The sequence below is a fragment of the Leptidea sinapis genome, chromosome 19 (genome assembly GCF_905404315.1).
Source record: "Leptidea sinapis chromosome 19, ilLepSina1.1, whole genome shotgun sequence".
In the NCBI taxonomy this organism is placed as follows: domain Eukaryota; kingdom Metazoa; phylum Arthropoda; class Insecta; order Lepidoptera; family Pieridae; genus Leptidea; species Leptidea sinapis.
In genome coordinates, this window is record NC_066283.1 from 11,529,455 (window position 1) to 11,654,245 (window position 124,791).

Below are 124,791 nucleotides of genomic sequence, written 5' to 3' on the forward strand. Positions count from 1 at the left end.
CTCTTGTCGGCATTTATGGAAGGATCTAGCGTACCCGTCTTAATTACTTTTGTATTCACTAGCGCTGAAGTACTCTTAAGGACTACATTTTTTTCTTTTAAAGATTTCTCATTTATAACTAATGAAGCATCTATGGCTTTTGATGCTTTTACTTCAGTTTTAATATTGGCGGGGTTTGTAGAGTTATTTGTCGGTATAGACAATGCTGAATTACCTGAATCTTCTACTTTGGCATTCTTTTGACGTTGTAACTTTTTAACGCTACTTGATGAATTTATGGATTTAATGTCTCTCAAATTAGGTGCGCCCATGGACCTAATTGATGTACTAGAGGTTGGTATTAGCTTATCGTTGTTTTTATTGACGATAATATTATCGTCATAATTTATTATATCCTTTTCGTTTGAGCTAGACTTTTCATAAATACTTAAATTTGTCTTCTCATTAAAAGCTGAATTTTTTGTGGTATTATACTCTTTGTGCAATTCTTTTTCTTTTGGGTCTATTTCAACTATCTTATTTAATGAAGACTTAGTGATAATTTTCTGTTCAGTTTCTTCTTTAGCTTCATTACCTAATACACCATTCTTTACAACAACATTTTGCTTTTGTACTGATACTTCTGCTATATTTATTTTGGAGCTTGATGATTTGTTTAATCGTTCATCAGGTGATTTCATAGAACTGGGTATTATTTCCAATTTAAGACCTTCACTAGTAGATAATATTGGACCAGGTGATATATTCACATGATCTATTGGTTTACTTTTGTTGTCAGTGTGTATTTTTGCTGTTGTGAAAATTACTGGACCTACATTGATATTAAATTGTTTCTCATTAAATCTGGTAGTAAAGCCTCCTAGGGTCGTATTGTCTTTAGTGGTACTTGGAGACCCGGAACCGTTAACATCCATGTGATTGTCAATAAATGATGTTTCACTACGAACAGGTAGAATGTTTATCATATTCTTCTCAAATTTTCCTATTTCAATATCATTTTCATTTGTAAGAGGTTCTCGTTCTTCAATTGAATCAGTCTTTATTTTTTTCATTAACAATTTTTGTTTGGCACTTTGGTTGGCAACATCTGATTTAGTTTTATCAGTTTGCAGCAAGGGTACAAGAGCAACATCATCAGACTCATGGCTGTAACTATTAACTTTTTTCTTGAATGAATTTCTCTTCTTGATAGTTAGGTCAAACTTCTTTGAAACATTCTCCATTGAGCTGTTAGTAGATGTATTGTCTCCAACATCTCTGGAGGTCTAAAAACGAAATATTATAATTTATATATCCATAAGTCTTAAGCAAATTAAAAAAAACTATTAAATTAGCCTTTCCTAAAAAGGGAATAATATAAGAATCAAAAATAAATTATAGAGTATATTTGGTTCTTAAATTTAGGAATTTATGCAGATCACAGCCTGACTATAAAACTGCTTTGCTAATTTGGAAGACTCAATTTGCATCTATGTTCAAATATAATAACACGTTAACTATATATAACTATGTATAACATGGAGAAATCTTTGTGTGCAAAATAAAGTAAAGATCCAAATACCTTCCGCACAACTGAAAGCGGAAAGGTCTGCAGGGGTCAAGCACCACGCTCGCGCAGAACATGGCGGCCGTGCAGTAGCAGCACTGGTGGAGACAGCTCCGTCTGGGGCGGCATCGGCACCGAGCTCCTCAATGCGGGGCCCCACTCCTCCGTAGGTTGGGACAGAAATCGTGCTTTCTGAAATCAATTACCAATTATTATTTATATCAAACAGAGTGTAGGTAACGATATGATTCCTCGGGCGTTGCATGGGATATAAAGTTGTTTTCCTTTAATAGATACTTAGTAAAAGTTCTGATAAAAAACTTAAGATTATTTGTAAGGATGGCGTAGAGTTTTAATATTGGTACCAGGATCATAAGTAGAGTAGAGAGATATATTTTTCTTCTTGATGAGTAAGTAAAGAGCGTGGTTGAAATTATTATCTTATTTACGTTCAAACAAAGTGCTCCACGACACTATATTTTTAGAATTGTAGGATAAAAGTTCATACCTGCATTATTGTTAGGTCATCAGGGCCGGTGCATATTTTGTCTATGGCCATCAAGACCACTACAAGTATGGGCAGCATCCCAACGATCCAACCCACCGCGTCAGCCCACATGGGGTAGACGTAGTGGCCATAAGTCGCCGGTTTGTATTCAATCCAGTTGAACGCCAAAATGAACTAAATATACAAGAAAAATATTTTACTTAATAAATATTACAACCTTTTACATCTAAAATTCAGTGTAATATTAGTCAATAATTCTAAAATGTACGGATAACCCGCGAGTTCAATGTATTCGGGCCCTCAGCGGGAGCACCTCCCCCCGCTGTCCGCACATCTCGCCTCACGCGCCTGTAGTGTAGTGGTGTGCCGTACTTGTCAGTTATCGTACGCTTACCGTGTTATCACGTTAACACGAAAGAATATGTTAAAACGGAAGTCGCGACCCGTGTTCTTTTTTATTTTTAATAATGACTGACACGAGTCCATCACGCTCCGGTCTATATATCAATATATTTTAGACATGTGTGTTGATGAAAGGCAGAACATGATCATCGGCACTATGGATCTTATCGTGAGACGCGTTTTGTAACACAGGTTTCCAAGTTGGTGGCAGAGCCCAACCCTTATATCTATTAAAATTAGGTCGACGGCAATTTCTATGGGTTCTAGCAGCTCTGAGACCCAAAAAATTTTTATTACGACCCAATACTTTCACCCTATCGAACCTAATATGATGTGATGTGTCGGAGTTTAGAGCGTGTTCTGCCACTGCCGAGGTGTTGCTGTCTAACTTACGTACACTGCGGATGTGCTCGGTGAGTCTGGTTTTTATGTTGCGTCCCGTTTCACCAATGTAGCTCTGGCTGCACTCGCATGGAATTTCGTAGACGCCAGGGCTCTCCAGGGGGTCCCGATCCTTAGGTGATCGTAAAAGACTACCAATCTGCGTCAGGGGGCGGAAAATTATCCAAATGCTTTATTTTCGGCGTAATAGTTGTCCATTTAGATCCGTTACCCCTTTCATGTATGGTAGATATGCCGGGACCCGCTCCACATGTTGAGGCCGCTATTTGATGGTCGTGTTTGCCTGTCAATAACACTGTCGCCAGTTGTAGCCATTGCTCTCCAATACTTGCCGCACGTGTGTCAATTCTGACTCAATAAATTGCGAATCGCACAAACGAAGGGCGCGTTTAATGAGAGTGCGTGGTACAAACGACAAGTGCGACGGATGGTGGTGGGAATCAGCTTTTAGGTACTGATCGGTATGTGTGAGTTTACTAAATACCGTATGCATTGGGCTGCCACTGGATTCGCGTTTCACCAGTACATCCAAAAATGGGAAGGTTCCATCTTTTTCTTCCGCTATAGTAAAACTTATCTTCAGATGCATTTTGTTCAGGTTTTCCAGTAGTGTTTTTACTCCCTTTATGGGATCAATGGCAAACACATCGTCTACATATCTCCACCAGTACCTTGGTTTTATTGGCGCACTCTTCAACGGTTCCTCCTCGAAATGTACTCTAAATAATAATAATATGTTGGCTACGACTGGTGTTATGGGTGAGCCCATTGCCACTCCATCTATTTGCAGATAGAAATCCCCTCGCTAGACGAAATAGCCATTAGTAAGGCAGAACTCTATTAATCCGATGTACTCAGTAGGTATGTTATTGGCAATTAAATGTCGTTTAATGATATCTATAGTTTCTGCTACTGGTACATTCGTGAAAAGAGACGCCACGTCGAAGCTAAAAACTAGTCGATAGCGACACCGGCAAAACGTGAGTAAAGCCGTATTGATAAATAATTTATTAGTAACTCACGAAAGTATTAATAAATTAATTTTTTTCATCATTTTTACCTAGAATTAAATGTTAAAATCATTGTTTAAATTTATCGACACACTCCTAATAGTCATCAATTATAATTAGGTCACATCACTATCACATATCTGAACTCTGCAGTCAACTCGCACGCTATCTGTATCACTATCAATCACTCGTGTTAACACACTATTAACACATACTGTTAGTTTAAGTGTTATAACATACGATCAAAGCAGCTGGGGTTATTCCTCTCCACATGGTGCTCCAGAAGTACAGCCACAGCTGGGACTGACGTCCAATCATATGCTCGATGTCATGACAGAACTTCTCTGCGCCGTATATCCAAGCAATTAGAATACACTCTCCGATCGCAATAATAAGCACCGACCAATTAGCTGCATACTTGTCCATGAGTTGTAGCCAGTACATACCACTCTATAATGAAAATTCATTTAGCTTTGTTTTGTGTCACTGACTAAATAATAACTTAGAACATTTATTATATTATAAAATCTCTTTCACCCCGACATACACTAGCACAAGTACGAAGATCGTCTAAAATCAATTTTATGATATTATGTAATGCCGGAATGGGTGGTCTGGACTCTGGAGGCCTAGAGCCCTCCATTGGCCCCAAATTATTTTCGAATAGAAAAATATTGCACTCGTGTTTGACAATAAATATTTTACTGTATAGTATATATTCATATACCGAGTATAGATTGTTTTATTATTAAAAAAATATAATAATATAATTGGAACTAGAATTATTTTAAATTAAATGATATCGTTAATGTTATTGTTAACGAACGGAACATTCCGAGCCTTTTTCACCGAAAACTCGTTGATGATTTTGCTGAAATCCAGTTCCAGAAGCATTTAACTATGTCTTCTATTGAAGTTATTTTAAAATTACCAGTATTGTCCTTAAAATATATTTAAAATACTCAAAATAATTTGAAATAAGACAAATCAGAGTACGATCTATACTTTAGAAACAACCACTAATACCTATGAGCTGACAAACATATCTAAATTATGTCTGAATAAGAATGGATAAAGTACCTATTACTTTTATGTATAATCTTAATATTAATATAAATCCAGCGTCCTGATGTTTGTTTCTAGTGAACTCCTAAAATAATGATCGGATTTTAATTCATGGAGAGCAGTTTAATCCAACTTGACACATAGGATACTTCTTATTTTATTTGGGACCCATAATTATTTTTATTTCCAACATTTGTTATGTATAGACATATTTTCTATGAGAGAATTTATTGACGCACGGTTCTACAGTTCTGCTGTGAAACAATTTCATTACAACAACAGGGATATTTTACGAAATAATTCTTGATGTTATGATATATTATTGATAAATTCATAAGAAACAGTACTTTTTTTCTACCAGTGGGAGGCTCCTTTGCACAGGATGCCGGCTAGATTATGGGTACCACAACGGCCCCTATTTCTGCCGTGTACCAGTAATGTGTAAACATTACTGTTTCGGTCTGAAGGGCGCCGTAGCTAGTGAAATTACTGGGCAAATGAGACTTAACATCTAATGTCTCAAAAGGACGAGCGTAGCTGTAGTGCCGCTTTTTGGGGATTTTCAAAAATCCTGGGCGGCACTGCAATGTAATGGGCAGGGCGTATCAATTACCATCTGGTGAAAGTCCTGCTCGTCTCGTCCCTTATTTTCATAAAAAAAAATATTTATTATGTACAGAATTACAATAATTATAAGCATATTATAATAATAATAAGTATACTATAATATTAGTAAGATATATTATTAACAATAATTAAAATATATAGCAAGTTTTACAATGTTTTGGCTGTTCAGTCATTATAATAGTTATCATTATAATAGGTAATACTTACATTAGTTGTGAAAATTAAACCACCGAGATAACCAAATATAGCCACGGTCAGAACAACCCATATTTTCCTTTCACGAAAATTTGGAAATCTGTCCAGTATTGCTGTAGTAACAGTTTCCATGAGGGCAAACTAAAACAAATATAAAGCATAAAACTGTTCAGATTAAAAGTAATATATAAATATTATTATAATAGTTAGTAATAATATTAATCAGTGGTAGTTCCAGGTACAACAACACTCTACCAAGACCGGCTGTGTAGTCCTGGAGATTCCATCCCTAGGCGTTCACAAGTAGGACCCGTACCTAATAGTGGTTACTCAGGCTGCCCCGCGTATTCTGGAGGGGGCAAACCTGTGCTGACTTGGGGCAAACAGAGCAGGAGGCTCAAACCACCCTCCTCCACACTCGCTGTGGACTTGTATTTTGTTAAGTTTTGATTTTTGTTGTTAGTTCTGTGCTTTATGTTGTGTCAAAGTCAAAGTTTTTATTTGCATAAACATGTTAGATTGATGTTACATAAATATTATAAAGTACATGTTTGCCACATTTATGACGTGCAAATTTTATAAAATACATTTCTAAATAATTAGTTACAATAATATCAATTAAACACAAGATTAGTAGCAGTATTATACAGTATTAAGTCAAGTTTTTAATTGAAAATATTCGTCTAATGAATATAAGCAGTTTTTAATAAGGTATATATTCAATTTAGATGAGAAATTCCTATTTGACAATACCTCTCTTATTATCTTTGCGATGTGATTATAGATTTTTATGCACATACAAAAACAGTTTCTCTGAAATAATGTAGTTCTACAGCAAGGTACTTGTAGTTTGGTGGGGTCCCTGGATGGGAAAAGAGAAGTGTTTTCATGTTTACTGAATTGAACTGTCGCTATAGTAGTTCTAATAAATACTTTTTGTACTTCTTTTATTGATTTTTCTTCATTATAATAATAATAATAATACTCAGCATGACAACACAACAAAACCTTTAAGAATATTAATAAAAAGTACAGAAAAAGTAAATCATTGTTTATCTATATTTATAGAAATGAATTCTTGTTCGTTAGTCTCGCTAAAACTTGAGAACGGCTGGACCGATTTGGCTAATTTTGGTCTTGAATTATTTGTGGAAGTCCAGAGAAGGTTTAAAAGGTGAATTAATAGGAAAATGCTGCTAAGTTAAATAAAAACAACAAATTTGTTTTTCCTTTGATGTGTCCATACATCTGTCGGGTCAGCTAGTTTATTAATATTAATATCCTAGTGATGTTTGTTTTGCACACTGTAACAAAGCGATGATGTGACGTCATCGACGTCAGGTACAGTGATAATATAACCGGAGCCGGGTAGTACGTCTATTGGACGCTCTTACGATCGCCAACGCTCGTGTGATCCCTCTGGTGTTGGAAGAGAGTATGGGCTGCGGTGATTACATACCATCACGTGACACCCATATGCTCGTTTGTCCTCCGCTCAACAAATATTAATAATTCATTGATAATTTGTGAAACAATTCACACCTGAGAGTCGAGTCCAAGTGTCAACAGCATGAAGAAGAACAATATCGACCAGAGTGGTGATAGAGGTAGCCTAGTGACCACCTCAGGGTATACAATAAATGCTAAACCAGCACCCTGGTCTACCACGCGGTCTACTTCCACCTCCAGTTCATGTGCCAAGAAGCCGATCACGGAAAATATCACCAGGCCGGCAAAGAACGACGTCGCAATGTTTGATACAGCCACTATCAGAGAGTCTCTGCAACGAAAAATAAATAAAAATACTAATATCTTTCAATATGTCTATTAATAATTCATGTTTAGAACCTTGGTTTTGACAGAGTCTAAACAGTGTGAATAATGTTATATATTTAAGCATAAGCTATTTTTCTTCCCGTGGAATATATTCCCGCACATAGGTACTTCTAATTCTTTTCCTAAGTGTTTTTTTTTTTGATGTTCTGGATTCACTTTATAGTTCGTATCAGTAATTACTAACGATCAATGATGTTTGATGTAATGCATAGAAACCAGACAAAACTTAATGGCTATTAAAAAAGCAATTCAAATAATGAAGGGTCTAACAGAAGCAATAACATCCTCACAATGAATAATGAAGACAAAGTAATACTTACAAGTAACAGTTATTGGAAAATTTATTGTATGATGACAGAGTTATTAGACCTCCCCAAGCCGGACTCAAGGCAAAAAATATCTGAACAGCCGCGTCACCCCACACCTAAAATATAAAGGAATTATTAAAAACATCAAATATAGCTTAGATATATTACATAATTGATAATTATTTCTTCGTAGTACTGAAGTAAATTGTTAACCTGTGCATTTGCAAGCTGGCTGAAGTCAGGAGTCAGATAAAATAGAATCCCAGTTGAAGCTCCAGGTAACGTTACACCCCGAAAAAATAATATAACCAGCACCACGTATGGAAATAAGGCCGTGAAGTAGACAACCTAAAATAAAGTAATTTTAAGTTTAAGCTAGAAGTGATAATACAATAATTATCAAACATATTAATACCTGGAGCGAAGACTACGGATTAATTTTTAAGAATTTAGCTTTCCAGGTTTGGAATTGTTATAGTTGAGAAGTTTACAAAGTTAAAATTCCCATATAAAATTTAATACACATACATTAAATTTAATAATTAATACTTTGTTTATGATGACACATACATTGTTACCAAAAATTTTATCAAAAATGATGGGCAATTGTTTGATGATAATTATTTGATTACATTACATTTTAAAAACTCATTGAAATACTATTGAACTACTTATACTTCTCATATCGTTATACTTAAACTATATTTATAGTTACTAGTTTTAATACTGGTGTATAGCAAAACGGAAAACACCTGTTCCAATCATTTATTTATTTATTTATTTATTTATTTATTAGAAAAGGCTTACCAACTAGACACACAATTAATATTATGACTACTTATAATATAAAATTTCTTATATTTATATTTGTATATCTAACTTATAGGTATGCACAGCGTTGCCTTCATTTATTATTGTAAGTTAAGTAATACTACTACAATATATGTTTACTATTACTAAAAACTATAATTTTATACATCCAAATTATAAGGTTCAAAAGCGTATTTTTTAAAATTCCAAATGTATTAAATCCAATCATGAAAATAAGCTAAGATTCGAGTCTACCTAACAATCAACATGGCACCCCTGATGGACTCCTCGTAAGTAAATGCGATCCAAAATGGGAAATTTACGAATCTATACTGCCTACAGATAAGCGAAATGGACCGTATCGTTCGCTGTGAGCTGATAAGTAAGACTTTGCGTATAGCTAGAAATATGTTTACAAACCTTTCCAGAAGACTGTACGCCTTTGCATAAGCAGAGGAAGACAATAAGCCACGCAGCAAACAAGCAGATAGCCAGACTCCAGCGGACACCGCCAATCTCTTGAATGCCTGATGACAATCCGAGCACATGGTTTCTGAAACCATATTTAAGCTTGTTCAATAAAAATACAAATTATTTTTATATCATCATTCTACAAAATATCAAACTACAACTTTCTCCGATTCCGCCCTAAAAGCACATTCATACTTTAAACGTTGACAGTTTTCATGCGAAACAAAGAAGCACTTACGAGAAGTACTCTTCAGCGGGCGGTCGTCTCAACGTCACGTTAGCCAGGGCACTAATGTTATGTAAGGCGGCCTGCGTTTGGTTAAAACACTGCCTCAAGTAATATGTTCCATTGTTAGCTTCACATTCATCTGCAGCTTCGTATGAATAACAATCTAAAAAAAGCGCCTTCATATTTTCTCACATTTGACTAGAGAGATTATGTTAAGTTGTAATTATAGAACTTCTAAGAAATTAGTTTGGATTTTTACGATTATGTGACACGTTTAATTAAAATTCAAATATTTTTATTCAAAATTAGGATAAAAAATCACTTATTAAACGTCAAAAACCACCAATTCGAAATAGTATGCCTCAGACCTGAGAAGAACCGGCGCAAGAAACTCAGCGGGCTTTTTTTCTCAACTTAGTTAAAATATATAAATAGTTATAATATTATGTAGTATCATAGAATAAAATTTATAATTAAATAGCCTGAAGGCGTTTGGTACATTCCCAGTCTGTGGTATGATTATGAAAATCATTAATGTTATAGTAACCTCTACCATACAAATGTTTTATAACCGAGTAGTAGGCACGAGAAGCTTATGTTTGTTCCTCGTGTTAACATTAAATATTGTCGTAGTTTCTACCGTATTCGTATTAATGTGCTGTATAATGTGTTGATAAAGAACATTATCAACATTATATTAAGTTCCAACAGTCAATATGTTTATTTCTTTTAATTTTTCCCTTAATGATTCTTTAGGACTTTGGTTATAAATAGTGCAATAGCCCTCATCAAAGAAGGTATTATAGGAGATATATTACTCACATTTTGTGCTCCAATCAGCGTCGCAGTTTTGCCATGGCAGTTGATAAAATATGCTCACAAAAGAGACATAGATATAATAGAAGGTCCAAGCTATAATCAAGTTATAGTACAGCATGACAATCGAAGAAACAATGACCATTCCGTAACCAAGTCCACGAAACAAAGGACAAAATCTATTGTACACCGCGACAGGACCGAGAGCTGCGTACTGGCCAAAAGATAACTCCATGAACATTAAGGGAAGGCCTGCTATTATGAGCATCACTGTAAAGGGGATGAGAAAAGCACCTGAAAACAAAATGAAATATTAATTTAATCCAACTTCATCTTCCTCATTCTATCAAAACAAATATTGATCGCCTGTGTATTTCATTAAAACATAAAAACCATAGTTTACAGCAAACTTGATTGGTTTATAATATTGTAATAAGGTACGCGGTTTGTATTAGATACTTAGAAGCTTCAATTTAAGAAAATTTATTGAAGTAGGCGTTACTTTGCGGAAATTCATAATCATACAAATGATTTAAGTTTTCTTTAGTGTTAATTCCGCCAATATTTCACGAGTCTCGTGCCAGATTTTGGCCAGACAACACGTCCTGAGGATGCCTCGTGTAGATGCGAAACACGTGTCGAATTGTTTAAAAACAAATATTTAGGAAAGGAATTAACACTAAAGAAAATTTAAATCATTTGTATAGCTCCAATTTAAATAAAATTTTATCGAAATTTAACGACTAAGGAATTCCCTTACACTTGTGCTAAAGTGGAATTCACTGATCTGTCAAGTTCTTTTTAGTTTTAGTAAAACTAGTCCTTTTTATTTTTTTAACATAAATATTGTAAAAATAGCTACTCAAATTCTTGAATATTTTGTCTTTCAGAATCATGGATTATCTCTTATAGGCGTGTATAAAGAAAGTGCACAAAAGGGGAAAATATATTTCCATCGCGCAGTATGTTCAACGGTAACCGCCTGATAAAATTCATCCACAATACCAAAGCGTTTGTAAATATCAGTTATGTCATAAGCCCCACACAATAGTAATGTAAATTTTATTATACCAGCTTTCAAATAATATATAACGATAATTAAAACAACAATGCGTTGTTATAGCTCGCAACACATACTGCGTATGAGAGCTGTAATTTTATTAAATGACACCTATCTCTGCCAGCAACGGGGCTAGAAAAAGCTGATTTTATGAATAATATTTATTGAGTTTCTGGAGCTCAAATTGGCTACGGATCTATCATAACGGTTCCCGACGAAATGCGCAACTTATTACATTCAAAGAGGATGTAAATACTACGTAATAAGAGGCGCGACAGCCTAGGTAAAAATTGAAATTTAGTTTAGTATGAAAAGTGCAGTCATTTGACATAAGTTAGAAATAGTAATTACAATATGGCGACGAAGTATATATAATACGGCAAAGTTTGAAAGCGAACAGTTGCTTAAAACGTAGTGGATTTCGGCTATCTCCATTTTTACAAGATTATAGCCGTCATCTGTCAATCTATCAATGACTGCCCGTTTCATACAATCGCTTTTTTCTTAGACTCGATATTCGCTAGGCTGATTCAATTACTCACTATTTGATGAAAATCTTTATTTCTGATATAGAGAATATACGGCAACATGTTTACCATAACAATGTGTTTTCGGTTTTCAAATAATTCATATGTAGGTACGTTTATTAGACGCTTTATAAGGTCGGCATCGATCTTAATATAAGTATTTATCTTAGTCTTCCGGTACGTCGTCGCCATTCGACGACTTTACTGTGCCAACGGCCATCTATCCGTCGAACTATGTGCCCTGCCAACTGCCACTTCAGCTTCGCAATCATTTGGGCTGTTAGTAACTTTGGTTCTCCTACGGATCTCCTCATTTCTGATTCGATCTCGCAGGGAAACTCCAAGCATGATCCACTCCATTGCCCTCTGAGCGACCATGAGCTTTCTCATAAGGCCCTGGCAACACACACTGCTTGAAAACCTTCGTCTTTAGACACTGTGATATTTGGGACGAGAAGATTTTACGGAGCTTCCCGAATACGGGCAGTATTCGGGAAGCTCCGTAAAATCCGAGCTGGATTCGACGAGTGACCTCTTTCGCGAAATTGGAACTGCCTAACTAGATTGTTTGTCCAAGGTAGACATACTTGTCGACAATTTCGAGAGTACAGTTCCCAATTGTTATGGGAGTGTTGTTGTGCGACATGGACATTTAACATGATCCTCGTCTTGTCCATGTTAATTTTGAGACCTACTCCTTGAGAAGCTGTATTGAGGCCATCGAGCATGTGGCTTAAGTCTTCCATGCCATGATTACGATATTGTCTGCGAATCGAAGGTGAGTGATGTATTCGCCGTTGATGTTGATGCCCAGTCCGTTCCAGTCCAGATGTTTAAAGACATCTTCCAACTCAGCGGTGAACCGCTTAGGCGATTGACATCGCCTTGTCTCACTCCCCGTTGCAGTCAGATAGGCTTCGAGATCTGATCCTGGAGACGGACTGACATGGGGGCGTTTCCATACAAGCACTTCAACGCATCGATATAACGGTAATCAATGTGGCACCTCTGAAGAGAAGGACCGCCCAGTTCTCGATCGAATCAAAGGCTTTTACTCACAGTCCACGAACGCCAAGAATAGTGGCTGGTTATACTCCTCTGTCTTCTGTATAACCTGCCGCAGCGTATGTATGTGGTCTATGGTGCTAAAGCCTTTTCAGGATCCGGCTTGTTCGGGAGGCTGGAAGTCGTCACGCCTGCGCACGAGACGATTCGTGATAAGTGATAACCCTAGAAAACAACTTATACATGGCTCAGTAGTGATATGGGCCTATAGTTCTTCAAAAGCATTATATCGCCCTTTTTGAAGAACAACACCACTACACTTCTGTGCCATGCTTGCGGCGTTTTGACCTCGAGGATGTCGGAATTGAATAGTTTCTGAAGGGTGTTAAGTGCAGGGGTACCACCAGCTCTCAGAAGCTCAGCTGTAATTCCATTATCACCCGGCGCCTTGTTTATTTAAGCTGTTTTAGGGGCATACTAATCTCGTACATCTAACTGTGTCCTCATTTATTTTTTTAAGAAAACTCTTTACTTCTAAATTAATTCTATATAATATTTTAAAAAAAACTGTGCATGGTGTGTAAATTGTAAACAATCACTACATTTCGTTCTTAGTTCTATCTTTTATATTTGTGTTCTACCTTTTTTATATTATTGTGATTATAAATAAATCCAAAAATAAATAATGAATTCTTAAATACAATATCTTCTGCTTCACGGCCGAAAAAGACGCCTAACCCACCTAGCCACATAAAAATCCATGAAATTAAGATCAAAAGGTCACTTTGTCACTTTAACGAAATCAGCGCGAACAAAGTAGCAGTCAGTCGCTTGTTATGTTAATAAACTCAATATATTATATCAAATTATAATAAATTTTTTAGTAAGATTTTCATTCCATTCGTGAGATATAAGATTAGCTATTAAAGAATAAAATTCACAAAAGAATAAAATATTCAAAAGGACTGAAAATAACCTTCAACCAAGTCTTATTTATGGACGTAGATTCGTGTGGGTAGTTCTGTGGTAGATCTATATACATAATATTAATATAATGTGTAGCGACTGAATTTCTTCATAACTGCACTGTTTCCAAGTTGTAGTTTGCTTTGATTTTGATGATTCTTCCTTTTTATCAGTGGGAGGCTCCTTTGCATAGGATGCCGGCTAGATTATGGGTACCGCAACGGCGCCTATTTCTGCCGTGAAGCAGTAATGTGTAATGATTTTTTTTGTTTCGGTCTGATGGGCGCCGTAGCTAGTGAAATTACTGTGCAAATGAAACTAAGACTAAGACAACTTATGTCTCAAGGTGACGAGCGCAATTATAGTGCTGCTAAGAATTTTTTGGGTTTTTCAAGAATCCTGAGCGGCCCTGCATTGTAATGGGCAGGGCGTATTAATTACCATCAGCTGAACGTCCTGCTGCAATTTTATTATTATAGCTAATGCTATATATATATATATACGGAAATGGCAATGGAAAATGGAAATCATAACTGTTCCATGTTACCTACGTCACTAATTAGTAATATAGAGGTAATGGCGGTCTAATTAGTCACACCTATAACACTCATTTTACTATTAATACCAGTTCTGTGTTAGTTAGGCATGAATAAAATAGGTATTTATTATGATGTAAGTATACATTCTACAAATAATATGTGATATTTGATAAACAACAATCTTCAATAATCGGTCACATTAAAACCATCTGACAAAACCATAATAGTTCATTCGGAAATCTAAGTGCGTCCCTAATAAACATTGTGAAAAAATGAATATGTAATAATTATAATTAAAAAATATTAAATTTTTGAAGAATTTGTTATTTTTACGGCAAGAGCGGCAAACAAACCTTATCATGCTTAAATCATTAAATTTGTTCATAAACTATCGAAATTATCAAACACCTTTGAGTATATAATATAGAGATGGATACATGTTTAATATTATCGTATAGTAATTCCAAGTGAGACTTATGATGTAGGTAGGTAGATCTGGAGGCGCGTGTAATATTCATAGATTGTTTTCTAACATGAAGGGTTTGTACAATGAAAGCTTATTGTAAGACCATGGATCCACTAGAGATTGCATATTTTACTATTAAATCATTACTAACCTGTAAGTCTTTGGTAACCTAACTTCGCTAATAATAACGTTCCAAGTATTTTTTCAAAAAATAAATTACACTAAGAATCTTACACGAAGAATCTTAGAAGTATCTTACATAGAGAATCTTATAAGAATCTTACATGGAGAATCTTACAAGTATCTTACATGGAGAATCTTTCAAATATCATACACGGAGAATTTTACAAGAATCTCACATGAAATCTTTTTACTTCCAAACAATTTTTTAACAAGTAGCAAGAAATAAATTGCAGTCTAGAATAAGAAATTCATGTGTCGCTATAAACCTATTTTTTAACCGACTTCAAAAAAGAAGGAGGTTCTGAATTCGTCGGTATGTTTGTTACCTCAAAACTTTCGACTGGGTGAACCGATTTTAATATTTTTTTTTTATTTGAAAGTTGGTGCTTCCCGTGTGGTCCCATTGTAGACATATCTGACAGTGGCATCCATGAGAAAACCATAAAAGTCTTAAATTTGCTATACATACGTATAGCAAAGTGGATGATAAATTTACGAATAACTCAATATTGCGCCAACCGATTTCGATGATTATTTTTTTATTGGATAGAATATACTTCAAAGAAGAGTTTGGTTAGGTTCTGATTACGGAATCCATGATAAAGTAACGGACCTCTTTAATTATAATATTAGGGCGAATATTTTGATGCTATCCGGATATTTAAACATCTACCATAAAATAGTTATGGTCAAGTAATTGTCATAGTCGAATATGATGTTCAATGGGACTCCTTAACGACTTACAGTAAGGGTGCTATCTGTGGCAGAATTTCTGTCTGTAATCAAATTGCAAAGCGCTTACGTTCATTGCTGCATTGAAATATTTTGTATATCTACACATATTTAGACAAATTGTTAGTTAGTGTACTTCAAATTCACTAAAAATCAAAAAATAAAAAAAAAACAACAAAAAAACAACCTACTTCAAAAACACTATTCCAAAACAAAAGATATAATATGCACTTAAAAGTATAAAAATAATTGCGTATTTTTATACAATCTAATTAATTAATCTAATTCTAGTTACGGAGTCGTTGTTATCCAAGATAGGTTTGTATCTACATACATAGTTATTAATAGGTGAGATGTGCTTGAGTTGTGAGGAGGCGAGAGCGGGTCGCGGCGGTAGGACACCGATTCCAAAAATAACAATAATTTATACTTTTTAGTGCATATTATATCTATTGTTTTGGAGTGTTTTTGAAGTCGGTTGTTTTTATGTTAAAAATTTTTAGATGTCCTACGTTCGCTTCGGTAATCAAAATACAACCTATTTTATATAGGAACATAAAAACATCAATACCTAATTTAATGACTAATTTGGGCAATTTTTTTCTACTTTGTTTTGAATTATTGCTTTTTTCGTGTCTATCTCTACTGTTCTATTATCATACAGCGTTTTCTTTATGATAAGGGATGACACGAGCAGGACGTTCAGCTGATGGTAATCGATACGCCCTGCCCATTAAAATGCAGTGTCGCTCAGGATTCATGAGATTCCAAAAAATTCTGTGCGGCACTACAATTGCGGTCGTCTCCTTGAGACAAAAGATGTTAAGTCTCATTTGTCCAGTAATTTCACTAGCTACGGCGATCTTCAGACCGAAACACAATGTTTACACATTACAGCTTCACGGCAGAAATAGGCGCCGTTGTGGTACCCATAATCTAGCCGGCTTCCTATGTAAAGGAGCCTCCGGACTGGGCGATACTGTAATTTTGAAGAACCGGTCTTTTGGACCGGTTAAACAGACGCGTAAAAAATTAAATATTTTCTCTTTGTAATATTACTAGCTGACCCGACAGACGTTGTTCTCTTCATAATAAAAAAAAACTCTTGCGGTTGGAATTTGGGAAAATCCGTTCTTAGCTGACCTCTACTCGGTGAAAAGAATATTTCTACCAAATTTCAAGTCTTTAGCTCTAGTGGTTCCAGAGATATCGTGATGAGTAACTATCTACGTGGAAATCTCTTATTATATAGATTGAACTTCGGAAATGGATTGTCTTGATTCATCGATTCATCGGATCGGAAATTAAAGATTTGCGGGCTAACTCGTCATGCAAAATGTTTATTAAGTAGTTGCTGCAGATCTGAAGAATTGCCTTTATCATTGCTGCATTGATCTCTTGACATCGATCAAGTTATTTGTCCATGTTGCCCATGAAGTATAATTGTAAAAATTTAATCTTCGAGACGTTGCAGTGATCCAATACGATCGTGAATCTGTCCTAATATCTACAATATCAAAATCAAAACCCGTATTACTGATTTATAAACACTTTTTTTAGAATTAGCATACACAATACATAGGAATAAGTATAGTATGTATGTTATTCTTTTACTGTATTGTGTGTTAGTATGTAAATAAATAAATACCTTGAATGTCGGATTAAATCCTCGTTCTTAGATGTCTGCCCCAAATGAGGTCATTTGGAAACAAACATTGGATTTTTGAGTGTTTTCTAGAACATGGCAGCACAATTATTGCGTTTCTCCGCAGAATACTCGCAAACAACGTCCATCGCCCCATGCGAAAGCTAGTATGCAAGCAGTACTACAGTACAGTATAAGTCCTGCAATCGTATCGAAACGCTGCTCGATTCAAATCAGTACTTCATTTATATATAAGAAGTTTACTTCTTCTTGTGCGTCGAAAATTATCTATAAGTTGTTGATCTCTGAGGTTTTACTGGACGATTTCGTATTGCCAGCCGATCCGTTTTACGGGCTGCTACGCTTTGCTCTTGTGATTCATAGCACGAAAACGATCCATACTAATGCGGTTCTTTTCAGCTGCAATTTCTTGTTCTTCTTCAGTCCTTTCATTCGCAATATTTCTAATCCTAGTTGCATTACGTGTTTGCCGGGAATAATTTGATCGTCTTGGTCGTGACATTGTTAATGATAATATCGGCACAATAAGCTAATAGAAACTCGAAACAAACACACCAACCGGTCAACTTGAATAACATGACGTGCACTGTCAGTTGTATATTATAACTCATGTAGCGTGAAACTAACAAAAAACTTTATTGAATTCTTTCTATTCTCGGGATGTCATCAAAATGTGAATCCATACAAAATGTATCAGAAAATATTTTTTTTTATAATAATATTTTTTCGTAATTTTTTGATATTTTATGACTTATTATATCCTATGTTCGTCTCCTGGCTCTAAGCTACCTCCTCACCAATTTTCAGCCATATCGGTAAAGCCGTATTTGAGTTATAAATAGTGTAACTAACACGACTTTCTTTTATATATATTGATTGTATGATTTATTGGCGTAGGTATAGTTCTTCAAATATTAAAAAAAACATTTAAAGTCATTATAGCAATAATTGCAAAAGCATCACAATTTAAATTTAATCTTCCAAATATAAACCATAACACTGGACTTAAATTTAAAGTGTGGAATGTTTAGAAAAACCTTTTTAGACAAAAGCACGATTAAGTGAAGTGCTTTGCGCTGCGATTCTCTTTTGTTTACGAAAAACATTTTCTTGTGCTCTACATTTAAGTTGCGCTTAAGAGAGAACAAATGAATACACCGGATCAAGTATAAACATTAAATTTTAACTTATATTGCAGCAATTACCAATTCATTTGTATAGGTAGCTTATACAATTAGCTTATATTGAAAAAAATATTTTTTTCAAAGACGTACAAATAATAATTTTAATTGTAGGTGTTAGTATTTTATTTTTCTCCATATCTCATACTTTGGATATATTAGAAATTAAGAACAGCTATAAAATTGACTTCTCGAATTTCGTAAATCATAATATCTAGGTCCTTATCAGATTGATAGAATATAATATAGATTATATACCTGCTTATGATGAGATATAGATTTAATTGCTGCTCACGTTGTTGATTATTGTTGTTCAAATTAGTTTTTAGTGCAGAAGTAAATATAACATTACCTCCACCGTTGTTATAACACAGGTAAGGGAACCTCCACACATTGCCCAAGCCCACACTGTACCCGAGCAACGACAGCAAGAAATCAAACCGTCCGGTCCAATTTCCTCGTTCAGGCTCTGAATCCTCTTGATGTTGGTCCCTCAGCATCATTTCCCGACACTGTTTAAAATCAATGCTCAATTTGAGTTACAGATTAAGTCATTATAACTGGTAAGTACCATACAATACAATAATCAATAATTTAAAGGTATTTGCATCAAGAAAAGCTTGATTAAACTACATTTTGTTTACATAAATCATTATGTTCCTGAAAATGTAAATATCAATTGGGCCCTGGGTAAAATTGTTTCCCCATGCTCCATTACTCATCCTTAAGTAAATTACATAACGGTACAGGTACTCACATCGGAATGGGTATTATCCATCTCGATGACATTGTTAGTGACCGCGGATATTGATGTCTTGGCACGCTTTTCCATTTTGATGGTTGCACGAGATTTAATTCAGGATAATTGTAAGAGGATGCATTTTAACGAAAATCACTTGCGCACTGCACGCACTGGATCGATCACCGTCGAACATATCACTACAATATTGAGGGATCCGTTAATATACCTACCGTAAGAAATTAATAATATATTTACTAATAATGTGAACTGAATGTAATGGAGAATATATATCGTACTTTAAAATGAGGGAAAGGTAACGCAGGAACGCGCAGATGTCTAGTTCCACATCGACCGAACTTTGAATGAATATCTAGGTCAATATCAAGCCCTCCGCCGCGCCCCGACTCCCTCCCTCTGATCTCTGCGTGCAAACTGTTGGCACATAGCACATATATATATAATGTTATATACTACTTCTGAACCGGCAAACGTTGTTTTGCCATATAAATTAAGTACGCACCCGCTCATTTCAGGAATTGTCATAATATGTAATATCATTGAATTTTTTTTTATGGAATAGGAGGACAAACGAGCGTACGGGTCACCTGTTGTTAAGTGATCACCGCCGCCCACAATCTCTTGCAACACCAGAGGAATCACAGGAGCGTTGCCGGCCTTTAAGGAAGGTGTACGCGCTTTTTTTGAAGGTACACATGTCGTATCGTCCCGGAAACACCGCACAAGGAAGCTCATTCCACAGCTTTGTAGTACCACAGAATTGTTTGCTTTGCCAAGATATAATTATTTGTAAGTAAAAAAAATATAGTTTCCGGATAATTTATCACATAAATTATATTCTAAAACCGTCACGAAAAACGCTGCAACATATACTGGTGTTAGTATTAGTCCGATCGGTTGGAGGAAGGAAGGAGGGAAAATTTTATCAAGAAAACAAAATTCTTTCCGAGTTAAAGTTAACAAATAGTCTGTATTATATATTATATTATGATCACCTGGCTTATTGATCAGACGCCCCACATCGTAAGAGGGCAATTTAAAATTACTAACATTAATTGCCATGTAGCGTTCCAATCACATTAAACAGAGAGGGTAAATATATTCTATACTTTTGTTTAGTTTCGCTTTTAATTTACCATAGTATTACGCTGTATGATGAACTTGTAGTATAGTTCGAAGGACAGATTTCCGGTGGGGCAGAAAAGTCCTCGAATGGCGACTACGTACCAGAAGACGCAGTGTTCATAGGCCACCCTCAAGATGGACCGACGATCTGGTCAAGATCGCCCGAATACGTTGGATGATCTTTAGAGGCCTTTATCGAGCAGTGGACATCATCCGGCTGATGATGATGAACTCGATGAATGAACAAAAACATATTACAGCATTCCAAATTCCAATGTATATATAACATAACACATAAAAAAGAGATATGTAAGTAAATACGTAAGTAAGGATAGTTATGTTTACTTACATAACTATACACTTTGTTATTTTTAAGTTCTACTTCTGGGATTAAGTAAATTTGTACCAATATTGATTGGACGATGCGGGATTCGAACCCGCACATCTCGGGTTACGACCCAGCGCTCTACTACCTAAGTCATCCGTCCGCATACCGCATGATTCGTAAATCTTGCTAGGTATGTTAGTTGAACTCCACTCAACTCAAAACCTGTATCTATCCCTACCCTATGATAAGAATCTAGACTTCTGTTTATTTTCAATATTAATTTCGTACAGTTTACTTTTGTTTTGCTGTACTAATTAAATAAAACAATAATAATATTTGCATTTCAATGATACTTAAACTTATTTAAAGACATCGATCAAGAAAAAATGAAATAATAATAAATAAAGTCATATAGCTTTTGGCGGCAACTTCGTACTAACAGAAATATAAACAAAAAGGATAAAATTCATTGATCATAATATAATAGCTTTTTGTTTGTATATCGCGTGTTAAACATTTAAATAAAACACTTTTAAGGGATTAAAACGACTGTAAATGAAACCGTGTTTTTACATAAGATTTTGCGTAAAGGTTATATTTTTATTATTGATTTAGTTAACCTGATGTCCTCCTGAAACGTTTAAAAAAAGCCAAGAAAAGTCGGGTTAACTAAATAATAAAAAAATAAACTTTTCAAAATCTAATGAAAAAACAGTTACAATTACTCGCATTTTATTTCATTAAAAAATGTTTTATTCAAATAATATGTTTTCATAAATATCTTCGTAATAGGTATTACATAACTCCACATAACAAGAGCAGCTTTTTAAATTAGTGCTCTCGTTATAGTAACATTGAAATCTCCAAATATTGCCTACTCAAACATCAAATGAACTTTGCTCCTTTGCACAGGAAGCCGGCTAGATTATGGGTACCACAACGGCGCCTTTTACTGCCGCGAAGCAGTAATGTGTAAGCATTATTGTGTTGCGGTCTGAAGGGCGCCGTAGCTAGTGAAATTACTGGGCGCAAGAGTAGCCGCTCAGAATTAGTGTGTTTTTCAAGAATCCTGAGCGGCACTGCATTGTAATGGGCAGGGAGTATCAAAAACCACCAGCTGAACGTCGTGCTCGTCTCTTCCCTTACAGTCATAAAAAAAATGAAAACAGAGTAGCATATAAATGAGATAAAACATGATGTTAGCAATGGAAGCTATTAAGTTCTTGTGCAAAAAATGTAGTAGGTCAAGGACTTATTGAATAGATGGTACTTATGTCAGCGTTTAGGACGCAAGGCGGGGGAGACGTGTCGGCACAGTATGGTAGGTCGGTGAAGTAGAACGGTTTATTGATTACATTGGCATGCGCGACTTAATGGCTGCTTCCTCCACTTTATAATACATATTGACCTAATGAATATATTAATAAATAAATATATTATAAAATTGCCTTTCTTCATTATTAACAACATGCCCACAGTTCGTAGATATTGTATAGTAACTTAACCTATAAAACATCATAAGCGCAGTCATTTTGTGAATACGTTGGACTAAATTGTAATGGTCGTTCCGATACTGTCTGCTGGAGTTTGGAGGAGGAGCGACCTGCCGTCCATATTACATTACCATTGACGAACAATAAACAAGGGACTCCCAACACAATGTTTGAGATCCGACCGTTGTTTATACGTATACATTAACATATGCGGAAAAGTCTATTGAATACGCTCATTAGATGTAGTAACACTACGTCACGCGCTAGAAGGACGCGAACGCCGGGCGAGACCATTTTGTTTTAGCAAATAAAATTATTTAAAAAAATGAATGAAATTAACAAAATGATTAGAAACGTCAAGTTTGTTACACAACTTTTGATAATTTAAACTAGCACTTACCTGAAATACGACACAGTTTTTCACTGGAGACTTTGTCATTGCGTGGCGTTGTATACAAAGCGCGGTCGAAAAACAACTGAACTAAAACTCTTCCTAATAGACGAGTAGGCAGAGTTTTGCTTCGGCCAATTTTTGAGCGTGATCGTGAGTATAATTGTTAATTGTATGTCAATGTTCAGTTATTTATTATTTGATAATTTTCAGTTTTTGAAGTCGGTTTTTTTAAACGAAGTTTTTTTTTGTATTGTTTATGATTACGGTGAGGTAGCTCCACACGTTCGTTTATTAGTCCCCATTGTACCGATACGGTCTTTATAAAAGTATACAATATCTGAATTAAGATGATTGCCGGTATTTATTAAATGTCCTGTGATTCCTCTGGTGTTGTCGGAGAATATGAGCCGTGCAGTGATCACTTAACACCAAGTGACCCGTGCCAACAATACTAAAACTACTCACACTCGTTTGTCCTCTTCTTCTATAAAAAATATTTTCCGGTGACTATTACCGTAACCACGACCTTTATTGAGAGTCGAGGTTTCCCGTGAGGAATACTTTATCCGATATAGACTTTTAGTCATAAGTCCTTTAACATTTTAATAATTTAAATTCAAAAATATTTTTATTCAAAATGGGATTTAAAATCACTTATTGAACGTCAAGAACTACCACCTATTCGAAATAGTGTGCCTCTGACTTGAGAAGGTCGGAGCAAGAAACTCAGCGGGCTTTTTTTCATTAAAATATGGGAACAATATAATATCGTACAATAAACAATTATAATTAAAGAGCCTGAGGGTGTTCGGTTCCTTCCCAGTCTGTGGTATCATTAAGATCATATATGTTATACTAACCTTTACCACACAAACGTTTTTTAACAATTTTTTTAAATTTTGTAACACATTTGTTTTATACATTTTCTGGCATCATGTTGTAAACGCATATACATCGAGCAATAACTCAATTAACCGACAAGTAGGCATGACAATTTTATGTTTGTTTCTCGTATTAACATTATTATTGTGGCACTTTCGAGGTGAAATGTAAGAGTCAAAATGTTTATTTCTTAGAAAATTTATCTTAATGATTAATAAGGACCTAGGTTATTAACAGTACGAATAGCCCTATATTAATATATTCTGCACTGCCCCATAACAATAAACCATAGGATATTATATTATGAAAACAACTAAACTAGTCGCGCCGTATCTGTGTCAGTTAATTGTCTAATCTTTTTAACCACATATGCTACAGAACTAAGTGTATTCAACAATCCTGCAATATGGGGGCCCCATTGTAATTTGGAATCGAATATTGTACCTTCTCGATCCTCCTATAAGTATTGACATTGGCAATAGCATAACTAATATAACGTATCTGGCCAAAATTGATAGCATTATGTAACAGGCGTATGTGACCCTAGCTCATAAATCAATGATGCGTTGCCGAACTGACCTGTTTAACATGCAGATTGAGCCTCGACATTCACAAACACATGGCGAAATGGGCACTTCAGTGAATGTGAGATACAATTGTGCAGTGGATTCATACATATATATATATATATATATATATCTGAATTAGTCCCGTATTTCCTTAGAGTACTTATACGTCTAGATAGAGTCTCTTGCTGTTAGACAGCCGATTAAAACAGGCCAGGAATATTATTTTAATGTGCTGACAAGCAATGTCTTACACTCGCGATTTGTATGACACTTTGTGTTAGTGCGCGGTAATTGCTCAAAATATAGGTTAGTTCTAAAGTCTATTTGTTTCGACGTGCTCACAGCTGTCATAGTCTATCTAGACGTATAAATGCGCGTATTACAATACAAAATTACAAGGAATGTTGAGTTACGTGAGGACTGTGTAAATAGTGGTGGTAGTCTCTGCCTGGCCACCTCTATGTGAAACAGGTGTGATTAAATGTACCTATGTAGGTAGCATGGATGCATGCAATTCCATTGTCTCAGTATCCACGTCTTAACACATTAACTGATCAAACACTACATATGTGTTTTACACACCATACAACTGTGCTGTTAAACTATAGAATGAGATTACTTGCTCAGTCTTAGCTTCCGTCGAGGACGGCAAAGCTCCTGCGATTGTTGTTGCAGGAGAATATGGCCGGCGATGACATTTTAACACCAGGTGACCCCGTAAGCTCTTTTGACGCCGCACAGCTATTAGAACTTTCTAGAGCTAGCAGTGAAAGAGTGTTAATGACAATGTTGAAAAGGAGACAATCGAAAATTAAAACAATCTGTGACAATTAGAATACGAAACTAATGTAAGTAGGTGTAGGTATAACGGTATTCTAGGCATGTAGAGTTTCTTCACTCTGTTCGGCAACCACTCCAGATCGCGTCCTCTCACAACCCTATGTATACAATCAATCTGTCGTTAGCTAAACTCCCTGCTACACTAACATCCACAGTTCATCTCTTTATCTATTTATTTTTACATAGTCCTTGGTTAGTTTAAATTAATAAAAAAATCTTAGTCAGCCCTTACCATTTTAATTCACGTTTTTTATTACTATCAAATACCTAATATTATTATTATCATAAAGATATACCTACGTATTTGCCTTTGATCAGCAGTGGACGTCTTCCGGCTGATGATGATGATAATACATATTTTATGTTTAACAGAGCACTGGCTCAGAAAATATAAGCTCATCTTTAACTTCAGTGGTCATCAGGTGGCAAGCGTTTAGCAGAGAAAAGGCTGCACGTGGCGGCTCTCTTATACTTGTAAGTAAATTATTTAAATTCAAAGAACGAGAAGATATTGTGGGCCTCTCTGTTTGAACGTATAATTGAAATAGCCTGTGCAGAGCTCAAGCGCACCATTGTTGTTAGGCCCCCAGATGCAGTACTTATATGAATTATTGGAAAGTGTATTTGGAGTCTAAGAAATATATCATGATATGTGGTGATTTTAATTTTAATTTATTAGATAAATTTAACACCAGTATTAGATTCAGATCTTTGTTCAAATCATCTTAAGTCATCTTAACCAATATTTTCTTAGAGCCTACTAGAGTAACCGGCACCTCCAAAAGCTGTATTGGTAACATATTTACCAATTATAAACAAATTTCTCAGGCAATAAAAAACAACCTGAGTTCAGACCACTTTGGGCAGTTAGCCTCTCTTATTATATTGAGGTCAATAAATGTACTAAAATTAAAAAGTTTACGTTTGTCGCCCTGTGCTGCCCCGGGGCGTTAAAAGAATAGGGTAGTCCCAGGTCCAAGGGTGTCGTAAGAGGCGACTACGGGCTTTTTTGAAAGTGGGAGAGTCACCCTGCTGTCTTATGACGTCAGCACAATCGGGCCAGACTCGTCCGGGTTACTTACCACACTCGCACAGAATACCGGCGTGAAGTAGCGGCCTAGTGCCGCTATGTTTCGCATAGGTTAGTGTCGAGGACCGGAGGCCATTCGGAGACGCAGATATCGCGACCTAGCGATACGTCATATTTAACGTACCCCGGGTACAAAATTGAGCATAATTTCATGCCTCATGCCGGGGTATGTGAGTACGTTAGGGAGGATATCTGCTGTCGGCGTCTCGGCAATTTTGAGGGTAGGGGCCTCTCTACTCTCTGGCTCCGCGTAGATTTAGAGGACCGCGTCCGCATCTATGCGTGTGTCTACAGGTCCCATAGTGGTAACGCAGAAACGGATCACCTCATGGGCTGCGTTCAAGCGGCATTTGATGACGTGCTTGCTCAGATCCCCTCCGCTGAAATCGTAGTCTTGGGTGATTTCAACGGGCACAATGCCGAATGGCTTGGATCACGTGCCACAGACTACGCAGGGCGATCTGTGCATAATTTTGCATTGGCGTATGGTCTGTCCCAATTGGTTGAGTCGCCGACGCGGCTCCCGGATGTGGATAGCCACATGCCGTCCTTATTAAATCTTCTGCTGACTACACATCCCGATGGTTACCAGGTCTCTGTCGACGCCCCTCTCGGAACGTCCGACCATTGCGTGGTCAGGAGTGTAGTGCCTATCCGACGCCAACGTCGCAGACCACCAGCGACCCGCCGCGTTTGGCACTACAAGTCAGCAGATTGGGATAGGATGCGTTCCTTTTTTGCATCCTACCCTTGCAGGGTTTGTTTCCCTTCGGATGATCCTAGTGCCTGCGCCATTGCAGTAGCCGATGTGATACTGCAGGGCATGGATATTTTTATACCAAGCTCTGTAGTACCGATCGGTGGCAGATCACAGCCCTGGTTCGATGCGTCAGTTAAAGCCTCATGAAAGTCAGCCCTTGTCCATCCGATCCAAAAAAAAGGAGACAGTTCGTTCAGTCGTTATCGACGGTTATTGCTCGAATCCCAAGCCCGTGAACGCTGGAGTGCCCCAAGGCTGTGTGCTATCTCCCACGCTGTTTCTTCTGCATATCAATGATATGTTGGAGACCGCTAACATGCATTGCTATGCAGACGACAGCACTGGTGATGCCGTATACACGGGCCATGCAGGTCTCTCTCGGGAAAACGTCGACCAGTGCCGGGAGAAACTTGTGTCTTCTATCGAGTCCTCTCTCGAGAAGGTCGCGGAATGGGGTAAGTTGAACCTTGTCCAATTTAACCCCCAGAAGACTTAAGTTTGCGCGTTTACCACTAAAAAAACCCCATTTGCCGTATCACCGCTCTTCGAGAACACTTCCCTTAAAGCCTCGCCTAGTATCGGAATACTGGGTCTCGAAATCTCGAGCAATTGCCAATTCCGTGGCCATCTGGAGGGCAAAGCCAAACTGGCTTCAAAGAAATTGGGCGTCATAAATAGAGCACGGCAATACTTCAAGCCGGCCCACATTCTAGCGCTCTACAAAGCGCAGGTCCGGCCTCACATGGAGTATTGCTGTCATCTCTGGTCTGGCGCACCCCAGTATCAGCTCGATCCATTTGACCGCGTGCAACGCAGAGCAGCTCGAATTGTCGGGGACCCAGTACTCTGTGAACGGCTGGATTACTTGGCGTTGCGTAGAGACGTCGCTTCATTGTGTGTCTTCTACCGCATTTATCACGGGGAGTGTTCCGAAGAGCTGTTCAACCTGATTCCTGCCGCCGAATTTCACCTTCGCACGACACGCCACAAGTTACGATATCATCCCCACCATCTGGATGTGTGGCGGTCCTCCACAGTGCGGTTTTCAAGGAGCTTTCTTCCTCGTACCACGAAGCTGTGTAATGAGCTTCCTTGTGCGGTGTTTCCGGGACGATACGACATGGGTACCTTCAAGAAAAGCGCGTACACCTTCCTTAAAGGCCGGCAACGCTCTTGTGATTTCTCAGGTGTTGCAGGAGAGTGTGGGCGGCGGTGATCACTTAACACCAGGTGACCCGTACGCTCGTTTGTCCTCCTATTCCATAAACAAAAAAAAAAAAGGCGAATGGAGAAATATTGAGGTAATGATACTGCTGATATATGGGGCATTTCTGTTAAAATAATAAGTTAAATAATTGATGTCATAGCACCATATCTTGCAATAGTCTTTAATAATTGTATAAATCGTGGTGTGCTTCCTGACCTTCTGAAACTTAGTCAAATTAAACCAATATTTAAGTCGGGATGCTATTCTGACCCGAATAACTATCGTCCTGTGTAGGTTTTGCCAACACTTAGTAAAATTTTATAAAGAATTATTTTTAATAATTTTAAGCCAAATGCTTACTTACTTTAACTAATATAATAATAAATAAATGGGAGGAATCGCAGAATGCACTTGGCATTTTCTGTGATATATCTAAGGCTTTTGATTGTGTTCAACATTCAACACTGATCAGGAAGCTATTTCACTGCTGATAAGGAACTGCGCTCGATCTTCTAACTACATATCCAAACAAAAGAATTCAGAAGGTGGACGTCACCATAAATTACTTCCTTAATGACACCACAGATTGGGAATGGAGTGACCGCCCTCAGGCTATTAAATAATAAGTTTAATTGTACAATATTACTTTGTAAACATATTTTCTCGATAACAAAAAAGCCCGCCGAGTTTGTTGCGCCCGTTCTTCTCAGGTCTGAGGCATTCATTTTGGAATGGGTAGTGGAATGGTAGTTTTTGACTTTCAATAAGTCACATCCTATTTTGAATAAAAATATTTGAATTTGACTCCTATCAGTATGGGGCTACCACAAGGGTCTATTCTTGGACCGTTCCTCTTCCTTATCTACATAAATGATCTTCCTAACCTTATAGAAAAATAAACATAAAGTAGTATTGTTTGCGGATGACACTTACTGATATTTAAAGTGAAAAGAAACCAGGTTAAGTAACTGATCACCGCAGCCCACATCAATATAATCAGAAGAGCGTCGCCGACCTTCTGAGCCGAGCGTCCAATAAACAGACGTAGGTAATATTATGAATTCGAAAACACATTTGTGCGTGTCGTACGTATATCTGTTACATTGAATAAAGTTAGATCGTTTATTATTATTGTAGGTATCTTAAATACTTAGGTATCTATTTCTGCTGTCTAGGTACACACCCGCGAGGAGTTGCAGCCTATCTTGTATTTAGCTGATAGTTTTTTTATTAATACATATGTCATGTAATTGTTGTACTTAGTTCTTTTGTGTGTTCTAATTAAATTTAGTACCTAATCGTAAACTTTGAATATCAGTCGTATAGACGACTTGACAGTCCAATAATACGTGACCAGCCAAATATTTATTAATGTGTGCGTACTGCGTCACCTACCTAGTGGTTTAATATTCAAAATACTAAGGAGTTACTGCCAAGCGTGGCTGACTTTTTACGCAGCCTAGCGAAACTCTCTAAGAAAAAAGGGATTCACTCGATTGTATGAGACGTGCAGTCATTGATAGATTGACAGATGACGGATATAGTCTTGTACAAAACGGAAATAGCCGAAATCCACTACGTTTTAAGCTTAGAATATTCACGCTATTTAAGCAAACTTAGCCGGATTATAGTTACTTCGTTGCCATATTGTAATAACAACTATTTCAAACTTATGTCAAATGACTGCACGTTTCATACTAAGCTAAATTTAATTTTTTACCTAGGCAGTCCCGCCTCTTATATCGTAGTATTTACTGTATCCTCTTTGTTTTATGATGTGTCAATCAAAATAAATCTTTGTTTAATCTTAGCATCGACCATTACCGATACATTTAGAAAACAACTACTCAAAGCTTGGTAGTCCACTTCAATGTGATACTGGCAAATCTTCCACAGAATCAGAATCTCAATCGGTGTCCCCCCGCCGCGGCCCTCTTCTCGTCTCGTCGCGCATGCGACACAAGCACATCTCACCTTACCTTGGCTGACACCGACCCCAAAAATAACAATTATTGTTACTGCATTATATTGATTTATTTATTTAAAACATCACAAAATCCACAGATCTTAAATTAGGTTACAATAACACTATTTAGTAGAAATTACTTCTAATATCGGATTTACAATATTTATAATAAGACGTGGTATTTGTGCATGTGTGGTTTGGTGAGAGTGCGTGTATGTGAATTACTCTTAATATAACCTGCCTTTAGATTTTTATTAACACTCCATAAAAAGCAGCCTTTACTGTTATTAAAAAATTCAGTACTGTTGAATTGTTTATTATAGTTGCATAGAGACAGATTACCGAATTTCCATAATAATTAGTGTGACTCAGCGGGACTTGGAATAGAGACGTGTGTCTAGTGCGAACTGACGGTACTCGGAATTGTAAGAATAGTTCAGTTAGCTCTGTACTGTCGATCCTACCATGAACTATGTTATGAAGGAAATAGAGATCCAGAACCTTGCGCCTGTCCTCAAGTGATATCATATTATGAAACCTGCAAGATTCGTGGTAGTGCACCTAATTATAAAACAAATAAATGGTCACAATCCTTGTTTAAAGATGCGCGAAAAAAATATAGTTCAAGTGAAACAAGCCCGAAATTTAGGAGTACAGTTTGATAGTAAACTAAGGTTTGAGGATCACATTATTGAAACAGTTAGAAATTGTTATTATAGATTAAAAGTTCTTTACCAAATTCGTACAAATTTAAGTGAAGATATTCGTATACGTCATCTACTTGACTCTCTTGTTCTATCAAAACTTAATTACTGTGATACAATGATGTAGGGTAACGAGGGATGTTTGCTAGCCCGTGAAAAGTTACTCAATCAGCGAGTACAAAATGCTTGCGCTAGGTTTTGTTTTCCAATACCTCGTAGAGCTCACGGATCACCTTTTATTAACAGTAAAGCCAACCAAGTTATTAAATATGCAATCACACCGATCACTACACTTTGCCTGTCTACTATTTGGTGTAATCACCAAACAACAGCCATCATATCTTTATGAATAACCTAAATTCTCTCAACGTAACGTAAGAAGTGCTTTATTATTAATTTGCCCCACACATAACACAGCCGCATTTCGTGGAAGTTTTCGGTATACTGCCACAAAATGCTGGAATAATATACCACCTCCAATCAAAAGCTCATCTGTCACTGCTTTCAAAAAAAAATTCAAACGGCACTTGCTAGAAGTTTTTAGAATTTCAATTCAACCTTCGCACGACACGCCACAAGTTAGGATATCATCCCCACCATCTGGATGTGTGGCGGTCCTCCACAGTGCGGTTTTCAAGGAGCTTTCTTCCTCGTACCACGAAGCTGTAGAATGAGCTTCCTTGTGCGGTGTTTCCGGGACGATACGACATGGGTACCTTCAAGAAAAGCGCGTACACCTTCCTTAAAGGCCGGCAACGCTCTTGTGATTCCTCTGGTGTTGCAGGAGAGTGTGGGCGGCGGTGATCACTTAACACCAGGTGACCCGTACGCTCGTTTGTCCTCCTATTCCATAAAAAAAAAAGTTCAGGTAACCAGTTGCGTATCTTGCATTGTTATTAAGATTTTATTTACCTACTTTAAATATCTATAAGATGATAATGATAAGCATTTACGGCGTTAGTTGTTATTTGGTTTTATGTATAGAACATCATTGGGTTTTATAGTTGATTAAAGATATATTTTATTTTGTTTAAATGGTCAAAGTTATGACTATCTATTATTTATTCAAACCTATTGTTATCTTATTCATAAGAAAAATCAATGTTATGATATTATGATGTAATGTTATGTTATTAATATTTTCCTTAAATTGATAAGTGATTAGTTACTAACAGATTTAATTTTTATTTTTTAATAGAAATTACGCACATTACAATAATTTGATGAAATTAAAATTCTGCCACATAGCACTCCCTTACTGTGTGCTGTTAATTATTTGACTATGACGTTACGGTAGGTGACTTAAATATCCGGATAGCATGTAAAAGATTCGGTTGAATATTGTTAATTTGCTCCTAAGAATTGAAGAGTTACGTTAATTTGTCATAGATCCACTAATCAGAACCTCACCACTCTCATCAAACTATTCTAGAAGTATATCATTTATAAAAAAAGAATAATCGAAATCGTTTGGCGTGATATTAAGTTATTCGTTAATTTGTCGCGCATTTTATGGTTTTCTCAAGGACCCCATCGTCAGAACTGCACCAAATTGAAATGGAACAACACAGCAACCAGTATCCAGTTCAAAGTCGGAAGTTCTGAGGTAACGAACAAAAAATAAATTTAAATAAAAATTAGATAGAAATAATACCAACATTTTCTATTAATTTTATTAAACTTCACCAAAAGGACCATAAGTACAACAGGAATGTATAAAACATAGTGGACCCACACATTTAGCTTAGAACTAACAATCTTTCACATTAATATCATATTCAAAAACATCTATAAAATTTATTCTCAGATAAAAAAAAAACATAATATAAAGTTCTTTTCAAAATATATAAAATATAAATAAAAATTGTAAAATAATGCACCATTGGTTATCTTAAAGACACTGAGACCGTACTTACGAAAAACTTAGTTCAGTTGTAGTCATTTGATAGCTGAGATTATGTTGAGTACGTTTCATTATACACAGTACATTGTACAATATTATGAAACAAACTGTTACAACACAAAGTATACTAAATTATAACAGTATCCAAAACTTATTTGATTATTAGTTTTATTGGAATAAGTGGAAATCGATGATAGATTTAAATTATGCGAAATGCGACTTGATGGCTTATTTAGTATGAGAAACGGAACGCATTTTTAGATGTGTGATACCGGACAGTGTATTATAAGTTGACTCCAAGCGATGTTTATAAATATGGAGTTCGTCTCAAACGTCTAAGTTCGCTCCATAGATGTCAGCCTGAGGATATCATTTACTTCTTGCCAAGTAAGCCTTTGATCATGGATTCCAACTTTCTGGTGTCAGCAGCAAACTTTCTGATCCCTTCAGAAAGTTTGTCAGTAGCCATTTGATCCTCATTGAGATGCCAACGAAATAGAGCTTCTGTCAGAGTCACTTTTTCTATATCACTCTGAGCAGCTTCTGCCGGATCGAGGACCTATAACAAATATGCATAATAAAATTTTTATTTTCAATTTTTTTTTTATGGAATAGGAGGACAAACGAGCGTACGGGTCACCTGGTGTTAAGTGATCACCGCCGCCCACATTCTCTTGCAACACCAGAGGAATCACAAGAGCGTTGCCGGCCTTTATAAAAATAATATGCTATATGTAAAATAGTTAGATAAACAATTTTATAATGATACTAGCTGACCCAGCATACGTTGTATTGTCATATTATAAAGTAATAAAAAAAATTCAATAATTAAAATTTTTGGGGTATAAAAATAGATGACGATCGATTCTCAGACTCAGATTGCCATCTGGTAACCCTATTCCGGATCTGTGGATCGAACAATATAAAAATCGCGATACAATTGTAGACGGGTGAAAATTTGAAGTTATAATATGTACCTAGTCTGACTGAAAATACTGAAACAACGAAAAAAATAGATTTCTATTGCAAATAACATTTATTACTTTTTCAGTGTGTTAGTTTAATACATAAATAAAAAACAATGTAAAATATAAAAAGCTTATTCCAAGTGGTCTCCATTTGCATGCCTTTTTGATACATTTTCACAAAAGTATGGCTCAGTCACTCCTTCATAGGTAATGGGTCACCCTTATTATTTAGGGGTATGAAAAATAGATGTTGGCCGATTTTCAGACATACCCGATATGCACACAAAGTTTCATACACATCGGTCCAGCCGTTTCGGAGGAATTTGGTAACAAACACCGCGACACGAGAATTTTGTATTATATGTATAAGATGTACTTTTTATAAACATTTTCTGTTTGTTATTTATATTTTGTTATTGTTTTTGTACCTAAATATAAAAAAAATTCAATGATGATAAGCCCATTTCAGTTTTCAAACAAATAAAGGTACCATGAAATGTAAATGGGCGCTCCCCTGTTTTAATATCATTTCAATTGACACACACATTTATATTTCACATTTTACACCAATGACAGAACAAAATTGCTCTAAAAAAACCTATTGAAAAAACATAAATATTCAAATAGCCATAAGGTCTACTTTTGTCTAAACATATTTAGACCAAATAAGACTTTTTTTCACTTTCGTAGTTCAAAAAAAGTAACGTAAAGAGGATGTATAATTCTTACACTAAAATAAAATATTTTAAATGTACCTTTTTAAGTTTTTGCTCACTATCAGCCAATTCCTGCAATAGTTTGGGACTAATAGTGAGCAGGTCACAGCCTGCCAGCTCTTGTATTTCACCAGTGTTGCGGAATGATGCCCCCATCACTTGAGTCTTGTACCCAAACTTCTTGTAATAGTTATAAATGCGGGTAACTGACATTACTCCCGGGTCGTCCTTTCCTTCAAATGTTTTCTTAGTATGTGCCACGTGCCTAAAAATTATTTCAAAATAAAATTACTTCGTCATCATCACGATTTCAGCTGGAACACGTCCACTGCTGGACGAAGACTGCACTGTCCAAACCGCCATCTGTCTGTCGAGCTGTGTGCCCTGCCCACTGCCACTTCAGTTTCGCAACCAACGAATATTACTTAAAAAAACATGAATATATTTTTTTGATAATGTTTATATTACATTATACACATTAGCCAAAAAGGGCATGCAAATTACATTAGCTCCACGTCATTACTTAGTCTGGCCATAAATACTGTTTCAATTAAAAATAAACAAATTGTTACATTTGAATATGGAATCTGTCATTCACATCGACAAAATTGATTGTTCATGGCGTTTTCTCACTTTGGCGCCAATACATTGTACAATATTTTGCGATATTAAAATGGAATGGGGTGTTAAATCGAGAACCGAATCGCTGTGATTGAATTACACAAAGTCGGTATGAAAACAAAGTCAATTTTTAAAATTCTCCATACGCTTGGTATTAGTAAAATGTTTGTGTACCGGGATATTAATAGATACAATGAGACCTCTATTTGTGACAGAAAAAGATCGAGTAAAAAGAAGTAAGGGAAAGAATTCGAAAAGCAAAAGTTTTCATCTCGGGAAATGAAGATAGCACCTAGAACTATGTCGCATATTTTAAAAGATGACTAAGGACTTGCAGCCTATAAGAGACGTACTGGTCATTTCTTAACTGATAATTTAAAAAAGAAAAAAATTATGAAGGGGGTAAAATTGAAGAAACTACTGACGCAAAGAGAGGTCACAGAAAATTTTTGTTTACGGATGAGAATTTTTACAATTGAGCAACATTATAACAAACAAAATGGCCGTATTTATGCTCAAAGCTCTAAGGAAGCTTCCCAATCAGTCGACAGAGTGCAACGTGGGCACTATCCGACTTCAGTGATGGTTTGGTGGGGTATTAGCTATGAAGGAGTGACTGGGCCATACTTTTGTGAAAAATGTATCAAAACATCGGACACGAGTGTATCAAGATACCATTCTTGAGAAAGTAGTAAAGCCCCTTAACAACACTATGTTCAATAACTAAGAATGGTCCTTTCAGCAAGTGCCGGGTCATAAAGCTCGGTCTACGCAGTCTTGGCTGGAATCGAACGTTTCGGACTTCATCAGAGCTGAAGACTGGCCGTCGTCTAGTCTAAGATCGGAATCTTAATCCACTGAATTATAATTTATGGTCAGTTTTAGAGAGTACGGCTTGATCTAAACGCCATGATAATTTGGAGTCCCTAAAACAATCCGTATGGTTGGCAGCGAAGTATTTTCCCATGGAAAGAGTGTGGCCGACACAGGACGATAGTTATTCATCAGGTCAGAAGAGCATTCCGACTTAAATATTGGTGTTATTTTATTATATTTCAGATTGTCAAGAAACACACCAGAGTTTTAATTATTTCCCCAGGGCTTACAAAACTTATATTGAAAATTTGTTTACACTCTCTAACATTTTTCCAGAAGAAGTGACTCAGCAACACTGGTGGAGGAGACAGGAGTGATTGTGATAGAAACTGGAATGTCAGAAAAAAAATCTCAAAAGCAGAAGCAACTTCCTGCTGTGATTCAATTATTATATTGTTTATTGATAGATTGTTTTCAATGTTTCGGTCTTTCACTCTTCCAGATTCCCAGTTAATAACATTCCAAGTCATTTTTATTTTATTTGGTGCATTTTTTTTCTGATAGCATGCATAGACTTTGTAGTAGAACAAACATTTTTAAATAATTTGAATATTTTTTAACATACTCAAGATAAGATGCATCATGATTATATAGTTCATATAACTTTTGTCTGCTCCTAAGAATGCCAGCTGTTGCCCAGTCATTAGATGACAAGAGACCACCCGAGTTGACTGTCTTAGAAGTAAATATAGAAACTCTGTTTTATTTATTTTAATCACACATGTCATTAGGTAACCCTAATAGTAACCTATTATTTAATTCAAATTTGTGAGTTTAACTGAAACATTACCTCTATATGTCTCCATTTGTCTATTATTATTTACACGAACCTATTATTTTTTATTTATTTACCACTGTGCCCCCAGTCAGATCCTCACCCACCACATACAAATGGGTTTTCAATTTTCAAATTAATATGTATGTTTAAAAGGTTGGCAACAGTCTTCTAATTTTTCTGGTGTTACATCCTTTTGAAGTTGTACTCTTTTATAAAATAAGAATAAGGTAATAGAAGTCACTGCCATTGTAACCACCACCAGCCAAGTAATTTTTTGTTATATTACTTCAACTTACTACTTCGATTATTGATTGACAACTTACCAATCTAATATTCTTCCAACAAATGGTGAGATAAGTGTAACATTGGCCTCAGCGCACGCTATAGCCTGGTACAATGAAAACAGTAGAGTCAAGTTGCAATGTATTCCATGTTTCTTCTCTAATTCCCTGCAAATATTTTTTATAATAACACACACATTTTAAGTTTTACTTATATACAGATCATATTTGGATTATTTGAATATCTCGCTCCTGTTAGTGTCATCATCTGTTATCATATACAAGTCTGGGTATCACCACAATCACAGAAAGCGGAGACCCATTTGACGTAAACAATATCTGCTAGTTACAATAGTAATAGTTCATGACACGTTTTCATACATTACACTAATTTATAAAACATTATTATGATCTGAGTGAACTAAGTGTCGCGCCGTCGACCGCCGCCGGTAATGTCCAACGATAGTGGCAATGAGTTTATTGCTATTTCTTCTCATTACCTCAACCCTTTACAAAGTAGCAGTACATTCAATAAGAAAATTTTTTTTGACATTCATATTTGTCATTACGGTGACCTACATGAATAAGTGATTTTGATTTAAGTGATTTATGCTTTCAAATACGTACCTGTACATATCTACTAAATTATGGTCCGGCTTTGATTGCTTATATATATATAGTTATTGAGGCCGTCATTGTTAACGACGTCATGTGAGCCGTGGCAGCCGACGAACATTTCATCATCACTAATTCGGATCATGTGATTTCAGATGGACCAAACATACTCTAATAGTGAAGACTATTGAAATATTTTATCCTTACTTGGCAGCCTGTATTCCCTCCCATGTAGACGCTAGTTTAATGAGGATCCTTTCCTTCTTGATACCGTGCTCAGCAAACATTGTAATCAACTTTAGGGCCTTGGCCATACTAGCATCCTTATCAAAAGATAATCTGCAATACCAATGATCTATATCAGCAATTAAATACAGTAATTAAAAATACATTAAAATGCCAAACACAAATAAAGATATGCTGATAATTATTCATTTATTTATTTCACTTGTCACAAGATTGATAATAGTACAGTTCTAAATTCTGTCAGCCCACAATATAAAATAAGAAGAGGTGTATTAATATACTATTTATAACTAGCTCTCTCAAACTTATGGGATGCCTTAATGCATGTAACTATGAGATTTTTAGAAAAAAAAAAATATTAAACCTTTTCTACTTGCAGTATTAACATCTATTATAAAATCCAAACATTTGTCAAGTTACCATAAAAACAATTATATAATTCTGTATTAAATATATACATTATATTATAATACTTTCTTCCACATACTACGAAGCTGTGGAATGAGCTTTCTTGAGGAGTTCTTTCGTTCTTTCTTCTTTCGTGAGGAGTTTCTAGGAGGATATGACATGGGTACCTTCAAGGTACACCAGCTGATCTGTACGCTCTTTTATCCTCCTTTTCCATAAAAGAAAATTATACTATACCTTGCATCAACTTCAACAGAAACCCTTCCTGGAATAATTTTCAGTATTTCACAACCGAATAGTACACTTAACATGTCTAAAGTTTCTGCTAATTGTTCATCAATAGATCTGAAACAATATAAATATAACTCAATTAGTTGAATGAAAATGACAACCTCACTTTCATGACTTTAAAATACAAGCCATTAACCTTTTAATAACTGAAATAAACTAACCATTTACCTCCAATTTTATTTAAATCATTATAGACCAGTGTTGATAATTTTTGAAACCAAAAAAAAATAATAGTAGGATGAAACCATTGGAAATGGAAGAAAATATAACAAAAATGAAAGGAAAAATAAATTACGGGTCTGGAAATCCGAGGTCAGGATGTGGAAAAGAGGGGGGTGATTAAGGGTAAAAAACGGTTTATCTTGATTTCCGGCAAAACTGCAAGTATGGAAAATGGAAATAAGTCAAATGGCAAAGTTGTAGGTAATAAAAAGTTCTACAACTTTTGTTTTTACAATTTTTTGACATAACCTCAATTTTTTATGTGAAAAATTCAAAAAACCAAGTTTTTGGTTTTACATTTTAACTTTTTCAAAACCAAATTTTTTTTCACGAAATTTGATAAAAATTTAACTTTAAATGTACCAAATACAATGTAATTTATTAGAATTGTAATATTTATTTTTTCACCTTATTTTGCTCAAATATTGAAAAAGAATCCTTATTTTCACTCGAAAATTCACCCATAAAAATATCAGCATTTTTCAAAAAAATTATCTGTTTTCTGTTCGTCAAAATCTCTACTTTCCAATAATGTAAATAATATAAATTACAATGGCAAATGTTTGGAAAATTTAAGCCCAACAAAAGGTGTTTCATAGAGTTATTTCATATGGATTACAATTAATCAAATCTATTTATAAATGTATAAAGGATAATAATTTAGTATTATGTTATCCATTTTTTTTCATTGTTATTGATTACTTCGTGATTACGGCACTCACACAGCTTTTCTGTCAATGCATATTATTAATAGATTGCGTATAATTACGATGATTTGAATGAATGTATCTAAAAGGTTTTGAAACAAAATAAACCATCTTATGAACAAAATAAGGGTGAGTACTTGGTGAGGGAATATGATGCTGTACTGCACATTCCATTTTGGTGTATCTGAAAAATCTATTGCTCTGGGGCACTGCCGATTTGGGAAGGTTAAATAATCAAATCATTCAAAGGACTAAAACACACATACCCTCCACAGTCCTTGCCATATTTAATAGCTTTATCAACCAGATGTTGATACTGATCCATCCCAGCCGCGGACAATATTAAACTGGGATTTGTGGTAGCATCAGTTGGCTTGTATTCCTTCATAGCTGAAATCCATAGAACAGCAAATTTAATGAGGTATTTTACATTTACTCTTAAATTATAGAAAGTTATGTGATAGTATAAAGTTATATAAATTATACTCTTAATTATTTCATAATTATGCTCAGCTGCATGGGTCTTTTATGATCTCATATAAAGATAACATAATAAAAGAAAATATACATGAACATTATGGAAACTTTCAGTTTTATAAATCATTAAATTTTTCAGCATTATTTTGGTTGATAATTAATGCATTTTGGGACAATGTCCAGTCCAAAATTCATTGAAAAACTCTATACCTATGTAAAGTATGTTACCCCTAAGGAATACAGAATATTGCAGCAAAACTTTATGCTAAGCTTTTTAAGAAAAAAAGTGTACAATTTTTTTTTTCAAAAACCAGTTTTAAAGACTAATTAAGTATAAGAAAAGATTTCTTAACGCGCAGAGCCAATAAACCACGAAGAAGAAGAAGAAAAGATTTAATCTTTTGAAGTAAAGATTAAAAATTTTAGGAAAAAAAATCACTTACAAATTTATGTTTATTTTTGTGTATAAAATTAATGTAGCTTGCATAATGTTATTAGACTTTAATTACAACTAATAAAGAAAAAAATAACCTTGAAAGTCTCCAGTATCTGCCACAACAGTGGAAAATTGTTTCAATTGGTCCAACACACTCATTTTCGTCCTTTTCGCTTGAGGTTCACCGCTCATACTGGCAAGAAGATATTGTAGGAAAAATATGAAAATATATTATCTTGAAGGTGACCTTGACTAGTAGTGGACTTGAAAGATATTCTATAAAAAGGAAAAGAAAATATGAATTAACCATAACAAATTAATTATAAATGATAATCAGTGATTTGAAACCATCAAATGAATTTTAAAAATTAAAAAGAATTTCGAGGGAAGAAATATAACCTTTAAAATAATGTCACCTTGTGATACACAAAAAACAATAACTATAACGCGTCAAAAAAATCAACTCACAAAATCCTTTGATTTGACAAAATTATTTTGAGATATTGAAATTACAGTTAAAATAATAAATAATAATTATAAGTAAAATAATAGTACCTACGTACTTATAGTTACAACCTTATCTAGGTCGTCAAGTTGAAGAAACAACTAACTTACCAAGTTAGTTGAAGTTTGAAGTTTGAACCAGGGGTGGGACAGTCGCCTTAAAGTGACGTTTTCAGAAAACTGTAGTGCCATCTGATAGGTGGCCCCAAAATTAAAGCTTTGTCAGCTGTCACTCGCTTTGAAACCTGCCCACTGGTTATAAAATGGCGGCTACTCTCGTGTTTTCCATTTTGCATATTTTTGGTATTGAAATCAAAGTGTAAGTGCGTCGAGTCGAGCCTTGTTTTCCTCCGCCTTGCTGTTGCGAATTCACTCCAAAAATCTCCTTATTCTGTGTATTTCTACTTTTTGTGATAGAGACACTTTTGTTTGTGGAATTTATGAACTTTGGTGTAATGCCGAGACGTTGTGCTTTCGGTTGTGCGCTCCGTGATAAGTAAATTATTCTCTTAAATCTTAACAGTATAGTTTATTGACTAATCTTGTGATAAATAAGGTATCATATAAGGTTTGTTCTACTCTCAGGTTCTACTACCGGTCCGTAGATTGAATTTGCAATCATGGTTAAAACTATTATAAACATACCGGTTTTCTGTATCTTGCCCCAAAGATTAAACTCTAATCCCCTTATGTCAGACTTTCCCTGACTTATATTGTTTAATAATAATTGACAGCTGTGCTCGCTTCTGACACCATTTTTATCAAGAGAAAAGTCAATATATGAGTCCAAAATCTAATACTAGCCCAATGGTCATAACACTAGCTTATCACAATTTATCTGATGGCTATAATAGTCACTCAATTTATTTAATAATGTTATTTATTATTTTCAGAGATTCCAATGCATCATTTCCCAGATGCTGTCAAATTTCCTGAGCAGTTTAAAACTTGGGTCAGTCTTGTTGGTGGAAACCCTTAAACATCTGATTTTGAATGTTATAAGAAGAAGAGAATTTGTGATATACACTTTTCTGACAGACACAGAAATCGTAATCAACGGCTAAGCACATTGGCAGGTCCGATGCTTCATCTGCCTGGTAAGTCCCCTAATTTAACACATATTGAGTTAATATTCGATTCTATTCCTTATTCTGTCAGATTTAGTCACACCACTAAGAATCTTTGTTGAGTTGATGGTTTTTTTTAAGGTATATTGTATCATTCTGGAAACACCTGATTTTCTTACACAGTTGTGATTACAAAATTCAATGGTTGCATTTCTAGCTGAAACTGGTTCATTATCAATGATAATCATTTAATAATGAAACATAATCTTTACATATTCACATTATTTTTCAGGACAACTACAGAGTCAAGTAATCTTAGGACAAGCTTCATCCACACAACATTTACTGCATACAATAATACAGCAAGACTGTTCAGGTAAATAATTTTTAAAACTTATTTACAATGTCGTAAAGGTTACTATAACATAAGTGACATTCTTAATGATACCACAGAAATGGCATGGAGCGGCCACCCTCAGGGTATTAAATAATAAATTTTATTGTATGATTTAACATTGTAACCATATTTTTATGCAAAAAATGAAGCCCGCTGAGTATCTTATGCCCTTACTTCTCAGGTCTGAGGTATACTTTTTCCAATATGTAGTATTGACTTTCTGTAAGTGATATTATATCCTATTTCGAATAAAATATTCAGAAAGAATATAAAGGCAAACTCAATTGCTGATAAAAATCTGTCAAAATTTAGCCTAGAAATGGGCATTGACAATTTGATTTTGTTCTGCTTTTAATCCCATGTCTTTTATGTTTCTTCTTAAAATTATTGATATTTATGGACATACACATACAGAATTTTGATGTATTTCTTGGTTGTAATTTTAAAATCTTGGGCCCATAAAATGTTATTGATTGAAAATCCCACATTTGATCTTGATATTAATGTCATGTTTTCATATAATATAGTCTTCATAATTTCATTTCATTTACATAAGATTTTACAAATCACAATAAAAGTTCTCCGGTTCTCTGTGGCATACAAATAATAAATAATCATTAATCTATAATTATGTTTATTATTTACAGAGCTATATGTGAGCAACTTTATTTTAGAAAAAGCATCAACTTCAACAACATTCCTACCTGTAGCTGCAGGTAAAATTCGCATATTTTTTTCAATTTGTTGGCCATTATCAATAATAATAAATATATAAATTAATGATTATATTTTGTTTTGAACATATACCAAAATATTATATAATATTATATATTTCTATCTATTATACACAACTAAACCATAATAAAAACAAAATTTTATAATTTTAAATTTTGTGAGTAGTGTCGGTATATTTTTCAGCTTATTTCAACTTGTGATTTAATTTGAGCTCTAGACTCTTAAGAAATGCTGCACTGGTTCTACATTTTCTGAGTGCTACTTCATTATGATTCGATTTTTTGGTTTTAATTTTATTTTTCTCCATTATCGTCTGATTGAAATTGACGATTGAAATGATTTGAAAAGTATAGTTAAAATTCACTCTGACAAAGTGGGCAACAAACTACATAAGTATTATTTCCAATTTCAGATGCATCTCAACAATTTACTTCAGCAAGGTGCTTGATGCTGGAACATAATTATAGTTTTATTAGCAAGCCTAAAGGAACAGCTGGAAAAGGTATTAATATTATTATACTAATATTACAAATGGGAAAGATTCTGATTTCTTTTGAAAATATTGTTTTTATACTTTTTTATCCAAAAAGTGCTGAATAAATTTGTATGAAATTTGGCATAGTTTATGGTCTTTTGTCTAGGTGGGCAAAGTAGTTCCCTCATAGTCCCGGAGCTGGGGACAAAAATCAGCAAGATTCTTGTAATGGCCCATCATTTATTTTGTAGTATGTGAGTCAACAAAGTTAGGGAGTAGCACACCTGACAATGGCGAGCTTTGATGTAATATTACAACACTCATAAGAAATTAAACATAATAAGAAATTCGAAAGGTCTTTTTTTAACAAAGATTAACCATAAATGTGACAGTAATTTTATAACAGCAGATTAATGCATGACATGACATAAGACTATTGAGCCAAATATCTTTTTTGATGAAGGCTGCATTGGTACCTGATAGGATTGAGAACAGCTAATGTCCGTGTGGGTGGTGTAATATATTTTTATTCATTACTAGCTGACCCGACAGACGTCGTGCTGTACATATCAGATTCTTCTTCTTATCAAAACCTTTACTGGACTTCCACAAATATTCAAGACCGAAATTAGCCAAATCGATCCAGCCATTCTCAAGTTTTAGCAAAACTAACGAACAGCAATTCTTTTTTATATATATATAGACTTTAAGACTGAATCCCTTTTCATGTTGTCCATTTATTTAATACCATATAATACATATATTATACAATTTGTAAATTAAACATTGTTTCACAGATCTAATGGCTCCACAGTGCACAAAGATCAAGCATCTTCAAGCAGAAATATCGCGCTTGCGAAAAAAAGGACAATCTTTCAAAGCAAGGTTAAAAGGTGGTGCAGATCGATCAATCGAATTTTGTCCGGAAAATTAACATATTATGTGGGTGAAGACGAAACAAAAACAGCTGCCCAACAATATTATGATAAACATAAACATTATAAAAATAAAAAGTAATATGCAAACATTGCTTTTTATTTCTCTCACCCAATAACTTCAATTACTCATACCAACACAACTAAATCCTATCCTTTATGTTCTATGTTGTGGCAAAATTAAATAACTCACTCTACGTGCAATTTCAACATGGTAAAAAATTGCAGTACCTATATTAAAAAGTAGAGTTAGTTATTTAATTGCGTCACAACATTAAAAATGAATTTCATAATTTCGAGCTAATATTATATTATAGTTATTTTCGGGGCCAATATTCAGATGGCACTAGTTTTCAAATAGACAGCTCGTAATGCGTAGAGAGGGCTCTCTTTTCCCTATATATTATTATACTCTTTGGTTTGAACTAAGAAGTTAGTGAAGTTATCAATTTTTTTTTTGGAATTTAATGTCTTAATAACTTTAGTAAGTTATCAATTTTTTTTTGGGATTTTATGACATGGTAAATAAGACCTTTAAGTCAAGTCTTTTTTTTTATTATCTAAATATGTATACTTTTCATTTCACAGTTCACTTATCACTTCACTTTATTTTATATTGTTAGAATTGTATTCTTAATATATTTATATAACGGTTTATAACTTCTTTTGTCTCTTAATAATTGATCAAGTGGAGGCGGGCGGGATAAAGAATCACATAAAATTTTGGAGTCACTGATTTCACTAGCCAGCACAAGTCAGTCAATCAGAAATGTTTGTTAAAACCGAACTGATATTCACTGTATATTTGTTTTTGAACTGACTACTACAAATGATTGACAAATAATACGATTATCTAAATAAACATTAATAGCGCAAGGTAAAATAATTGCTTCTATATTTATAGCGCCATCTATTGGAAGCCAATCAAAACCACATATCAAATCAACTTGAACATCCTCCACCGCCAAGGACAGTCTTGTTCTTGTTTTAATCTGGCAAGTGACACAATTTTGAGATTGCACACTGCTTTATTCCAGTGCTGGTACGTACATCGGAAACTCGAGTGAGACCGTCTTTCCCTGGATACATTTTCTCAATACGTCCCAATTGCCAATCTCCAGGCGACAATCTTGAATCTTTAATCAGCACCAGCTGTCCAAGGCCTATCTCAAATTTAGGTTTCAACCACTTTGGACGTTGTTAAAGACGGGATAAGTATTCTGATTGCCAATGGGTCCAAAAATCTCTTAACATTCTTTGTAAGTATTGCCACCGATTCAAATGAGAGATTGCAACCTTTTCGTAACTGCTGTCTGGTATCGTAACCGTTGGCTCTCCAATAAGAAAATGAGCAGGTGTCAAATAATCTAGATCTTCGCCTAAAGCTGTTAATGGGCGGGAGTTTAAACAAGCTTCAATTTGGGTAAGAACGGTGTATAATTCTTCAAATGTTAGTGTTGAGTTTTATAAAATACGTTTTAAGTGGTATTTTGTGGATTTCACACCGGCTTCCCATAAACCACCGAAGTTAGGAGCTCCTGGAGGTATGTATTTCCATCTCGTTCCTCTGCTATCTAAAATTTTTTGAAATTCTGTGGGAAGTTCATTTCTTCCTTGTCTCCACATTTCCAATAGTGCTTTCTCTGAAGCTACAAAAGTTGTACCATGATCGCTCCACAGTTCCTTGCAATGACCTCGTCTCGAAACAAATCTTTTGAATGAAGCAATAAAGGCGTCCGTAGTCATGTCGCTAACCAGTCCCAAATGAATGGCTTTAGTTGCCATACAGATGAAAAGGCAGATGTATGATTTGTATGTTTTCGCTCCTCGACCTTTACTTATTCTTGACGAAATGGGCCCTGCAAAATCGACACCACTAATGGCAAAAGGACGCGATGGATTCACTCGGACATCTGGTAAATCTCCCATCATTTGTGTACTGGATGTAGCATGGTATCTAGCACACAATTTACATTGTCTGTAGTATCTTTTAATACTTTGTCCTCCTTTAATGATCCAATATTTACTTCGTAGGTAAGTGGTCATCAATTGGGGACCACCGTGTAAAGTTTTAAAATGAGCTTCGCGCAGTAACAGGGGTAAGAGGACATTATCTTTTGTAAGTATAATGGGATGTTTTGTATTAAATTTTAGATTTGCCTGCTTCAATCTACGTCCTACTCGTACTACTCCATTATCATCAAGGTAAGGGTTTAATGGTAATAATCTACTGGTCGCATTAATAGCCTTTCCTTTCTTCAGGTGAAGTATGCCATCAGGGAATTCTATCTCCTGCGCCATCTTTAAACATATGGAAAGTGCTTCTTCCCTTTCTATACATTTAATATGATTAGGTAATTTTTCTTTTCCTTTAAGGTTCTTCCATCTTCGACAGTATGCGACTACATTTAGCAGTTTCTCTAAGGACGAAAATTTCTTCAGCAAGGTAAGTTTTGATTCCATTTCATTTGTAGTTATATTAGTCACTGCACATTTTGCTGAAATACGTTTTTCTTCTTCTGTTTCAGGCATGACTTCTGTAGACAGTGGCACACAATTGCCTTTAAAAACAAACATAAAAAAAAACATACCGACGAATTGAGAACATCCTCCTTTTTTGAAGTCGGTTATAACAACCTCACCTTACCTCAAAACATTCGACGGAGTGAACCGATTTTTATAATTCTTATTTGAAAGTTGGTGCTTCCCGTGTGGTCCCATTGTAATTTGGTTCATATCTGACAGTGGAATCCATAAGAAAACCATGAAAGTTTTAAATTTGCTATATATACGTATAGCAAAATAGATGATAAATTTACGAATAACTCAATATCGCGCCTACCAATTTCGATGATTCTTTTTTTATTGGAAAGGATATACTTCAAAGATAGTTTGGTGAGAGTTTGGTTCAGTTCTGATTACGGAATCCATGACAAAGTAACGGAACACAGTCTGTTATCAGATTGCAAATCACTTACGTTCATTGCTGCATTGAAAAATTTAATATATCTACACATATTTAGACAAATTGTTAGTAAGTGTACTTCAAATTCACTAAAAATCATAAAATAAAAAAAAATAACAAGATAACAACCACCTTCAAAACACTATTCCAAAACAGTAGATATAATATGCACTAAAAATTATAAAACTAATTGCGTATTTTTATACAATGTAATTACTTAATATTATTCTAGTTACGATTATTGTAGTTTTTGGAATCGGTGTCATACAAGATAGGTTTGTAACTACATGCGTAGTTATTGGTGAGATGTGCTTCAGCCGTGAGGAGGCGACAGGCGAGAGAGGGTCACAGCGGTAGCACACCGATGCAAAAAATAAAAATAATCATAACTAGAATTAGATTAACTTAATTTAATTAATTTGAATTTATTAAATAAATAACCTCAGATACGCTGATGATACTACCCTTCTCGCACAGACTAGAGAAGATATGGAAAATTTTCTAAACCGTCTAGAAAGTACCAGTCTCCAATTCGGACTTATTATTAACCGAGACAAGACGAAGGTGATGATAGTAGACCGGGCCGAACAATTTGGAACCAACGTACCCTATATAGCCAACTGTGAAGTGGTTCAGACCTATATTTATCTTGGTTCTACTATATCAAGTACTGGAGGATGTGGCGACGAGATCAGACTACGGTGCGCCATCACCAGGTCTGCAGTGGAACAACTGGGAAAGATTTGGAGGGACAGGAGGATTACCAAGAAGACTAAAGTCAGATTGATGAAATGCCTTGTGTTTCCAATCTTTCTCTATGGAGCCGAAACTTGGTCTCTGAGACTGCAGGACCGCTGTAAAATCGATGCATTAGAGATGTGGTGCTGGAGACGCCTCCTAAAGATCCCGTGGACGGCATTTCGCACCAATGTATCCATCCTCAAAGAGCTTCGTATTAAAGACAGACTATCGTCAATTGTGCAACTAAGAATACTGAAGTTCTTTGGTCACGTCTCTAGAAATGAGAACTCGATGGAGAGACTGGTAGTTCAGGGCCAGGTGTAAGGCAAGAGAGCACGCGGTCGATCGCCAACCCGCTGGATAGACGCCATCACAAAGGCTACTGAGTCCACCATAGTCCAGTGTACTCGCAACGCCTCTAACCGTCAGAAATGGAAGCACATCGCCAGGAGATCTACCCTCAGAAAGGATGTTGACCCACCGAACACTCCACCATGTACCTCGTCAGCGCAACCACGACCACTCTGACAAGAGTGTCCGACTAAGAAGAAGAATTAGATTAATTATATAGATTGTATAAAAAAACGCAATCTTTTATACTTTTTAGTGCATATTATATCTATTGTTCTGGAAGTGTTTTTGAAAATGGTTGCTTTTTTGTTAAAATTTTTTTTCTTAGAAAGTTTTGCTAGGCTGGTTAGGAGTTACTATAAATAGTTACATTACATCTTAGTACTCTGTGAAAGACGAACCGTGACAAAAGCGATATTTTTTCTTTCCACTCATATCAAGGAGCTTTTGAATCTTTTGGATTGGATATGTGTGTCCACCTGCTTCAAGTTTTCTTGAGTAAACTATTTCAGAATTTTATATTTATTTCACGTTAAACAAGATTGAAATGTTTTAATCTACCAAGGTGGTGAAATAAATCACGTTACAAGTTAATTGTACACGGGAGTTTGAATAGAAATAGTAATAATTACAAAGAAAATCTTAATAATATACATATTACATACGCGCCAAACTCTGGCACGAGACTGTCTAGTCTCGTGCCAGAGTTTGGCGAGTCAACATCTCCTGGGGATGTCTCGTGTAGAGGCGAAACACGTGTCAAAAAGTTTGAAGACAAATATTGGCGGAATTAACACTCAAGAAAACTAAAAACATTTGGATAATTATGTTCCGCAGAATAACGCCTACTTCAATAAATTTACCTAATATTCGTGCTATGAAACAATTATTTGAATGTATACTATAATTATATAGAAGCATAAACAGATTAAAGAAGAGTTTTAAATGGATCTCGGATGGAAATAAACTATCTTAAAACGAAGATAGGTCATACCTATTCAGAGCTGGGATAAAGAATACAAAAAGAGAATTTAGACACTACGTTTAAAAAAAATTACCAAGATTTCCAGTTATGTTTGACATTCATATTGTCAACATTGATAGGTGAGCTGGACAACTGTGTGTCTAAAAGAATTTAAACACTACGTTCACTTCTGTATCCAAGGTACAATCTTATCAATATGCTGGTAATAATTTTATCAATATTTAAGATAGAGTTACATTGTTTATAAGAAATTTAATGTTGAATAAGAATTAATAAGGTTTGTCGTTAAGTAGGCATTTTTTTCCAGGAATAACTGAGATAAGGACCAAGAAGAGCAGCAGTACTGTTCATGCACATACATAAACCCATTCAAAAGGAATTTGTCTCAACGATAAACTTAGTATAGTATCGTAATAGACGAACCCTGTGTGAAAGTGAGTTAACTATCCTTACATAAAAACCTAGGTGTGAGAAAGCAACAAAAAAGACCATGAAAACGTTTGGAAAAAAAAATAGTATTAACCGGGTTTTAATTTTAGTGGGTTTATCGTTATTTTACTGTGTTTTAACGGATATTAATTAAAAAATTTAAATGTTTCGTGTTCTGTTTTAGATTGTGTTGTTACATATAGCAACAATCCAACTAAAGAAACATTTCACAGGTAAATACTGATTCTGCAATACTACTTTCATGATGTTTATTTCCGTAGCTAACATATTATGCAATAAAATACTAAATATTACATTTTATATGCGCAGTTAACACACTATTTTCTTCAAATTATAATCATTTAAGAAATATGTGCTAGATAATAAAATATTGTATACGTGAATATGACGCTGATTTGTCATAGGGATAGACCAAAAGCAAATACTACACACTTCACTAACTCACTAACCCATCTGTTACACTAACACACGTGAACATTTTAAAATTAGTGTCGCCGTAATGAGGAGAGTGTTGCCTATTTCGCTAGTATAATGAGCTTAAAACTCAAAACAGCACAGCTTCATTTGCGTTTTTTTTTGTCCAGAAAAATGTGATTTTTTTTGTAGAACACTAATGAAGTATGTATCTTCCTAACGTCTATTATAATAACATAAACGAGACCAAGATGGCAATAGTTTTATTGTTTGATAAATAAATAAAGCTTAAAAGAAAGATGTATCATGGAGCTATAGACGCGCAGATTTTGTAATGAGTAGTTTAGAGTGTTCGATTCTGTCTGGTCAAAGCTATCCCTACACTGTTCGCCTTCACACGATAATAAGTTCAAAGGGAAATAGCAATTATTCATAATAACAAAATAAGACAAAAAATCTAATGACGTTGTGTCGATTTCGTCGTTAAGGCAATCGACTCAAAGGTATGTCAAACGCCTTAAAAAATTAAGACAATCGTCTTACTCGGTACCTACGCAAAGAGTTAAAATTTAACAATGTATATTTTTTTACTCTCCGTCATCCGTTTCATCATAATTATGATAAAAATTAAATTAAACTAATCTCTCCGACAAGTGTTTAAACTTACCTAAGAAAAGTAAAAGTTAAAAAGTAATGAAATTATGGTTTGATGAAATTTGTTGATGAATAAAGTCGGTGCCAGGTAGACTTAAAATCTATCAATAGGTACCACATATAAAAAATAGTATTTTATTAATATTAAAAGTAAAGGTTTGCATAAGAGATGTATTAAATAAAATTTTTAGTTATTTGATATTTTTCTGTTTTTGAAGTCGGTTTTTTCAAACCTCTTACTTGGCTCCATTTTTTCAAATGCTTACATCTCACAACTCATTCGTCTTCCCTTCGTTCGATTATTGGGCAATAATTCCGTTTGGAGCAGAAAATGATTGCCCGTCTGGAGTCGTAGTAACTGATTGTGCAACGATGATAAGATTGGCAACGGATTGTGAACCCTGCCTCAGCCAAATGGGGCCATTAATCCTTCCGCCATTTCCACCATTTGTATATATTATGTAAGCAATAAGAAAACTGGTCTTAAGCAGCCTTCTAAATACCTTTATATATCATTTACGGCATCGCTTTCTCTCGAACGAAAACAGTGAAAGTTTCTGGTCTTTGAGGGCGACGCCGCTCATATACTGGTTGTACTCCTGTAGCGCCTCCTGTTTTCCTGGGTACTCCAGCACGTATGCAGACACTACAGTCACTATCTTCACGTTTACACGTGAAAATAGCCATGTCACCGTCATGTCTCCCTATACTAGTCCCGCGTGCAACCTGATTCTGCTTCAAATCTTTTCAGACCTGTGGATTATGCTTACGCGTCCCGTTTATTGTACCCAGTACATCTGTATACTGCCTTTTAAGGTATCTCATTTGTCCCAACTGGTTGTACCAGCTTTCCATAACAATACGATGCCCAACATTCAGTCCAAGAGCTGTAACAACACAACTTTGGCAGTTGTGGTACCACACCCATGGATAAGTTCTGGATGCATAGACGTTTCCTTTCCTTTGTACAAAATGCACTTGAGCAAATAGCCGGTGGTAGCCTCGCACAATTCCTAAGAATGTATAATTCCGAAAAGTTCTTGTTGCAGTGGTCTAATATTGGAGCATATATTGCCAATTTTTCATGCATAATCGTTTCCCGTTAGCCGGTAAAACAAGCGTAGTCTTGCGTTCACTGAAAAACTTTACTAACGTCAGGATCTCGATGCCCCCAATACATTCCAATTCTCTGGCACTTTCACCATAGAATCATTCATCACACATTTATCTTTAACTACATCTTCCATGCCGAATTCGTCGTCTCTGATATTCTCTACCTCACTTCCTTCCTTTCTAACTATCACATCGTGACGTAAGCGGTGCATCATGCCCCTCGTCAACATCTCAACTTTCTCCTCCTCATTTTCACCATCGGACCGGTCCGCATCCGACTAGCCATCGCTGCTCGAATCAGCTAATAGTAGAACAATTACCTCATCCTGCAGCAGTGAACGACGAGCCGTCAAAATGCGCCGGCCACGTGCAGATGTTAAGGGCGTTATACTTCCACTAGTCGCTACTCCAGATGTCTGAAACAAAAAAACTTAGGAAACCATGATGATGGTAGGTGTAGTACCGTAAAGATGTAAAGGATATAATAAAAAAGAGAGAATACAAGCAATCAAAGTCAAAAAGGGAAGAAGTGCCTAGAAACAAAAAGTTACGTTTATTACTGTTTTTTTTAGTATTTGTTGTTATAGCAGATAAATACGTAATAATAATAAAATTGTGTTAGTAGAAAAGAAAGCACTAATGAGTTTATTATTCCAATAAAATGAGGATACATGTTAAAGAAAGAGAACTAATAATAATAAATAATCAAATCAAATAAAAAACATAAAACGAGAAACTCCTTGCGTATAGAACCTTTCTTTAGTGAGTGACATTGAATTCGTTACATTCGTTTCGCAAAAACAGTAAGTTATGAAATGAACGCTGCTAGCTACTTTTGAACAACAGACACAAATATCGACATATCGACAGATTGTATTTTACTTTTGGTCAATCCCTATGACAAATATTGATAAACGGTGTCATATTCACATATACAATATTTAATTATCTAACACATATTTCTTTAAATGATTATAATATTAAGAAAATAGAGTCTTACTGCGTAGGTACATAAAATGTAATGCAAAATATTTTTGTGACTATGTTCTATGAAAATGAACACAAACTTTAAGTATAGAAGAATCAGTGTTAACCTGTGAAATGTTTCTTTATTTGGATTTTTGCTTTATTTAACAACACAATCTAACTCAGAGCACGATACCAATTTTCTAATTAATATCCGTTAAAACACAGAACAATTACGATAAAAACGCATAATTAAAACACAGTCCAATATGACAGGAGACTAATGGACACTAAATTGTTTCAAAACGGTTTCACGATCCATGTATTCTGTCTCTTTCTAACACCCAGGTTTATGTGTAAGGATAATTTTCTCACTGGCCGCGGCCATGTATTGAGAATACCCTCTAGGCGTGTCTATACTAATCTATACCTAAGTACTATTACTTTAAGTTAAAATATATTTATTGGAATAGGTATTTAGGTAAGTGGAAAAATACAATAATATGTTCCGCGAGGCCGGTTGTCTACAAAATGCTTTATCTAAAGGATGACAGTCGACTAAAAATGAATCGATGATAGTCTGTGTTTCTAGAAAATTCTGGTTACAGATGGAAAATCAAATATTGTCTATTCTTAATTCTCATTCAGAATCGCGATTTTGTAGTTTGTACTGTGGAATTACGAGTCATTGAGTCTCCTAGGCTTAAGCCGGCGTTTCCTTCGCGATTGACTTACTGATTGTCACGATTTAAGTAAAACGTGTTTTAGAAATTCCGACTAACACAAGGATTCTCGTGCAAAACTTGTACTTGTATTAATTGTTACTAATAATGGCTGCTATGTCAGTTATAGGTATTGATTTTGGCAATGAATCTTGTTATATCGCTGTTGCTAAAGCAGGTGGCATTGAGACAATAGCTAATGATTACAGTCTTAGAGGCACACCGTGAGTAATTTTTGATAATTCTATTCAGGCTCAAGTAACTTAACACCAGATATCTATAATCAAACATTCATGTTTCTTCCAGATCATGTGTTGCTTTTTCACAAAAAAACCGAATATTAGGTGTAGCTGCAAAAAATCAAATGGTTACCAATATGAAGAATACTGTCTTTGGTTTCAAAAGACTCCTGGGTAGAAAGTTTTCAGATCCACATGTTCAAAAAGAATTTAAGAATTTCCCATTCAAGGTGGAACCCAGACCTGATGGTGGTATAGGAATCAGGGTAAATTATCTCGGGGAAGATAATGTGTTCAGCCCAGAACAGGTAAATATTGCACTTTCTTGGTTATCAAAAATTATCAATTGATAATAGAGTATTTTAGTTAATTACATAATATTATGTTCTATTACAGTATTAGTAAGTACCCTATTGATTACATATTTTAAAGAATTGAATTCAGGAAGTTAACTTGAATGGCAAGAGGTTTACTGAGCTTCCTCTGCATATTAGAGTACCAAAAGGGTCTTTTCAAGGGCTCTACCTCTTTCAAATTTATCTTAATTAATGAACTACATACTACAGTTATTTATTTAAAACAATCCAATAGTTATTAGTATATTATTCATTCATAATATGAATATATAAAGTAAACACTGGAATGGCACCAAAAATACTGGCAATGTTTCCACATTAGATAGCTAGGCTGATTTGTTGGCTGAAATAATAGTAGCCCTATTGAGATGAGTAGATAGTACTTTGTACATGTTCTGCGGCTCTGGGCTACACGGGCAAGTGTCTCTGCAACAAATGTCTTTGGCAGTCAAAGCATAACCTAAATGGCACAGAACATACCGAAGTGGCTTGGAGCCAGAGTATTGACACAAGTCATATCACACACCAGCACCTTTTCCCTTGCTACAAATGCCCTGTGGATGACTTCATTGATGCTGTTATTATTGTTATCCCTGCTTACTATTGTTTAATATATATAAATTAAAAATTCATTCTTCTACTGTATCATATTACAGAGCTACCCTGTGGCAGATTTACACAGATTATGTAAAAGATGCTAAGGTTTACAAGATATTAAGTACTTAATTTGTAAGCATTTGTGTTTTGGATGAAAACTAATGAGTCTTATGCCATACCTTTATTGCCCGATATTATCTTATAATTATTCCATTATATGTATTTATATGCATACGTATGTATAATATATAAATTTTGTGTAGATAACATGAAAAAGTTAAGCCAATTGTTAAATATATAAAGTACTAGCTGACCCAGCAAAAGTTGTATTGCCGACATTAAAATCGCGATACAAGAGTAACTGTTGATTGTAGATAGGTGAAAATTTGAAGTTGTATGTATTTTTTAATGCTGACTCATAATCAAACTAATTAAAAAAAAAATGTCGTGTGGACCACCCTTAACATTTAGGGGGGAGAAAAATAGATGTTGTCCGATTCTCAGACCTACCCAATATGCACTCAAAATTTCATGAGAATCGGTCAAGCTGTTTTGGAGGAGTTCAATGTTTAACACCATGAGACGAGAATTTTATATATTAGGTGAAGTTATTTTAATCCCTGGAAGCGAACACTTAACTGTTAAAACACAAGATAAGTACACATATTACTACTGTACTGTTTAAAAAAGCCATGTGTGGTTCAACTGTGTCTGTCCTTAAGTGTGGCTTCCTATCTGTGGCTAGCAGAGAAAGTTCACCACTCTTATGTACCACAATCAATTGGAATACAACAGATTTTTTGTCAATAATGTGTGAATAATTTGATCAATATTCAAATTGATGTATGAAATAGCTAAATTATATGGGAGTTTTGTTGTAACAAAAACGTGAAACTCAGTGGTTTTAATGTTGGTGTTTCAGATAACTGCTATGCTGTTTACAAAGCTCAAAGAGAGTGCAATGATTGCCTTACAAACTCCAATTAATGATTGTGTCATTTGTGTTCCGAGTTACTTCACTAATGCAGAGAGAAATGCTTTGCTTGATGCAGCTGCTATTGCAGGTAAAATTCAACACTTATAGATACAGGGTGGTGTTATAATGGCGGAAAATATAAAAAAAAAAATGGAAATTATAATAAAGTACAATATAGGTATCCAAAACATTTCTTATTCTTATTTGATGTTGTTGTTTATTAAAATGACTCAGATTGTTTAAAAGTAGCACTGAAGTTGTTGGCCTTGTACAAGTTATATTAACTTCACTTACAATGGATTAACCTTGACCTTAGATTCAACAATTTGTCCTCATACTATACATATTTAATTCTGATTGAACTCAATTAAACAGATCAATAGTGTTATGATGGGTACATTTAACAGTTGTTCATTACCCCAGCTCTTAAAGTCGATTAAATTTATTCTTGTACAATATTTAACGAATCAACATGATATTGTTGATGACACCTCTTGAAATATTTAGTTAAGTTATGGATAAGTTTTCTAATATATAATAATAATAATAAGTGGGTTTGGGGCAACTGCCCACCAGTAGGTTTGAGGAGCTAGATAGTAGTGTTTAGAGTGAGACAGGCAATATTTTTTTGTGCTTTATTTAAAATTATAAATATCATTTTGATTTATTAAATGAATACAGAAAAATGTAAGCAAAAGAATGGTGGAGCCAAAGTCAAAATGCTCAAGACACTAACGGAACACATAAGGTCTGACTCCACCAGCCGCGGTGGTTGCGTCGGAATATACTTGTCCATTTTTAAGGCGCGATTTGATTATACACATATGGCATATTGCGTTAGCTTTGTGGCACGCCGCGCTCGACAAATAACATTCACTTAAAGATATTTTAAGCATAGCCGTTTCTGATCATTTTTTAATTCACTGGATTGTTAATCTTTACTTTTGCATTAAATATGGACACTTGCCCTTTGGTCTACAAAAGAAAGTCTCATAGCATACTGAATTAAGATAATATAAAGATAAAGATAGCCTTTATTTCTAGATATTAGTTATGTAGTAACATGTTTATTTTTTTTTATTTCCTCAATTTTTTAACAATGTGTCTAGCTTGTCCACTGACATAGGCCTTCTCTAGGACCTTCCAGTGCTCTCTCTCCCGCGCTTCTCTACTCCAAACTGGTCCAGTAACCTTCTTTATGTCATCTTCCCACCTTAGTATCTGTCTGCCTCTCTTTCTTTAAATTAGAAGATAATATACTTAAATAAAATTATTATTTTCAGGCCTAAATGTACTTCGTCTTATGAATGAAACAACTGCAACTGCTTTGGCTTATGGCATTTATAAACAAGATCTGCCCACTCCGGAAGAAAAGTCCAAAAATGTTGTTTTTGTTGATTTTGGTCATTCCTCACTGCAGGTATCCTTCCCTATTGTAGCAAACTTATAAAGTTTACAGGTTGTAAGATTTGGCAAGTATTTAATTACTTTGTTTGTTTATAGGTTTCAGCTTGTGCCTTTAATAAGGGAAAGTTGCGTGTTTTGGCAACATCTTGTGATGCATTCTGTGGTGGCCGGGATATCGATACAGCACTTGCTGAATACTTCTGCCAAGACTTCATTTCTAGGTACAAACTGGACCCAAAAAAAAATCAAAGGTACTTTTTACATTTATTAAAATCTGAAGTTAATATAAGACCATGCAAAATAAACTATCTTTTAAACAAAATGAGAGTCAGAACTTGGTCAGGGCGTAGTGTGCCGTACGGCACTTTCGATTTTGATGTATATGAAACATCTAGTGCCAAAGGGCACTTCCCGATTTTGGAAGGTTAAACAGTCATTTTAACTAAAGATACTAACTCTTTGGGTAGGTAGGAGTTAAATATATTGAAGAACGTTTGATAGCTATGAATGACAGATAACTTACATACATACATACATACATAAAATCACGCCTCTTTCGGCGACTTCCGGCTGACAGATAACTTAAAACCATAAAAAAAATAAACTACGTTTAATAAAACCGACATCAAAAACTGAAAAGTATCAAATAACTAAAAATTTTATATAATACACGTCTTATACAAAAATTTACCTTTAATATAATAAAATATTATTGTTTATATGTGCTACCTATTGATAGGTTTTAAGTCAGTGCCAAGCCCTAAGCAAAATAAATTTTAATATTATAAAAAGCTTAGTTACTGTAATTATTTAGGCTGTCTGGGAACGCGTGTCTGTCCGCTTGGTTCTAGACGAAGCTATCCCACGCGTGGCGAGTGTAGGTACCCTTATTACATTTGGCTTGGCACCGACTTCAAAGCTATCGATATGTAGCACATACAAATAATACTATTTTAATATATTAAAGGTAAATGTTTGCATAAGAGGTGTATTAAATTAAATTTTTAGTTATTTGATACTTTTCAGTTTTTGAAGTCGGTTTTTTTAAACGTAGTTTATTTTTTACGTTTTAGTGTCAGTTAATAATTATATATAATCAAACTGAATGAAAACTCCAAAAAAAAGTCGTACACAGAAAACATTATGTCATCCAGGTAGACAAAAATTTTCATATAAATGTTCATAAAGTGGAAACTACTCGGCCAAACTATGTAAAATTTTTATGGGACCAAATGGTATCTATTTCGCATCGAACAAAGAAAGAATTACGTAAATCCGATGATAAATCTGAGAGTAGTCGATGTACATATAAAAAAAATACCGATCGAATTGATAACCTTTTTTGAAGTCAAAATAGATTTTTCAATTAATTTTTAGTTGTTAGATTTCTTTATTTCCAAACAATTTATGTTTTTAAAGTGATAACCCTCACTTCTAGGATTAACTGTAACAGGTTATCAACTGTAAAGTAGATCCTGCAGATGAAGCCACAACCTGATTAAAATTTTGTTTTTCAAATTCTTTATTTCCGTTTAAGAAAATTATCCGGTTGAATATATTGTGGTTATTACTGAGAATGGGTGTTTATGACAGCAGATACAATTAATACGCAAAACAAGCTTTTTTTTAAAAAAATAAGTAGCAACTCACAACTGGGTTTGGTAATTCTTTTATATGAGTTAAATACTAAAAATAAGATTGTAATTTTATTAGAAGTTTATTAAATTGGAATAACAAACTTATCTCCTGATCGCTTATTTATTTTAAAATAAAATTATAAGATAGACATATTTGTATAGTCTTACTTTAACTGCATAAAAACCATTAAGTTGTTCATTTGTTTGATGATCCCCCTCTCTATGAATTATCTCTTGGCCCGAGCTGGTTCTCTGTACTCCATAGTTGTTTACTATTTAAGGAAAAATAGACTGTATACAGTATGGTCTGCATACCTATGAAATAAATAAAAATATAAGTAATACTAGTCCACAGAACTATCGCAAAATTAATTATATAATTAAAAACTTTAAATTGAAAAAGTGAAATTTTCAAACAAAATAAATAATCAAATAAATGTAATAAAATTTAACAGTCTGTATAGACAACTTACCTTGACCCCAGAACGACGTGCGAAGGCGGCAAGTTGTCGGCTTTACCTTTGATTCGTTTGATAGTTTGCGACGTAATTTAAATTCACTATGTTCATTTATACGAACACTTTTTTATTTCGGGATACCTATCTGAACTGAACTTTAAATTGAATATTGTGCATTAGAATAGTATTGGAAACGTAAATTTTCAAATTTTCTAAATGTCCACCACACTCTTGATGAATACACAAGTTACATCACCGTACAATGTTGTCCCGAAAAGTAAATGTCAAATTCACAGTTATAAAACTAAAGTGGTGCTCAGTGCTCACTTAAAATAACGAAAAAATAATTCCTTAATAGGGAATTCCTCACAATTATAGTGTATCGATCCTTTTTTATACTTATTTAGCAACCATCACCAAGTACCTAAACATGGCTACTTTTTTTGTGGTTTTCGAATATCTTAATAATTTCAACAAATTATTTATTAGATAAACTTTTTTTATTAGTTTTCAAAGAACCTTCTCCCACGTACAACCTAGCAGGCATTGGAATGAACGTTCTTGTGCGGTGTATCGTGGACAAATGTCAAAAAAAGTATGTACAAATTTCTAAAGGTCTAGCAATGCTCATTTCTCCATAAAAAATCCTGAGTATCAAACGGGCAAGTTGGTACGATTTTTAACAGTAAGATTGCTTTGTATTTAGGTACGTAAGATGTAAGGCATAACTACCTTATTTTATCGATACTTTCCTACACATACACCAACAAGATAAACTAGCCTACAAACTATAACAATTATTATTAATAAATTAATGAATGGGTAAATTTTGTAAAAAAGAAATTATTTTCGTAACTTCAACTTACAAAACCACTGTTTTCTGAGTGATAAGTTGGTACGATTTTTTATAGGTTGCTTTCGAATTATGTAACATGTCAAACAAGTAATAAATCGTTATTGTTAAGTTCTTCCCTATTCACAATAATTATCTCTCAACTCCTTTATAATTTATAAAAACAAAATCACGAAGCTGTTTAGTTTTAAATACAGGTGTAGTGTATTTTTACAACAATCATTACAGAATAATTTTAAAATAAACTTAAATAACTTATTGTCTATCGATTACAACTCCCTTTAAAGAAAGCTAATTATCGATAGAAGATATCTTTACACTACCCCGCCAGTACGAATTTCGAGCTTGCTTTGAATCGCACCGCCCGCGTCCGTCAAAGGGACACCGCCGGCACGTGTACGCTGCCAAAGAAAACCGCCACTGGCGGCAAGGCCGTCTTCTGACACTATTGAAATATTCAAGTTCATTGAACCCTTGACCCAGTTAACTAATACTACACAGTACGTATAAATTTGTGCAAAATGAAAAGTTTACTTTTTGACAAAACCAATGCACGGATTTCGTTAATTTTTGGTATATCGTCAGCAAATATGCTAACAAGTATGAACCTACATTTGTTTCATAGAAGTTAGTTCCATACTGTATATCTTAATTACTTTAGAGTGTGTGACAAGCTAGGTCTTACACTTACAATTTGTATGTAACTTTGTATTAATTGTGTGTGCATTGCTCAAAATAAAGGTTAAGTGTCAACCTCAATATTTTTCCACGTCTTCGCAGCTGTCATAGTCTATCTAGACGTAAAATTGATTTAAGCTACTCATATTTGCATAAAAAAATATCGAGTTTGAATTTTTGCACTCAGATGCTTCAGTTTGATGATACTACCAGTTACTGTATATATACATTTTCAGAGCATATCTACGACTATTGCAAGAAGTAGAAAAGTTAAAGAAGCAGATGTCTGCAAATAATACTCGTTTGCCGCTCAACATTGAATGCTTTATGGAGGAGCGAGATGTTAGCGGTGACATGCAGAGATCACAAATGGAACAGCTGTGTGCCGAAACATTCTCCCGTATCGAGAAAACATTGAGAAATATTTTGTACAATGCAAGTAAGTTAAATGTTTATAAGAATTTAATTAAAAAAAATATTAAATTTGGTGTTGAGTGAGTCTCAGTCTCATGTCGAAACATGTGTCGAATTGATTGAAAACGAATGTTAGCAGAATTTACAGTCAAGAAGGCTCACTACATTTGAATAATAATTTAATTGTTAAAGTTTATGTGAGACATGCTTTTATTATTATTATAAACTTTATTTACTTAAAACGGATTTGCTCACGAATTTATCCGTGCTGGACCGCCTAGTTTCGGCCCCTTATCAGGGTGATTGTCCTCGATAATGTGCTGTTTGTCATACTGTAAGTATGTTTGTGTCCGTACCAACACCGATAAATTCTGAGAAAAGCTATTTTAAGTTAGATAATGTTTATAAGAATGTTTATTTTAAAGTATTTTGTATGAGTAAGAGTATATTTTTTTTTTACCAGAATTAAGGTCTGAGGATATTAGTTCAGTAGAAATTGTTGGAGGCTCTACAAGAATTCCTGCCGTCAAGAACTTGATTGAAAATGTTTTCGGAAAACAGCCATCAACTACACTGAACCAGGTACCATATACTTTACAAACATGCCTGTTTATAGCTTATTAATTATACTTTAATATATGAATTTTAGGGTTGTACTTACATAATTTAAGATTTTAAAATGTTCCCAAATATAATACAAATCAACAAACTTACTGTGATTGTAACTTGTTATATTATGTGTGTGTAACTTACTATATAATATGTTATTGGTCTCTATATAATATTACATCTTGATAACTATCAGCAATAATGAACACTGAAATATATAAAATACTAGTGGACCCGACTGACATTGTCCTGTACACAAATCTTAAATTTGAAAAATCGGTCCAGCCGTTAGGAGGTTTTCACTAACATACACATGAGCAGGAGAATTATATTATAATATGGACGGAATTGAGAATCTAACCAATCTCAAATTCACTGGAACACAAAAAAAGTCATCAAAATCGGTCCAGCCGTTTAGGAGGTAGTTCAATTGTAAATCTAGACCATTCTCGAATCCACCGAAAGACACACACCAATCTCAAATGCACTGGAACACACAAAAAATCATCAAAATCGGTGGAGCCGTTTAGGAGGAGTTCAGTTACAACAGACACACAAAAGAAATATATATATTAAGATATATGGACGGAATTGAGAATAACACACAAAAATATCCTTAAATTCTAGCCGTTTAGGAGGTAGTTTAATTGTGAATCTAAACCATTCTAGAATCCACCTGAAGACACACAGAAAGTTTCATTAAAACCGTTCAAGCCATTTAGGAGTTCAGTTACACAGACGCACACAAGCAATATATAATATATTGTTACGAACAAACAAAGCACAAAGAAACTAGCGCCATCTAGCATTAACCAGTAAAAGCACTCAAAGATCAAAGACAACATGAAACTCCCTACTCAATACTAGATTTCGTTAAAGTAACTACGAGAATCGAGCCAAACCGGTCGATCACGTTCGCGCGAGTCGGGTACGTTCCAGAAAGGAACTTTCTGGAATGGTCTGGGACTCGTCTCGACCTTCGAGGCGACTTCGAAGTGAAAACTGTTGATCAAGAGTGCATCAGAGACATCGTTAGTGCTTAGTGTTTGGACCTAGTGCTTTGTGTTGGACCTAGTTCTAGTAAATAAAGTCTTCAAAAGAGTCAGCAGGTCTTTCTCTCTAAATTTCGAATCCTAACACGTAACAACTGGTGCTGGGATTTGGAGATGCCATTGACTCCGAGAGAGGACTTTAAGGAGGGCAAGTAGTTTTTTGACTTTCAATGAGTGATGTCACATCCTATTCTTGGAGGCGCCTGAGGGAAAGTCGCATGTGTAAAGAAAGTCATTATTCCTGGACGAGCGGAAGCTCGGGTGCTTTTGAAACTACCGCCAGCCGGAAAGAAAAAAAAACAGATGCGTGTTGATCGAAGACACACCTACCAAGACATGAGCGCAAAAACTGAAACGGCGAGAACCCTTGTTAGTGGAAGTAGTAACGCTGTGGTCAAGGTTTTGAATGTTGTTGATCGCGAGATTTGTTTGAGCAAAGGTGACGTCATTGGAAAGTGCGAGGAAGTTGTCTGTATGAAAAAGTTAGTTCGATGACAGACACCGATAAACGCTCAGCAAACAACAACAACTACGTATTACGTGACAGAGCTACTCGATGACTGCAAGAGTAATCTGACTTATCTGACGGCAGAGCATGAAAGCTAGGAAGTTTTTAAGACGGATACCAATTGCAAAGGAAAAAGAAGTTTAAGACCTTTTGGAGGACATGAGAAGGAATAAGATTATTGAACCGTCTGCAAGTCCGTGGTGCTCACCTGTTGCATTAGTGAAGAAGAAAAATGGTAGCACGAGATTTTGTGTGGACTATAGGCGTCTCTATGATGTCACTAAGAAGGACAGTTACACGTTACCTCGAATCGATGACACTTTGTATACCTTGAGTGGCATGAAATGGGTCTGGACCCTAGACCTGAAATCTGGATACTGGCAGGTGGAGATTCATCCAAAAGACAAGGAGAAGACAGCTTTCTCGACCGGTAAAGGTTCATGGGAATTTAACGTCACGCCCTTCGGATTGAGCAACGAACCTGCCACATTTGAGCGACTCATGGAGTGTGTACTAGCAGGCTTAGTTGGAGAGGCTTGCTTAGTCTACTTAGATGATGTCATCATTGTTGGCCGTGATTTCGAAGACCATTTGCGAAACTTGCAGCGAGTTTTCGCTAAAATAGAGGCAAGTAAGGTCAATTATCTCGGCCATGTTATCTCCAGTGATGGAATCCAAACAGACCCGGAGAAACTGGAAGCTGTTCAAAAATGGCCTACCCCTAAAGACAAATCCGAAGTGCGGGCATTTCTCGGCTTATGCTCATACTACAGGCGTTTTGTTAAGGGATTCTCAGAGATAGCCAAGCTACATCGGCTGACAGAATGTAAACGACAATTTAATTGGGATGGGACTTGTGAAGATTCTTTTTAGAAACTGAAGAAACATCTGTGTGAATCACCAATCCTGGGGTATCCACAAACTGACGGTCGGTTTACAGTCGACACGGATGCAAGCAACACGGCCATTGGAGGGGTGGAGAACATGAAAACCAGATATGACCGGAAATCGAACACGAGCGGCTTCGAGGAAATGTCACTGGTGTGGCTGCATAACCCAACTCGCCGGAAAGGGAAATCTCCAAAGTTGCAGACCAAGTGGGACGGTCCATACAAAGTGGTTACCCGACTGAATTATGTGACTTATAGGATTCAAAAGCAACCAAGAGGGACATTCAAGGAACTACTGTGGAACTATATAGAAGTATAGTGAAAACTAGTGATCAAGAGTGATACCAGCGAAACCTACGACTTGGCTACGACCTAGGACATCGTTAGTGCTTTGTGTTGGACCTAGTGCTAGTAAATAAAATATTCAAAAGAGTCAGCAGGTCTTTCTCTTCAAATCATTCGAACCCTAACACGTAACGACTACTTACGTAAGATTAAAGAAAATTTCAGAAAAAGTCTTTGCTTCCATTGTTTAAACTTAATTTTTTTTAAACATCAAGACCCATATAATATGTCATCTTCTTATCACATCATTGATATTTATACTTATAAATATAATACATTAGATTTGTATTGTCTCGTGTAACATTTTGTTGCTATTAAGCTGATTCTTAATGATAATTCGTAACAAGTCTTACATCACCATAGCTGAATGGGAGTCCTGTACTGTATTTTTTTTTGTTCCCGCAGGACGAGGCGGTGTCCCGCGGGTGCGCACTGCAGTGCGCCATGCTGAGCCCGGCCGTGCGCGTGCGGGAGTTCAGCGTCACGGACGTGCAGCCATACGGCGTGCGGCTGGCCTGGGACCAGGACGGGGACATGGAGGTGAGAAAAGAGAGAAGTAGGTGACGAGCGCTATTGAAGTGCCGCTCACTCTCTAGAATCCTGAGCGGTACTTCATTGTAATGGGCTAAAAGCTTGTACCTATTGACCGCGTGCAACGCAAAGCTGCTCGAATTATCGGGGATCAAGTTCTCTGAATGACTTAATCACTTGGCGTTACTGGGAGTGTTCCGAGCAGCTGCTTGACCTGATTCCTGCTGCTGAATTCCACTTTCCCATGACTCGTCACAAATTAAGATATCATTTCTTGTCTTACTATTTGATATTATAATATCTACTGATAAGTTATAATAAGAACAATGGTGTTTTCATTATGATAAGAAACACTAATGTTAAATTATGTGTCAATCATTGTTTGTTGTACTCTATTCTCAGGTGTTTCCGGCATTCCACGCTGCGCCATTCTCTAAAATGCTGACATTCTACAGAAAGGAACCATTCTCCGTCAGCGCTTTCTACTCTGAGCAAGTACCGTATCCCGACTCCTTCATAGGTATGCATTTTGAAATTGAATCTCAAAATATGTCAAAGGTTAGGTTTGATAAACACATATTAAAAACTGTATTATTAAAACTCTAGGTCAGTGGTACATCAAAGATGTGCAGCCAACTCCAGAAGGGGAGTCCCAAAAAGTTAAACTAAAAGTGAGAGTAAACATCCACGGTATTATTACCGTCGCGTCCGCTTCACTTGTTGAAAAGAAACAAGAGGTGGGACAGAGTGAGGGTGTGGAAATGGAGAATGCCAATGAAAATGCACCGAACCAGAAATGTCAAGAGCAACCGATGGATACGAATGGAACTCAGGAACAGCAGAATGGACCTGAAAATCAAGAGGTGAGAGAGGACGAAATGAAAGGAGAGCCGGAAGAAAAACAATCGTGGACACAGAGAGTAGGACAGTGGTTCAGCGGGGTATGTGTCCGTAGCGCGTTTGTTGAGTGCCTTTATGATGTCTTTTGCATATCTACAAACATTAAGAGAATTGAATAATTCATATTACTTTTATATCATAATAATTTAATACTAAAACTGGATCAAACTTGAATTATTTAAAAAGCCACATGATAACTGCAAAAGACATCACACAATATCCTCCCCATCCTCAAGCGGAGGCCCCATTTGCACAGAAATAATGACTGAAGATTATGTTTGTCTCTGTGTCCACGCATGTTGTTTTCTGTTTTGAAGAACATTTTGTTTTTGATAGTGTTTTGTGTTTTGTACTAATTTTTTTTTCTGTTTGTGGTGTTGGTAGTTTAGGTGCAAATGGGTCATCACATGGCTTGGATTAATTATTACAGTGCAATGATTCCATTTGACTTTGTTTGTCATTCATGTGTCCAAGCCATTGTGATGGTGGGGAGAAACACCTTGTTTTGATGTAAATGGGTTGTTTTTATTTTTAGGAGGATGATAAAAAGGACAAGTCAAAGGACAAAACTAAGAAGGTTCTTGTTAAAACAGTTGAGCTTCCGATTGATTCTCGCACACATGGCCTTTCTCAGACCGAGTTGAATAGTTTCTTGGAACAGGAGGTAAAGTATGCAATAATATTTTATAGCGCCTAAATAAATGTGAGTCATAAACTCTTATGATTATCTTGACATAATTTTACTCATAAATTTTGCCCTTTGCTTCCCTGGGCATAAAAAGAATAGGGAGGTCCCAGGTTCAATTGTGTCAAGAGGTGACTGAGGGCATTTACCAGGAGGAGGTTTCTTTGCACAGGATGCCGGCTAGATTATGGGTAAAACAACAGCGCCTTTTTCTGTCGTGATGCAGTAATTTGTAGGCATTATTTTTGTGCTACTGAAGGGCGCCGTTGCTAGTGAAATTATTGGGCAAACGAGGCTTAACATCTTATGTATGTATCGGACGTACCGGGCGGGGCGTATCCATTACTATCAGCTGGACGTCCCGCTCGTCTCGTCCCTCATTGTCATAAAGAAAATACTTTGAATTTTTAATTAGTAGTTTATCTTTCTGGCGGCAATTTAATTTGAATTTAATTAATATGTTGAAGTCTAAGTAACAATAATAACTGTGCGCAGGGTAAAATGCAAGCCCAGGACCGGCAGGAGAAGGAGCGCGCGGACGCTCGCAACGCGCTCGAGGAGTACGTGTACGAGCTGCGGGGCAAGCTGTGTGATGGAGTGCTGCGGGACTTCATTGGAGACGAGCCTCGCGACAGACTCATCAGCTCGCTGGACTCCATCGAGACGTGGCTCTATGACGAGGGCGAGGATCAGACGCGTCAGGTATACCAATATTGATGAGTGAGGTGTCACAGAAAGAACATAAATGAGACTGCATGTATGAGCCAATACATATTATAACATTATGTATATTGGGTACAAACACTGATAATCTATAACTAACTGTGATGATCTGCGTGCTAAACCTAAACGAATTATAATACCTAAAAATAAAAAGAACAATTATGAATGTTGACACAGATTGGTCATGTAAATGTCGACTTTTTCGTGCGTTTTAGTCACTACACACATATATGGTATCCCACACATAGCGCATAATATAACCCTAAGGTCCTCTTATGAACAGCCAGATATAAATTTAGCATTCTACCCCTATGGGTACTCGAGGTCCAACAATTTTACCGAAAAATTAAAAATTTACTCTGTATGTGCAACACTCTAATGTGCAACGGAATTTTATAATCCGCACTATAACATCTTAAAATTAATATTATTTTATTGCAGCAACTAGTAATTAACATTTATTAAAGTGAAACTTTTATTACATTGTCTAAAAATTTTTCGTCTGTGTGTTGCATGTCGCGTGACGGTCGGGCGGCGCCTATAGTTCGCAGCAGCTGACCGTTAATATTGTTATTTATTAAAGTGAAGTAAAATTTTTAGTTAAATGTCTATAATGTGAAAAAATGTTTCACTTTTACCGTGGTTTCATAAAAATCACACAATCCTTTTTTAATTAATATTTGTAAAGTTAAAAGAAATGTTTAAAAAGTATTACAAATTTAAATAATACAAAAAGTAAGAATATAGAACTTTTATAAATATATTAATATAAATATAAACTTATTAATATAAAACCGACAGCCATCGAATCCGCAAATTACGTGAACTTCAGAAATGTGGATAAATTACTTGCTGAAGATATACCTGTAAGTGATAATCATTCAACTTCTGCATATTTTAAACAACTTCCATCACAGATAAATAGCATTGGCATAATAGAACCTAATCCACTTTAGGTAGAAAGTATTATTGATAACCTCAAATCTGAATCAGCCACTGGATACGACAATATCCCTACAAATTTTTTGAAATCTGCTAAATCCGTTTTGATCCTAATTATTACACACCTAAGCAAGATCTCTTTACCACAAGGAGTATTTCCATGTGAATTGAAAAAATCAATAATACATCCAGTGCACAAACTAACTAACTAAAGAACTTTGACTAATCTAACTCGCACTTGACAACTTTTTATTTAATTTGTTGTGTCTCAAAATTTCAAAATGTCAACATTTGCTATTAAATTAATATTTATATTAAAAAACAAACCGTTATTAAATATTGTCAATATACATTATTAGTTGCTTCATCTGTTATAATAAAGTTAGAGTTGTTTCAATAGTATAATAATTTGTTGTCAGGTGTACAGCGACAAGTTAACCCAACTGAGAACGGAGGGTGAACCAATCCAGCAAAGACGTCTTGAATTTGAGCTTCGCCCCGGAGCTTTGGATGATTTTGCACTCGTTATACAACTGACTAACAAGGCTGTTGATCTATACAGGTAATTTGATATAAATTAATGAAAATACAAGTCCTACTGGTCCACAGAAGTATAGTAAAATTATTTAATTAAATTACCTAAGTTATAAAAGAGAAATTTTCAATAAATTTCATAATTTAAAATTCATTCCTTTGATATTTATTATCAAAGGAGGATGACGAGAATGGAGCCACATATTTAAAAATTAAGGAAGCATTTTACAAGTACAAGTTTATATTAATTATAAACATAAGTTTATAAGATGTTTATTCAAAAATTATTGAGGCGCTAAGATATGGGAGTCAAAAGATATAATTTATTAAAAAATAGGTCATCTTGCACTATCGGAACGTTTTGTGCAATTGACATCTAGATTTTTTTTGACATGACAGTCATTTTTTAAATGGATGTTCCGACATCATCAAGCTATCCATACTTACTCAAATCAGAAATTCTGTAGTAATTCACAATAACTGTAAATTACAATAAGATTAAATAAGATTATTATCGTTTTTGATACTAAAGTCAGTAAGTAAGTATCTTTACAAGATTCGAAACCTTCTTAAAAAAGAATGAATTGTGAATCCTCAATTATTAGCTGCTGGTCAACCTTCCACATATTATATTATCTTGAAGCAGACAGTAATTAGGCACATATAGGATACAAATTATTGAGTGAACAATAGATATTGATTAATAATTTTAGATTATTAGGTATAACTTTTTTCACCCACTTTTTTAGACTTACAATAATTACTTACGTTCTACAATTATTAACAAGTTTCCTTGATATACGCCACTAATTAAAGTGGGTCCCAAAATACATGCATTCTCGCCATCCTCTTTTGAATTACATAAAAGAAAACAGTCTCTTTAGACAGTACTTTGACCCCGAGGAGCGACAACGTAGCACACAAGCCACAAATCGGCTGTTACCTCTCTTGTCGTAAACAAGCTCTTAACAATTAGCGAAGAAATGAAAATTGTTATAAATATTTCACTTGAACTTTAAGAAAATTAAATTAATAAATACAGTCCAATCACTTGAAACAACCGCGATGTTCCCGCGGGGAATGTCATTCCAAGTTTATAAAAATGTAATTAACCACAACAGTATGTTTGTGTATTCTTCGCAAAGTAAATATCTTAAAAAATAAAAAATGCTGCCCAAAGTAACAATTCCACGCGGACGAAGTCGCGGGTAACTTCAATAATTTATAAAGATCCCATTTAAAGATGCACCAGATATTCGACAAGTTTCATGTGATTCGTACCGTTATCGCTTTACATGTTGTGATAATATATAATTTGATAATTACGCCATCGCTTCAATGTGGTTGGCTAGATAGGGAAGCATTGTTATAAGCCGTGCCGATTATTATATAATTCATGTTTTGTGACGTCAGAGGAGTGCAGAAACCGACAGAAATGAGTATCAAAAAGAACTCAAGGCACGATATCAACAGGAAAATAGGTAAAAAATATAAACAAGCCTATATACCTCTTGCTATTGTGGTTGATTTATAAGAAACTAGCTGTGCCCTACGGCTACACCCGCGATGTACAAAGGATTAATATCTTTATACTATATATTATAATATTTACAAAAATCTATATTTACGACTAGCTGAGATGTTCAGCTAGCCTAGTGCTAGTTTGCCTAAACTATTCCTAGTCAATCTGGCTAACATAGAAGAAAATAGCTATGAATTGGACTGGTACACTAAATAAGAGCGATCACACAAAAGAAGTCATCACATCAGCCGGAAGACGTCCAATGCTCCTTGTTCGGCAGCCTCCCCCATACATCTCCGACGATCAGTCCCGCGCTGGCCTCGTCCAACGTGGTCTACGTCTTCCGGGACGTGGTCGCCATTCGAGGACTCTTCTGTCGCACCGGCCATGTGTCCTACACACTGCCATTTCATTTTCGCAATAATTTGGGCTATATCTTGTATGACTTTGGTTCTTTTGGAGCTATATCATATATTTTTAAAATTGTAAGTGAATCGGCTTTGAAATAAAAATGCATGGAATAAAATTATAGATCTGGCGATGCTAAGTACTCCCACCTGGTGGAGGCGGACATCCAGAAAGTATGCGAGGCCAGCAAGAACGCCCTGAGCTGGCTGGAGAGTGCGCGACACGCCCTGGCGCGGGCGCCGCTCACACAGGCGCCGCCGCACACCACGCACCAGATACGGCAGGAGAGACAGGTACCGCCACGAGTACTGGACAGATACCAACTCAGTGACAGAAAATTGACGATTAATATAAATTTCGTGGAAAATAACATGATTATCATAATGAACAAGACAACATCTTATTCTATTATTAGTATGAATATTGTTTCAACACTGAACACCCGCACTCTGCTAGTATTTGAGATCTAATTCACGTTCCAAGTAATCATCAGCACACTTCGTCATTGTGCGTCAAGTCTCACTCTGCAAAATTAATTTAACGGAACTCTTGCAGCCATACAATAAGGAGATAATATCAATATTTAGATCACACAGCGCTACTAACCTACATTTTTATTCACCTTAGAAGTTGCCTCTCTTTCTATTACGTGACTATTACCTCTTCTGACGATATTAGACTTCTTACAGTACCTTACCTAGTATAAGGTCATCTTATAAAAATTGCTCAGTTTTTTCTATAATATAAATAGGTATGTAACCGTAATTTTTAAACAATATTCTTTCGTTGTCAAACCTTGCAAATAGTAATTCAAATTCAAATATTTTTATTCAAAAAATATTTTAACAAAAAAACAACCGACTTCAAAAACACTATTCCAAAACAATAGATATAATGTGCACTAAAAAGTATAAAAATAATTGCGTATTTTATATACAATGTAATTAATTAATCTAATTCTAGTTACGATTATTGTTATTTTTGGAATCGGTGTCCTTCCGCCGCGACTCGCTCTCGCCTCCTCACGACTCAAGCACATCTCACCTATAACTACATAATTATAGGTCGTCATATCGTAACTAGAATTAGATTAATTGATTAGATTGTATATAAAATACGCAATTATTTTTATACTTTCTAGTGCATATTATATGTATTGTTTTGGAATAGTGTTCTTGAAGTCGGTTGTTTTTTGTTAAAATATTTTTGATTTTTAGTGAATTTGAAGTACACTAACTAACAATTAGTAGATTGAGAGTTGACTAAGAATTAAAGAGTTCCGTTACTTTGTCATGGATTCCGAAATCAGAACCTAACCAAACTCTCACCAAACTATCTTTAAAGTATATCCTTTCCAATAAAAAAAGAATCATCGAAATAGGTTGGCGCGATATTGAGTTATTCGTAAATTTATCATCCACTTTCCTATACGTATGTATAGCAAATTTAAGACTTTTATGGTTTTCTCATAGATGCCAATGTCAGATCTGGACCAAATTTCAGTGGGACCACACGGGAAGCACCAGCTTTCAATTAAAAAAGAATTATCATAATCGGTTCACCCAGTCGATAGATTTGAGGTAACAAACATAAAAAAAACATACCGATGAATTGAGAACCTCCTGTTTTTTTGAAGTCAGTTAACAATTGGACATAGGACATTGTGACATCACTTATTGAAAGTCAAAAAAAAAACTACCACCCATTCCAAAATGAATGCCTCAGGCCTGAGAAGAATGGGCACAACAAACTCAGCAGTCTTTTTTTTTCATCATTAAAATATGTTTACAAAGTAATATTGTACAAATAAACTAATTATTTAATAGCCTGAGGGCCGTCGCTCCATTCCCAATCTGAGGTATCATTAAGAAAGTCATTTATGTTATAGTAACCTTTACCACACAAACGTTTTACTATCAATTCTTTTGAATAACGTAATACTTTTGTTTGGTATTTTTTCTGGGATCTTGTTGTAAAAGCATATACATCGCCCCACAAAAGACTTCCTAACTCGACTTAGCCGAGTAGTAGGCATTATATGTTTATGTCTGTTCCTGGTGTTAACATTATGGTTATGACAGTTTCTAGCAAATTCCCTTATGTGCCTATGAACAGACAATACATTATCAAGAATATGTTGAGAAGCAACGGTCAAGATGTTAATTTCTTTGAATTTTTACCTAGGTTATAAATAGAGCGAATAGCCCTTTTCTGCAGCACAAATATTTTATTAATATCGGCAGCTTTGCCGCATAGCAATATACCCCTACTAATATTATAAATGTGAAAGTTTGTATGTCTGGATGTATGTTTGAACTTCTTTAACGCAAACACTACTGAATGGATTTTGATGAAACTTTGCAATAATATAGCTTACATACCAGAATAACATATAGGCTATAATTTATAAAAATATTGTGCGAATTATCTATACATTTAAATAAAATTGGAGTGTCTGTTTGTAATATTGTAATAACCGTTTTTTACTAAATGTATATTATGAATACATATACGGTACATACACCAAAATAACATTTTTTTCAATTTGTTTCTGTCGGTCTGTCTGTCTGTTTGTTCCGGCTAATCTGGCGACTTTTATTGGCAGGTAGCTGATGTAATAAGGAGTATCTTAGGCTACGTTTATTTTATAAAAATAAAGCAATCCCAAAAACGGTCTAACTCTAAAAAAATTATATGGCAAAACAACGTTTGCCGGGTCAGCCTAGTAGGACATAATACTATGTAAATAACTAAAGTATTGTAGTCGCGCCGTATCTATGTCAGTTAATTGTTTAATCTTTTAAACCGCGTATGCTGCAGAACTAAGTCTGTTCGCCAATCCTTTAATATGGGGGCCCCATTGTAATTTGGAATCTAGAGTAATGAATGACAAGAAATATAGCAGATTCCACCGGTTTTAACACATAGCCGTTTAACAAAACACTTGCATCAACATTTTTGACTATTAACTAAAAAACTGACTGCATATTTAGGATCACTGCTTAACTATTCCACATAGCAATTAAAATTATGAAGTAATACGAGGAATACTAGGACTAGACCTTGGATCATTTATACATCTAGATCTATGACAGCTGTGAAAACGTTAAAAAATATTGTCTTTACAACTAAACTCTATTTTGAGCAATTACCGCGCACTAACACAAAGTGTCATACAAATCGCGAGTGTAAGACGTAGCTTGTCACGCACACTGAACTAATATCACTGGCCTGTTGTCGGTTGTATAACAGCAAGAGAATATCTAGACGTATAAATTATATAAGAATTAGACACATAATGTTACTCTGTTATCATCACTAATGTTTTAATCCATCTTGTAATGTGTAAGGGTACCAATATTATTTATTGTTTCAGAACTTCGAGAACATTGTTAACCCCATCATAAACAAACCAAAGCCCAAGGAGAAGACTCCCCCGCCGGCCACCGCCGGAGACGGTCAGGAGACCACGACTACTGCCAGCTCGGAGCAGGCCCCACCTTCCCAGGAACAAATGGATGTTGAGTGAACACACAATATCTTAGAATGCACGGACTTCACAACACATTTTAACACAAACTGATAACACTGTCTGTACTCTCACCTAATTGTATGTTGGGTCTATAGATATATAAAACATGTGGGGTGCAGGCCGAGTGCCATGGTGCCACGAGTAATGCTTTTTGTATAATTCAAATAATACATGCTCTTGCATTGTGGTGTAAATAATATTATTTTAAATTGTTCATGTCTTTGAGTTTGACTAAAACATTTATTTTTCTTTTTTTTTTGTTGCGGTTTGTGAAGTGATGAATACTTAAAGTATCCATGCTCCGTCATTTATTTAGTTATTATTATTAGAACAACACTGAGGAATACTAAATTAAATATTATGAAATGTTAGGTATTTCAGCAAAGCATTTCAATATAAAAGATATTCTCACAGTGGAAAGTGAAAAAATTATACAAGTTTAGTCAAAATTACCACAATATATAATTATTTTATGTCAATTTTATTTGTTAGTGTTCTAATAAGTTTCGATCCTACAGCGAGTGGGTTATCACTTCAATAATTATAAATTTTTATTTCAGCATGATAATATACCCCATCTGTTTGGGTGTGTGATGATTTGATGAATGAGATTTGATGAATAATCAACTAAGTAGATAGTTATAGTGCATTTCTAAATCAATTTAACGCAATATAGTATTATTATTAATACACATTTTCGTTTTTATATCTATGAATTACAGTGGAATGGGAAATAAGCAAATAACAGCATGTTTCAAAATGAATAATTGAGAAGAATATTGGAACTTGAAACTAACTCATAAAATCCATAAGTGAAGTAGTCCAAGAAAATGTTATGTCTTTTTAAGATCCTTATAGTGAAAAGCGATAAATATAAATATAGTACTCGATAAATACTAGAGCCAATTCCATCAAGAAAAAGTTTTACACTAGATTAATTGAATGACTAAAAGGTGACAATTTATGTAAAATGAAAGTAATTTGATCTTAACTCGTAAGTTGTGTCCATGAAGGTATTGTAACGAGCACACGTACTGTACTGTGTGTGGTGAACAAACAAACTGCTGAATGTGACTTAGATCAGTACTAAGTCGGTGTAAGACTCTATATTCACTGTGTGCCTGTATTATGTTGTATTAGTAGAGCATACTTCTGCAGTAAAAAGTGACATTCCACTTTCAAATTACATCGGATCTTTTTTCTTTATGTACAATTCAGCTGGGCATTTAAATAGGCGATTTCTATTTATTATCACAAATTGTTCTTTCGGCGTTTTCTTAAAAGTTTACATGGTTGAACCATTTATATTATGTTACATGTGCATTCTTATGTTGCAGGCTTAGTTTAATAAATAATTTAACTCACACGTGTTTTATTACTTCCTTTTGAGTACAATGGTAGAATAACAAACACAACAAGGAAGGCAATAAAAAATTCAGACTTGAAACTTACACTTTAATTACCTCTCGATAACACGCGGCTCTGACATCAGGCACAGCTGGTAATACGTACAGCTAGGCTGCTAAAGTCTTTCACTTACACATTAATAACACACATTTAACATAACTCTAAATATTAACAGAAAACACATACATCTAACAAAATAAACAGTAGTTTATTTTGTTAGATGTATGTGTTAGTAGGGCACACATTATCATTTGATACAAAGTCACAACATAATATAATACACCCAACCCTAATACATTATATATACAAGTACCGTACAGAGAGACCTGTTCTGTCCGCAAAATATTTTTATGGGTGCCACATTACAAACACTGAACGAAATAGACAACATTAAAATATCCAACTGAGTTATGATATGATTGCTCGAATCTCTGTCATCACATTGCTGTAATAGTTATTTATGCGACTGTTGGGTAATAAGGGGTATTAAAACACGAATGTGGATTTATCTCACGAGGCGAAGCCGAGTGTGATAATAGTATCACATGAGTGTTTTAATACCTAATTATCAACAGTTGCATACAAGACTTTATCTACACCCAGAATATGAATCCTCTAAAACATTCTGAAACAGTTAGCTTACTGCTAACATTAAAACAGCCACTCCTAGTAGTAACCTACTATCATCCATCACTGATTATAAACAAATTAACTAACTATTTATTCTTGTAGTAATTTACATTTTGTATAGTGCAAAAATTAAATTTCGCTCAAATTTGCTGTTCTTTTGCAACGTTTAAAATGAATCGCTCATTTTTTGTAAAGAAAACAATAAAAATATCGAAAAAAAAATGGCGTGTTCTGGTAGTGTGGAATGCGCGTAAACGAAAATGTTATTTTTTTGAAATTCATACAGATACCACGCATCGAGCAATAAGAATGTGGCTGTCTGTTAAAACTCTTTGAGCATGAAGGGATTGAAAAAAAAAATAGGAGTGTTGTTATGAAACTCATTACAACACTCGTTTGAATGATGTAATGGTTATTAGAACATTGGGTGTTTTAATATTGGCAATAAGCTAACTGTTTCAGAACCTTTAATAGAGGATTTAAGGCATGGGTGTAATGTGAGGATATAAAGACTTAACCATATTTTCACAGAATATCAGGATTATTTTCATGTTTTTGAGGTAATATTAACTACTTTAAATTTTGAGCCCGATGTATTAATTTTAACAGAGTGCAGATTATGCAGTAACAAACACACCGCACAAGGAAGCTCATTTCACAACTTTGTAGTACGTAGAAGAAAGCTCCTTGAAAACCGCACTGTGGAGGACCAGATACCAGGGAGAACGATAGATCGTTCTCCCTCATATACAAACATTGATAGCTTCATTGAATCACTCACTACACACTTAGATACAATACCACAACCACAAAGTAATTTTATAATAGCTGGAGATATTAACATCAATATTCGGCCCAAAGAAATTGAAGCATTTCATGAAAATAAAAACCGTCTATTCTATCATAATACGTTGTCGACCTATGGTATACTATCAGGTCATATTTTACCTTTTTTTTTTAATTTATTTATTTATAAAAGTGCATAGTTGGTACTTAAATTTTATATCTCGCCAAACTGTTGCAACAGTTTGTTGGCGAGTTTGCGCTCTTAGACTATACTATAATATCGTGCATCTATAATAAATTAACCTTTACCTAATTTGTAAGTTATCTACACTATTACTAATACTCACATGATACATTACTTAGTTATTAATTCATAATATTCCTAAAAACATCGTGAAATCTTACCTGTATTCATATAACAACTAAACTATACTACTAATATAACTAATAATATATAAATACTAATTTTTCTTTCTAAACTTTCTTCTTTTTTCTAAATATTAAGGCTTACGTGGGGACCTTACTCCTTTACAGTCTTCTTTATCCTCTCTTAACCATTCGATACTGTTACAAGTTTAGGTACAACATATTCCCTTAACCTTTCCCCGTAATAATTATATAACTTACACAAATAAACAAAAAAATCAGAGTGCATACAGAATTACTAACTATTAAAAATACTCCAGATCTGGTCTGGCGCACCCCAGTATCAGCTCGATCCATTTGACCGCGTGCAACGTGGAGCAGCTCGAATTGTCGGGGACTCAGTGCTCTGTGAACAGCTGGATCACTTGGCGTTGCGTAGAGACATCGCTTCATTGTGTCCTCTACCGCATTTATCACGGGGAGTGTTCCGAAGAGCTGTTTCACCTGATTCCTTCCGCCAAATTCCACCTTCGCACGACACGCCACAAGTTAGGATGTCATCCCCACAATCTGGTTGTGTGGCGATCCTCCACAGTGCGGTTTTCAAGGAGCTTTCTTCCACGTACTACAAAGCTGTGAAATGAGCTTCCTTGTGCGGTGTTTCTAGGATGATACGATATGGGTACCTTCAAAAAAAGCGCGTACACCTTCCTTAAAGGCCGGCAACGCTCCTGTGATTCCTCTGGTGTTGCAAGAGATTGTGGGCGGCGGTGATCACTTAACACCAGGTGATCCGTACGCTCGTTTGTCCTCCTATTCCATAAAAAAAAGATTCTTGCTGTGAATGACGCCGCTCTTTCAGAGTTGTACGAGAAATTATAATATTGCAATTGCATTATTTTTACTTTAGTGGACACTTGATAAAGCAATGTTATGATTTCTTTAACAAATTTTCATTATTTCTATAACAATAGTTTCATAAAATAATGTTCCCATCGTATGCTAAGCAAAAATGGCTGCCGCCAGCTAAAGCCACATATACTAATACTAGCTGCCCCGACAGACGTTGTTCTGTAGATAGTAAAAAAACAACTGTTTTATATTTCAAAAAACATCAAAAATTATTTCGTAAATATGCTCCCTGTTGTTAGAATGAAATTGTTTCACAGCGGAACTGTCAAACCGTGCGTCACTAAATTCTCTCATAGAAAATATGTCCATACAAAACAAATATTGAAAATAAAAATATTTATGGGTCCCAAATCGAAATAAAAACTACCCTATCTCTCAAGTTGGACCAAACTGCACTCCATGAAGTAATCACCATTAAAATCCGTTCATTAGTTTAGGAGTCCATTGAGGACAAACATTGTGACACGAGATTTATATATATTAAGAATATTTTGGCTTCAAAAGGCTCTGTTTTATGGCTCTTAGAACCAAGAGCAATTAATAATACACCTCGAAAAAAATTATCTCTGGTGTTTTGTCTTAGTAGATATTAACAGTTTTTGGCGGCTGCCTTGCCGTGTTCACTTGTGTACACATGGGGGAGCATAGATAAGAATTTCGTGTCACGTTGTGTGTCCGAAATGAACATCAAAATACTTATCCGATTTAAATAAAATATTAGTTTTCATTTCGATTCGAACCCTTGATATTTTTTGATAATTTTTTTATTTATGAATGAATTATTCTAAACATAATTTTTTGACGCACATTTTGACAGAGCTGTGACATTATTTCATTACAAGAACAGGGAAAAACTAAAAAACAGTAATAATTGTTATAATTGAACTTCGACATCGGATGTGTTAGTGAAGTGTGTAGTATTTTGCTTTTGGTCAATCCCTATGACAAATATTGATAAACGGCGTCATATTCACGTATACAATATTTTATTATCTAATACGTATTTTCTTAAATGATTATAATCTTAAGAAAATAGAGTAAGTATTCAAATTCAAATATTTTTATTCATAATAGGATGTGATGTCACTTATTGAAAGTCAAAAACCACCACCCATTCCAAAACGAATGCCTAAGACTTGAGAAGAATGGGCGTAACAAACCTTTTTTTCATCAAAAAAATATGTTTACAAATTAATTTTTATGCAAACTTTACAGCATTTCTATTTTACAAATAAATACTATGAACTATATACATGTACCTATTGCCGTTTACAAAGTTTAACAGGTTAAGTTATAATGAAATAATAACACACAAACTGAGGGCGTTCGCTCCATTCCCAATCTGTGGTATCATTAAGAATGGTATTATGTAACATTTACCACACAAACGTTTTTTTTAACAATTCTTTTGAATAACGTAATACTTTTGTTTTGAACATTTTCTGGGATGGTAGGACTGCACTGCACTGTGTATATGAAATGTAATACAAAATATTTTAGTGAATACGACGAATTCTACGAAAATAAGCACAACTAAACATTACATTTTTTAAATTATATCCGTTAAAACACAGAACAACTACGATAAAACTCTAAAATTTAAATGAGTTCCAGACAGGGGGCTAATGGACACTTGTTGTTTTAACACGGTTTCACGGTCCATCTATTCCGTCTCTTTTACCTAGGTTTTTGTGTAAGGATAGTTATCTAACTCTCTATTATGAATTAGTCTATAATTTAATAGTTATATAATAGTATAATTAATTAGTTTGTCAATAATATCTATATGTAAGTTATTTACCTTTATGACATTGAATTTGTTAAGATGATACATAGGTACTAAATGGATTATTAAATTACTTACGTCTTATAATATAATAATATCTTAAAATTTTAATTATATACACATATATGTATAAATAATAGAATTGTGAAATCCGACATGTTTCAGTATTACAGTAGTGTGTTGGTATTTAGACAATTTTATAATATATTTTACATGTCAATTGACGAAACATATAGGATGAAGTATCAATAATATTATGTTAACATCTTATGTACAATGTTTCTTGCAAATAAAATTTCATTTAATTTCATTTCACACATGGTTCGTCTATTACTCTATTATAATAAGTCTATTAATAATATGTAGATATAATCGCCGGGTAAAGGATGATTTGATTCACGTTACTCCGTGTCGGGGCCGGAGGGCCATGTCTGCCTGTTCAAATAGTGATTTTGACAGTCGAAGATTTTTTATCTTCTATTTTTCGCTTGATTATATTACCTACAATATAATAGCTAAGTGAATGAGTTGGCAGCTATTTCAATTGGCATTGATGACGAAGTATTAGAAACTCATCGACTGCCCTCTGGCGTCTGGTGATAAGGTCCATATGATCATGACCACTGACATCTACTATATTCATGACCAAACGACATCTCGACTGCCGTGCGCCGGACATCGGCTGAGGCACGGTCAACCATGTTTCATAAATTACTTCATGCAAAAGAATACAATAGACACAGTTGAAATATGTATCAGTACGGAAACTAAGTCTTGTTGATAAAATACTTACCTATATGTGCGTACACTCAATTGAAGCGATAGGGTTGTCAGGTTATTTTTCTAACCGACTTTAAAAAAGGAGTTTTGGAACGAAGTTCCTTATGGGGCGTAGCAGAGCCTAAAAAAGTAAAAAGCGTAAGATTTTTATGTATAGTGTATGTATGATAGCTATACAGTGTATAATGTAATATTATAGTCTACATGATAAATGTTATGTAATGTTTTAAAACAACATTTTATTGAATGTTTTTGTTGGAAATATTTTTATTGGAATGTTTTTTTTTAATTTTCGATGAAATATTTTATTTGAAATATTGACGGGAAGCTTTGAAATATGTGTTTTTAAACTTTGTCCGTTGAAGTTTCACTTCTACCACAGTAGAAACTCTTCCCTGCAGCCCCACGAACATGTCTAGACGGGGAAATAATTGTTTTCGTGAGTGTCAATAACGAATATGACATCTATATTGAGATCCGAGATGGCGGATGTGACTTTTACAATAAAATCAAATTGGGTATCATTTTTGAGATTTTCGGGAGTGTCGGTGAACAAACAATTTTATTTCAGTCTTCGTTTCTTTTAAGTCCAGCATTATCGGCTTCAACGAAAACAACACCCATGATAAAAAAGTTGATAATTTCATGTAGCTCCAAATTGGATTTACATTTTGGCAGCACTATTAGTTTCAACATCATCAAAAACTATGAAAACGACACCCATGACGATAAAATTGTCAATTTCATGCGGCCACCATCTTGGATTAGCATTTTGACAGCACTATCAATTCGAGCACACTCAAAAACCATGAAAACGACACCCATGATGCAAAAATTGTCAATTTCATGCAGCCACCATCTTGGATTTACATTCTGACACCACTATCTATTTCAGCACCCTTGAAAACCATGAAAATGACACGCGTGACGAAAAATGTTTACTTTATATATTTGAACGAACGGAATATTGCAATGAAAATGAATATACATACTTTATATGCACATAAGAAACATATGCTATTTTCACTGTCGTCACTGCTATCATCACCTACATTAATTATAAGTTCGTTATCTAAAATATTATCTATTTTCACATCTATTTCATAATCTTCCCTTATTTATTTAACAGTTCTATTCACAACCTTTTCCCATTCTCCTTTAGTAGAAGAAGCTTGTGGACACAAGCTTCTTCTAATATGTTTAGCATTTTTGTTGTGGTAAATGGGGGTTCTGTATTGCGTCTTGCAGCATATCCCTTAATTTGAGCCCACATCAACTCATCGTATAACTCTGTGCCCATGTTCTAACGCTATTTCGTCAATGACGTATCGGATCTTGGTTGGTTTGCCTTCTTTTAAAAGACGTACTAATTCCGCTTTTAACATATTTATGTTTGCATCTACGCCATATTTTGAAGCCATGAGACGATGTCAGCTTTCTTTTGGGATTGGGCTGATGGCTTGTGAATTTGCATCGAGTGTTATGGGGCGTTGTCCATAATAATAAAGGGTTCAGGGAGGCTACACAATATTGAGATAAACCATTAAGTAAACTTTTCTCCATTCATTTCTTCATGATATTCTCCAAGTGGTTTTTGACGCAAAAGCCATGAGAGAACCTTCGACAAACCCGTTGATGGTTCTGGCGTGATAAATTATAAGTCGCGATCCTTTTCCAACAGGTACTTTGGACGTAGATGCAGCAGTGTCATCGGTCCAAGAACGGTTTACAGTATGGTTAGCATTAAGCCATGTTTCATCCAAAAACACAACATTTTGCCAATTTTCAATTTTTTCAAAAAATATATCTTGCCATCATGATATCAAATCTTTCCGTCAATATTTTGCGTTTGTTACATTGTTTGTATCGAAATCCAACGGACTTCAAAATCTTCGTTAAGGAACTTTCCCCACCGAAGAATAATCCAGCTTCCTTCAGTGATTGCACTAACTTTTTTCTTGTTGGATACTCCTTCCGTAAGTAGTAGCCGTACACATGTCTTCGGATGGCATCGGCATCAAATCTATTGATGCCTACGACTGGTTTTGCTCGTTTTCTCTTTTTTGGTGTGTGAAGTCTATTTTCTTCAGTGCCAGTCTCGCCATATTTCTCTTTAGTTATTCGTCTAACAGTTCGTTGTCCAATATTAAGTGCATCAGCTACGCGTTCAACCACTGACGTTATAGGTAAAATTGGCCCTCCATTTTGAGATTCACGATCGAAATAGTGACATAGGCGTATAATGAACTCACATGTCTGACTGTTTAGAACAGTTCTTTGCATAAGTTCGGCCATATTGACGAAATCCAAATTAACGAGCAAGGGTCAACAGTAATGCAGTATCAATATCCGAAATCCAAACCCAGGTCAAAACTATATCACAATCGCAGTGCTCTCACAATTTGTACTTTTCGAAGCAACGTCAATTCGTAACTGGTTTGTTTTGCATTGAGCATTGACGCGAGTTTGCCGGAGGTTGTAGTTGTGCTAGCCAGCGATCCTATGTGACGATCGTATTAGATATCATTTTTAAACATTTGGAATTTCGAAAAACAATTGCCGTGTTTTCAGTGGTAAATAAGTACACCAATAATTAGAATCTTATAAAAATAAAAAATAAATGTTCGCAGGACCCTAAATAATTAATTTTAGGTATTAGATAGAATAAGTTACGAATTAAACATTTTTTTAAATTATTAAATGAGTCGGTTACATAGTTATACAGAGTGACATACATTTTCCAATTATAACATTATTAAAGATTACCAATGATGCTGCAAATGGTCTTGCGGAATTTGGCTAAGGAATCAGCAAATATGTCAATATCAGCTACGCTATAACAATTTAAAATTTTACATAATCGTGGGACTGGAGAATTGGTACCTAGGATAGTTCTACGAAGTGGAGGACAAAGTGGAGTAATAGGCTTACGTGGAGTTCTTACTGGTACTCTTACACTAAATTTATTTAGCAATTCGGAGCAGTTGATAAATACCTTCAATAGTTTATGAGTAAACAGAAGATCAAGAAGCTCTCTACTTTCATCCAAAGTGGTCATTTTAAAGATGGCCAGCCATTTTTTGTAAGAAGAAATTTTCTTGGCTTTACCGGCACTAAAATTTGCAATGATGAGTCCCTCATTAGTGAAATCAATTATCACCCTCCAATAGGAAAAAGTGATCATGTGATTCTGTTGGCTGAGATACAACTGGTGGGTCAAGTTATAAAAGAATCCACGTCCTATAAACGAGCTTTCAAATATGGTGATTATGATGCAATTAATAAATACTTGCTCACATCTGATATTCCAGAAAATGACTCTATAGATAATACATGGAGATGTTCAAAGAAAATATCTCTATTACTATTGATAAGTTTATACCAAAAATAAAAAGTCGTAAGGGTTACAGTAAAACCAAACCATGGATTACTAAGGAGATATGTAAATTAACGGACAGGAAAAAGAAGCAATGGAATATATATTTACTTGACCGAGATAATGAATCTTATAAAAAATATCGTGCCATAAATAATAAAATAGTACAGTTAACACGTCAAAATAGGATCAATTTTGAATCAAACATTGCTTATAGTGGAGAAAAAGCCTTTTATGCATATGTCAGAAAACAAATATCAACAAGAGTTGACATACCGCCAGCTCTTATGAATCCAAAAACATTTGAAATCACAACAAAGTCAGTAGAGGTAGCTGAAATATTTGCTGATTTGAACACACATGTGTGTGAGCCACCTGGGAAATTACCAGATGTGAACATAGAGAGAGTACAGGCATCATTAGAAAACATTGTATTTACACCAGAGAAAGTTCTAAAGGCTATAAAAACTTTTGATGAATCGACAGCTAGTGGTCCGGATAATATTCCTGCTATTATGCTCCAACAATGCAGCGCCATCATTAACCAAGTAACCTTAATAATGAATCTGTCTTTTGCAACGGGAAGACTTCCAACAGACTGGAAAGAAGCAGTGGTTACACCTATTTTAAAAAAAGGCAATAAGTTAAATAAAAAGCTGAAACTGAAAACTACAGGCCAATCAGCTTGACGAGCATATTGTGTAAAGCTAAGGAGAAAATCATAGTTGACAGCTTAAGAGAATTCATAACAAGAGAAAACATAATTATTCGAGAACAACATGGTTTTACACAGAAGCGATCAACTGTCACTAACCTTCTCAGCTGTCTTAGACAGTGGATATTAAATTGGGACAAACATCAACAAACTGATATTATCTATCTGGATTACGAGAAAGCGTTTGACAGAGTTCCAATTAGTCGGCTACTTCATAAATTAGAACACCTTGGCATACGTGGTAAACTGCTAGTCTCGATTAGTGACTTCCTAAATGATCGAAAATTTCGCGTGAGGGTTGGGAATGAAATGTTAAGTAATCGTCCTGTTCGCAGCGGTGTGCCACAAGGCTCTGTACTGGGACTAATATTATTCACATTATTCTTAACTTGTTTAAAAAACGAAAACTGTAGTTTTGATGGAGCAGGGTTCAAATAGCCGTATACCACGCAATAAGCTGGCAATTTAAAAAGATCGGAAACAAATAACAACGTGACACACGACTCGTATTGACCGCGAAAACTGCTAAGGGGCCTCGTCGATGCGCATGTTTGTGTGTTATTTCGGTAGTTTCCGTACTGGTACATATTATGTCTACTGTGCTATAGATGTTTGACCGGGGCATGCAGCCTAGCGGGACGTCACAGTTCACGTTTTAAATTAGCAACATTGATGCTACAATCAGCCAAAAAACAGGAAAATATTTGCGTAACTTTTTCTGAAGCAGATGTCGGGAACTCGATAATTGGGAAAATGCCACCGGGTCCCCTAGATTTATCCAAGGCACGAAAAGCACGGCGCTATTCCAGAATATTATCAGGCGATCACTTAACACCAGGTGACCCGTACGCTAGTTTGTCTTCTTTTTCCAAAAAAAAATATATTATTACTTCCGGCATAGATGAATAGTACCGTAGTGGATCCAGAACTCCAGAGTCAAATTGGACGCGAAACGAAATCCTATATCAGCTTGTCTTATTCGCGGTTCTATGTACGGGCGCGCTGATAGCGAGTGGCGTATTTATAGCGCCTTTTTTTATGGAATTTGTGGGTTGCCAAATAAAAATCAAGTGTACAATAAATTTTACTTTTTCCGACCATATTATGTAATAAAAATACTTATTGGTTGCTTCATTCTTCTGGTTTTACTTCATTTATATAGTCGTCGGGGTTTTTTCTCTTACTCTGCTTGTGTGCTGCTTCAACACCTTTGTACACCAATATTGTTGTAATTAACGCTGCAAGCAATGTAATATAATATTTAAATCAAAACAGGTTTTCCCGACTCCCGAAAGTCTAATATGATAGATCTGATTCAGATATAACCACTATGTTGCATGCCTATTTCGGTTTCTTGAAAATTCCAAATTCTAAACAGACAATTTTTAAGTACCTACCTAATTATCAGCGGTTCTTATAGCTAAGAACAGTGCGTTTCAAACCGAAAAGGGGGCTATTGTGGTAACCATTTCGGCGCCATTCATTGGCGACGTAACTAGGCACTTATATAATTAAAAAAGCCAAGTTTACCTAACCGACGGCATATATTAGGTATAAAAAACATAAAACGCAGGAATAGTTCCTTCCTCTGTACACTTATTATATTAGTGACTAGTCCATAGTTTTATAGAAAGTGGAAGCCCATGTGAGAGTATTTTGTTTTTAGATAGGTATTCATAAAAAAATTAAGATTAGCCTTTATTTATGTTAAGGAACTCGTAGGGTAGCTTGTATCAACTACCTGTTGCTCAGTAAAATATTGATTCGGTTTGCTGCTAGGTATTGGTACATACTACTGTTGGTAGCAAACATGGAGGACTTTGGAATATATCTATATCGCCAGTCTGACTGAGAACGGCACCCGCCGGCCGCCACCCATACCTACTACATATAATGGAGTAAGAGTGGCGTCTGGCGTACTATTGATGATTTAATAAATGTATGAATGTCTGTGGAGAAGAGATGTAGAAAGAAATAACAGATGTCCATGTGACGTACCTACAGTTTGCAGAAGAATATAAAAATTGAAAATTCACACCACTCCTATAACAAGGTAATGCACCGTTCTTGAGAAAACAAATGATTGTACCCCAATATTAAGATATTTTAAAATTGCATAAAAAGCGCACTGAAGCCCGTAATGTTGAAAAATAATCGATTTTTACCCCTTTACTTGTCCATGCTTCAAGAATTGTGCTACAGTTACGTGCTTGGTTTAAAACGAGGAACGACTAAGGAGGTAAAATATTGTAGTTGGTAGAGCTTTAGTCCTAAATTATAATAATACCACTCTTATTACAAGGTAATAAACTGTTCCAGAGAAAAAAGCTTTTTCAAAAAGTCCTACTAAGAACTAAGTTATACTATTTTTTATGTACAGAACGGACCCGTAGGGTAAGCTAGTATATTTATTTATTGTAGTATTAATATTATACAGTTGAGGACAGTCGCAAGTTACTTACTTGGTAACCAAGTCCACATCCTCGGCAATGTCCTTACAAAGATGATATTAGGAATGCCTTTAATACACCCCGCGAAGGGTTTTTGTTCATGTGGAGAAATCGTGTAGTAGATGATTCCACGTATTGTATATAATTCGCCAAAATGTTTCCCCATTGCAAAAAACTACAACTGTCAATATTTTATGTCTTGCAATAGGGATTTGACATTGTAGGTTGTAAGATAAAATTTGAACATTTTTTGTATTTGTTTATTAAACAAGGTTAAATACAATAATAGGTTCTATATAATATATTTAAGCTAGGTATATGATATGCGCAGCCACAAAGTAATTACTGCTGTATGTATGCAGGTCGCTATAGTCGGAAATATAATTCGTGATCAAAAATTTAAACAATCATTCTGCCAACAACAAATAATAACCTTTTCTATTGTGCGTGCTGAAATATACTAAAATAATATTTTAAAATTATAAGTGTACTCTATATACATAATATATTTAATATTGCACAAAAGTAGGTTCCTATTCGACAATTAAACACTGGTACACTAATACTAAATAGCAACATGTTGCAAAAGGAGAGATCTGGAGAGTGTTTACGGGCCGCCTGATAAAGTATTTCTCTGTCTGCTATATACTATTATCTACTAACCTCTATTTGTACAGTAGGTCAGGACTTAGGCCATTCATCACTGCACATTGTTGACATTCATTAATAATATTGTTAGAGCTTTAGTTTCGCTCTTAAAACCAACTGGCACGTCGTTAAAATAAAATACATGTGTAGTAAAAATTAAAACATGCATGAAATAATTGTATAACTTTATTATCATAATCAAAATAACGTTGCAATAAAAATAATATAGGAACAAAAATCAATATATCATCTTTTGTACTTGTTGTAAATCATTGGATTATTATATTATCATTTCATGGTAAACATTTGAATTTATCACTTGTTTCTATACCAACTCTCGGAAAACACTATTTTTCAGTTCGAAATATCTGCCAAGACGAATTTCTGCATACCTGCAAAAAAATAAAGTATTTTATTTATACAAAATAAATATCTATGTACAGTGTACCTACTCGCTTTTAGTGAATTCGATTCCTAGTGTTATGATTATTGGTGAATGCCTGAGGTGGTATTGTCGAATAGCGGATATTAGGTAGTATTGTTTGCGAACGACTTACCAAATGTCAAAAATGTAGATGCAAGTGTTTTGTTAAACGGAGAGGTGATAAAACCGGTGGAATCTGCTATATTTCTTTGCATAACTCTAGAATTCAAATTACAATGGGGCCCCCATATTGAAGGAATGAAATATGCCTACTTCACTTTTTCCAGATCAAAACATGCTACAAAACTGTCATCTGAACAAAATTTTTCTTTTTCTGGTTCCTTTAATTGCCTTACCATTTGTTTTACTTTCAAGTGCTTTTCATAGTCAACTTTTAACAGTTCTTTTCTAACATCATCAGAAGTTTGGTAAATTGAACATATTTCACATAAATCTTTTTAGGTTTGTGAAAGGATTCGTATTAAATAGTATTTCATATTGCGGTTTAGTTGCTTTGCATGTTTGATTCTACTGGTGGTTTGTATCTATCCATTCTAAATATAGTTGGTGCATTTTAGAGACATTCAATGTTTCACACAGATATTGCTTTGGCTATCTTTTTTTTTATGGAATAGGAGGACAAACGAGCGTGCGGGTCACCTGGTGTTAAGTGTTCACCACCGCCCACATTCTCTTGCAACACCAGAGGAATCACAAGAGCGTTGCCGGCCTTTAAGGAATGGGTACGCGCTTTTTTTGAAGGTACCCATGCCGTATCGTTCCGGAAACACCGCACAAGGAAGCTCATTCCACAGCTTTGTAGTACGTGGAAGAAAGCTCCTTGAAAACCGCACTGTGGAGGATCGCCACACATCCAGATGGTGGGGATGATATCCTAACTTGTGGCGTGTCGTGCGAAGGTGGAATTCGGCGGCATGAATCAGATTAAACAGCTCTTAGGAACACTCCCCGTGATAAATGCGCTAGAAGACACACAATGAAGCGACGTCTCTACGCAACGCCAAGTGATCCAGCCGTTCACAGAGGACTTGGTCCCCGACAATTCGAGCTGTTCTGCGTTGCACGCGGTCAAATGGATCGAGCTGATACTGGGGTGCGCCAGACCAGAGATGACAGCAATACTCCATGTGTGGCCGGACCTGAGCTTTGTAGAGCGCTAGAACGTGGGCCGGCTTGAAGTATTGCCGTGCTCTATTAATGACGCCCAGCTTCTTCAGCCAATTTGGCTTTGCCCTCCAGATGGACACGGAATTGGCAATCGCTCGAGATTTCGAGACCCAGTATTCCGATACTAGGCGAGGCTTTAAGGGTATCTGCACTGCACACACATAAAGAAAAGGCACTAATCTTTACGAGTATAGTGTGTATCAACTCTTTCAAATAGATTTAAATGGTCAATTATACTTTTCTCAGTTTCTTCTGACATTCTTCTTGGCCTATTCTATGACTTCCTTTGTAATCTTTTAAATAATTGTCATCTCCCAATTTATCAATAGCTATGTATACTACTCGCTGTGTAATAAACAAGGTACTTAAAAACATAGTTTTATAAACTTTAATCATGGAATTAGTATCATCGAGTAGTTGATACGTTAATGTTTGAGTACGATTTTTTTTACGTTCCTCTGTAATTTTTTTGACGTTATCTTTTTTTACATGGCGGTTAATAAAATCCCACTGTCTATCGTGGTCCCCGATAGCCCAAAAATTCTGAAAATTTTACTCCTCATATTTTGCTGTACCTTTTCGTAACATTTTAGTTTGCAGTTGCAAGGTGGTCCAATAGATTTTTCTACGTTTTGATTTTTAGTTCTAACACTTTCATAACTTTTACCAGAATTTTTAAGTTTTATTTTTGCGATCTTTCCATAAATTAGGATCTATTTTTCTCTTTTTCGTTAGCGGTTCTATAGGAGTTTCGGGTCTTTCCTCCAATTCCGTAGTTACAATATCCTGTGATATATTTTTTGTTTCAATACTATGTAAAAAAACCCTCTAAGTCGGAAATATTTCTTATTTTTAGATTTCTTATTTAGATTATTACATACTTTTCTAACGGGCGATCGCAATAGACACTATTGGGCAAGTATCCGTTTATTAAACGGTTACTACCAATAACTTCAATTTCATGAGCGAATAATATTAGGGCTTAAACCTTTACAAAACTAGAAAAAACAAGAGAAATTAGTAAAAGATAATAGAATAGCTGTAATTATTATATTCAAAGTTTTGCCGCCTGCAATGAGGCATTACTGATAAAAGTCGCTTGCATTTTTACTCGAATAATCGTGCAAGAGTTATTACTCAAAGGAAAGGATAGACACGAGCGGCAGATTGATTTAACGCGTTTATTCTGGTGAACTCAAATAAACAAATAATCTGCAATAAACGCATGTTTAATTATTCATGTGATATGTAAATATGTTTTTCCGTACAATAAACGAATATTGTGCTATAAAAGCCATATTATAAGTATATACAATTTTCAAAAAAAAATATATAGGTGTATAATTAACATAGGGAACTAAAGGTTTATATTAACTCATAGTTATTAAGATAGTTGTATGAAACTGTTTGTTCCTTATATAAATAAATAAATAAATAAAAAATAATAGGCCAGGCAAACGAAAAATACGAAAAAAAAATTTGGGTAAGAGCTCTTGCACGTTTATTCGTTGGGGCCATCGATATAATGCCTACTACTCGGCTAAGCCGAGTTAGTAAGTCTTTTGTGGGGCGATATATATGCTTTTACAACAAGATCCCAGAAAATGTTCAAAACAAAAGTATTACGTTGTTCACAAAATTGTTAAAAAACGTTTGTGTGGTAAAGGTTACTAAAACATAAATGACTCTCTTAATGATACCACAGATTGGAAATGGAGTGACCGCCCTCAGGCTATTAAATAATAAGTTTAATTGTACAATATTACTTTGTAAACATATTTTTTCGAAGAAAAAAAGGCCGCTGAATTTATTGCGCCCATTCTTCTCAGGTCTTGAGGCATTCATTTTGGAATGGGTGGTAGTTTTTTACTTTCAATAAGTGATGTCACATCCTATTTTGAATAACAATAATTGAATTTGAATTATGAATACATAGATTGACTTGGCCATCACACTTATCAACCTAATTTAATATAATATGTAATAATTTAGAGATACGATGTATTTTAATTTAAAAAATAAATACCAAAGAATAAATGGTACAACGTAGAACTTCGACATTTATGTGTCATAATATTATAAATTATTTTTCTATGGATTTTTTTACCTACTGACAAATAATAAGTAAAAATTTTACTATACAAACCTGCAAAAATCAAAATCAATATCGGATAACTCGTACTGCACTATCGACCAAATCCCCCACAAAAAATGAGAAGCGAGAGATAAGTGCTGCACTTGTTCGTATACTTTATCTATTTCATGTGTTATCATGTCACCTTGGCCGTCGCCATCGGTCACCGTCAGATACTCAGTAAGGTAAGTGCGGATCCAGGACTTCTGAAACTCTTCACTGGGATATCTCGCGTAATCAATATCGTCAATAGATAATCCTGAAATGAAAGAATGTGATAAAGTGATATTGTTTACCGCAACATATTAATATTATATATACAGATACCGCCAATATTTGTTTTTAAACAATTCGACACGTGTTTCGCCTCTACACGAGGCATACTCAGGAATTGTCTTGCCAAATTTTGGCACGAGACTGAATCAAATGAGCCGGAAGCCGCTCTTTTATACCCTCGTCCCATGAAATGACGCGCTGTGATTGGTCGGCTGTTGTCCCGAAGAGATACGTAACAAAGGTGATGGGACAAAATTTGTTTGTTCATTCAACAATAATAACATGTTTACAACATGTTATTTTTGTGTTTTATTATTTCTAATAATTGCTCTAACACATTTAAGCGAAATCCTTTTTCACATGTATGTAAAATATTAAAATTATTATTGTTTCCGAGTGAGTGACCTGTCAATTAAATGTTTCGCGAAGTGTGATTTTTCGGGATGATTATTCCTAAATGCGGCAATATGTTCCTTTAATCTAATTTCGAAATTTCGACCTGATTTTTCGGAATTGTTTAATCGATCTTTGCCACTAAACAAACTATTAATAAAACTCTATAGAATGTTCTGAATTAGGTGCCGCGAGCGAGCCAGCGGCACGCCACATGTGAGTTGTCTGTGGCCGCCCATTCTGCCCGCGTCTCGCATACCCAAAAGCGTCATTTAGTTGATTGACTGATTTTGAAAGGCATTCTTTCCGTATTTTTAACCGACTTTAGTACTTCAGCGAAGAATTTTAAAGAATTGCATTAACTTTTGTTAATATAATATTTTATAATTAAATTGTTTTTTCACTTTTAGTGTTTGTTGTTATTGGAGTCAGTTTTTATTAATATTTTCAGTCAAGTTTGCAAAATTGATAACGTGAAAATGAACATGTTTCCGTCGATAGTTTAAATATTGAAGAATTAATTGGTTGTTCTTCAACCTCTAATTCCTCTTCCTCAAGCAAATTAAAATGTACCTATTGTAACGACATGACGTCTTCCTTTCGTAGACATCACTTGACTGATTTCGAGCTATCATAGCTCTCATCTCTTCTCCGCTTTGGTGGAAAACGGGCTCAAGCCCGTTAAGGGTTTTTGTTCTATAGGACCAGTCTTGGTTACTTTTCGCCGAAAGCCCGTTGTTAGCTGTGCTCCTTGCCACGGTTCCTCGCGATGAGTTTGCTTTTCAAGTAACCTTTATATAATATTTCCCCTGGGAAAACACTGGGACGGCAAATTTAAAACTAATAAACGTTTATTAATATAAAATTCAAATTACTGTAATAGTATATCAGGGCTACTTGTGCACGACATCCAAGCTCAGTCTCGTCCAGCCAGGCTCATTTTATGATAAAAGGTTGACACCAAGGTGGCAATATCCATAATTTTAAATACTATCCCATTTTGTTTAGGACAAGTTTAAGTACTACAACTGTAAATTAATTTATTTTAGTGACTTAAAGTAAATAAATTGTCATTATTTAATGAAACTTGATGAATAAAATCGTGACAACATAATAAATTCAAATATGGTCACTTTCATCATCTATTTCATCACACACCCTGCTTCGTGTCGCCTCGGCGTCAGGCCGCTCGCACGCAGTAACGACGCCTGTAGTTTTGATAATCGAACAAGGTGTTGCAGGCTAGGACACGAGTCTCTAGGTGCCACACATTTCAAAGTTATTGTTAGTTTGGTTTACAACAATAAACTGGTCTGTCTGTCTGGTTCCCGCGGGCTGTTCCAACTGGATCGCTGCCGCGCGCTGTAATAGCGTTCTACTGAATTTATATCAACATAATATTGGCAAGCGCGGCAAATGAAGGCGATAGTGTAGGTGAGGGGGACCGTGGCATACTTGTCGGAATAAAATCGTAACAAGTATTGAATGCATTTTACTACAATAACTTGTTAATTATAATTAGCTACGTAAGTACCCTACTCTGTGATTATATAATATTTATTAAAATTGCTAAAGTCAGCTTTTACAATACACAATAGTGATGGTTTCTTTAATATTTTGACATAACATTTTATTCTACCATGTGTTCATCTAATATAAGCTCAAAAGCCACTTTAATGGAGTTAAGGTATTACATAGCGCCAGCTAGAGAAAGCCTCTTGAACGTCGACACAGACGGTGATTGATGAGTGGCCGATATTGTTAAGATATATGTGCCCAAGTAAGAGCTGAGACCAGGGGCGGATCTACTTAAAAACTTTTTGGGCTGCAGCTCAGGGCCCCGTGGATACAGAGGGCCCCCAACCGAACTGAAAACAACAGACGATATTGTCAATAATAAAAATTATCTAGTATTTAAAAAAATCCGATCATAAGGTTGGCAGCACTGCGATCAATCAATCCGTGTGCGCATCTACCAAACGAAAGGGGAATTCCCCGTCGCTTGTTTTCGGTCGGTGTATTCCGTGTATTGTTTATTACTGGGGACTAGTGCCAAAAAATATACGTTTTCTGCTTTGCTTCGACCCATATGTGGGAACTGTTAAATCGTGAAACAAAACTAAAATTTACGTTAAAAAGTTTAAGCCAGACCAGATGGTCTTGTCACTATGATGCTGTCAGAGCTTTAAAAAGTACTTATACTGGCAGTCTGAAAATTCTCAATACTTTCGGCGAAAATGACGATAAAAGTTGATTCCGGAAAAGCGGCACGAAATTTATTTAATAAACTGGTGAAACTAGAAATTGCAGTTTTGATTATTTTATGGGAAGAAATTTGGGAGAGATTTAATGTATTTAATAAAAAAGTACATATCTTTGGTTTCGACATTACATTGGTGAAGGCAATAAGTTAATGGTGTCATTAAAAGAGTTCGTGAAAAACATAAGGCAACAATCAGATCAGAAGCCAAAGGAATACGAAGATATAGCTAAAAAATTAAGAACTAGTGTGGGAACAGACTACAGTGACATAAATAAGAGACGCATTACTTCAAAATTTTCAGAAAAGTCTCAGAAAACGGCGCAGATGTTAATTAAAAGGGACACGCTTAACGTTGCCTTGGATAAGATGATTATGGATTTAAATAACAGAGGCCAAGCCTATGAGACTTATAGGCATTTTTTTTTTTAATTTTTAATGAATTTGCCAGACAAAACTAAGAACACAGATCTGGAAAGTGTACCAACGTAATATTATTGATTATTATCCAAATGACGTAGACGAACATTAAGTGAATGAGTGCATTTAGTTAAAATCTTGGTTCACTACTGCAGTCTAAGACACAGTCTTACACCTCTTGTAGTGACATTTTTTGGCTAATTTATGAAAAGAAACTTGTTGATATTTTCCCAAACTGCCATACCATCTTAAAGGTTTCTTTTACGATGCCGATCACTAGCTGTGAAGGGGAGCGCTCTTTCTCCAGGATGTCGTATATAGAAAACAAATACAGGACAACAATGTCGAACTATCGACTAAATCATTGATCAGTTCCTTCCGTAAATTGCGATTTAACAATGGACTTACAGTGCAATGACCAAATAAAAGAATTTGCAGCAGAAAAATGCAGAAAGGTTGCTATATAATTTACTAGCGGCCCGCTCCGGCTTTGCACGGGTATAAAATATATAGCCTACTTCATTTACTGAAAAAATGTGATGATTTAAGCAAACATGGGGATTTAGGGACAGAGAAAGCGACTTTGTTTTATACTATGTAGTGATATAACATAACCATTCATAAACTGTCAATTTATTTTTCTATAAATAATGATTTAATAAATAAATAAAATATTTTGTTTTCCTATTTTCTTCCTATACTTAATGTTAAGTATATTATATATATAATATAATATTATATATATAATGTTAAGTATATAATATATACCTAAATTACTACATAAAACAGTTGACAAAATGGCAATTGGCCGAGTAATTAGGTAGGGCCCCTAAGCAGTATTAGACCAGGGCCCGACAAATTCAAGATCCGCCCTTGGCTGAGACCTAGAAACTTTGCCGAGGTTTGTCAAATTATTATGGTTTGTTGGTAGCCGAATTAATACCTACTACGAATACACATGGAATTATGCAAACGTTTGAATACAATAAGCTTATTGATAAAGAACACATAGCATGTCTCTTTCGGATCCGTACGAATGGTATATGGAACGGCTCGTGTTTGATATAAATAACATTGATTTTAATTTATAACTAGACAAATATGTCTATATAAAGATAACGAATACAAGTAGGACACTCCTTATGAGGTCAATTGTCAATCTACAAAGAGCAAGAGATATCACGAGCCCGGAGCCATACTGACGGACGTACGTTCCTAGCTTATTACGTAATACAACATCGACAATCTTTATATTGAACCGCGACTCACGAGTAAGAGAACTGCTAGAGATGAGATGTTTATATAACCTCAGTGAAGGGCTCGCTTCACGTACCTACTACACTACTAACTACACTGTGATTGGCCGATTTGTATTTTGAATGGCGTTCACCTTCATCCGTGTGTAACTCGTTAATATTATTGAGCAAATGATTTGAATTTGATTAATTGTTTACCATAAAAATAAAATAAGTAAACAATTATCTATCGTTTTTAACTGTCTCGAGCTGACTTTCGTTATTCTGAACAATACAATTAATACATTCATCATTTTTACGCCTCCGCGCTAACACTAGGGACAAGGTTTCAATTTGTTACTAGGTTATCATAATATGTTTTATATTTTCATCTAATGTTATGAACAGACATACTATTATTTTGTAAAAATAGAGTATGGATTGCACATCTATGAAATAAATATAAATATAAGTAATACCTACTATTCCTCAAGTTTTTGATGTGGGAGAATGATGTCGTCCTATGACGACAGTAAAACCGACCTACATTCCAGCTTTCTACAAAAGCCCAGAAACACCACATACTCCCTGTATTGCTGTCATCTCTGGTCTGACGCACCCCAGTATCAGCTCGAACCTATTGACCGCGTGCAACGCAAATCTGCTCTAATTGTCGGGGGTCAAGTCCTCTGTGAATGACTTGATCACTTGGCGTTGCTAGGAGTGTTCCAAACAGCTGCTTGACCTGATTCCTGCCGCTAATTTCCACTTTCGACTACACACTTTCTACTTTCACACGAGTCGCCACAAATTAGATATCATCTCCACTATCAGGATGTCTGGCGTTCCTTTACATTGCTGTTTTCATAGGACATCCTTCCTTGACATGGATATCTTTAAAAAAAGGCCCGTAAGGTAAAACCACCTATAGTTGACACTGCACCAATAGTTGACACTTGTTGACGAAGAAAATAAAATAAAAAGAAAAACACTGATAGCCAAAGATCGAGATGGTGTCCGAGTAATAGTATAGACATCTAGCAGCACCGATACAAACTAACGTGGCGTCTTAACTCTTAAACAACATCGTTAGTTACCGCGTTCGATTGATGACAGCTTCCATTTTTATTGCTATTTTCTTGTAAAGTTTGTTTAGAGCAAGCCGAAAGATTCTTAATGTTGGAGAGGTAAATATTATTTTACAATTTTAAATAGATATTTATTTCATTCATTATATCAGTTTGAAGCGTGAATAAATATTATTTAAAATGAAATACAAAAAAAAATTATATACCTACATGGCATCATGTCATTTACTGAAACTTGAAATAACATAGATACCAGTAGTTGACATGTAGATGTCAACTTATGGGTTTTAATATAGTTTATTAATACTGTTTTATTTATTGCTACTTTTCCGCTTATATGTTAATTTACTCTATAAGACCATAGAAAATAATTGAGAAACATTTTGTTAGTTGACAGGAGGTGACAACGTAGAGACGTCGCTTCATTGTGTGTTCTACCGCATTTATCACGGGGAGTGTTCCGAAGAGCTGTTTAACCTGATTCCTGCCGCCGAATTCCACCTTCGCACGACACGCCACAAGTTAGGATATCATCCTCACCATCTGGATGTGTGGCGGTCCTCCACACTGCGGTTTTCAAGGAGCTTTCTTCCACGTACTACAAAGCTGTGGAATGAGCTTCCTTGTGCGGTGTTTCCGGGACGATACGACATGGGTACCTTCAAAAAAAGCGCGTACACCTTCCTTACAGGTCGTCAACGCTCTTGTGATTACTCTGGTGTTGCAAGATAATGTGGGCGGCGGTGATCACTTAACACCAGGTGACCCGTACGCTCGTTTGTCCTGCTATTCCATAAAAAAAAAAGTTGATACGGTTTTAAAAAATTAGATTGCTTTGTATTACATAACATGTAAGACATTAAAAAACGTTATTGTTTCTTTGAACAAAAAACCTATAAATTCTTAGTGCGTAGTGTTTTAAAGATTTTACAATATTTCTAGAAACACTGTGCGCCAAGAATTTAAAATTTAATAGCTTTTTGTGCATCAGGTATTATTCCTTTTAAAAGAAGCTATTTATCGATAGATTGTGCCTCACCCTATGCGCGTTCGCGTTATTTGCTTTAGGACCGTCCGACCCGTTTGAAGTCACCGCGAGAAGCGAGAAGGAAACACAAGGCAACATCGCTTCTGTTCCGTCCGGCAACATCGCATTTTAATGTGCAATTCAAGTTCATTGAATCATTGACCTAGTGACCCAATTCTACAGCGCGTTCATATTGACTCAAATTAAAAGTCTTTAATTCAATGTAAATTTGACCTGATTAGTGCATCGATTTCGTTCATGTTTTGTGTATCGTCAGCAAAAGCTATAACAAGTATGTAGCTTTCATATTTAATTCATAAATGCAAAATCCATACTGTATAATTTATAATTAGTTACATAATACTTCGACCACCTCTAAGCCTAGTGCCACCAGCTTGACTACTCCGCTAGAAGTCCCGGGTTTTACATGAATGAGTGTTTGTTCCCAAGTGTATCTATAGTATTTTACCCATAGTACAGACTAAGCCTAGTTTGGATATAAATAATGTGTAATGTGCATGTATTATAATGATTAGTAACGTACCTACAGTTGGACTTTTGCCCTAATCACATCTATCCCATTTACAAACACATAAAAACTTTTAAATACAATATAATTTACTCACCCACAAACTCGTTAAAATGATTCGCGATGTCGTATGCTTGATAGTTGTAAGCGGCATACTCATAGTCAATAAATGAGACAGTTCCATTACAGTCATTGTAGATCACGTTCCCTAGAAGCAAATCATTGTGAGCAAACACTAGCGGGCTCTCGGTTCTCATTAAGTGAGACTTGAGTCTCTCAAACTCTATCCACAGTCTTGTTTTTGATCCAAAACTACTTGCAAATCTACAACACGGACAGAAAGTGTTAATGACAATTATAACAACATTCAAATTCATTTTTTTTTATTCAAAATTGTATTTCAATACACTTATTGAACGTCAAAACTAACTCGAGCTAACCGTCAGATTTAGGTAACTTTTAGGTCTTTTTATGGTAATATAAGAGTACGAGAAGATGTCTATATAGCCTACATAACATAACAGTGTCGTAGTACAATACAAAACGACCTACGGTAGGTATAATATATTATGATATGTCTCCCGATGTCAATAAACTACTTAAATGATGCTTCATATTAAACAGTTGAAAGCATATTCGAGAACACGACTCTATCAGGAAGATGTGCCACAATGGCATGAAAGGTACTGCTCCAATCATGATTTCATAAATAAAACATAAAAAAATCCTAGTTTATTTTATAAAATACTAGCTGATACCCCGCGACGTCGTTCGCTTACGTATTTTTACACCTTGCGTTACATTACTGGACTTGTTGTTATTGTTGCGTTACTTTACTAGGGATCGATACTATTTTTGAAAATGTAATATAGCCTATAACACGCGGGGATAATGTAGCTTCCCAACAGTCAAAGAATTATTCAAATCGGTTCAGTAGTTGCGGAGCCTATTTAATGCAAACAAAAAAACAATCAAATCATTCCTCTTTATAATATGAGTATAGATATTGAATTATAATGCAATTAGAATATTTAAAATAAGAGGAAATTCCACTGAGTCTCCCATTTCTCTTGCGGATGGAAGATCTTAATTCCAATAATCAAAGTGTTCTACATCCAATCTTAGATAGAAATTTTGGAATTCTGATAATATTTACGTTTCATAATCGAGTCACCAAGTAATACTACTAAGTCATCTCAACGAATCAATAATTTGATGATCGTACCGCGTCAGAAAACTTGATTATGCAATATTTGCGTTTATTTAGGTTTAAGAAATATTATATGTAGGTTATAAATAAAAATGATATTATTGTCTTGTATTCTTCATGTACCTGTACAATAACGACAACTTTTTTTATTGGTCGTATGTTCAACGACTGAGAACTTTGCAACCGGTTTAGATGTTTTCGTAATCCTACAAATACTGTCCCCATGTTAAACGATTTTCTTTAATAAAATACATAGGGTTATCAAATTAGAACAGACCCCTTCGAGCTTAGGGCTTGTACACAAAACTGCGATGCGACTTCGCATCGCAAAAATCTGCGAGCTCCCTCTACGCATCGCAAGAACTTGCGAATTGATTCGCATCGCGCATTCCTGCGATGTGAACCCAAAATCTTCTTTGTTTCATTTTCCTGTATCTCCTAAGCAATAATAAAAGTGCACACTTCTTTTTACGATCCATGTCACGACCTAGTTTTCAATTCAAAATACGTTTAGTACGGTTAACGGTCGTCGAAGGAATGGTCACCCTGGGAGACGCCTTGCCGCACGAAATCGCATCGCAGCAATTCGTGTCGTAGTTTTCTGCGTTGCGAATTCGCATCGCAGTTTTGTGTACAGACCCTTAGGCCTTACATAGTAAATCCCTCAACCTTTGTTATAGGCCCGATATCGCAATGTGTGACTTATATTTAATCTGTAAAAAAAACTACGTTTAAAAAACCCGAGCAATATGTAGCACATTCAAAAAATAGTATTTTATTAGTATTAAAGGTTGGCATAAGAGCCGATTAAATTAAATCTTTATTACGTTATTTTATACTTTTTTAAACGTAGTTTTTTTTTTTTACTTTTTAGTGTCAATAATTAGGTAAACAATAACATTTTACTTGCTTCTTACTGTCATATTGTAATTTTTATTAGTAGCTATGCGTAGGCCTATGAAAAGTTCCGAGTGCCTTAATATAGATTCACTATGTCACGTTCTTGTGAGACACTGAAATATATTGAAGAACATTTCTTATCTATAAATGACAGATAGACTAAGCGTAATCGGTGTACATACATAAAAAAAATACAACTCGAATTGAGAACCTCCTCCTTTTCGAAGTCGGTTAAAAAACAAGGATCAAAGACTTGACAAAATATTTCGGCCGTATATATTTTCTAAGTTCAAACAAATGATGGGTGAATAAAAATGAGGGTTTTCATTACAGCACTTACGCATAATGTAAAAGATAAGATAATAAGAACCGCAAATGTAATTAGTACCCACATAACGACAGCGGCCCATCTTATCACAATAAACAGGCAAATATTACGTGGAAAATATAAGACAAGCTATCAGCCATTGAACATTGGATATTTACAAGTAGTAAGTACTTACTTACTTATCACACGACGACTAATGAATGTAGGAAGAACGAAATACGATAACATTCAACATTCATTGTTTAAATAAAAAAGGTTAAAACTAAAATGTCAACGAAACAAGACAAACACAATAATTATTTATGAAAAAATGTCATCGAACGTGACCTTGAACACTTGTTCATGTTTGTGAAATCAAAGAGAAACATTGTTTGTGTAACTGCGTCGTATTGCTCTCTGATATGATAAATTAAAAAAAAGTTCTGCGTATTTGCTATACTACTAATTAAATGAAAGGAATTATATATTTTACAATATATAATACGATTTATTGAAATACTATAATATATTGTATGGATTCAGCTCCATATTTAATAACTTATCTAAGACGAGAGATAGCTAACAAAGTATGCAAATAATTTCTACCGTTTAGATAACACTAATAGCCTAAGATACCACCGCTCGATTCTGCAGGAACGTGTTCTTCTGATAAAACTAATTTTAAATGAAAACGTTTAGGGAGTATTAGCGATAGGTTTTCTATAAAAATTGGCTGCAAGTACCTGTCATTTATTTTAGTATAATTAATTTTCTGATGCAAATTGCACCCATATTATATTTTATTAATAAATTGTACGTCATTTTAAAGGAAATTATGTAAAGAATTGAAAAAAATATGGCTGCCAGCTCTCAGTCAGCCGCAACATAAACCAGCCAGGTGTAAACAGATACATTTTTGTTGATAATTTACAGTCATCTGTTTTTTTTTATATTGACATTTGTGCATTGACATGCATACCTTGACATGATACATGCATTGACATGCATGTACCATACACGATCTTCAGTTGGCTTTCGCTATATCCAGGCCAACTGCTAGGCCTTCCCCTTGCTTGCGATAACCGCCGCCCATCTATGTGTAAGGTAAAAGATTGCCTGCCGACCGACCATGGCAAAAGCCGTACTGTCGGTCGTTGATCTACTGGGGGACCCTCTAGATATACCAAGAGTTGGCGGTTAATTATCCTCTCCATAATTTTGGAGATCAGGGAGGTAATAACTATAGGCATTTAATTTTCCGGATCCGAACTGTCTCTCATTTTTTTTAAACGGATGGACAAGGGCTGACTTACATGAGTACCTACGCCTTTTGAATAAGAGTGGAATAAACGCGTTAGCACCGGCGTCAACTCAGGGGCACACGTTCTAAGCACGATTGAAGAAATGCCATCCGGCCCGCTCGACTTCCTGACGTCCAACGAAGTCAAAGTTTTTATTTGCATAAACATCTTATATTGATGTTACATAAATATTATAAAGTACATGTTTGCCACATTTATGACGTGCAAATTTTATAAAATACATTTCAAAATCGTTACAATAATATCAATTTAACAAAAGATTAGTAGCAGAATTATTAATTATATTATTTAAAAAAAATGTTTGTTTTTTTAATTGAAAATATTCGTCTAATGAATATAAGCAGTTTTTAGTAAGGTATATATTCAATTTACATGAGAAATTCCTATTCGACGATACCACTCTTATTATCTTTGCGATGTGATTATAGATTTATATGCACATATAAAAACAGTTTCTCTGAAATAATATAGTTCTACAGCAAGGTTGTTTTCATGTTTACTAAATTCGCAAATTTTTTGTCGAAACATACAGCCCTCAAATATGTATAATCCAACAATTGTTAATAGGTTATATTTTTTAAATACGGATCTGCAGCTTTCAAGCCATCCGTTTCCCGCTGCAGCCCTCAAACATTTTTTTGCGCTCTTAAGACTCTATTTATTACTGTTGAATTACCCAATATTATGATAGCATACCTAATTATAGATCCCACGTAAGCGTGGTAAGCCGTTAAAGCCTCTTTTTCAAATACAGTTTTTTTTATTCTCCTTATTGCCAAAAACAAACTTATTAAGACGTTTGCATAATGATTCAACTTGAGCTTTCCAATTACAATTATTATATCTAAGAATTCGGGATGTTCAACCTCATCAATTTTAATTTCATTGTATGTTATGTTTCGAAGGGGTGGGTAAATGGTATTATAATTTTTAAATTGTATAAGTTTTGTTTTCATTATATTAATATTTAAATTATTACTTTCTAACCATTTGCCGATTTTAATGATTTCATAATTTAAGACCGAGTCGTATGGTCTTTTTGAGTTTGTGTCAGGGATAATTATTTTAATGTGATCAGCATATAACACGCACTTATTTTCTGTAATATTTGGTAGGTCGTTGATATATAGTAGATATAATAATGGTCCAAGTACACTGCCCTGAGGTACCCCGGTTTTAATTTGATTCCAACTTAATTCATATCGTACTATATTTGATCTTACGTCAATCTTTTCAATCTGGACACACTGTTGCCTATTTTTAATATATGTTTCTAGTCATTGTGAAGTGACACCTCTAAGCCCATATAAATTACAATTGTTTATGAGAATTTCAAAGTCAACACAGTGAAAACCTTGGGTCATATCAAAGAATACTGCTGTTACTCTAATTTTTTGGTCTATTTTTGTCATCAGATTTTTAACTAATGTATATGCGGCCATTGTGGTAGATTTATTTTGTTGAAATGCGTATTTTTCCTCTGAAAAGACGTACAGTTTCGTAAAAAATTCAGTTAATCGTTTGTACATTATTTTCTCAAAAACTTTATATAGAATGGATATAAGAGTTATTGGTCTGTAATTAATAAGCTCCGTATGAGTACCTTTTTTGTGAAGTGGTTTTATAATAGATGACTTAAGAGTTGTAGGGTATTGTCCTTGTTTGAATTGAATGCTAAATTGATTAAATATGTCAGTAGTGCAACAAATTCATTAAAAAAAACTAACTAATGCGTAAAACAGACCTCGCCGAACAGTTTTCTGTCTGAACTGAACTGTGTTTTTCCGTTGTCGTCAAGAGACGTGTTGGAGGCAAAAAGAGCGCACAGAACGGCCGTGGTTCTTACCATCGGATGATACCACTTATTAACTAGGATCATCCGAATGGAAACAAACCTTGCCCCAAGGGTAGGATGCAAAAAAACGCATCCTTTCCCAATAGGCACTACACTGACACTGACCAGGCAATGGTCGGACGTTCCGAGAGGGGCGTCGATAGAGACCTGGTAACTACCGAGATGTGTAGTCAGCAGAAGATCTAATAAGGACGGCATGTGGCTGTCCACATCCGGGAGCCGTGTTGGCGACTCAACCAATTGGGACAGACCATACGCCAAGGCAAAATTATGCACAGAATCGTTGTGCGTAGTCAGTGGTACATGACCGAAGCCATTCGGCATTGTGCCCGTTGAAATCACCCAAGACTACGATTTCAGCGGAGGAGATCTGTGCAAGCACGTCGTCAATTGCCGCGCTTGAACGCAGCCCATGAGCTGATTCGTTTCTGTGTTACCACTGTGGGACCTGAAGACACTCGGATAGATACAGACGCGGTCCTCAAAACCTACACGCAGCAGAGAGAAGATAGGTCCCTCAAAATTGCCGAGACGGCAACAGCCAATATCCTCCCTAACGTACTCAAATACCCCGGTATGAGGCAAAAAAATTATGCTCCAATGTTGTACCCGGGGTACGTTAAATATGATGTATCGCTAGGTCTCTCCGAGGGATTCTCCGACTGTGGTAAAATCTCTTAGAGGACCACTGTCATATTCTGATGTAGGTTCTGGGGCTCCTGTCCTCAACATTAACTATGCGAAACTTAGCGGCACTAGGCTGCTACTTCACGCCGGTATTCTGTTTGCCTGGCGTCATAAGACGGCAGCGTGGCTTGGGCCTGGGACCCCCCAATTCTTTTTACGCCCCGGGGACACACAGGGCTAAAAAAAGTTTTATCAAAAAAAAACGTACCTGCAGAATCAAGCAGTGGGATCTTGTACTATGATTGTAAAGTGACGTGAATATATTGTACTATTTTCTAGGATTTTTTATACATGTTGGTTAAGACTTACTATCCTGTAGCACGAGTTGTGAGGTAAAAATATAGTAATTGAAAGTACTTTAGACCACGATTATAATGAAATCACTCTTATTACAAGCTAATGCACCATTCCAGAGAAGAAAACATTATAATTAATAAAGTTGTGACATTTTATGGGGAGGAAAGAAAGGGAAACGCATACAATTAGTTCCTGGCAATGGCCGACCGCTACCGATGGCAAGGCTTGTGCGTTGTTTTAACTGTTCTAACATAACCTAACCAATATTCATAAATTATAGTTGAGCTTTGATCCACGATTATAGTGCTACTAATCTTATTACAAGGTAATGCGCAGTTTTCAAGAAAATCACGAAAAAAAATTCTAACTATATTTAGAAATTTTCTAACTATATTATTCTAAATTATAGGAAAACGGAATAAACAATATAGGAAATAAATAAAAAAAATACCAAAAAAAAACAACCGACTTCAAAAACACTATTCTATCTATTGTTTTGGAATAGTGTTTGAGAAGTAGGTTGTTTTTTTGTTAAGAAAAAAATATTTTATGATTTTTAGTGAATTTAAATTACACTAACTAACAATTTGTTAAAATATGTGTAGATATACTAAATTTTACAATGCAGCAATGAACGTAAGTGCTTTACAATTTGATTACAGACAGTTAGATTCGCGAATTCTGTCACAGATCGCACCCTTACTGTAAGTCGTTAAAGTTGCTTGATCATCATATTCGACTACGACAATTACTACACCATAACTATGTGTTGGTAGATGACTTAAATATCCGGATAGCATAAAAAAGATTAGGCCGAGTATCGTTAATTTGCTCCTAAGAATTAAAGAGTTCCGTTCTTTTGTCATGGATTCCGTAATAAGAACCAATCCAAACTCCCACCAAACTATCTTTGAACTATCCTTTCCAATTGAAAAAATAATCATCGAAATCGGTTCGCGCGAACCGATTGAGTTTATCGAGTTATTCGTAAATTTATCATCCACTTTGCTGTACGTATGTATGCAAATTAAAGACTTTTATGGTTTTCTCATGGATGCCATTGTCAGATCTGGACCAAATTATGACCAATGAGACCACACGGGAAGCACCAGCTTTCAAATAAAAAAATAATTATCAAAATCGGTTCACCCAGTCGAAAGTTTTGAGAAGAACATACCGACGAATTGGGAACCTCCTCGTTTTGAAGTTGGTTAAAAAATAATTATTAAGTCTAAAAAATATTATTGATAAAGCTACCTTGTCTGTCCCAGACTATTTTGAACACTTTTCGTTTTATTGTTTTTCATTTAAAATTTACAGTTATTAGCAAGTTTTTAGCCTCCCGCCGCAATGGCAGCGCTCATGTAACGTTTTTTTTATGTAATTTACCCGTTTTAGGTTAGAATTTTTTTCGTTATTTTCTTGAAAACAGTGCATTACCTTGTAATAAGTCTGGTATCATGTAATGATCATGGACTAAAGCTCTATCAACTACATTTTTTTTTAAGTTTAAAATTCGTGGCTACGGGATGCTCAGTTCAACCCTAAATGTTAACTTACCTCGTTTGTTTTGTTGAATTTGAAAATGTTTCCGGTATAAGTCTTAAGAATTGCTCTATTTTATCCCACACCATTGGTTCTTTCTTTACCTGTAAAAAATCGTTAAAGTTACAGAGTTAAAAATAACAATGCTAAACAAATATATAAAAAATTGTTTAATATTTTTATTAATTTATGACGTTATTTTTCAACAATCAGTTTTAATCGATGGAGAGTGAAAACAAAAACCAATGGCAATTTGGTTTGAGCTTTTCTAAAAGGTCCCTGTGTATGTATGAAATTATTTTAGTTAAATTATATAAGAGTTTATAAGCTCGTGTTCGTGGTCGCTCAGAGTGCAATGGAGAGTGCTATGCTCAAAGTTTCCTTGCAACATCGAATCAGAATTGGGTTAAAATTTAGTATCCCTTAGCACAAGGGGGGAAGGTGGTTTGGGTGCCCCTGATCCCTGATACTACGCTCATTACAAGGTAATGGACCGTTCTCCAGAAAAGAAATATTATAAACTAACCTTAAACTATAACATTTTTATCAAATCAAATTAAATCATCTTTATTTGCAAGATAAGGTTATAATAAAATGTTGTTGGCTTATAATTAACAGGTGCTCTTATCCTAACCCATAAAGCATGCAAATTTATAGTGGAATACATAAGCAGTTCACATTTTAATTTCTGTAACAATTATAATATACTGTACTATACTAAAAAAAGATATATGTACATCCCAAGCAAACTTAAATTAACATCAATCATACAATAGTTATTATTTTATAGGACTATTCATATTAATTTATAATATAATGTCATTCGCTACACAATGATTTCAGATTCAGTCAAAGTTAATTTTTATTATTTACTATATATTTTTAAGGGTTTGGAAGTTTGATCATGGCAACTGTTCTAACATAGCCTAACTAATTTAATTTTTATGCTTACCTAATTGGCGTTTACTTTTATTTGAATGCTCCCCCTCTCCCTACCTAACTTATAAATGGGGAAAAAATAAAGTGAAAGGCTTACCATTAGGTTCTGGCACTAGCCGGCACTCTCTCTCAGCTCATGTGTTGTGGTAACTGTCCTAACATAACCTAACCAATTTTAATATATATATAATAACCATACCAATAACCAAACAACTTTTTTTTTTCCCCAAATTTGTCAACATAGCTAAAAGGACAGACAGGCGTTGGGGCAGAAAAGTCCTTGAATGGCTACCGTGTACTGGATGATTCAGCATTGGTAGGGTCAAGATAGACTGATGATTAGTTTAAGATTAGACAAGACCTGGCTAAACTGTTACTTTTGTTCCAAAATATTTCACTATATATTATTTATTTCATATAAATTATTAAAGCCATATTTGATTTAAAACCACACTTATGTTCACTACTGTTTTTTTGTTTTAAATTATACTAGCTGACCCGGCAAACATTGTTTTGCCATATTAATTATTTTTAGAGTTAAACCGTTTCTTGGACATTGCAACATTACTTTATTTTTCTTAAATTAAATGTAGCCTAAGTTACTCCTTATTACATCAGCTATGTGGCAATAAAAGTCCCGTCAAAATCAGTCCAGCCATTTCAGAGATTAGCCGGAACAAACAGGCAGACTGACAAACAAAAATTGTAAAAAATGTTATTTTAGTTTATATGTATTCATATACATCTAGTTAAAAAACTGTTATTACAATATAACAGACACTCGAATTTTATTTATAAGTAAGAATTATCTATACTTGTGCAGTGGTGATCTTTATAAAACATATAACATTCACATACGTGAGCGAGGTACAAGCTATAGCTAATCACACAATCAATTACGTTCACCTCAGCGAATTTGAAATGGTGCCAATTTCATGTTTCTCACACTATATTTGTTAACTAACAAAAAACAAAACAATTTTCAATACTGGCCTTTGATTAGATTTTCATTCTGTTGATCTCTAATGAATATGTATACATTCTAGAAGAGGCTATAAAAGCGAAGTGTGTCCGAGTGTAAAAATATTATATTATATGGTCCCCTAACAATCGGCTTAAAAATCTAAGAATCTCTACCACTTTCACCGTAAAACCCATATGAACTTCAACCACATGCAAATTCAATTTCATAATATTATCAACGCCAACTACCAAAGCGAGCTAACCTGGCAAACATTGTTTTGCCATATAAATTATATAGATAGATTTCATTGAGTTCGGTCGAATAGTTTAGGACTTATTAGGGAACATACAAACATACATTCTCTATTATATATATAGATAGATTAATATATACTTTATTACTGTCTCAATTTGAGATGAGATTATTTTTAGATAATCTCAATTTATTCCAACTCTTACTCAAAGGAGATTGATGGAACATCAATTAAGTTAAGCGAGAAGGAATTCACATGGATCCCCTCCTTGCTGAACACTTTTAAAAGCCGGCAACAGATCTCTTGACCCATGTTTTGTGGATGTCCACAGGCGTTTTGGATCACCACTTCTCATCATGTGAGACTCTTGCCTGTTAACCCCCTTTTATATACAAACTGTAATATAAGTGTAAGTTATATAAGAACAATTTTAAAAAGGCAACAAAATAAATGTAATGGACTGTAGTAATTTGAACACATTGATTTAAATTCAATTTTTAAAAATGGGCTTTTAACTGTGTTATTACAAATACTTTTAAAATACTATAAGTTGTGAGATTACTTACTTCTTGAGGCAGCTCCACTTTGTGCATCTGTGCCATCCGGATAGCAATAAGAGCTGCAATTTTACTATTTATTACTGAGTCAACTGTAAGAGTTACACCAGGGTAGTATTGGTATACTAAACCATTTGCAAACACACCATATATTTTTGGTGCTAAATTAAGTTTTTGAAGGATAGTTATATTTCTGCAAATTTTAGAAATAGTAAATATTTTAAGTTATAAAAAAAATTATCAGTTAAATAGTTTTAAAAATACATAATAACATTCAGTATATATTATGTAAATACGGCTTCAACATCATGCACTTCAACAGGCCAGATATATAGGCCAAATATAATACTTTTAATCAATATTCAAATGTAAATATATGTATCAGTTATCACCAATTGCTAAGAGTGAATGAATGAGAAGGCATTTTCTTTATTTTAAATACAATTTCTAAAGATGACATGCTACCATAGATGCAATTTATGAAAAAATACTACAATAATAACATTATCCTTAGATATACTTATAAAGCAATGAATACTGTACCTGACTTCAGCTGTTCTATCAATAAGTAAATCAGTTTTATTACCATATATTCTGACTAATAAAATATTATCATCCCCAATATTATCCATATATTCACATGCTACTAACTTGTTAGTTAATCCATCTGTAAACAACTGAAAAACACTTTAAATCAAACTACTAACATAATTGAATTAAGAAATTGTAAATATTGCAAAACATACTTTAAATTTAATTTTATCTGGAGACCAATTTGGTCTTATTTCTTTTAAGATTTTAAATATACCACCATACAAATCCGTTTCTTCTATCTCTACAGGCACATATTTGTGAGCTGCTTGATAACGCAACGACATAATAAATAATAGTTAAAAATAAAAAATTGTCGCACTATACACTGAACTGAACGCGGTTCAGTTGCCGCGAAATGCGAATGCAATGCGCGAAAGTGACGAAACAAATGAACTAGCTGTCGCCTGTCAAAGAGAATTTAAACACTACGTTCTAGCTGTTCGCTGTAACTACTTAGCTCTGCACTCTGCTCTAATCAGAGACCACTGTTACTCTATCTAGCACCAGATTATTTTACACATAGTAAACACTAGCCCACATAACACTATTAATCTAACGAGCACTAGCCGTTGATTAAAATCTGATTCTGAATCACTAATTTTCAATTTAGAAATAGAAATAGAAATAGAAACACACTTTATTAGCAATAAAAAACACTCACACAAAAAACAATAATTTACAATATGAATTAAAATATTAAAATACTAAATTAAATAACGTAACAAATATTATAAAAAATTAATAATAAATAAATAAAAATAACAGTGTGAGCGTGATTCCCTGCTAAAAGGAGCTGACTCAGTATATTGTTGTGTCAGTGCAGAAGACACCAACACAACACTGGTTTTCAGCAGCCCCTCGTGACATTTGAAGTAGAAAGTTCCTTTAGTCTTCCCATTGCAAATTAATTTGCGTAGGTATCAAAGTAAGTAGTGTAATAATAAAAATTAAACAATAAGACAATAGGGGACTCCTCTAGCAGTGTAAAAACACAATGTAATATAACAAGTACTAGAATAAGTAATAATTGTAAAATTGCAAACCTGATGCACCAAAACATGCAAGGATTATTAGGTAAAGAACTTGAACTGGAGTTATTTATAAATCATAAAGATATACATATTTTATGTTTAACAGAGAGAAAATATGAGCTCATCTTTAACTTCAGTGGTCATCAAGTGCGTTTAGCAGAGAAAAAGCTACACGTGGCGGCTCTCTTATTCTTGTAAGTAAATTATTTAAATTCAAAGAACGAGAAGATATTGTGGGCCTCTCTGTTGAACGTACAATTGAAATAGCCCGTGCAGAGCTCAAGTGCGCCATTGTTGTTAGTATATACAGACCCTCAGATGCAGTATATGAATTATTTGAGAGTGTATTGGAGGAGGTTTTATTAAAATTATCTGAGTCTAAGAAGTATATCATGATATGTGGTGATTTTAATATTAATTTATTAGAAAAATCCTCAACCAGATTTCAGATCTTTATTCAAATCATATGATTTATCCAATATTTTCTTAGAGCCTACTAGAGTAACTGGCACCTCCAAAAGCTGTATTGATAACATATTTACCAATTATAAACCCATTTCTTAGGCAATAATGAACAAACTGAGTTCAGACCACTTTGGTCAGTTAGCCTCTTTTAATATTGAGGTCAATAAATGTACTAAAATTAAAAAGTTTACGTTTGTTCCTGTGAATAATAGGCGAATGGAGAAATATAGAGGCAATGTGTCAGTTAAACTCTCAAATTTGGATTTATTCAAATATAATATTAATCCAAATGAAATGTATGATATGTTATTTAAAATAATTAAAACAGAGTTTGCTTCTATATTTACTTCTAAGACAGTCAAATCAGGTGGTCTCCTGTCATTTAATGATTGGGCAACAGCTGGCATTCATCGGAGCAGACAAAGGCTATATGAACTGTATAGTGAGAGATCATTGTATAATCATGATACATCTTTTCTCGAGTATGTTAAAAAATACTCTAAATTATTTAAAAGTGTTTGTTCTATTGCAAAGTCTATGCATATCAGACAAATAATTAAAAATGCACCAAATAAAATAAAGATGACTTGGAATGTTATTAACTGAGAATCTGGAAGATTGAAAGACCGCAACATTGAATATAATCTATCAATAAACAATACAATAATTCAATCTCAGCAGGAAGTTGCTACTGCGTTTGAGAATTTTTTTTCTGAGATTCCAGTTTCTATCACAAACACTCTTGTCCTCCACCAGTGTTGCTGAGTCACTTCTTCTGGAAAATGGTATAGGATGTCAACAAAGTTTCAATTTTAGTTTTGTTAGCCCTGGAGAAATAATTAAAACTTTTAAATCTCTAGACATGAAAAAAACTGCTGATATATGGGGCATTTCTGTTAAAATAATAAGTTCAATAATTGATGTCATAGCACCATATCTTGCAATAGTATTTAATAATTGTATTAATCGTGGCGTGTTTCCTGACCTTCTGAAACATAGTAAAATTACACCAATATTTAAGTCGGGATGCTCTTCTGACCCGAACAACTATCGACCTGTGTCGGTTTTGCCGACCCTTAGTAAAATTTTTGAAAAATAATTTTAAGCCAAATGCTTACTTACTTTAACTCTCATAAGTTACTTCATTTGAAACAATTTGGCTTTACTAGGGGACGTTCAACAACGGATGCAGGTGTTGAGCTGATCAAGAATATTTTTGATGCCTGGGAGGAATCGCAGAATGCACTTGGCATCTTCTGTGATTTATCTAAGGCTTTTGATCAACGCAGGTCAGGAAGCTATACCACTATGGCATAAAAGGAACTTCGCTTCTGACTTCATATCTAAACAATAGAATTCAGAGGGTAGACGTGAATGGCAGGAGATCTCCTGGGACTCCTCTCAGTATGGGGGTACCACAAGGGTCTATTCTTGGACCATTCCTCTTCCTTATCTATATAAATGATCTTCCTAATCTTATAGAGAAAAAACATAAGGTAGTATTGTTTGCGGACGATACTTCACTGATTTTCAAAGTGAAAAGAAACCAAGCTATGTATGACGAAGTGAACGATATTTTATCTGACATCGTGTACTGGTTTAGCGCTAATAACCTATTGTTAAATAGCAAGAAAACTAAATTCATTAAATTTACCGTACCAAATGTCAAAAATGTAAATGCAAATGTTTTGTTAAACGGAGAGGTGATAGAACCGGTGGAATCTGCTATATTTCTTGGCATAACTCTAGATTCCAAATTACAATGGGGCCCCCATATTGAAGGATTATCGAACAGACTTAGTTCTGCAGCATACGCGGTTAAAAAAATTAGACAATTAACTGACATAGATACGGCGCGACTAGTATACTTTAGTTATTTCCACAGTATTAAATAAATAAATAAATAAATAAATAAATAAATTCTTTATTTTGCTAGAAAACATGTAACAATGGGTGTAAGTAGTTTTAATGTATCAATGTTATCGGCCATTTCTGGCATGCAAAATTACTATTAACAAAATTCTAGTTATTATTATAATTGATTAACAAACTCTATATTTTAAGCACTTAGGTTAATTTAAATTATAATTATTATTTTAAATGTCATTATTTAAAGACTAGAATTAATATATATTTTAAAGTCAATTTAATTTAACCTAATGTGTCAACATTTCATTTATGGAATAAAAACATTTATCTATAAGCCATGTAAAAAGATCCTTTTTAAATCGTTGGACGGGTAATACGCGTAAGCTTGGAGGGAGTTTATTAAATATTTTTATACACATGACATAGCTACATTTTCCGTAGGATGCATTATGAAATTTGTGTGCAATCACCAGTCTGCCACCGTTTCTTGTATTTCTCGGATAAATATCTCTTGCTTTTGTAAATAAATGGTCATGTTGTTTGACAAAGATACATATTTCGTATATATACATACAGGGAAATGGAAGAATACGTAATTCTTTAAACAGTGGTTCACACGAATCAAAGTAAAAAGCTCCTGTCATAGCTCTTAAGCATCTCTTTTGGGCCATGAAAGCCCTATTAGCCTCGCTAGAGTTTCCCCACAAGATTAGTCCATATCGAAGTACTGATGCGACATAACCATGATAAGCTGCCAGGACTGTACTTTGTAAAGCCGTTTTACGCAATCTATATAACACATAAACATATCTATCAATTTTTTGGCATACCATGTCTACATGCTCTTTCCATTTTAGATTTTTATCTAGAAGTACTCCTAAAAATTGAACATGCAAAGCTTCTTCTATTTGGGTATTTGTATAATTTATCTTAAGGCTATAGTTATTAGAGCGGTTACTTAAACTAAATTGCATAAATGAGGTTTTTTTAATATTAACTTGAAGATTATTATCCTCTAGCCAATTTACCACTGTATTAATTTCATTATTAATTTCACTTTCATAAATATCAATCTCATTTTTATTATTACATGTCATAATTATTGATATATCAACGGCAAATAAATAACAGTCATTTTTTGTCACACTAGGCAGGTCATTAATATAAATTAAAAATAATAATGGTCCAAGGACGCTTCCTTGCGGAACACCAAATCTATTTAATTTAAAGTTTGATTGTTGGGCAATTATGGTAGCCTTTTCGTCGATAGAATTGATCTCCACACATTGCTTACGGTCTTTTAAGTAGGACTCCATCCAGTTAAGAGCTGGTCCTCTAACGCCATTTTGCTCCAACTTATCCAACAAGATGGTGTGTGATACGAAGTCAAAAGCCTTGCTCATATCAAAAAATATTACACACGTTGGTTTTTTTGAATCTATATTTTCTGCTATTTTGTTAACCAGTTTAAATGCAGCTAATGTTGTCGACTTGTTTTTTTGAAAGCCAAATTGTTGCTTGTTTATTATATTATTTTTTGTAAAAAAAATTGTTAAACGACCATACATTGCTTTCTCAAAGACTTTTGAAAAAATAGATACGAGTGCGATTGGGCGGTAGTTATTAAGTTGTTTTTTATCGTCTTTTTTATGTAGTGGCTTGACCACCGATAATTTTAGTGCGTCTGGGAATTCACCAGTTTCAAACGACAAATTGATTAGGTATGTTATAACTGGTACTAGTTCATCTTTGCATATTTTAATAATTTTTGTGAGAATTTCATCATAGCCTACTGCTTTAGTATTCCTCAACAATTGTATTATTTTTAATGTTTCGTTTTCCGTTACTGGATTGAGAAAAATACTACTTCCAGTTTTATTTTGATTTATACAAGGTTTCAACTTTCGCTTTGTCAGACATTTATCACTGCTGTTAGTCAAATTTATCCAATAATCATTAAAACTGTTTGCTATATCTTTAGTATTATTAATCTCATTATTATTTACTATAACTGATTCTATACAAGTGTCACTATTGTTACTTTTTGTTTCATTTTTAATAATTCTCCACGTCGCATAGCATATGTTTTTACTGTTTGCTACATAATGGGTATTACTCAATTTTTTTGATGTGGCAATACAATATTTAAGTGTTCTTGCATATTTCAAATAATTATTCTTATTGCTATCGTCTTTTTTTCTACATTTTCTATATCTTAATACTCTTTTTATTTTACAGCTTATTCGAATACCTTTAGTTATCCATTTGGGCTTTCCATTGGATTCCATATTTTTAATTTTTATTCTCGGAAAACAAAGTCTATATAATAGAGTTACTAAGGAATGAAATTTGCTAAAAGCGTTATTGAAATTTTTTTCTTCATAGACTTCATTGAACGACAAGCTTTTTAGGTAATTTTTGAATATCTCAATATTATAATTACTATAATTACGTTTGTACATAAACATAGATATTTTATTTTTAATGTTAACACTTTCGAAACTTAGAATTTGTGCTGTGTTATGGTCAGAAATATCGTAATTATGTAAAGAACCTATAGCGCCATCAATATTACTTATTATATGATCAATGCATGTGCTATTTCTCGTTGGTAGATTAATGTGTAATCTAAAGTTAAAGTTTTGCACGATTTGCTTTAACTGTTGAGAGATTTTATTACAATTCAGTGTATTAATATTAAAATCTCCTGATATAATAATTTTTTTATTCTTTTTACAGTATTTCTGAAGCACGGTTCTTAGTTTTTCAAAAAATATACTTACATCAGAATCAGGTGTCCTGTAGATACAAATGATAAACAAATTTTTGTCCACTATGTCTATCCCACAACATTCAAATGCTTTCGGTTCACACAAAGTATGTAGGTATTCTAAATTTTTTGATCCTATCCCTTGTGATGTTAATATACAAACACCACCCCTTCTTTTTATTCTACTGTAATTTGATGCTAACAGATACCCATTTAGTTTTATATTACTTTCATGCCCTTTTGGAATGAATGTTTCCGTGAAGCATAGTATGTCAATTTTATCTGTATTTTGCAGATCTTCAACCATGATTTCTATTAAGTCTTTCTTTGCTAGAAAGCCAGCAACATTTTGGTGAAGAACTTTACAAGTGCATGTTGAATTATTAATTTTTGGCACGAAAAAACAGTTTTTCCCCATTTTTGCTGTCATCAACTTTATTTGGTTTAAAATAAAAAGGAATTGTTCCCTTCTTTGGTGCATCCTGAGATGAATTTAAAGTTTGATCATTTTTTGAAGTTACGCCATGAGTCACTTTCTTAAAATAATATGGTATCGTTCCTTTTAGTGTGGAACGATTTATGTGTCTTTGTTTTTTGAAATTCAAAAACCTTTTATTGTAGTCTATTTGGTCAATTACGAGATTTATTTTATGGCATATATTATAATATGGCGTGTTATTTCGATAAATGTTTTCATCGAGATTAAGAAACGTACAATTAGGAAACTTGTTACATATCAATCGCAACATGTCATTAAGTTTCAGTTCATTCAAATGCCTACTGAAAGTCACACTAGTTACAATAATATGGACTTGTGGTAGAGAATTTATTTTTGTATATAAGTCAGATGATATTTTAATTGGATCACAGTCATTTTCACCTACAGTTAATATTAATTTGTCGTTACAGGAAAAATCATACAACTCACAAGATTTGAGGATGTCCCCTGTCGTTGCATCGGGTTTGATGAACGCTTCAATTGTATATTTTTCATACGGATTAGTTCTTCTCGACTGAATGAGCGCTGAGGATAAATTTTTAGATTGTTGACTTCCTATAATGTAAATTTTTCTTCCTGATTTTCTTTGAATATTGGTACTTTTTTGAGCGAGTTTTTTATTAAATTCAGAATTTAGTGGTACTGCTGGTGCATTTTCTAAATTAATTGGTATTTGTTCTATTGCTTTATGAGATATTATATTGTTCTGTATAGAGGATTTTACTGACGGTGTGCGTTTAGATTTCTTTGTTTTTGTTCGTAGCGGTGTGGAGTTGATTGAAGAATTACCGTCGCTTAGCAATGTTTTAAGTAATTTTATTTGTTTTTCATTTTCTTCAATTAACTTTCTTTGTTTTGTGTTTTCTATATTTAGTTGGGCAATTTCTTCATGAGCACTTTCTAATTGCCCAGATAGGGTTGCTAAGTCCTGTTTAAGGTCTAAAACCTGTGAGCTTTCGACAGTACCAAGATCTGGTAAACTACATGTGCTGACATCTCTGAATGTTGAATTATGTAGGTCTTTCATTGAACTACAAAATGTTATATTTTCTAATGATTGATTATGTAGTGTGAGAGTATTCTTGCTGGATAAATTACTAATATTTGAAATGGTTTTATCTAACGAGATACTTTGTGTCAGCTGTTCAGTATTTGAAAGATTTTTTATTTCCTGTGTAGAGCTTATTATGCAGAGCAGTATTATGTCCTATGGTATATTGCTATGGGGCAACGCTGCTGATATTAATACAATATTTGTGCTGCAGAAGAGGGCTATTCGCGCTATTTATAACCTAGGTCCTAGAGAATCATTGAGAGCAAAATTCAAAGAAATTAACATCTTGACTGTTGCTTCTCAATATATTCTTGATAATGTAATGTATGTTCATAGGCACATAAGTGAATTTGCCAGAAACTGTCATAACCATAATGCTAACACCAGGAACAGACATAAACATATAATGCCTACTACTCGGCTTAGTCGAGTTAGTAAGTCTTTTGTGGGGCCGATGTATATGCTTTTACAACAAGATCCCAGAAAATGTTCAAAACAAAGGTTACGTTATTCAAAAGAATTGTTAAAAAACGTTTCTGTGGTAAAGGTTACTATAACATAAATGACTTTCTTAATGATACCACAGATTGGGAATGGAGCGACCGCCCTCAGGCTATTAAATAATAAGTTTAATTGTATAATGTTACTTTGTAAATGTTACTTTAATTGTAAAGCATATTTTTGATGAAAAAAAAAAGCCCGCTGAGTTTGTTGCGCCCATTCTTCTCAGGCCTGAGGCATTCACTTTGGAATGGGTGGTAGTTTTTTTTTGACTTTCAATAAGTGATTTCACATCCTATTTTGAATAAAAACATTTGAATTTGAATTTGAATAAAATAAAAATATGTGAATAATTGTAATAATAATAAATATTAAATCGTACTATAAACTATACGTAACTGTATATAATATAATAAAGGTGGCATTAGGTACTATGAGATATAAATATATTGGTGAACATTAAATAATTATAAAAATACAGAATTGTGTTAATTTATAAGATACATTGCACATCAATGATAATTATTATATAATGATTCTAAAATAGTTTTTTTATATTTCAATCTAAAATTTTGGACATTTTTTAATAGTCTTAAAGGTGGCGGTAAATTATTCCAGCACTTAGTAGCACTATATCGGAAACTATCCCTGAACGCTGTTGAATGATGCCGGGGCACCGCTAATATCTGCGAGGGGTAAAGGGGTACTTTAGTGTGTATGATACCGAAAAGCAACGTTGCTAAATGCAGACACTCCGACCTTCCATGTTAAGTATATTGGCGTGTTTTAAGTATGGAGTTATGTGTTGCCTGGGCGGAATATTCCTGCAGAATCGGGCGCATGCCTTTTGTAATCGTTGGATGGAACATTTTGTTTTGTACAGTAACCTTGGACCATACACCACGTCACAGTAATTAAGCTTTGATAGTACAAGCGCTTCACATAATGTGACTCGAAGTTCTGTACTTAGATATTTTTGAATTTTGTAGATAACTTTCAGTCTATAAAATTTTTATCTCAACTTCGAAAAATCAACATGATAAAATCGCACGGACAAGAATTGTCAAAATACAAATCACGCATGACAATTGACAAGCGCATGATGCAACACGCAACAAGCTACAGTCCGTTCACAGTTATTTTACCTCTGACAGAAGTCATTATATGTTTTCTTTATGTTGGTGTTCCTGTCGAGTTGTTATGTGAAGTTCCTAGCGTTTTTCTTTCATATTTGTGATATTTCATCTGTTAACATGTCGAAAAGAATTCAAAGTAGCGGAAGAAATATTATACTATCGGTGCGTGATTTGTGTGAGAGAGAAAAAGAAAATAATGCTCCTTTAATTCCATTTGGAAATGTTCGTCAACGAGTTGCCGCCATGATCGGTTTGTAAATTAGGGTTACTTGTCTTTAGTATTTTTCCCAATTTAAATGGAAACTTGATGTCCTAGCGTTACCGCCATCAGTACATAATTTCTGTCGAGTCAACTTTGATTTTCTCTCACCATAAATGTTAGACTGCTTGTTGTTGTTCTTGCGAGTACAGTAACTATCTTGTGATGTTTTTTGCATGTTTTATTTTGATAGTAATATAATCAATCATTTGCTTCAATTTGATATACAAGTCCTATGTCCTTTATATTTGTCTTTTTAATATATTATATGATTTCATAATTTAATAGAGTAATCATTGTCAATTGGTATAAGTCGCCTTGAGTGGTTTTAATTTGAATAAATAAATAACATAAATGCCAAGCTGACCTCTATTTTTTTAGTAAGAACTACAATTTTCATTTGGTAGCATTTGATACGATTAGTTAAAAATGTAAATAGGAACATTATTGGTAAGAAATAGCTGTAGATATATACACAGCTATTTTTAATTTAAAATTAAATAGGCTTTATAAAATAAAACTTTTTTCCTGTTTCAGGAATATCTGAAAAAACCGTAAGCACCATAACTAAAGAAGGCGAAGTTGCTGCATCCACTTCTCAAAAATTTTCTACGCCCAGAAAACAACGCATCCAAGAAAAAAAATTATTTTGGATGATTTTGATGTGTGTGCAGTTCGAAATAAAACACTTGAAATGTATACCGTCAGAAAGGAGGCACCGAATTTGGGGAAACTCTTAGCAGAGTTAAAAATTTATTAAGTTTTTGTGGAGGTCGTACTTATATTATGGAAAATTATACCTACCTACGAAAAAATGCTGTGCGAAACTCTATTTCACTATTTCTTGTGAGAAAGTGAAATATCGTGAAAAACGTTTGATAGCTATGAATGACAGGTAGCCTAAAACGCAAATAGATTACTTTATTTTCGATTAAGATAATTATCCGGATTAATATATTGTGGTTGTGTAACTAACTAATACAATAACAAATGACAGCTTACAATTAATACACTAAACGTGCTTTTTTAGGATAAAAAGTAGCAACTCATAAATGGTTTCGTAATTCTTTGGTACTAGTTAAATACTTTTGATAAGCTTACACATATTTTTGAGTTATTTTCATATTGTAATTATTATCATTTCTTATCTTACTGAACATTTTATTAAATTGGAATAACAAACTTCGCTCCTGACGGATATCTCCCGATCACTTATTTGTTTTTTATTTAAAATAATATTATTAGATAGGCATCTTAAAGATATACAAAGGAATAGTCTTACATTAAATAACAAAGCGAACGGAAATTAATATGATAAGATAGGTATGAATAATATTATAAGATAGGTATATTTTTTATCATCGGAATCCGAATAATAAAACTATTAAAATAACTTGTCGTATTATTTCTACTCTTCTACCCAATACTTTTCATTCACTGCATAAAAACCATTAGTTTTAGTCGTTCATGCGTACGATGATCCCCATCTGTACGAATTATCTCTTGGTACGAGATGGTTCTCTGTACGCCACATTTGTTAAGAAGTTAGGAAAAATAGCCTGTAATAATAAATATATCACACTGATGTAATTATTATTGAAAAATTAACCTTTACATAAAAAAAATGAAAATTTGGTAAGCAAATTTCTGTAATGACTCCAAATATAAATTTAAATGCGTTCAACCATCCCGATAACAAAAGATCTTTTTACAAACTTTACGTTCAAATCATTATATTGTAAGAAAAAAAATATCATCAATACCGTAAAATTTAACTTGTCGTTTGAGGGAGTCATAGAAGCTAAATATGGCAATATAACGCTCAGGTTAGCTAACCTAACGGCTAGAGGTAAAATAACTGTGAACGCACTGTAAACTATATTATTTAAGTGACATGTGGCCTTGATGACGGAAACTTCCTTTAACATACAATGTCAGAACTCTATCAACCGCATCGGTTGAGACACACCTCCTAGAGCTACTGGATTGCCAGGCCCTCCGTGAATAGAATAAAGAGGAAAACCTAAAAGCAGAAGAAGCAAAAATGCCACAGATCGAGACAACTGGGTATCTTTCGAGGAGGCATTTACCCTCAAATAAAGGGGTTCACACTATTAGTAATAATGTTAAAATAATTAGTATAACAATATCTATATTAATTTGGAAATACAGAACTTTATTTTATCAATTAACCAAGGAAGCCATTCTTATTGTTAGTAAATAATAATACGCCAACTACCGTACATTACGTATATATATGTGACAAGATAAATGACAGTGACAATGACACATAAAGCCACAGAATAATAACAACATATCAAATGCATTTCTAACAAATAAACCAATTGAAAGTAATTAATAAAAATAAAATAATAATTATAATTTAATATATTTTTTAAATGCATTGTAATAAAATGTATAAACAATAATAATAAAATTTAATAAATGTTTCAAAATGTATAATAATATAAGGTATTTTGGAGACTAAGCGTTATTAAATAAAACAACTGCTTGAGTAGTATGAAGAATGTGAGGAATACGTGGAAGATATATTTTACTTCAGTTACACGATGTATATACAAAATCCTTAAAACTAGTTAACCAATTACAATTGTTACTTAAAAAAATATTTACAAGTTTAGAAATTACACACCAATACTAAAGCCTACATTTTGACCAATAGTTAAACGTTTCATTTAATAAGAATTGAGAATAATATTATGTGTTCTATCTCGCTCTAAAACTAATGCTATCGCAGTAAGCCGGCCAGCGAGTGCCTGTGTAAGCTCGCGTCGAAGCTTGATCAGCGTATGTCAATGAGCACCCACCCTGTCGCTCATTGATTAAAATTGAATAAATAGTGATCGACGCCGCGACGCGCTTTAGTAGAGTACGCTCGGCCTTGCTCTGAGGTTGTGTAACGCGGAGCATATGACTGGTCACGTGAGTATATCTGCGGTCTTCGAGAGAACGTGACGATGCTTGTACTTCGATACTACTGGTATCTGCATGACTCTATGACTTGATGTACAACATTAGGAAATGATTCTTATAAGAGCTAATACTACGTTATATAAAATAATATGTTCTTTTAAGAACGAATTTTTCGACATACGCTTATTACAGTTTATATGCACGATTTATATTTCTACGATCTATAATGCTACGAAGGTATTACGTTACAAGTTAGATATTAGACATTTGTATTAATTGATGTTATTGGTTGTAGGTACAGCTACAGTATTAACAATATTAATTTAATTCAATATTTTTTAAATAATAATAATACATTTTTATTACCAAAATTAAGATACATACAAAGTTTTTAAAGTTAACACAATACACTTTAACATAATTTTGAATATTTGAGTCCCTTGAGGCTATTTCTACTGAGTGGTGTCTCTGCACTAAGCAAGGTGCTTGTAACACAGAAGCCGGGAAACACAGTCACTAAAGAAAGTTACTTCTATTTGAGTTGCGGAAATGTCAATATAATGTATAAACAATAATAAGATAATATAATATTTTTTGAATGTGCAGCATGCACACTTGACTATCGCTGGAAGTGACCTTACTGGGTTGGAGATGAAGAGGGTAGGTAGTTCCCTCCCGCCGGAGTAGCTTGCCGAAGGATTAGGTCGTCGCTGGCTTTCTCGCTGCCGCACAGGTAGGTCGCCGCAGGGACAGGGGTTCCTTGTAGTAATAAAACTGCTGGGTACTTCTTTTTTATTCCTTGTTCCTTGTTACTTCTTGTTCAAGTGGTACTGCGGTACTGGATGATTTTTCTTTTTTTTATGAGAGGAGGAAATACTGTTACGTATTTACGCCCCGGAACGGGGCATAATATGTCGTACTCGAGTGTCCGCGTAAGCGGACAACCCATACCGACTAAAACCTCCTCTATGCTGTTAGCCATGGCTTTTACAGCTACATAGGACATGGGCCGTGGAGGCCGCAAAGACTACGCAACAACAGTCGCGGGCGTCTCCTAAGGAGACTCGAACCTCGGACCGGCTGTGTGCTTGAGGGAAGGAGAGAGAATGAAAATGAAGATGAAAAGATGAGAAGAACACACTCGCCGGCAAGTGTGGTGATGTTTTGTGTAATGTATGTAAGTGTGTATGTATGTGTTTATGTATGTAGGTGTTATGTTTTATTATACTTAATTATTATTATTATATTACCTCAGATCTTATCCTCATCGTAACTCTTAACTCAGATCTTATTATCATCTTAAATTTAACTCAGATCTTATCCTCATCTTTACTTTTAACTCAGATCTTATCCTCATCGTAACTATTAACTCAGATCTTATACTCATCTTAACTTTTAAATCAGATCTTATCCTCATCGTAACTATTAACTCAGATCTTATCCTCATCTTAACTTTTAAATCAGATCTTATCGTCATCGTAACAATTAACTCAGATTTTATCCTCATAGTAACTTTTAACTCAGATCTTA

At 34.6% G+C, this 124,791-nt stretch overlaps 6 protein-coding genes across 15 annotated transcripts; 2 read left to right on the plus strand and 4 right to left on the minus strand.

Annotated features, from left to right (window-relative positions):
• Window positions 1–1,115: 1,115 nt before the first annotated feature.
• LOC126970058 (sodium- and chloride-dependent glycine transporter 1) lies at window positions 1,116–19,691 on the minus strand. The gene is made up of 14 exons (XM_050815739.1): window positions 19,589–19,691; window positions 19,308–19,489; window positions 18,903–19,062; window positions 10,232–10,519; window positions 9,419–9,572; window positions 9,130–9,262; window positions 8,113–8,247; window positions 7,912–8,015; window positions 7,298–7,535; window positions 5,768–5,896; window positions 4,109–4,318; window positions 2,055–2,228; window positions 1,562–1,738; window positions 1,116–1,265 (listed from the first exon to the last, which is right to left on the minus strand). Exons 2-13 carry the CDS (start codon window positions 19,380–19,382, stop codon window positions 1,598–1,600), a joined length of 1,941 nt encoding a protein of 646 aa, XP_050671696.1. The 5' UTR covers window positions 19,383–19,489; window positions 19,589–19,691; the 3' UTR covers window positions 1,116–1,265; window positions 1,562–1,597.
• Window positions 19,692–32,323: 12,632 nt separating this feature from the next.
• Window positions 32,324–40,853, minus strand: LOC126970049 (probable transaldolase). Of its 6 annotated transcripts, none has more exons than XM_050815724.1 (8): window positions 40,829–40,853; window positions 40,309–40,489; window positions 39,567–39,690; window positions 38,318–38,425; window positions 37,634–37,765; window positions 36,854–36,979; window positions 34,295–34,520; window positions 32,324–33,130 (listed from the first exon to the last, which is right to left on the minus strand). In XM_050815724.1, the coding sequence occupies exons 2-8, from the start codon at window positions 40,403–40,405 to the stop codon at window positions 32,945–32,947; spliced, it is 999 nt and encodes a 332-aa protein (XP_050671681.1). In that variant the 5' UTR covers window positions 40,406–40,489; window positions 40,829–40,853; the 3' UTR covers window positions 32,324–32,944. The 6 variants fall into 6 exon arrangements, with proteins under 6 accessions (XP_050671681.1, XP_050671683.1, XP_050671685.1 ...); XM_050815726.1 differs by lacking the exon at window positions 40,829–40,853 and adding an exon at window positions 40,769–40,827; XM_050815728.1 differs by lacking the exon at window positions 40,829–40,853 and adding an exon at window positions 40,777–40,821.
• Window positions 40,854–40,974: 121 nt separating this feature from the next.
• On the plus strand, window positions 40,975–44,416 carry LOC126970050 (uncharacterized). Its single transcript, XM_050815730.1, has 6 exons — window positions 40,975–41,213; window positions 41,611–41,814; window positions 42,077–42,160; window positions 42,829–42,897; window positions 43,329–43,418; window positions 44,189–44,416. Exons 2-6 carry the CDS (start codon window positions 41,799–41,801, stop codon window positions 44,323–44,325), a joined length of 396 nt encoding a protein of 131 aa, XP_050671687.1. The 5' UTR covers window positions 40,975–41,213; window positions 41,611–41,798; the 3' UTR covers window positions 44,326–44,416.
• Window positions 44,417–53,588: 9,172 nt separating this feature from the next.
• Window positions 53,589–75,847, plus strand: LOC126969965 (heat shock 70 kDa protein 4L). 3 transcript variants are annotated; one of them, XM_050815604.1, is made up of 15 exons: window positions 53,589–53,911; window positions 53,994–54,234; window positions 55,802–55,943; window positions 57,139–57,275; window positions 57,359–57,513; window positions 61,125–61,327; window positions 61,766–61,884; window positions 65,112–65,246; window positions 65,640–65,757; window positions 65,844–66,178; window positions 66,673–66,801; window positions 67,318–67,524; window positions 68,907–69,049; window positions 71,076–71,244; window positions 74,328–75,847. In XM_050815604.1, exons 1-15 carry the CDS (start codon window positions 53,796–53,798, stop codon window positions 74,478–74,480), a joined length of 2,502 nt encoding a protein of 833 aa, XP_050671561.1. In that variant the 5' UTR covers window positions 53,589–53,795; the 3' UTR covers window positions 74,481–75,847. The 3 variants fall into 3 exon arrangements, with proteins under 3 accessions (XP_050671561.1, XP_050671562.1, XP_050671563.1); XM_050815605.1 differs by having other exon boundaries at window positions 53,590–53,911; window positions 66,688–66,801; XM_050815606.1 differs by having other exon boundaries at window positions 53,592–53,911; window positions 65,844–66,100.
• Window positions 75,848–86,314: 10,467 nt separating this feature from the next.
• LOC126970057 (cytochrome b-c1 complex subunit 8-like) lies at window positions 86,315–87,902 on the minus strand. The gene is made up of 2 exons (XM_050815738.1): window positions 87,704–87,902; window positions 86,315–86,479 (listed from the first exon to the last, which is right to left on the minus strand). The coding sequence occupies exons 1-2, from the start codon at window positions 87,855–87,857 to the stop codon at window positions 86,373–86,375; spliced, it is 261 nt and encodes an 86-aa protein (XP_050671695.1). The 5' UTR covers window positions 87,858–87,902; the 3' UTR covers window positions 86,315–86,372.
• Window positions 87,903–88,509: 607 nt separating this feature from the next.
• Window positions 88,510–111,188, minus strand: LOC126969867 (ethanolamine kinase). 3 transcript variants are annotated; one of them, XM_050815444.1, is made up of 7 exons: window positions 110,896–111,188; window positions 110,693–110,826; window positions 110,159–110,342; window positions 107,452–107,540; window positions 99,411–99,637; window positions 92,098–92,344; window positions 88,510–88,731 (listed from the first exon to the last, which is right to left on the minus strand). In XM_050815444.1, the coding sequence occupies exons 1-7, from the start codon at window positions 111,025–111,027 to the stop codon at window positions 88,665–88,667; spliced, it is 1,080 nt and encodes a 359-aa protein (XP_050671401.1). In that variant the 5' UTR covers window positions 111,028–111,188; the 3' UTR covers window positions 88,510–88,664. The 3 variants fall into 3 exon arrangements, with proteins under 3 accessions (XP_050671401.1, XP_050671404.1, XP_050671402.1); XM_050815447.1 differs by having other exon boundaries at window positions 110,693–110,816; window positions 110,896–111,019; XM_050815445.1 differs by having other exon boundaries at window positions 110,693–110,836; window positions 110,896–111,009.
• Window positions 111,189–124,791: the final 13,603 nt, after the last annotated feature.

Coding starts and splice junctions, on each gene's coding strand:
- LOC126970050 (XM_050815730.1), top strand. Junction 42,161..42,828: donor AATACAGCAAGACTGTTCAG/GTAAATAATTTT, acceptor TATTATTTACAG/AGCTATATGTGAGCAACTTT. Junction 42,898..43,328: donor ATTCCTACCTGTAGCTGCAG/GTAAAATTCGCA, acceptor TTCCAATTTCAG/ATGCATCTCAACAATTTACT.
- LOC126970057 (XM_050815738.1), bottom strand. CDS start 87,857: ATGGGGAAACATTTTGGCGAATTATATACAATACGTGGAATCATCTAC. Junction 86,480..87,703: donor GATGTGGACTTGGTTACCAA/GTAAGTAACTTG, acceptor CATTGCTTGCAG/CGTTAATTACAACAATATTG.
- LOC126970049 (XM_050815724.1), bottom strand. CDS start 40,405: ATGAGCGGTGAACCTCAAGCGAAAAGGACGAAAATGAGTGTGTTGGAC. Junction 39,691..40,308: donor AGATACTGGAGACTTTCAAG/GTTATTTTTTTC, acceptor TATGGATTTCAG/CTATGAAGGAATACAAGCCA. Junction 33,131..34,294: donor GTGAGCAAAAACTTAAAAAG/GTACATTTAAAA, acceptor TATTTGTTATAG/GTCCTCGATCCGGCAGAAGC.
- LOC126969867 (XM_050815444.1), bottom strand. CDS start 111,027: ATGTCGTTGCGTTATCAAGCAGCTCACAAATATGTGCCTGTAGAGATA. Junction 99,638..107,451: donor AATTCAACAAAACAAACGAG/GTAAGTTAACAT, acceptor TCCGTGTTGTAG/ATTTGCAAGTAGTTTTGGAT. Junction 88,732..92,097: donor ATTGATTTTGATTTTTGCAG/GTTTGTATAGTA, acceptor ATTTTTTTGCAG/GTATGCAGAAATTCGTCTTG.
- LOC126970058 (XM_050815739.1), bottom strand. CDS start 19,382: ATGGAAAAGCGTGCCAAGACATCAATATCCGCGGTCACTAACAATGTC. Junction 8,016..8,112: donor GCCAGCTTGCAAATGCACAG/GTTAACAATTTA, acceptor TTTATATTTTAG/GTGTGGGGTGACGCGGCTGT. Junction 7,536..7,911: donor TTTTCCAATAACTGTTACTT/GTAAGTATTACT, acceptor TTTTCGTTGCAG/AGACTCTCTGATAGTGGCTG.
- LOC126969965 (XM_050815604.1), top strand. CDS start 53,796: ATGGCTGCTATGTCAGTTATAGGTATTGATTTTGGCAATGAATCTTGT. Junction 57,514..61,124: donor GACCCAAAAAAAAATCAAAG/GTACTTTTTACA, acceptor ATACATTTTCAG/AGCATATCTACGACTATTGC. Junction 65,758..65,843: donor GTATCCCGACTCCTTCATAG/GTATGCATTTTG, acceptor TTAAAACTCTAG/GTCAGTGGTACATCAAAGAT.